General features: G+C 41.0%; 2 protein-coding genes across 3 annotated transcripts; one reads left to right on the top strand and one right to left on the bottom strand.

The window, feature by feature from the left end:
• The first annotated feature begins 31,261 nt into the window (after positions 1-31,261).
• LOC149021352 (4/1 protein short form protein) lies at positions 31,262-36,285 on the top strand. 2 transcript variants are annotated; one of them, XM_089149592.1, is made up of 8 exons: positions 31,262-31,415; positions 31,656-31,761; positions 32,365-32,420; positions 34,060-34,137; positions 34,410-34,483; positions 34,558-34,691; positions 34,784-34,879; positions 35,398-36,285. In XM_089149592.1, the coding sequence occupies exons 1-8, from the start codon at positions 31,353-31,355 to the stop codon at positions 35,544-35,546; spliced, it is 756 nt and encodes a 251-aa protein (XP_089005718.1). In that variant the 5' UTR covers positions 31,262-31,352; the 3' UTR covers positions 35,547-36,285. The 2 variants fall into 2 exon arrangements, with proteins under 2 accessions (XP_089005718.1, XP_089005717.1); XM_089149591.1 differs by lacking the exons at positions 31,262-31,415; positions 34,060-34,137 and having other exon boundaries at positions 31,484-31,761.
• A 10,858-nt stretch (positions 36,286-47,143) lies between these two features.
• LOC149021351 (uncharacterized) lies at positions 47,144-139,352 on the bottom strand. Its single transcript, XM_089147445.1, has 4 exons — positions 138,977-139,352; positions 138,528-138,668; positions 138,086-138,350; positions 47,144-47,348 (listed from the first exon to the last, which is right to left on the bottom strand). Exons 1-4 carry the CDS (start codon positions 139,350-139,352, stop codon positions 47,144-47,146), a joined length of 987 nt encoding a protein of 328 aa, XP_089003571.1.
• Positions 139,353-144,179: the final 4,827 nt, after the last annotated feature.

Here is a 144,179-nt window from a genome sequence, read left to right as displayed (position 1 = left end):
TTGCATTGATGAGGAATAGCATGCAATAACTAGAGGAACTAATAGAAATTCGATTGGAATCATATGGCAATGTTAAAAATTAACATAATACACTCTATAGCTCAGTTTGATATCAAACGGTATGATGTTAATAGGTAAATCATGGAATACATATGCTAGGCATGAGATATAAGCATAGCATCAATGAATAGCTAAGGAAATCATGGATTGAGCATGTGTAGGCACTTGGAGTTGTGGTTGCAAGGTTGCAGCACCATTCCAAATGTCTCATCAGCAAGATGACAATAGAAAAGAGTAGATAATGGTAGGGTAGAGAGTGGAATGAGGAGTCATACCTTAGTGTGGAAGATGAAGACAAGAATCAATGATAAACTAAGTGTCTTTGATGAGATACCCTTCACACTAACCAAGGAGCTGCTTTGGGAAGCTCTCCCCATGTTCCCAGGTGAGAAAAATGATTGCAAAAGGCTCAAGGCTCGAGGTCACATTAAATAGAAAAGGAATATTCCATGGAATCATTAACTTGGCAGACTGGGATATTTTGGTCGATGGTCCTTGGTCGATGGTATCGACCAAAAGGATCGACCAAAATATTTTCAGCAGAAAACTCAGGTTTAGAACAGCAACTTCAAGTAGGGATTTGAAAGGCTATACAAGGTCAAATTGAGTGAGGTTTTCTTCCACAATTCAATCAAGAAGTCTAGTTTTGGGGAATACCTTCGGATTGTGCACAGGAGGTTATTTGGTACATCAACCATATTAATCTTCTCCGATGCCCAGACTTTCCTTAAACACTGACAATGCATTTAAGCAAGGGGTATCATTGTCAATGTCCATGGGCTCGGTCTCCGAATCATGATCATCAATCAGAATGGTCCATAAATCTCTTCTTCCACCGCTTCGGGTCTTCGGACTTGAATAGAACAGTGGATCCGGGTCAGAGTCAAGGTTAGAATAGGGCTGGATATTACATTCTCCCCCCCTTAAAAGAATTTCGTCCTCCAAATTGAAAGCGTACCTGTGCTTCCAAAAAGATGAGGAAACTTCTCCTTCATGTCTTCTTCTTTCTCCCATGAAGCTTCTTCAGGGGTATGGTTTTTCCCTCGAATCTTCACTAGAGGGATGGTGCGATTCCGCAACTGCTTGTCCTTTCTATCTAGGATCTCGGCTGGTCCTTCATCGTAAGAAAGATCGGCACTAAGTCCTTCGGGTGCTTGCTGTAGTATGTGCTCCGGGTTTTCTAGGTATTTCTGAAGCATTGAAACATGTAGCACATTGTGAACTCCAGCAAGTGACGGAGGCAAGGCCAAACGGTATGCTACAGGTCCAACCCTTTCCAAAATCTCAAAAGGTCCAATGAAGCGGGGACTAAGCTTTCCTTTCACATTGAATCTCGTCACCCCTTTCATAGGTGATACTTTAAGGAAGACTTTCTCTCCAATTGGAAATTCTAAGTCTGTTCTTCTCTTGTCGGCATACGACTTCTATCTAGATTGAGCAGACTTGATCCTTTCCCGAATCATGTCAACCATATCACTGGTAGCTTCAATCATCTCTGGACTTAATACTTTTCTTTCACCAGTCTCAGTCCAATACAAGGGCGTTCTACAAGTGTTACCATACAAAGCCTTAAACGGAGCCATGCCTATTGTTGCTTGATAACTATTGTTATAGGCAAACTTGACTAAGGCTAGGTGTTCATCCCAATTTCCACCCATGTCAACCACACAAGACCTAAGCATGTCTTCAAGAATATGAATTGTTCGCTCAGATTGTCCATCAGACTGTGGGTGATGAGCTGTACTCAGATTCAATTAGGTTCCCAAGGCTTTCGGCAGTCCATTCCAAAACCTTGAGGTGAACCTAGGATCACGGTCCGAAACGATACTCACTGGCACTCCGTGTAGACGAACTACATTGTCCACATAAAGTCTAGCTAGCTTATCCAAAGAGTAGGTGATCTTCATAGGAATGAAATGGGCTGATTTAGTCAACCTATTAACAATCACCCACACAGTGTCATTTCCCTTACTCGTCCGCGGCAAGCTAGTCACAAAGTCCATTGAGATATCTTCCCACTTCCAACTAGGAATAGGAAGGGGCTAAAGTAATCCAGATGGGGGTTGGCGAACAGCTTTCACACGTTGGCAAGTTTCACAACTGGCAACAAAGTCTTCAACGTCTGCTTTCAAACCATTCCACCAAAAATGTTCCCTTAAGTCCTTGTACATTTTGGTACTTCCAGGGTGTACTATAAAGATGGAATGGTGTGCTTCTTTCAATATTTCCTTCTTGATTTCCTCAACAGCGGGCACACAGAGTCTACCTCTAAACAATAAGGTACCATCCATAGATGTACTAAAAGCAGGGTCCATTTCTGAATTCAAGGCAATCTTATCAATCTTCTCTTTCAACTCTTGATCAGAACTTTGCAAGGCAACAATTCTATCTCTAAGGGAGGATCTTGCAGTCATGGCATAGAGAATACAATCCGAACCCTTAGGGACCACTTCCAAACCAAATCTTTCCATCGAGGACAACAAAGGCCGACTCAAAACATTTAAATCCAACTCTTTTCTTTGACTCTTTCTACTAAGAGCATCCGCCACTACATTTGCTTTACCCGGGTGGTACTGGATGTCACAATCATAGTCAGAGACCAACTCCAACCATCTTCTCTGTCTCATATTCAGCTCCTTCTGGGTGAAGAAGTATTTCAAACTTTTATGATCCGTGAAGATGGCGATCTTCTCACCGTACAGATAGTGTCTCCAAATTTTCAAAGCAAATACAACAGCTGCAAGCTCTAAGTCATGAGTGGGGTAGTTTTGCTCATAATCCTTTAGTTGTCGAGAGGCATAAGCCACTACCTTTCCGTGTTGCATCAACACGCAGCCCAAACCAATTTTAGAAGCATCAGTGTAGACCGTCAATCCACCGGAACTATCGGGTATAGTCGAAACCGGGCGCTTGTCAATCTAACTTTCAGCTCTTCGAAGTTCTTCTCACAAGAATCGGTCCAGACAAACTTCTCTTCTTTTCTAGTTAGCTTAGTCATAGGGGAAGCCAACCTAGAAGAGTTTTCAATGAATCTCCGGTAGTATCTTGCTAATCCAAGAAAACTTCTTATCTCAGTCACGGTCTTCGGTCTTTCCCAATCGATAACAGTTTGGACTTTCTGCGGGTCAACACGAATACCCTCGGCTGAAACAACATGGCCAAGAAATACTACACTTGAGAGCCAGAAGTCACACTTGCTAAATTTAGCATAGAGTTTCTTTTCTCTCAACCTTTGCAACGTGCAGTTCAAGTGCTCCGCATGCTCTTCCTCATTCTTTGAGTAAATCAAGATGTCATCAATGAAGACGATTACAAATTTATCGAGTACATCGTGAAATACTCGGTTCATGAGGTCCATGAACATGGCAGGGGCATTAGTCAAGCCGAAGGGCATCACTTTAAATTCACAATGTCCGTACCTTGTTCTGAACGCTGTCTTAAGGATGTCACTTGACTTCACCTTCAACTGGTGATATCCCGATCTCAAATCAATCTTTGAAAAGACAGCAGCACCCTTCAACTGATCAAAAAGGTCATCAATCCGAGGCAAAGGATATCTGTTCTTGATTGTCAGCTTGTTCAATTCCCGGTAGTCAATGCACAGACGCATACTACCATCTTTCTTCTTTACAAACAAGACCGGAGCTCCCCAAGGCGACACACTTGGCTGCACGAAACCTCTCTCTAAGAGTTCATTTAATTGAGTTTGCAACTCTTCGAGTTCGGTAGGTGCCATTCTGTAAGGGGCCTTGGATACAGGAGCCGCTCCAGGAATTAAGTCTATAGAAAACTCAACTTCCCTATCAGGAGGCAAACCTGACAAGTCATCGGGAAAAACATCAGGGAATTCACTAACAACTCTGACTTCTTCAAGTCTCTTCTTCTCTCTGACCTTGCTTCCAGACGAAGCATCTCCCAAAAAGGCATGGACTTGCATTAGACTGGACAAGGTCTTCTTGCTAAATCTTCCCTTCTCTCCTTGAAATTCGAAAACTGAATTCTCTTCTACACGGAACTGAATCTTCTTTGAGGAGCATAAGATCACGGCATTGTAGAAGGTCAACAAGTCGATTCCCAAGATTGCATCAAAATCTGTCATGTTAAACAATTCAAGGTTTGCCTTCAGATCTCTTCCACAAATCAAAATAGAACAATCTGCTAACACTTTATCTAGTTTAATAGCAGACCCAACAGGGGTACAAATAGATAAATGACTAGATAAACATCGAGGTGTCAAGTTAGTTCTCAAGGCAAAAGTAGATGATATGAATGAATGTGATGCACCCGTATCAAATAATACAAATGCGGGAAGAGAAGCTACTAACAGAGTACCTGTTACAACATCGTGGTAGGGGTCTTGCTCGGTACCAGATATGCTAAACACTCTGCCAGAGGGAGGGGCAGAAGTAGCAGCAGGAGAACTCTTCACTACAGGATCTTGAGGTTGCACAGACTTCTTGGGGGCAGGAACGAGCATAATGGCCTGCTTGCTTGCAGAGGAAGCAAGTAGTATCTTTCGGTCCAATAGGAGCTGCAGCAGGGGGAGGTCTCTGATAAGCTAGTCTAGGACTCACCATCCCAGGCCTAGGAGGATAAGTAGCTCCATGAGGTCTGGCTCCACTAGACTGACCATAATAGCTCACAGGAAGGGAATTAGGATTCTGACCAACATTTCTCGGCTGAAAGGCGGGTGCAGGATAAGGAGTAGGTCTAGCAAAACGCCGATCAATGCGGTCCACAAATCCAGAAGGTCTAGGTTGCCAGGGTTTCTGAAGTCGAGCATTTTCCTTTTCATTTTCTTCAAGCTTCTTCGAGTTATCACCATTTGGTCAAATCCTGGCGCATGACACAGTAAAGCCTAGCCCAATGCAAGTCATCTACTCAGTCGGTTAAGTCAGATTCAGATACGTCCATTCCTCGCCCCCGGCGATCCTTTCCGGTATCCTTCACACTAGAGTCAGCGAAATCCCAGATTTCGGACTCATCAACCCTATTGGTCATCCACATATAGTAAAAAGGAAGCTCTCACGTCCTCTCACGGATTGGTTACCAGTCTTGAGCGCCCGTGAGCCCAAGTCTATCCATATGCAACTCTACCAATAAATGGCCCCTTTCAGGTATCCGTAGCATGGTTTATGTCCCCTACCGGATTGGCTACCGGCCTAGAGCGCTCATCCAACCATACACTACCACGGGTTGTTTGGTCTCAATGCCCTTCCGATTTGGGTCTGACACGACAAGGATGAACCTAGCCACACAACTAGACAATCCTATGCATGTCATCCAATAACTCGGGAAAGTGTCGATAGGCACCATCGGAGAACATCCCATACTATTCCCTCCGATGCCCAAAGACAGAAGTGTCAGTAGGACACCCCCAAATCCCAAGTCATACGTAACCAATCACACATCAAATCTCATCATTTCTCATGCATCTAATGCATATTCACAATAGTAATCAAATCATGATATTGAAATGAATCATTATAATCATAAGCAAATCAAAATGATAAAGTAACACAACAAAAGTATAAAGATTTAAATGCTATTGTTCTAACACATATGTAACAGTCTCATAATGATTGAAAGGAAATTTAGGGATTTCATTCTTTAAATAAAGCACAGTTCAATATTTGATGACTTATATGTTTATGGATATAACCATCCTGACCTTGGATGAGTTGATGATGAATTGAGAATACCAAGAATAGTCCAATAGAATTGTTAAGGCCCTAAACAAACATCAATAATAAGTTAGAAAAGAAGTCGGGAAGATCGGATGTCATTTGGGTCAAAACTGACCAAGGTTGCTGTCAGCAACAACTTTGGTTGATGGTCTTGGTCGATGGTATCGACCAAAAGGATCGACCAAAATTGTCCTCGGGGCAGAATAGTGGATTTTGGGGATTTTGGTCTGAAATGAGTCTTCGGTGTTCGGATCTATCTGAAACTTGGAGGCATACTTAACAGCAGTAGTAGAACACTAAAATCAAGGAATTAACCCAATCCAATGGTCTAATTAAAAAGCCCCAATTTGAGCTATCAAGTTCAAGTGATAAACATCATGGCATGAGTTGGAATTGATTGCATTGATGAGGAATAGCATGCAATAGCTAGAGGAACTAATAGAAATTCGATTGGAATCATATGGCAATGTTAAACATGAACATAATACACTCTATAGCTCTGTTTGATATCAAACGGTATGATGTTAATAGGTAAATCATGGAATACATATGCTAGGCATGAGATATAAACATAGCATCAATGAATGGCTAAGGAAATCATGGATTGAGCATGAGTAGGCACTTGGAGTGGTGGTTGCAAAGTTGCAGCACCATTCCAAATGTCTCATCAGCAAGATGACAATAGAAAAGAGTAGATAATGGTAGGGTAGAGAGTGGAATGAGGAGTCATACCTTAGTGTGGAAGATGAAGACAAGAATCAATGATAAACTAAGTGTCTCTGATGAGATACCCTTCACACTAACCAAGGAGCTGCTTTGGGAAGGTCTCCCCACGTTCCCAGGTGAGAAAAATGATTGCAAAAGGCTCAAGGCTCGAGGTCACATTAAATAGAAAAGGAATATTCCATGGAATCATTAACTTGGCAGACTGGGATATTTTGGTCGATGGTCCTTGGTCGATGGTATCGACCAAAAGGATCGACCAAAATATTTTCAGCAGAAAACTCAGGTTTAGAACAGCAACTTCAAGTAGGGATTTGAAAGGCTATACAAGGTCAAATTGAGTGAGGTTTTCTTCCACAATTCAATCAAGAAGTCTAGTTTCGGGGAATACCTTCGGATTGTGCACAGGAGGTCATTTGGTACATCAACCATATTAATCTTCTCCGATGCCCAGACTTTCCTTAAACACTGACAATGCATTTAAGCAAGGGGTATCATTGTCAATGTCCATGGGCTCGGTCTCCGAATCATGATCATCAATCAGAATGGTCCATAAACCTCTTCTTCCACCGCTTCGGGTCTTCAGACCTGAATACAACAGTGGATCCGGGTCAGAGTCAAGGTTAGAATAGGGCTGGATATTACAGTACGCACTCACTCACCAACTATCAGACGCATTGCTCGAGATAATGATCGTGTTGTCGGAGATCGGTCAGCACATATTGGTCAAGAATTGGCCAATATCAGTCAAAAGCTTAGACAATTGGCGAGAGGGAGAATAACCGATGATATATATTCGGTTATTCGAAAAACTCCATTTGCAGGGCCCATTGCCGGATATCAGTTTCCTTATAATTTCTGTTTGCCGACTTTTTCCACGTTCGATGGTTCGGGAGATCCCATGGCCCACATTAGTTATTATCAGCAAACTATGGCAGTTGCAGGTAATTCTGATGAAATCCTTTGCAGGGTCTTCGGTTCGTCCTTGACGGGAGCAGCACAAAAATGGTTCTCGAATCTCCCGTCGGGAAAGATCGTGGATTTCGAAGAATTGGCGCTCAAATTCATAGGGCGATTCCAGAGCAAAATCCAAATCAAAAAGACCGAGGAGACCTTGTTCACTATTAGACAAGGGAAGAGTGAATCGATTCGAATACCTGAAAAGATTCAACAGGGTTACAATGGAGATAGAGAATCTAGATGAGCAAGTGGCTAAAACTGCTTTGTTCACTGGACTCACTAACCGACGACTCTTGGAGTTATTAATTCAAGATATGCCTACCACTTATGCTGAACTGGTGCAAAGATGCCAAAAGCGGCAGAGGTCATAGAGATCCTAGACGCACGCCAGGGGGATAATAAGGCCTCTACAAAAGAATAGAAGGCTCCTGAGAACAAGCAGAAGCCGAAACAAAATGTTCGTGATCAAGTCGGTAAACCTCATCAGGTGTGGCGGCAAAGATCTCCCGGTAAAAGTGAGTATACTCCTCGGGCTGATATTATCAAGAAACATAATATCTTGAAATGGCCTCCAAAGCTTCCCACCAAGCCTGGGGAGCAGGATCGAGAAAGGTAGTGCCTTTTCCCCAAGGATTACGGTCACTATACCAATGATTGCAGACATTTAAAAGCAGATATTGAGAGATTAATATTTCAAGGACACTTGTCCAATTTCGTCAGAGGAAGATGAACAGAACAGCGAGACCCAGGTAACAAAAGGGACCGTTTGGAACAACCGATGGAGGCTCCTAAATCTAAGAAAGGTAAGGAGGTGATTGATGCTACTCGATCACCCATCCTAACAATATTTGGAGGTCCCGAACCTGAATCACTCCGGAAGCTGAAAGCCAAATCCAAATTCGTTGGGACCGGAGAAAGGCAAAAGCGTAAAAGGCCGAATGGTGAGGGTTCGATCACCTTCAGCGAGGAAGATGAAAGAGGTGTCTGTCTACCTCATGATGATGCCATAGTCATCAAGGTAGAGATTGCGCATCGTGAAGTACATAGGGTGTTAGTTGACACCGGGTCTGCTGCAGACCTTTTATCTTATGTAGCTTATCAAAAGCTTAAAGTGGATGAAGACTTGATGGACCCTTCATCCACGCATCTATATGGCTTTGCAGGATCGTCTGCAATAGCGGAAGGATCAGTACAGTTGGACCTATCAATTGGAAGCTTCCCCAAGGAGGCTACTGTTCGGGTAAACTTCTTGGTGGCTCGAGAGCTCCTGGCTTACAACGTCATCCTCGGGAGACCATCCTTATCAAAGTTAGGTGCTATCATTTCAACGAAGCACCTGAAAATAAAATTCCCAACAGAGATGAGGATCTATCAAGTTTCATCTGACCAGAGAGTTTCTCGGCAATGTTATGTTGCATATTTAAAAGATAAAGAGGGCCCAAGAAAGGTAACGACGCTACCAATTGAACTACGAGATGATCGGGACGAAGCAGAAATGCAAAGGCCCGAGCCGGTAGAAAAATTGGAACAAATCCAGCTATATCCCGATGATGAAAAAAGAGTTACTTATATCGGGTCTGAGCAGCTAGGAGAATTTAAAAAGGAGTTGAAGTCTTTTCTTCAACAAAATAGTGATGTGTTCATGTGGTCTGCGGATGACATGCCCGGAATTGATCGGCAAGTTGCAGAGCACAAACTTTGGATAGATCCAAAGGTGAAACCAGTTATACAAAAGAGGAGAAATTTCTCCATAGAAAAGTACGAAGCCGTTCAGGGCGAAGTTGAAAAATTGAAGAATTCTAGTTTCATTGAACCCATTGAATGCCCAATCTGGTTGGCCAACGTGGTAATGGTCAAAAAGGCAAATGGAAAATGGAGGATGTGTACAAATTACACAAATCTCAACAAAGCTTGCCCTAAAGATTGTTACCCATTGCCCAGGATTGATCTGTTGATAGATGCAATGGCAGGATATGAAACATTAAGTTTCATGGATGCATACTTAGGATATAACCAGATCCTCATGAACTAGGAGGACGAAAAGTTTACAGCTTTCATGACTGATCGTGAGAGCTTTTATTATAAAGTCATGCCGTTCGGCCTGAAGAATGCAGGGGCTACTTATCAGAGGGCCGTCAACAAAATCGTTAAAGACTTGATCGGGAAGAAAATGGAAGCATATGTTGACGATATGCTGGTAAAAAGCACTGTGAGAACAAAGCACATCAAAGATTAAACAGATGTATTTTCAGTACTGCGAAAATACCAAATGAAGCTGAATCCGGAGAAGTGTGCCTTCGGAGTTTCGTCGGGCAAATTCTTGGGCTTTATGTTATCACAAAGAGGTATTGAGGCTAACCCAACCAAAATACAAGCTTTGGTTGATATGGAAGCCCCCAAGACTGTTCGAGATGTGCAATGCTTAACGGGGAGAGTAGCCGCGTTAAATCGTTTTATCTCACAGTCGGGAGAAAAGTGCCTACCTTTTTTCAAAGCACTCAAAGATTTGAGGGGTAGTAAGGAGGCAAAGTGGACTGAGGAGTGTCAGAAAGCTTTCAAAGACTTGAAGGAAACACTGGGAAGATCACCGCTATTGTCCCGACCCGAGAAGGGAGAAATTTTACAGCTGTATTTGGCAGCATCTCCTTCGGCGGTAAGTGTAGTACTCATTCGGGAAAAAGACAAAAAGCAGTGGCCAATCTATTATGTGAGCCACGTACTACTTGACGCGGAGACACGGTATTCTCAGATCGAGAAGCAGGCTCTGGCTATTATGATAGTAGCTAGAAAACTACGGCCATACTTTCAGGCTCATCCAATCAAGGTATTTACTACTTTTCCCCTTTGTAAAGTTCTTCGTAAACCTGATTTGTCTAGAAGAATGGTAGCTTGGTCGGTTGAACTCAGCGAGTTCCAAGTTAGCTTAAAGCCTCAAACGGCAATTAAAGCTCAAGCACTGGCCGATTATGTGGTAGAGACTATTGCACCAGTGGAGGAGATTTCCGAACCCACATTCCGACCATTTGGGAGGTATATGTGGATGGCTCGAGTAATAAGCAAGGACCAGGGGCTGGAATTCTCCTAAAGAGTCTAGCGGGTTTTATCATTCGATATGCACTAAGATTTGCATTCGAAGCAAGTAACAATGAGGCAGAGTACGAGGCCCTAATAGCTGAACTTCGATTGTCAAAAGCATTGGCGATAGCAGACGTGACTATTTTTAGTGACTCACAGCTTATTGTCAATCAAGTACAAGGGGAGTATGGCATTAAAGAACCCCGATTACAGAAGTATCACAAAATGGTGCAAGCATTGTAGCAAGAATTCAGGAATCTGAAAGTATGTCAGATCCCAAGAAAAGAAAATACAATGGCAGATGAGCTATCCAAATTAGCCAATGCCAAAGAAAAGAATTTAGACCCTTCGGTCTACATAGAAGAAGTAACATTCCCGAGTTATCGGGAGAAGGAAATATCCTATATTGAAGCAGAACGTTGATGGATGGATCCAATCGTAGAATATCTGAGAGATGATAAACTACCAGAAGATCCGAAGGAAGCAAGATTAATCAAGGTGCGCTCCGCATGATTCATTATGCAGAATGGAAGGCTGTACAGAAGATCTTATTCCGGACCCCTCTTGAGATGCTTGGGTCCCAAAGAATCGGAATCAGCTCTGGCCGAAGTACATGAAGGAATTTGTGGTGTTCACATGGGCGGTCGGGCCCTGGCACACAAAATTTTGAGGCTCGGGTTATATTGGCCTAAGCTCCAACAAGCTGCTATGGAATATGTTCGCCGGTGTAGCAATTGCCAAATCCATGCTATGGTATCTAAACGCCCAGCTGAAACCTTGACTTCGATTCTGGACCCCATCCCTTTTGCGATGTGGGGAATCGACATCATGGGAAAATTCACCAAGGCGTCGAGCGGAAGAGAATATCTTATAGTAGCAATTGACTACTTCACCAAATGGGTCGAGGCTAGCGCCCTGGCAACCATCACTGCACGAAAGGTGGAGAAGCTCGTGCACGAGTCAATCATATATCAGTTCGGGATGCCAAAAATAATCGTGAACAATCACAGCACTCAATTCAACTGTCCACAATTTGAACAATTTTGCGGAACTTATTTGATCGAGCATCGTATGTCGTCAGTGGCATACCCCCAAAGCAATGGCCAAGTAGAGGTTACAAACCGAACATTACTTGAGGGGATAAAGAGAAGACTCGAAGCTGATAAAGCCTTATGGGTCGAAGAATTGCTCAATGTACTATGGGCCTACCGAACTACAGTTCGAACACCCACAGGAGAAACTCCTTTTAAATTGGCTTATGGATCTGAAGCATTGGCACCTGTCGAAGTAATGGCTGGAACACTACAGGAAAGAGAGCTTGAAGAAAAAGCGAACGAACAAGGACTGCTAGATAGCCTTGACTTGTTAGATGAAGTTCGTGCAAAAGCAATAGCACGAACTCAACATTATCAACGAAGGATAGCATCACATTATAATTCCCTAGTGAAGAATCATCGATACATATCAGGAGACTTGGTATTAAGAAATACCTTAGCTTCAGATCCACGCCATCAAAGGAAATTGGACCCTTCATGGGAAGGTCCATATATGGTTATTAAACCGGTCGGTTCGGGAGCTTATAAGCTAAAGAACATGACAACCCAGAAAGAGTTGGATGCCCGGCACTTGAAGAAATATTATCCTTGAGAAGATTATCATTTTCATTCAATACAATTATCAGTTTTCAACATACTGTCTTTTGGTTGGGGGCATCATACAACACTCAAGATCAGATCCAGCGACAAAATCACAAGGCATCGGTTTATAACCCGAGTGAGACCTTCTACAAGGCATCGGTTCAAAACCCGAGTGAGTCCTTCTACAAGGCATCGGTTTAAAACCCGAGTGAGACCTTCTACAAGGCATCGGTTTAAAACCCGAGTGAGTCCTTCTACAAGGCATCGGTTTAAAACCCGAGTGAGTCCTTCTACAAGACATCAGTTTAAAACCCGAGTGAGTCCTTCTACAAGGCATCGGTTTAAAACCCGAGTGAGTTCCTTCTCAAACTTATTTAATTTCTCCAAAAATTCTTAAGTAAAGGCATTGGTTTAAAACCCGTGTGGGACCTTCTACAAGGCATCGGTTTAAAACCCGAGTGAGTTCCTTCTCAAACTTATTGAATTTCTCCGAAAATTCTTAAGTAAAGGCATCGGTTTAAAACCCGTGTGGGACCTTCTACAAGGCATCGGTTTAAAGCCCGAGTAAGTTCCTTCTCAAACTTATTGAATTTCTTCGGAAATTCTTAAGTAAAGGCATCGGTTTAAAACCCGTGTGGGACCTTTTACAAAGCATCGGTTTAAAACCTGAGTGAGTTCCTTCTCAAACTTATTGAACTTCTTCGGAAATTCTTAAGTAAAGGCATCGGTTTAAAACCCGTGTGGGACCTTCTACAAGGCATTGGTTTAAAACCCGAGTGAGTTCCTTCTCAAACTTATTGAACTTCTTCGGAAATTCTTAAGTAAAGGCATCGGTTTAAAACCCGTGTGGGACCTTCTACAAGGCATCGGTTTAAAACCCGAGTGAGTTCCTTCTCAAACTTATTGAACTTCTTCGGAAATTCTTAAGTAAAGGCATCGGTTTAAAACCCGAGTGAGTTCCTTCTCAAACTTATTGAATTTCTCTGAAAATTCTTAAGTAAAGGCATCGGTTTAAAACCCGTGTGGGACCTTCTACAAGGCATCAGTTTAAAACCCGAGTGAGTTCCTTCTCAAACTTATTGAATTTCTTCGAAAATTCTTAAGTAAAGGCATCGGTTTAAAACCCATGTGGGACCTTCTACAAGGCAGTTTAAAACCCGAGTGAGTTCCTTCTCAAACTTATTGCATTTCTCCGAAAATTCTTAAGTAAAGGTATCGGTTTAAAACCCGAGTGAGTTCCTTTTCAAAACTTATTGAATTTCTACAGAAATCTCTAAGTATAGGCATTGTTTTGAAACAATTAAGACCTAATGCAATAAAGACTCAAGTGACTGACGAAGTTGAAAGATGAAGTTAATTCTTTATTTCTTTAAACGACCAGAAGGGGCCAACCTTTACATCAAACATACATATGAGATAACAAGTGTTGGGATACAATCTTCGTTCGGTCAAAAAAGAAAGTCATCGTCAATGATAGTCAAGAATTTAAACAAGATCGAAGCAGCTTTGTCAGAAGCAACACAGATTCAAGAAGAAGAAGAAGAAGAAGAAGAGAGTCGGGAAAACATATGTTATCATTTGTTTATCTCCCTCAGGGATTGCGAAGCATTCTGCAAGTACAAAATCCTCCGCAATTCCATACTCTTTATCCAGCTTTTTCGGAAAAAGTCTGATCTTTGGTCAAACCTGCTTTCAAGGCAAGCTCTTCATAGCTGAATCCCTTAAGAGGAGAATAGGGAGGAGAATCGTCAAGATGATGCATTATATCCGGATCTGGAGGTGGAAGGTCCGTTGCATCCTTGGTCCAGGCAGGAAGAGGAAGTCCCAGCTTTGCAAACACTTTAGGATGACAATTGGCTCGGTGGGGAGTCGTGTTGAAATAAGGATTTCTCCTTAATATCGATTCCCATACCTTGTTCTCAACATCCCGGTATGCCTGCAAGTTATAAGCGTTCAGCATGTCAACAAAAGGCTTACTCTGCAAATATTTGAAGATGCAAGCCCTGCGAACATCAGTTGAAAGGGACTCGAGCAAAAGGGTAACAGCTTGCCTTTAGGACGTTGACACAACTCCAGACCCTTTCGCCCCCGCTGAAAGCTTTCCTACTTCCCGCTCCAGCTGCCGAATCTTCTCCCTGGCATCATCCAAATCCGAACGAAGACGCTCGTTCTCAGAATTCTTCTCTCGGGCAATCTCCCAAGTTTGGTGTTAAAAAGACGAGCAATCTCAGCATCTTTGGCCTTGGATTCTTCCCGAAGCTTGGAAACTTTATCACTCAGTCTACGGAGTCTAAAGGCTGCTTCCACTTGATTGCGGAAGTTACCAGTGAGACTCCTCAACAACTTAAGAGTTAGTCAAGAGCAAAAGAAAAATCTTCAGAACAAAAGGTAATGAAGTAAAACTTACATCACCAGTGATTTTATAAAATCCCTATCTGGGATCGTGGAGAGGGCTCTGCTCTTGGCAGGCATTTGAACAGCAGTGCACCATTCTAGTGCCTTGTCAAAATCGCCTGTCACCAAGTCAGACCTCTTCAGCGACCAAGAAGGATGGAGCACGTCATCGGTCAACCGAGGGTGCTTCCTAGTGGCAAAATCCTCCGGCTCCAGGGAAGGAGTGGAGGAGGATGCCAAACAAGCACTAGAGTTGGAAATACGAGCGGCACCTACGGGGACCACATCTTCCTCAGATGCTCGAAGGGTCTTCATCATGGAAGAAGACTCAAGCATAGTGCCAGCAGGGGTGTCAACAGTGCAAGCGACGACGGAGGGAGCCACATCCTCCTTAGAAGACCGAACGGTCTCTCTAGGCAGAGGAAGCGTGGGAGAAGCATCAGCAGAAGCTATGGGAATCTAATCTGAAGATTCACCAACAGCAATCTCCCCACGTTTAGAAGATTCACCAACGGCAATCACCTCAGAGGGAACAACCTTCATCGGTACTGGGGCAGTCTTCTTGCAAGAATTCGCCCTAATATAATCCAAGTTAATTCTTGGAGGCACTGCAAATGTAAAAAGCAGCATCAGTGCGAGAATCTAACAATTTATAGCAGAAAAGGGAAAACCCTAGATTTCTATTGAACAGATGAAGTAACGAACACCAATCAGGGAACTTCCGTAATGAGTAAACCCCAAGTATGAATACTGTGGAGATTACTCAAGGAGAAGAAGAAGTTCGTGACAAAACTGAATGACAGAGCAGAAGACTTACTTGTTCATGTTCTGATCGAAGATATTGTTGGAGGACAAGAGTACAGAGACAGCAAAGGAAGACAAAATATTACTTTGCAAATCTATCAGACAGAAATAACTTGCATCTAGCGAGATAAGGATGAAGCACCCTTGAGGAACTTAAATAGCCTCAAGGAGTGATGCAATGATTGAAGGCCCAAGTTAATCAAGGGACAGGATGGAAGAGACGCTTCGAATTCCTAAAAATGCAGGATCAACGGTCAGGGGATAACGGAGCTTCAAATTCGAAACTTGAAGGCTGAACTAGGTTTCCACGTGGAACAGTGTGCACCTGATACGACGATACTGCCAAATACCAACTGTTGCACCAGTATTAAATAATAGAGTATTTCCAATTCCTTGGGAAGAGAAACTTGTATACAGATACAAGGAAACGTTTGGGCTTCGTCATAAAGGAGGAGCAGTTGGGAGATAAAGTTCAAGTGTCACAAAAGGTTCGGATGAATCAAATTGACCGAACGCATCTCTCCCGAACGCATCTCTCCCGAACGCATTTCTCTGATGTCCCGAGCGTTGTCTTCAATTAAGGTACAAGTTAATCTACGTGATAACTTATCTCATTATTAAATATCTCTTGCATGAGGGAATAGACAATTCTCTAAGTACGATATGAGAAAGTATTATGGCAATCATTGGAAGAGTTCGAGAAAAAGAAGACAAATTTCTATTTTATTATAGAAGACCATGGGGGGCCAACCCTTACAAAAAAAAAAAGATGGTTTCCTATTGTTCCTTCTCATCATCGGCCGAAGAATCTTTGTCCAAGGCAGGCTTTTCAGTTTCTTCGAAAAGGGGCGGCGAATTAGCAAGATACTTCTCGATGTCTGGATCTGCTGGATAAGGATCCTCTTCTCCCAAAACCCAATCGGGAAGAGGCAGCTCAAGCTTTTTGAAGATTTCCTTATGACATACGCTACGAAAGGGAGTTGTGTCAAAGGAAGGGTTGGATTCAAGAATCTTTCTCCAGACATCATTCTGCCCCTCTCGATAAGCTTGAAGGTTGAAGGAGCCCAACAGGTTGTTGAAAGGAACGTTGTTCAAATATTTCCGAATGCAGTCCCTTCGAAGATCTTGTGAAAGATGTTTGGGTTTGCTAGGAACTGTCATCTTCTTCAAGCGCTCGTTATCCTTGGCCTGAAACTCGAGGCTTTCACCGAACATGATAGTAGCATTTTTCTGCTTCTTGGCCTCACGTTCGGCAGCAACAGCACGACTGGTCGACGAGTCAAGTTCTTTCCTCAAAGAATTCCTCTCCTCATCATGCTTCTCCTTCAACTCTTTGGCTGCTTTCTTCAGCCGGTCCACCTCAGAATTGGCCTTCACCAGATTCTCTTCACAAGTCTGCAGCAAAGAGCCGCTACGACAAACTCGGCTCAATGCCTCCATGTGTTGATAGAAGCTCAACACATCGTTCCTGGAAAGACACGAAAATTATCAGAACTCCCGAGAAAAATTACAAAGCAAGTAGTAAAAACTCAAGAAAGGTAATACCTTGTGGAAAGACGAACGAGAATATCGTCTTGCAAGGTTTCAAAGGCCTGACGATCGGCAGGCATAAGGCCGAGAGAGCTCCACTCAGTAGCCTTCTCGGGATCCTGTGTGACTCGGTCTGACCGCGTCAATGACCATTGTGGGACGAAGATCTCCTTAGAATCTTTATTCTTCTTGGATTCCTTCGAGGTGGAAGCATCGACCAAGTCGTGCTTCCTTTTTGTCACATCCTCCCAGCCGATACCCTAACTGGCATACCTGAGAGTGTGATCCACAATCCTGAAGATCAAGTATCGAGGAAATCATCCTCCCACATATACAATAACATAATCATAAACAGGAAATAAATCAAGTTTTAATATTATAAACAAGGTTCAAAACAAAAATGAATAATCAGTATAATCAGAGTGCGGAAAGATACCAGATATCCAATGATATCAAAAAGGAGTAAAGTGAGGCGGAAACTCACTTCACCAAAATAGCGGAACGTAGTATGAAAATCAAAAGGAATTACAACTGAAACAAATGTACTAAGAAATAAACTAAGATCAAGCGTCTTCAAGTTTATAGATAACGTCTTCATAAGTATGGACTTCGTCAATCCAATGAATCCGTTCTAACTCTATGTTGTTTTCAAAAGTAGTACGCAGCTTGATCCGTCGGGGGATCATCAGAGTAATCTTGATCGTCGCCAGTACCTTGCGTGTAATACGCTTCATTGGCTTGCTCTTCACTGTACTGCTCGTCATAATAATCTGTACCTGCAGGATAATCTAACAAAGAATGTACAAAAAAAAAAGGAATGAGTTTCGAAGAAACTCAGTAAGGTAGTTAATCCATAACATCATAGATAACATGTGGCAAAACATAACATGATGCAATGCAGTATGAAACAGATAAAGTATGAATGCATCTAACTCTATGTATGCTGGTCTCTATGGTAGACATGCTTTAAGTCATAGCACCGTACTTCTTTGGGTAGGTCACGCATACGGCTCCTGTTGGTAGTGGGTCCGGGCATCCCTCTCGGACAAACCATGCTAGGGGTTAAGTCAACACACTCTCTCACAACCATTTGGCATAAGTACTGGCGCATGTCAGGGAAAAGCCTAGCCCAATGCAAGTCATCTACTTAGTTACATCAAGTCAGTTCCAGATACTTCCATTCCTCCCCTCTCGGGATCCTTTCCGGTATCCTTCACACTAGAGTCACGGATATTACTCACCGGACTCATCAACCCTATTGGTTATCCACATATGGTAAACGGGAAGCTCTCATGTCCTCTCACGGATATAACTCACCGGTCTTGAGTGCCCGTGAATCCCCATTGCTGCCACGGGTCGTTCGGTCTCAATATCCTTCCGAATTGGGTCTGATATAACAGGGGTGTATCCTAGTCAAACACTGCTAGACATCCCTAGGTATGACAACCATTGATTCGGGAAAGTGTCGATGGGCAACCCCGAAAACATCCCATACTATTTCCGATAATGTCCAAGGACAGAAGTGTCAAAAGGACACCTCCCAATCCCAAACCAAACTTAATCAAACACATTCTCAGATCAGTCATGACATACACAACCAGTAGTTCATCATATAAAAGAGAATGTAAAAGCAACATCAGATTAAGCAGTAATAAGTAATTCATATAACATAAATAATGAAAAAGATGATATAAACAAGTACTACTGTTCCCACAGTAGGAGATCAGAATTAAAATACAATAACAGTAGGTAATCTCATAGTTTCATAAAGTAGAAACCAGAGAACAAGCAATCTATGCAGTTAAGGAATTAACTGTCCTTACCTTCTAACTTGGATGGGATCTTAAAGAATCAAGTAGGATCTTGACTAAACCTGAGAAGACAGTCCTAAACAAGTGCACACAACATGTTAGGAAAGATGCATAAAGGAAAAGATCATAAATCAATCGAAACAGACCAAGATTGAGGTTGTTGTACTCATTGGTCGATTGATTGGTCTGCTGGACCAGTCGACCAATGCAGATAGTGGCCTGCAAGAATCCGAATTTTGAGAATCCAGAACCGAATTCGATGGTTCAAAAGGGTACACCAACCTCTTTTTTTTTTTTCTTTTTTTTCTTTTCTATACTTTAACTAATAAAAAATCCACACCTCTTCCCCAACTAACACCAAAAAATCTTCATTTTTTCCTTTTTTCTTTAAACTTTTGTTAGATAAATAATTAATATTTTTTATTTTTACTACTCCCCCCCCCCCCCCCCACCACCCCTTATTTTTGTTCCCCCCCCCCCCCCACCCTAAAAAAAACACTTTCCCCCCCCCCCCCCACAACACCCTGGGCACCCCCCCCACCCCCCAACATGTTTTTTGTGGGTTTCTTTTTTTAAACAAACACTCTGATGAAATCTAATTAGTTGATGACTTGGAGTGCTCTTTATCTTGGTTTGAAGGCATTTCTACCTACTAGGTAAGTCACTTGACTTGTGTACAAAACCCCTTTAGGTTTGGTTTGATCTGGCCTTCAATTCCTTTTTGGCCTTCTTGCGCATTGGTCGATTGATTGGTCGGGCCGTCGACCAATCCACTCGACCAATGGGTGCTGTCTTTGGCAATTAGGTTGATTCTTGCTCTATTTAGGTCTAACCTCGAGTCCACTTCGTATTTGCTGCCTCCAAACCCTCTGGAGCAGCCAAAGACCTCTGCAAGTCATCTCTCTTGCATCCTTGGAGTTTTCTTGGCGGATCTTCGTCGGAACTCTTCTTTTTGCATCAAAAGGTATGTCTACTCTCTCTTCTTCTCCTACATCTTTGTTTTTCTTTCCTTTTTGAGTTGAGACGGTGAAGAGATGCTGCATCCTCTGTTGCAAACATCTCTGAACATGTTCTCATGATCATCCTAAGGATTTAAGGCTAGAACAATGATCTTAACCATGATCATTGCAAGCTTTTGAAGGATTCATGATCAAACCATGATTTAATCTCTGTTAATTTCCTAATCTGAATTCTGATCTCTTTGGATCTTCTTTCATTGATCATGTTAGTGGTTAATGGTTGTGTTTTCTTTCTATGATCCATAATCCATAGAATTCTAGTTGTTCTCTTCTACCTTACTATGTGTTCTTCATGATGCATGATAGTACATATATGGTAGGTTTTATTTCCTTATTTAGATTTATGCTTCTAAGCCTTATTCCATGAAGACCTATGCATGTTTTCATGTTTTCATTACCAAAAGCAATGATCCATCCTCCTATAGTTCTTATCTTTGTTTTCTATTTCAAAATTCATCAAGATCCATGTTTGATTTATTTATGGTAACTTTTTGTTTCCTAATTTGGATCTTGATACCTTGATTTGATTAGTGTTTTGAGGTCCCCTATATGTTAGAATACTACTGATGTAGTCTACCCCTTGATTAGTACCCTTTTGAACCACCAAATTCGGATTTCATATCTCAAAACTCTGATTTTCTAAGCTCATCTGCATTGTCGACTGATTGGTCGTGACCACTCGACCAATCCACTCGACCAATGAGTACAGCAACTCCGAATTGGTCTTTCGGATGTTTTGGTATCTTTTCTTTAGGGATCTTTCCTAATATGTTGTATATACTTGTTTAGGACCTTCTTCTCAAGTTTGCCAAGATCTTACTTGATTTCTTTGGATTCTTTGCAGTTATAAAAGGTAAGGATGGTTATTTCCTTAATTACATAGATAGCATGAATCTAGTTTCTATATTTGAATATCATTAATATGTTTCCTAAATTAGATTCTTACAATGATATTCTACTGTTGCATAACTTTGATTACAGTAGCATTACTTATTCATATTGAATTGATTCATGTATGATTTACTTACCAATGTTATACAAGTGATTGTTATACTGATTTCTTTCCATATATGGAGTTACCATATATGTGATGATATGAATTGATGCATGTGTATGCTTACTATGGTTTGGAAAGGAGAGGTTCCTTTTGACACTTCTCCTTGGACTACTACGGGAATATTATGGATATTTCCGTGCCCTCTGGACACCTTCCTAAACTTTGGATGACATATATGGATTGTCTAGTAGTGTTTGGCTAGGATGTCCTGTTATGTCGACCCTAATCGGAGGGTATTAGACCAACACCCTGTAGCTGGGGATTCTGGGCGCTCAGACCGTACCAACCCTGAGAGACGAATCACATTGTGGGGCCTTTTTGGTGGGTTGCTTGGTTAGACTTGGGCTCACCCTTAGACCGTAACCAACCCGTGAGGGACTAACTTCCGTTTACCATTGTGGATAACCAATGGGTTGATGAGTCCGTAGTCCGTTGTCTCCTGGATCCCACTCTAGTGTAGGATACAAGGATCTCCGGTGAAGTATCTATCACTTGTGTACCAGTGAGACTTGCATTTGCTGGTATTACCCCTGCCCTACTTATCCAAATGGTTGTAAATTGTTGACTTAACCCTCCGGTTTTCTCAGGATAAGGACCCTTACCTCCTGCTCAGACCGGTGATGATCCTGGGATCCAGATATCTTATGGTTGAGGATGTGGTGGACTTTCCTAAGAGTACGGTCTTGACTTGCATGTCTCCATGAACCCATACTTATTAGTTCTTCTTCTTTTTTCTCTATCTTTGCATTTATGATTTTCAATCCTCCATTTATTTATTATTTTTATCCCTTCTTTTCTTTGAAACTCATTCCTTTATTGTACAATTTGTTAGACTATCCTCGGTACGAATACTATGACGTCCCTTGAGGAAGCCCAAGAGACATATCTCCAGGTGTTGCTTACCACATTACTCAAGATCCACTGTTATCTCCTCTGCTTAGTCCACCTTGGTGGGCTCCTTGTGCTATTTTGAGATCTACACCTACAAGGATTCTCTACAGTGAGAATAATTTAGTTACCCAATGTACTTCTCTGGATTAGCTTTTATCTAGTTTATTCTTTAGAGCTACTTTTCCTGATGTGTGGGATTTTTGCTTCACTTTACTTATCTCTTTGACACTCGATTATATCTATTATTCCGTTTCTTTTGATTCATTCTTTCATTATTGGATCTATGATTTATCTTCCCACTCTTGTTATGGTTGTTCTGTTTGTTTTGTTTATGTGGGAGGTTGATCACTCATACCTGATCTTCGCTTGGATCACACTCTCTATGCCGATAGTACCTGAGCTCTTGTTCAGCCCAGGTTCAGGAGATCCTAACCACAAGACAACAACTGAACATTCTAGTCATTGATCTTGACTCTTCTACTCTTAGGTGAATAATAGAACACTAATTAGAAACTTGAACTTTGAGGCTCGACATTTCAATAACATACCTAATTATACTTGAACAAATGTCACTAATGCAAGGAAAATAAGTGCATAATATACAATAATTAAAGAGAAACAAATACTTCATTATTTCAAGTTTTTACAATGATTACATCTAAAAGCATAATGGAAAATCCTAAAGTCGTCTATCTAGGTTCTACTCGATCTCTTTGCTCACTCCTCTCTGCTGTCACCGCTCTATCCTTTCTTCGACTCCATCCTCTCGTACATCTCTCTTCACCTCCATCCTCTCTCTGGAGTCTCTCTCTCTTCCCAGATCTGTCTCCACCCATTGGCCGCCCTCGTGTGTGGGAACTCTGTGCCCTCCCTCCCTTCTCTTCTCTCCGCCTGATCATCACTTCGACCGATATCCTCTCCTCATCCTCTATCCCTATCCTCATCCTCTCGTTCATCTCTCCTCCCCTCTGCCTCTCTCTCGTGTAGTCTCATCCTCATTCCTCCCATGGGTTCCCTGTGTCTGTGTCCATCGAGTATCCTCAACTCACCCATGCCGAGATCGTCGGCCTCCCATGCGGTTCCCTGCTGGCCCACTGTCCTCCTCTTGTGTGGAAGATCATCTCCCCATGTGATGCGTATACCAACCTCCATCCCTGCCCGATGGTGTGTCCCTTTCCTTTTTCCCCTTCCCTTCTCCCCTCTCCTCCCTTCCCGTGTCTCCCTTCCCTCTGCTTCTCCCTCTCCTCTCTTCCTTCTCTCCTCTTCCCACCCCTTGTGTCCTCTCCCTTCTGGCATCCTCTGACCCCCTCCCGGACAGTCCTGGTTCCCCCCCCCTCCTCTTTTTCTCCCTCACTCTCCTATCCCTCCTCTGGTTCCCCTTGTCACCTCTCCTTCTACTCGCTCTTCCCCTCTCTGTTCTGCTTCCTCTTCTCCTTTCTTCCTCTCCTAACCTCCTCTCCCTCGGCCCTCCCCCCCTCTCCCTCCCTCTCCTCCTCCTCTCCTCCTCTTGTCTCCTTCTTTCTTTTTTTGTTTTTCTTTTTTCTTTCTTTGGGAATTTGTTCTCTACTTCCTCTTGTTTCTTCTTTTTTTTGTGATCTCCTTGGTTAGCTTCCTTTGTTTTCATTTGTCTTGGTTTTTAGTTAATTGTTATCTTTTACCTTCTCATTCTCTTCTGTAGCTTTATCTCTCTTTCCTTTCTTTTTCTATATCTTTCTTAACTTTCTGCCCTGTTTAACTTGTTTCTTCTTCTTGTTTTGCCTGGAATATGTTTCTAGCATTCCTGCTGATTTCTCATTTACGTCTGGTTTTTTATAGCTGAGATGTGGAGAGAATGATTTACCTTTTTTGTGGTGTTTGTTGTTTTTTAGCACTAAATCACCTCAAGAACACTTTACTCTTTTTTTCCCTCTCTCTCCTTTGAAGTTTGTTTTTCTTTTCTTTTCCTTCTCTTCTTTCTTTCTCCTCCCCCACTCCCATTCCTCCTCTTTCTTTTTTTTGATGTATTTTTGCCTTTTTTTTTGTGACTATTTTTTTCTTTTTTTTCTCTTTTCTGGTTTTTGTGATTTTATGGTGGCGTTTTTGTGTTCTTGGTTCTTCTGTTTACCGGTCCACTGTGAAGTTAAGTTTCCCTGCTTCTTTTTCCTCTCTCCTCTGAGTTGAATGTTGACTATCAAGAATAGATATCCGCTGCCCGAATCATGATCTCTTCGATCAGTTGAGGTCATTGTGTTCTCAAGATTGACTTAGGTCGGATATCACCAATTGAAAGTGAAGTCTAGTGATATCTTCAGACAGCTTTCCACGCTATGGTCACTCGAGTTTAGAGTCATGCCTTCGGATTGACCTGCTCTGCGGTGTTCTGGACCTCTGAACCGGTATTTCTGATGTGCTTGATAAGTTTGTGATTGTGTTCATTGATGACATCTTGATCTATTCAAGAGCGAAGAAGAGCATGCGAGTCATCTAAGTTTCACTTTCAGGTTCAGAAAGAGTTGTTTGCTAAGTTTAGCAAGTGTGATTTCCGGCTTAGAGAGTGGTTTTCCTTGGTCTGTGGTTTCAGCCGAAGGTATTCGTGTCATCCTGAAAGGTCAAGCTGTGGCTGATTGGGAGAGACCGTCGATACGAATATTTTCTTGGATTCGGGTTACTACCAGGTTTTTGGATTTTCTCTTGCTCTCCTTGACTGTTGACCGGGAAAGAAATTTGTTTGGTCCCCTTTGAAGAATTTCCAGGTTGAAAGATAGTTGACATCCGTTTTGACTATACCGATATTCCGTGGTATGACTTTTACCTCGTCGTTTTTGGTTGTGTCTATGCACATGGCAGGTCTAGCCTTGCTTCTCCTTGAAGGATTATCATTACCCACTCACGATCTAGAACTTGCCCCTTGTCTTTCTTTGTTTGGAGACATTATCTTTACGGTGAGAGATTGCCATTTCACGGATCATAAGAGTTTGAATATTTCTTTACAAAGGAGTTGACATGGCAAGGAGATGGTTGAACTAGTCTCCGATTTGTTGTGATATTCGTTCATCTGGAAGCAAATGTTTTGCTGATGCTCTTAGTAGGAAGAACCAGAGACTTTGGATTTAAATCTTTGAGTTTACCATTGTGGTCTTCTATTAGAGTTTTGGTTTGAATCTCCGTTCGTTGTATTCTTTCCCATGACCGATCTGGTCTTAGAGATAGATTGTTCTCTTTCTCAGTTTTTGACCAAAGTTGAAAGATTTCTTCAATCCTATCGACCCACTTTGGTTATCCTGTGTCTTTGTTGTTTGGGAAGACTTTGTGCCAACGATGAGTTGAATGAAATATTGAAGGAGCCCCTCTCTTTCTTACCGAGCACCAGATGTACGGACTTGGGCATTTTTGGTGGATTGGTTTAGCGATGTTTTTTTTTCCTTGAGACTTCCCTTGCCGTTCCACCTCCATCTGGTTACTTCACCTCTTCCTATTCCTGTTAAGTGTTCTCCTGCTTTTGACTAGCTTGCCTGCTGCTACCCTTTGTTTTTGTTGACCATCGCCCTTTCTTCCTATAGTCACTCATACTGTAGCTGCCCTTTTGTGTATGTTTTCCTGGTGTGCCTTTGTTTGTCTCGGTCGTGATCCTGGTTCACCTCAAGTTTTGGAACTTTCAGGCCTTGGAACCCAATTGACTTGGTACAGCTCATCATCCACGTCATGGACAATCCGAGCGGACAATTCCTTAAGACTGCTCAATCTTGTGTGGTGGATATGGTGATTGGGATAACACCTGCTTTGGTTGGTTTGCCTATAACAACGTTTCAGCAACAATAGGCTGGCTCCATTCGGCTTTTATGGTAGTACTTGTAGGACACCTTTGTCTTGTGGGCGGTGAAGAAGTCTTGGTCTGTGTTGGCTCGTGCTTGGTAGACTGATAGAGAAGGATTAAGTCTCCATCAGACGATCTTATCTTTAAGGACCTTTTTTCGTTGGGAGTCTTTCTAGGTCTCCCATGAGGTTGATGATTCAATGTTAGGGTCTTAGCCCTCGTTACATTGGACCTTTCGAGATTTTGGAAAGGTTGGACCTTTCTATCGTTAGCATTACCTCCTCTCTTCTGTGTGCCTGTTTTCTATTTCTGCTCCGAAATACATGATCCCACATTTTCACCCTGGACTTTCTGTTTGACCTATGATAAGAACCCCAATCCTGTGGGGACGCACTCTCCCCTTCCTTTGTGGTTCTGGCCTCCCTGGCTTCTTGGGAGAAGGAAGCTGGATTTCCTTACCTCTTTGGAGCCTCCTTTCATTTCGGCTTTCTTGGGTTCCCCTACCTTACCCAACCTTTTTTTTTTCCTTTCCTTTCTCTCTTCTTTGTCCTTTTGGTTCTTTTTGAACTCTGTCTTTGTTGTGGCTTGGTCTCTTTATCTTGGTTTACATTTCTACCTACTGTTCCTTCTTTGTCCCCTTTGTTTGGTTTATCCCTTCATTCCTTTTTCCTTCTTTCCTTTCTTGTTGGTCTCCCTCCCATCCCTCCCTGTCTTCTTTCTTGTTGATTCTTCTCTATTTATCTACCTCGTCCCTTCTATTTCTGCCTCCAACCCTCGCCCGCCTCCTCTCTCTCTTCTCCTTTTTTCTTCTCTTCTCCTCTTCTTTTTGCATCAGGTATTCTACTCTCTCTTCTTCTCCTACATCTTTGTTTTTCTTTCCTTTTTGAGTTGAGACGAGAATCTCATCCTCTTTGCACATCTCTCATGTTCTCTGTCATCCTAGGATTTAAGCTGAACTGTCTTACCTGTCTTCGCTTTGGGATTCTTCAACCTGTTTAATCTCTTTTTCTATCTTCCTCTCTTTGATCTTCTTTCTTGTCTGTTTGGTTTGTTTTTTTCTTTCTATGTCCTATCCTGTTCTTTTTCTCTTCTACCTTCTTTGTTCTTCTGTCTTGTCTTTGTGTTTTTTTCCTTTTTGTTTATCTTCTACCTTATTCCTAGACCTTCTTTTTCTTTTTCATTACCGCTTCCATCCTCCTATGTTCTTATCTTTGTTTTCTATTTCATTCTCGTCCATTTTGTTTTTTTGTACTTTTTGTTTCCTATTTGTCTTGATACCTTTTTGTTAGTTTTTGAGGTCCCCTATTGTTAGATACTCTTGTCTACCCTTGATTGTCCTTTCCCCTTCGTTTCTTCTCCTCTTTTCTCCTCTCCTTTCTTTTCTCCCTCCCATCCCTCCCTTCCCTCCTTCTTTTTTTGTTCTTTTCTTTGGGTCTTTCCTAATATTTTTTCTTGTTTGCCTTCTTCTCGTTTGCCGTCTTCTTTTTCTTTGGTTCTTTCGTTTAGTAGTGGTTTTTCCTTATTCTTCTGTCTATTTCTTATTTATTCTTTATTTTCCTAATTGTTCTTACATGTTTCTCTTTCTCTTTGATTCTCTTCTTTTCTTTGTTGTTCTTTGTTTACTTACCTGTTATACGTGTTTTTCTTTCTTTCCTTTGGGTTCCTTTGTGTGTATATTGTGCTGTTTCTTCTTTTTGGGTTCCTTTCTCTCCGCTCCTTTTGTTTTCGTGCCCTCCCCTTCCTCTTGTGCTTGGTTTCTTGTGTTTCTTGTCTTTTGTCCCTATCGGGTTTCCCTTTTTCTCTTCTCTCCTTGTCTGTTTTAGCTTGCTCCTCCTCCCCCTTTCCTTTGGATCCGTTTTCTTCTTTCTTCCTCTGTGTCCGTCCCTCTCCTGTCGTGACTCTTTGCTTTTCCCCTTCTTTTTTTCTTCCCCGTTTTCGATGAGGACCCATTACCTCTGCCGGTGAAATGATCCGTGAGAGAATCCAAGATATCTTAAATGGTTGAGGATGTGAGTGGACTTTCCTAAAGAAGTACGGTGCTATGACTTAAAGCATGTCCGCCAATAGAGACCAGCATACTTAGAGTTAGATTCATTCATTCATTGTTTGTCTCATATCATATTGCATTTATGATTGTTCGGAATCCCGCCATTTATGTTATTATGGATTTTAACGCCTTACTTGAGTTTCTTTGAAACTCATTCCTTTATTGTACAATGTTGTTAGACTATCCTGCAGTACGGAATACTATGACGGTCCCTATGAGGAAGCGCAAGGCGAAGAGACATATCTCCGGGGAAGGTGATTGCGGTTACCACAATTACTCGAAGATCCCACGGGTGGTTATGCTCCGTACGATGCTTAGTCCGACCATTGAGTGGAAGCGTCCTTGTGCTATTTATGAGATCTACACCTACAAGGATGTCGTCTACAAAGTGGAGAATAATTTAGTTACCCAATGTACTTGCTACTGGGATTAGCTTTTATCTAGTTTATTCTTTAGAGCTACTTTTCCGCTGGATGTAAAGTGGGATTTTTGCTTCACTTTACTTATCTGTTTGACACTCTGATTATATCTATTATTCCGTTTCGTTTATGATTCATTCTTTCATTATTGGATCTATGATTTATCTTCCGCACTCTTGTTATGGTTGTTCATGATTATGTTATTGTTTATGTGGGAGGTTGATCACTCGATACCTGATCTTCGGGCTGTGGATCACACTCTTGGGTATGCCAGATAGGGTACCGGCTGGGAGGGCGTGACAATAATGAACTAGGATATGAAAGAATTCAGATCTAGTAAAGAAAACATAATAATTGGGTTAACATGATCAACAAGGGGGTTCCTGGGTTTGATCCAAGAAAATTAGGGTTTCACCCTTTTTGGTTCCCTCGGAAAAATAATTGTGAGATCTGGATGAACAAAGACAAATCAAAACAGGAAAATATAGATGATTAAGTTTTAGGTTAACACAATGTTACCCAAAAAGGATTTCCCTTTCACAAGGTAGGTTACCAAAAGTTCTCCAGACAATCACACAGGTTAGGGTTTCAAAGGATTAGGGTTAGGTTTTTAAGAATTCAACAGGCGGGGTTTAAGATCATGATGATGATCATGAGTCTTAAAGAATATGGTGAGATCAGAGAATTGATGATTACAAGAGTGCTTCATCATCTTTCTGATCTCAATGAAGAACATAATAAAAGAAAGAAAATCAGAGATAGAAGAGAGAGTGAGTGAAATCATACCTTTGCCGTAGGAAGATGAAGAATTCTTCAAGTCTTTGCGAGAAATCACCAAAGAATACAAGGGAATGGGTTAGATTAGGGTTCTAACTCGTTCCAGAGGCTTAGGAGGCAGAGGAGGTGGAGTATTCCCGAGATTAGACTTAAATAGAAGAGACAGGATTCAAATTTCAAAAACAGAATCAATTGGTCGATTGATTGGTCGATTGGTCCAATCGACCAATGAGTCGACCAATCAAGACAGCAACTTCAAAGCAGGGAATTGAAGGCTCAGATCAAGTCCAAACATCAAGGGGTTTTGCACACACCTAGAGTGACATACTTAGGAGTTAGAAATGCCTTCGAATCAATACAGAGACCACTCCAAGACCATCAACTAATCCAATCTTCATCCGGGTGCAGTTTCCACCATTGGGACACTAGCATCAACACTCATGGATTCCAATCCAGCCATCAAGTCTTCAACAGAAATGGCCCAAAGATGACTTCTTGCCTTACTTCGGGTCACTGGACCTACAAATAACAAAGTTTCCGGATTAGGGTCAGGGCTGGGTTTCACATTCTCCCCCCCTTAAAGAAATTTCGTCCCCAAAATTGAAACCGTACCTGTGCTTCCAAAGAGGTGAGGAAACTTCTCCTTCATACCTTCTTCCTTCTCCCAAGAAGCTTCTTCAGGGTTATGGTCCTTCCAACGAATCTTTACCAAAGGGATGGTGCGATTCCGCAATTGCTTGTCCTTCTTATCCAAAATTTCAGCTGGCTCTTCATCATAGGTAAGATCAGCACTAAGTCCTTCAGGTGCCTGCTGTAAGACATGTTCCGGATTTTCAACATATTTTCGGAGCATCGTAATGTGGAACACATTATGCACAGCAGCAATAGCCGGAGGTAATGCCAATCGATAAGCAACGGGTCCAACCTTTTCCAAAATCTCAAAAGGTCCAATGAAACGAGGGCTAAGTTTTCCTTTAACATTAAATCTCATCACACCCTTCATTGGTGAAACCTTCAAGAAAACTTTCTCTCCAACTTGAAATTCCAGATCAGTCCTTCTCTTGTCAACATAGGATTTATGTCTTGACTGAGCAGACTTAATCCTTTCTCTTATCATATCCACCATTGTGCTCGTAGCTTCAATCAATTCAGGACCTAAGACTTTTCTTTCACCCGTCTCAGTCCAATACAATGGTGTTCTACAAGTGCAACCATACAAAGCCTTAAACGGAGCCATGCCTATCGTTGCTTAATAACTGTTATTATAGGCAAACTCAACCAATGTTAAGTGTTCATCCCAATTTCCACCCATATCCACCACGCAAGATCTGAGCATGTCTTCCAAAGTCTGAATTGTCCGCTCAGATTGTCCACAAAAATTCTGATCGATATTCCGGTCTTCAGCCAATCTTTGATCACGTGGCAACGCACGTCTCCCTGAATCGCGTTGATCAGGTTCTTGTGGTAAAACCACTCGTCTGGTGAGCATGCGGAGTGATTGGCTCACCTCCAAGAGTTGAATCTTTACCTGATTCAATTGATCTTAAAATGTATCAGGAGGATTACGTCCTCCCTGACCACCATCTACCTCGATAGGATTTTGGCTTCCCTGAGGAATATCTGGATTATTCGCTCCAGAGATCTGAACACCGGAATCGCGCTGTGCAGCGGCTGCTGATCTAGTCACCATGGCTTTTCAATTCGTTTCCCACAGACGGCGCCAAATGATGCGTCCAAAATCTGCTCAGCCCTTAGATCTCCTCGTGATGACCTGCAAAACGAAAGCGTCAGATGTGGCCCGACCGCGGGGGTCGGGAGTCCACCTCCGAAGGCTAAGTCAGTTGATGAACTTAATCACAAACGGCTCTACTAGAAACACAGAGCTAAGGAATAAAGAACTGGGAAAGGTGATCTAGATCGTAAGCCTCTGATAGTTTACGTCTATCAGTCTGTATCTAGATCTGAGTCTCAGTCTCAAGTTGTGTGTGTTCCACCTTGTATGGCAGTGAGGTTTATATAGAGTGTACCTTCGAATCTCCTTTGTTGGATGCACTTGAGCCTTCTTCGGGTAGTCGTTGGATCTTAACAGTTAGATCCGTTGAGCAATAGATTTCTACTAGTTTGGACTAGTAGAGGATTCCTGAGATAACCTTTAGTTTATGTGATGATTATCCCTTCGATAATGATTAGCCGCAGCCGTCAATTTGAATCTGCCGTCATTAGAGTAATTAACCTAATCCATAAGTAGGATTAGGGTGTGCTTGTAGCTGAATAAGTTTTCTTCCTCAGCAAGCCATCTTCTGGACCCGGTTTGCTCGGAAGCGAGTCGGTTCCCTCTGACTCGACCGGGGTCGAGGGTCGAACCAGGTATGAACCCGGTCCGTTCATAATTTGTCCATATCAATATCACTGACAAACCCATGTTGTTAAGTAGCTAAATGGATCTTTTCTTTTCATAAAAAAAAAATGATAATTTTTGCCCATAAAAGAAGTTAGAACTGATCAATAACGGTTCAGTTTCGGCTTGGGTCTATTACATCCTGAACCGAAAAATTGAACCTGAACCTGATCCCGAACTGTTTGGCAGTTGACACCATTCCGGCTTCCGCCGAGCAATTTTAGAAATCCGAGAGAGAAAGAGAGAGCAACAGTGGGAGTGACACAGAGAATGGCAGAAAATGGAGATGCAGAAACGGAATCTCTGCTTTCTTGTTTCGATCAGATCTACGAGGCATGCTCGATCACGATTATGGCTTCCAAATTGTTTCCTTTTCATCGATTCGCATACTTCTTTTGAGTTCAATTTGGTCCTTTTTGGTCAATTTTATGGAATTCATTTCATAAAGTTTCTCGATTTGTGTGTGTCAATCATTTCATAAAGTTCTCGTGAACGACGAGCGATGTCCGTTGGATTTCCTTGTGAAGTACTACATCTAGTATTTTTGCAATGATCTTCCATGTTTGTTCGCAGGACTTCAAACAAGGTACCAAAGAGAACCAGTCACTTAAATTGAGCTCCAAGGCTGAGGTCAAGAGGCGGGAAGCTCTTCAAATCACCTGTAACACTCTCAAACTAGGTTAGGAATTTTATTTTCTTCTGGTCCCGATGATCTTTTCCGCCAATTTTGGATTTATTATTGTAATCTATATAGTTCGTGTTCTGTGATCGATATGCTTGTTGGAGCAAACTTGAAGAGCTCTCACGAATAATATAGTTCGTATGGGAAAACTAATGCTAATTATATGTTTTGCTCGAAACAAACTTTTGCTTTCGGTTGTGTTCCTGGTTCTAGGGCTTGTAACTTGGCTGATTGATTCAGATACTGCTAGCTATGGTTCTGATTAGCGAATCATTTTCTCTCAGAATTTCCTCAATTCGTCTGCGGAACCTTCTTAGCTTTTAATCCATTTTGTTGCGTATATATATAAAGAAATCATAAGGTGACTATTAAAGGAACAAGCTAACTCCTTGACTGGATGTTGGAGGTGGAGGCAGAGGTCTATAGTTTGTAAATACTGTTTAGTTTATTCGCTAATTTTTCATCGAAACTGAGTGTCTTGCATTTTTGCTCTGTGACTTCTTTTCAATGTAACATGCTTCTAGTCATGTTGCAAATCTACATTTCTTGACTCTGAAAGGCATATTCTGGTTGCCATGCTAAGGTACTTATTGTCTGCAGATAATGAGCGCTTAAAAAAGCTGTGCACAGAGACTGTAAACAAAGTAGCTGATCAGGTTTTGCTTTCTGTATCACTTATTTTAAGACTATCTATTTGACAAGCAATGTAGTTATTTTAGAAGAAAGACTGATAGCATTTGAGAAATTAGGTACCTTTAAGATAGCCAAAAGTAGCACATGATGAGTACGTCGTCCTTGCACCAGAACAGCATAACTAGTCAGGCCTGCAGCCTGCTACATAAATCCTTGGCAAACAATCAGCTCTGTATGAGGTCATACTTGATTCAAGGACTAGGATATGCATCGATTTCATAGCCACTTCTATTGATGCCATTTTAGGTCTGTCCTGAACTCTTTTAGTTCCTTCAATCTAAATCAAATTGGTGATCCTTATTAGGGTATATAAACACCTAAGATGGCCATGGCACCTCAAACTACTTTCTCACGGTTTATCATGTAGTAGAGCCACTCTTGAAACAACCTTAATGATCGTTCCTAGTTGCTAGTCATCCATTTCAACATCCTGATCTTTGCATCAATAGAGTTATCTATGTGATGCTTCTTAGTTGTCCAACATCGGTGATCTACGTCATAGTTGACAGTATCACTGTCCCACATAAAAATTTTCTTTTATGCTTTAGCATTATGAACATTCCTCTTTGCTTCATCGATTCTATTTTATTCCTTTATAGGACATCATTTTCCATATATATCACCTTTTTTTATGATTGAGCCTAGATTAAATCATCACATTGCAGAATCCCCTTCTCATCAATTTTCACCATCCTATTTTCCATCCTTGTGTGACCAATGTCTCACATCATGTACTTCATACTAGCATAAAATACGAAAAATTGCAATTGCTAGTGAGTTGTGTCAGTTACACTTTTTGTTGATTATAATTAGAAAATTTTCTATTTAGTTTTTGGAAAATCCCCATTCTGAGTACATAGACCATTTTACCATTCTAGAGCCTTCAAAACTAGGGTTCAAAATTAAATCAGAATTAGAATCAGAATTGGTGGAATCTTCCGTTTCAACTTGAAAATGACTGGATCTGATTCTGCATAAGCCTGATGATCCTACGGCTACTGAGTCCACCTAGGCCAAGTCTGACCAGTTCCATCCTGTTCTGTCTGATTACAGTACAATGCAAAGCATAGTCAGAGCACAACCGATTAGAGTTGATTCTGAATTTCGGAATATTTTGTAACATCCATTTTTTTTCTATCATGAGAGGATATTGACTTTGGCAGGTCCCATTTGAGTGATTCAGCTAAAATGAAACCAAAATTAAAGGATTATGCCAGATTTGTATTATCATCTAGCTGAAGAGTCAAGAATCATTGAACCATTGTCTCAAAAAATTCTCCTGAGAACATGTTTACTTTTGCTAGTTAGAACCCATTTTATCATATTGATTTTTTCTGTCTCTGATTAGCTGATCCTTTGAAGTTATTACATGTGGGATCTTACACTGATTTTGGCGCAGACCCTTCCATATACATGTCTTATAGCCCCATACCCAACATATTCCTATTTTGTTTTGTTATTGTGACATCACTATAAAACTACATCCCATCAAACATTCTAAACATTAAACTGTCATCTTCACCTTATCCCAACTTTAAAATATAATTTCTGATGACCTAATCCAAGCTATTTGTCATTCTGGTCCTCTGCTGACATGCACAGCTTGAACAATGTACCAAGTATGAAAGCTTAAAAGAGGAACTGAAGAAAATGAAAGATGAACATCTCAGTAAAGAAAATGTAGGTAGCACCGGGAAATATTGCTATGCAAAATGAAATGGAGTGCTCTGTATCCTGGTGTAGCATGTATTTTGTACATTTTGAGGGCCCGATTCCAGGTGCAATGTTTCTGGGACTTTTAATTGATAGTTCCATTCTGAAAATCTGTGTCATTATTTATTCAGTTACACTGCTTTGCACCATCTTTTCATTGGTAAGCAAGACATGCAATACTCAAATGGCACCTCAGTATAAGTAGGAGAACATTGCTGAACTGAATAAGTAATCAACAGGAGCATAAAAGGGCTGTAGAATTTCTTAAAGAGGAGCATGCGAGGAAGATCACAGGTTTAGAGACAAAGTTAAGGTAGGTGAATCATCTATAGGTCCAAAAGAAAATGAGAAAGATTAAAAATTCGACTAATATTTGCATGCTGTCAGATGTTCTTTACAGCGACAATTGGAAAATGAAGCAACAATAAGTCCACTTTGCCAAGACTTGGCTGCCTATAAGAACCATATAGAAGCCCTAACTAAAAGGCTGGAACAGGTTCATGCTGATGTAGAATCCAAATGTGCGGCAACAAAGTTAACTGTGCATTTTTACTTACGATGGCGGATTTTGTCAACTAAATATCATGATAAACATGCTGATTTTTTTTAATAGATTATCATGAAAATCAAGATCTGAAGGACTGGCTCCTAATTGAGCAGGAAGAGAAGAAAGAGTTGAGCAAGAAACTTCAAAATGCAGAAAAAGAATGTGAGTACAAATTATTCTGAATCTTGTGTTGACTTAACATTTTATTACATAATCAATTATTAGAAGAAAAAAAAAATCCCTGGTCTAGGATTGTGGCTTCTGCATTCAGACACATGATATGGTGAAATGATCACTTCCCCTCTCCCAAGAAAGGAGGAAATTTGTCCTATTGATGCTTGCAGCGGCTTTGCTGTTTGGCAGGGACCAAATTCTTGGACAGAGAACATTTTCCCTTATTTAATTGGTTGCATGTTATTTAATTGGGTTTTTAGTAAATGTTGCTTGCAGGAGTAATCTTCTTGTGTTTCAATTTGAATAGAAATGCCAAATGGAAACTCCCTTTTTATTTGTCAGTTATGATCTGGAACCAAGTCTGCATAAATTGAGTTATGGATCAGTTAGCAACATTCTGGACTCCATGTGGGTTAGTTTGGGGACTAAAGGGCATTAATATTAAATCTTCTGAGGGGGAGCAAAATCTTCTAACAAAATACGAACAACTGTATGCTATGCTGTAGTGCTCATCTGCAAGACAAAAATGGGAGAACAGCAATGGGACTCGACTTCTAATCGTCATATGGAAACACTTAAGCAGAAGATTATGAAATTGCGAAAGGAAAATGAAGTCCTAAAGAAGGGGCTACACACATCTGAAGATTGGCAATAGGCTGTTCAGTTTAATAGTTTTCAGGAAGGGTAATTTTTGTTGCAACTTGATTGAAAGGTATTGAAGGGACACTTACACATGCAAGACATTGGATTTCCATTTCTCCTTATGATGTTGAAGCATTATATTCATGTAAGCATTAGATTCTTATTATGATTCATGGCCATTCCTTTTTCTCTGGAAGCCATTTTGTCTTTTGGCATCAAGGAAGTGAATTAGGACAGCAAAGGTTCTTTCCCAGAAAACTAACTATAATCCACAAGGTAAATAGTCTTCTCTAACAGTATTATGTGGTATATGTATCACAATTATTATTAACAATGATCGCAAAACTTAGGCAAGGCTTGGCATAATGGCCAGTAGATCAAAGTTGTGCCCTAAGATCAAGGTCTCGTAATAGCTTCTCAATAAAAATTGTTGAGATGTATAGAGAAAATATTCTTGGACTTTACTTGTGGAAACCTTGAGTTTCCTGGAGATGAAATGCATCTACTTCATACAAAGTTAGATGTTGTTGATATGTGGCTTTTGACTTCCATGTTGATATGTGGCTTTTGACTTCCATAAGTTCCTATACATGCATTGTTAATAGATATGTTTTATGGCTAACTTGTGATGTTTGATGGCCTCACCATCAGTTAAGATCGTAAGTCTATTTGTATCCATGTTTCAAGGTTACCATAGAAGAGTAGATTTATCATCCTCATTTAGCTTTTCAAAAATGAAAGGGATCCTCACCGAGTGAAAAAATCTGTAGAACTTGAAAAGGTTGTTTACGGAACCCTAAAGTTGTTCACTTGGGTTCGTGTTAAATTAGTATTGTTATTTACACGTTCATTTCATCCTCCGAGGCTCCAGCGAATCATGCGAGCAAATTAAAGTAGATCGTTCTGGTACCAGCCAAAGAGTATCTTTGCTTTTACGAAGCCTTAAAATCGATGATTATATTTTGGGTAATTTTCATCTGGACCCCCAGAGGTTTGATTTATGTCATTTTTAGTCCAAAAAACTTGAGACTTTGCATCTGCCTCCCCTGTACTATAGAAAAAATCAATGCAATGACAAATTATCACTTTTATGACGAATTTGCCCTTATTTTTTTTCATTTAATTTTTTTTTTATTTTTACATTTTAAGAAGTTAAAGTTTATTAATTTACAAAATCACACCCTCCTTCATTACCCAATTCCCAAATCCCTGGTTCTATCAATTCTAAATTCTTATTTTCCAAATCCTAATTGAAGATTATAAAATGGAAATTAATGGGTGAAACCTAATATTAAGAACGTAATTGATCTATTGAACCAGCAGCATTTTCGGTGGCAAGTAATCCACCTCACTCATACTGGGTACTCACTCACCCGCCATTGGTTCCGTCTTCCTTCGCTATTTCATTTCCTCATCTTCAACATAGCTCGCTTTGTTTATCACAATATAATATTATGTGTAGATGGTGTATCACTTTTTACAAGTCTGAAAGGAAATACATATGTGAAAGCATAAAAGAAAACTCCTAGTACTATCTATCTAGGTGATCGACTCCGGCAATCAGTCTGATCTCTCCTAACTCTGAACTCTTCCTCCAGTCGTGCAAATTGCTCACCCAAAGTGCACATGTAGGACTCTATCCTCCTCTGTCCAGCCTCAATAGCCTCCTGAACGAGCGTCTATCCTCTCAAGTATGGAATGAAGCGTTGACTGATGAGAAGCCACACCTAGAGCCTCATAAGTCGTATGTGATGGACCTCCAACCTCGAAGAACTGCAGTGTAGGAATCTCCTCATGTCTCAGAATCTCATCCTGACCTTGATCCTCATCTCTCTGATCCTTACCCTGAGCTAGAATTCCATCATCATCATCATCATCATCTCCATGCTCATCCCCATCATCACCATCATCATCATCACCGTCATCAGCATCCTCATCCTCTGAGCCATCATCCTCGGCACCCTCATCTTCTGTGTCATCAGTCTTGGCAATGTCACCCTCATCCTTTGACCTAGTTGTCTCCCGAAGCCTCTGTGATGTCTGTGCCAACCGGGATCCACCAGCAAGAATCCCATATGATCGGAACATCTAGAATGCTGGCTAGTGCTCTAGTAGTGAAGTGATCCTCATCTATAATCTCCTGCCGTGGAACATGTCCTCGACCTCTATCAGCCCTCCGTCCACCTCTAGGCATGATGAACCTGTTGAGACAAGAAGAAGATTGCAATTGGATTAGTCCATGTGCTTATTTTGATGGAAGAAGGGCATTTTCGTAAATTTTTGGAAAATTTTCAATTTTGTCGAAAATGCAATTCGAACATATTAGCATGTGCATAAGATTTGGATAAACATGCTGGGATGGTTTGTTTGGTGAAAATCAATCAATTTGATGTGTGGAAGTAAAAATTCAGCAAGTATAGTTGAAGAAATCCTCTTTTGGGCTAAGGTTTGTGATTTTTTCAAAAATTGGAATTTGACCGAACGGAGAGTGGGAGCATCTTTTCCATAGTAAATCAGTCTTGCAAGAATTGGTTTGGTGTCAAAATTCAATTTGGTTTGCAAATGGGACAAGTGTTTGTAAAGTTGGGATTTTGGTAAAGTGAATAGTGTTTTTGAACCAAGGTGTGGGAAATCTTTGTGTTAGAAGCTTGGTTTTGTTTGGGAAATGATGGGAACATGTTTCTAAACATCCCTAGGCATTTTTCAAACCAATAACAGCAAGTATTTCTTAGTTTTGAAGAAAATCATGTTGTTGGTAATGAAATTTGAAAAGAAAGATAGGTAAGAATGAAGATTACCTTGTGTTGATGATCTAAATAGTTTGTGTGAAATTGTTGAAGCCTCTTGAGAGTCTTGGAACCTTAGGAACCCTATAAAACCTTTTCCCCTAAGCCAAACTCGAAGTTGGAAGTGTTTGAAATGGGATTGAAATAGAGAAAGTGGTCCCTTTAAGGTTGTTTCTTAAGCAAGGCATATTTTGCTGTTTTGGCCATTTTTGAGAAAACTTGATTTTTGATGCATTGTTTGGACTTTTAATGGTCTGTACAGTTGAAATCAAGTATGTTTGACATGTTGGAAGTGTGATTTTGAATTTGGACATTTTCTCATAGATTTTTAACTTTCGTTTGATTTGTCAGAATGACCAGAAGAAGGAACTGTGGTGTTTCCTCAAGTGGGAATGGAAAGAGAGTTGTTCCTAAAGCTGGAGTGTCCTCTGGCAGGTGTTGAAGCCCGAACCCTCCGAAAGGTCAAGCGACCGACCGGTAACCCATCCGGTGCTCCTCCAGTGGTCAACTACCAAGAAATCATTAATCTTATGGGGGAATGTTGCAACAACAGAGTGCACAGTTCAATTGAATCTTGATTGGGATTATGGCCATGAACAACGAGACCTGTGCTGCTGCCCAGGCAAACCCTATTTTTGCTATTGTGCCAGATGCTGAGGGGGTGAAGTCAGCTCACCAAAAGTCCCTGCCCCGTAGAAGTTCTAGCCATGCTAAAAGGACCGACAGAAAGTTCACTAGGCCTGCACCGTATCCCACCCTGACTTATCAGCCCCGAATTGTGGGACAAAGTGTTGGGAATGCAAACCTCAGTCAAATTGTTGTAGACCCGAGGCCAGTGAATCGAAGATCTCTAGTGCCAGTGCGACCTGTAGGACAGGAAGAGATTACTTGTTTTTACTACTGTCAAATAGGACATTTCGCCCATCTCTGTCCTCATAAACTAAGTCGTCGAGTTGTTTTAGCTGCAAGGTTAGTTCAAGCCCCTCCTACTGATAAAGTGGTTAGCATTGTTGAAAGAGAGTTAGAACCAAATCAAGATGTCGTAACCGGTACGTTACTCTTAGCCTTTAACTTCTGCGATTGATCTATTCTTTATTTGTGCATTGTATAAATACCATATGCACTGCTTTGATTTATCTTTGCTTGCGCATTGTATGAATACCACATGCATTGCCTTGATTTATTCTTTACTTATGCATTACATACATATCATATGCGTTGCTTGACTTAATCCTTACTGATGCATTGCATATAGGCCATATGCATTGTGTTGATTTATTCTTACCATATGAGTTTGCCTAGTCTGTATGAAGTGCATGTGAGTATTGTTTTGAGTTCCTCTTAGCTGTTTAAGAAGTTAGCCAAGAGTCCAATGTTCTTTACCTATTAGATCTATTTTTCATTGTACCTGCCATCCCCTAGTAAAGTTTCGGTGGAAGAATCACGCCCCTGAAGAAGTTTCCTCATCTTATTGGAAGCCCAAGTATGCTTCAATTTCGAGGACCAAATTTTTTTAAGGGGGGAGATTGTGAAATCCCACCTAACCCTAACCTTGCTTTTGTACCAAATGCATACATACCATTTGCATTGTTCGATTTATTCTTTGTCGTATGAGTTGCCTAGTTTCGTTTGGTAGAAGTTTACCCCGAAGCTGATCTATTCTCTTTTCGATTTCTTTGTGTGCCTTCCTTTCCCTTTGATAGGAGGGTGATCTTAAATCATTCCCATGACTGATCCTTCTATCCCTGCTATTCTAGAGTGGATCTCCATACACTCTAAAACCTTGTGAATTCTCCACATGATGACTTCGAAGAGAAATCAAGTGTGATCTTCATGATTAGTTATTCCTTCTAATTGTTTCTGTTTTCAAAGCATGTTAGATTTATTCCTTGTTTTCTTACAAAAGACTTATTGTTATTTGTTTTCCGTAGACTTTGGGAGAAGAAAGCCAAGATAAAAGCGATGTATCTCAATCTCTTTGGAAGCCAAGTACCCTCCCAATTTCGAGGATGAAATTATTTTAAGGGGGGAGAATTTGAAATCCAACCCAAACCTAGCCAGGACACCCTATCTGTTTTGGGCGAAGAAAGGTTTGTTTAATGTTTGACCTTGAAGTTTGGGCCTTGATATCCCTAATTTTGGCCTTGCTGACATGCTTGGTCGATTGGGTGGTAGACTGGGCTAGTCGACCAACCAATCGACCAATAGGGTGTCAGAATCCGAGAAAATCTTCTGTTTAGGGTTTTTAGTGCCCTATTTAAGTAGACTTCGTGTCCCTTAGCCCCTTTTGTTTCTAAAACCTATTGTGAACGTGGGAAGCCTCTCTCAAAGCCTCTCTTGGTGTTGTGGAAGATCCTCAAGCAATCCTCCTAGTTTCTAATTCGGTTCATCTTTAACAAGGTTGGTATTCTACCTCTTTCTTCTCTAATCTATTCTCTCTACTGTTCTAGTTCAGTGTTTTGATTGTGGAGAAGGTGTTACACTACTGTAACTACCTATTCTCTGATCTTCTTGTGTCTTAGAGTGAACCCCCAATCACTCTATGCATTCCTTGAAGCCATATGGTGAATCTCCTTGATTTTCCTTCTTTCTAAATTGGTTTTGATAGCATGATTCTTTCTTACTATAGTTTTTCCTTTCTAATCAATATTAGACATTCTTATTCTTAGTTTTCATTGCTGATCTACTGTATTCAATGTCTTTGAATGAATCTCCATTCATTCCATTGATTATTTGATATCTTCATGCTTGAATTCTTAGCCATGATTATATGATATTTCATGATCATTCCTTTAATCTGATTTCTCAATCATATTATATCTAAATTCATGTTAGTATTCATCTCTAATCTATTGCTAATGATCCTCTTGAGTGAATCCTTAATCCTCCGTTGCAGCCATGGTTGCTTTCATTGAAAACCATGTTTTTGATCAAAATAGAAAGTCATGTTTCTAAATTAGAAAGTCCTTGATTTTGATCTTGAATGGTGTCTAATCCAAGCTAGATAGTCTTAGTATGTTTATGTGGAGTTCCCCTTCGAATTTCGGATCAATCGAACTTCAAACGAAGAAGTTATGACGGATTTAGTGTTTGCTGTCGCGTATTGTTTCAGGTGGTCGATTGCTTGGTCGATTGGACCAAGCTACCACCCAATCGACCAAGGCAGTCAGCAACTCCAATTTTGCCCTGTTTCGACTCCTATCTCTTGGATTTACTTCTTATGACCTATACATGTTTTGTAAAGCTTGTTTAGGTGATTTTGGAACTGTTCTCTGATCTCTTACTTGAAGATTATAAGTTTGGATTACGACGTGAGTATTCCAACTCACAATATGCCTATTTACATGTCTTATTGTATTATGACATGAATGCATGACCTAGCTACTAATGTTTTATTTTCTTTACATCATGATACTTCTGTAACTACAGTAGTGTATTCATATTGTTATTTATATATTGATATTGATGATATAGTATTGTGAATATGATTTGGACTATGATATGAATATGAATGTGAATGTGATTTGTATGGAATCATGATGTGATGTGAATGCCTAGGTTGTAATTGGGGAATGGGGAATGCCCTATTGGCATTCCTGTCTTTGGACATCAGTGGAAGTGGTATGAGACGCTTTCCTATGGTGCCCCTTGACTCTTTCCCTAACTACTGGTTGACATACCTAGGATTAGTCTAGCAGTGTTTGGCTAGAAACCCTGTTATATCAGACCCAATTCAGAAGGGTATTGAGACCGAACGACCCGTGGCAGCAATGGGGATTTATGGGCGCTCAAGACCGGTAACCAACCCGTGAGGGGACATGAATCACATTGTGGGGTCATTTATTGGTAGGGTTGCAAATAGTAGACTTGGGCTCATGGGCGTACAAGACCGATAACCAATCCGTTAGAGGACATGAGAGCTTCCCGTCTATTATTTGTGGATGACCAATAGGGTTGAATGAGTCCGTAGTCCGGGACTATGCTGACTCTAGTGGAAAGGATACCGGAAAGGATCGCCCGGGGCGAGGAATGGACGTATCTAGACCTGAGTTGATATAACTAAGTAGAAGACTTGCATTTGGCTAGGATTTACCCTGACATGTGCTAATACTTAGACCAACGGTGATGTGAGAGAGCGGTGACCTAAACCCCAGCCATGGAATGTCCTGAGTGATTCCGGACCCACTACCAACCGATGATATGTGATTTGAGACCTTCCCAAAGAAGTATGGTGCTGTGACTTAAAGCATGTCTGCCAATAGAGACTAGCATACATACATAGAGTTAACAGCATATTTGCATTTATTGTTTCATATCATTGCATATATGTTTGTTTGTGAATGCATGTGAAGATGCTTATTGTGTTTGGATTACTTGCTAAGTTCTTTTGGGCTTACCCTTCGTGGGACTTGTTTTTAGATGACATTGCAAGACCGAAAGACAACTCATTCCTCAGCATGGAGGACCTTTCCGTACATGGTACAGCTTCGGATGTCCTTGGACAAGGTAATGAACAGCGAGGCAGCCAACACACAGATTTGGATTGCATTGATGGACCTTTTCATTGGACCTTTTCATTGTTTGATGTCTAATCTATGCTAGTTAGTCTTAGATTACTATGTTAGACATTCTCTCCAAGTTTCGTAGCATTCCGGATCTTATAGAATAGGTTTCGGATCAAAATTCATATTTTGGATGTGTACGGTTCACTGGGTCGACTGGACCAATCGACCCAGCTAGTCTTCCTAGCAAGACAGTATGGGATTTCTTTGTCTGTTTCCATTCGTTTGATGCTTATTATTTTAGGATTGCTTTCTAATGATTGTATGATGCATATCTAGGGTTGGTTTGCTAACTTTGGATCCATTCTCTTGTCCGTTCGGAATATCTTCGAATCTATTTAAGGTAAGGACAGTTATTACCATATTAACATAGATTGCGTTATTCCTAGTTTCTAAATTGGGAAACACCTAGATTTGTTACTAATATTGTAGTTTCTAATTATGATATGAATGCTGCAAGTACAGTATGATCTTACTTTTATAATTCCTTTATGTACTTGATCATGTATGGACTCTTACTCATGTATGTTGCTTATTCAACTGATCTTGTCTTTATGTATTCTTTTATATGATGTGATATCAGTTGTGCACGTTACGACTGAATTGGGATTGTGATTGATTAGGTATGATTTGGGATTGGGGAATGTCCTTTTGACATTTCTGTCCTTGGACATCAGTGGGAATAGTATGAGATATTTTTGATGGTGCCCTTTGACGCTTTTCTGGATTATTGGTTGTCATACCTAGGGCTGTCTAGTGGTGTTTGGCTAGGATATCCCTGTTATATCAGACCCGATTTGGAAGGGTATTGAGACTGAACGACCCGTGGTAGCAATGGGGATTTATGGGCGCTCAAGACTAGTAACCAACCTGTGAGAGGACATAAATCACATTGTGGGGGCCATCCATTGGTAGGGTTGTGATGAACACATTTATGTGTGAAATCTTAGGGCATAAAGCATGCATTTTATACACTTAGAGTGGAGTTACCTTGGGTTTTTATGTTGTTTATGCAGATTTTAGGACTTTTCAAGATTTAAGCAAATATTTGGAGTTTTGGGCCTGAATCATGCTATTTTACACGTCAAGAAGTCCATTCAAATTCTCAAATGTGAAAATGGGCCTGATCTGGAGCATGATGGGCTAGAGATGTGTGATGGGCCAACTCCGAAATATTGAAGAGATAAAGAAGGCAAATTTGATCTACGGCTGAGATTTTAAATCAAATCTACAGAGATATTATTGAGATAGGCCAAATGGAAAAGAGTCCTTGCATACCTCAGTTTCTTATTTCCTATCTTGGATTTAATTAAAGAAAGAAAAAGAGGAAAAATAATTATATTTAGAAAGAAAAAGAGGAAAAATCCCATTTTTGGATGCCTTTGTCCAGTTTCGATCAAACCCTTCATGGAATGGTCATCCGATGTCCGATCGTGCTGATTTTTGGGGGAGAGCTTCATGACTACTTAAACCTCAAATCCAAAGGTGGATTATGCATCTGATCTCTCTAAGTTGGCTCGATTAGTACGTCGAAACCCTAATTGGCTGAGTCAGATAGAAACCCTGAGTTTTATTCAAATTCAACCATGCTTCATATCTCATGTAAACTCTATAAAAGGAGAGCATACTCCATCAAAGGAGAAGATGTTCTAGAGCTTAGTAGAAGCATTCTTTCTTCTCTCTTCATTTTATTTAGGCTTTCTCTAGTTTTCTTTGCTTGCATTTGTGAGATTTAAATTTCTAGATTCAATGTTTAGGTTTAAATTTTTTATGTAATGCAATTCAAGTTCAAGTTTCAAGTTTTTAGATTCGTTTTTCTCTGGGTCTAGCAATTGCAGATTTAGATCATTCTAGATTTAGATCTGGTTGTTAGGGTTGGTTGAGATTCGAATCATTTGTTCAATTCGCAAGTAAGTAACCTTCTTTTTTAATCTTCTCTCCTCCCTCCATTCCCACTTCTATCTACCCCTCCATATTCTTAATTTAGGTTTTACTTTCAGCATTATTTATTGTTCTTCCTTCCCCTGGATCCTTGATCAGAGATGCCTACAATCGTGCCTCTCTTTGGTTAAGGTTTCCATTTTACTTTCTACAATTTATTTTCAGCACTGTTTATTGTTCTCTCTTCCCCTGGATCCTTGATCAGAGATGCCTACAGTCGTGCCTCTCTTTGGTTAAGGCTTCCTTTTCCTTTTATTGCTTTGTTTATTGCTTTGTTATTTACTTTCTGTTATTTACTTTTTGCACTTTTTTTTTTTTTCTTTCTCTTTAATATTCATTCCCCCGATCGGTGGACTATAAGCTACGGCAAAGGGTCCATGGTCAAAGTCATTATTATTATTATACTCCCCTTCCCTCAATCCAGAGCTGACACTCGGATCACTTCCCTTTTCCTTTTATTTTTATTGTTCGCATTTTTTTCCTGTCTTTTATTTATGCATTGATTGTGTTTAATTTATTTTTCGTTTCAATTCGATTGCATTAGATATATAGATTAGGATCGTTTAGTTTAGTTAATTAATTAAAAAAATATTGAATCATTCCACTCTCACATTACTATTAAGAAGGTGAATTCTAAGTGGCATATCTCCTTGAGATCAACCCGTTAGCTATACGATACCGTGCGCTTGCGGTTACTTTTAAATTTCACAAACAGGTTGCATTTAGTAGACTTGGGCACATGGGCGCGGAAGACCGGTAGCCAATCTATGAGAGGACATAAGAGCTTCCCGTCTACTATTTGTGGATGACCAATAGGGTTGATGAGTCCGTAGTCTGGGACTATGCTGACTCTAGTGTGAAGGATATCGGAAAGGATCGCTTGGGGCGAGGAATGGACATATCTGGATCTGAGTTGATATAACCAAGTAGATGACTTGCATTTGGCTAGATTTTACCCTGACATGCGCCAATACTTAGACCAAACGGTGATGTGAGAGTGAGGTGACCTAAGCCCCAGCCATGAAATGTCCAAGAGGGATGCAAGACCCAACTACCACCGGTACAACCCAAGATGCCTAGATGGCTGAGGGAGAGTGAATGAGCTTCCCAAAGAAGTATGGTGCTATGACTTAAAGCATGTCTTCCTATAGAGTCCAACATATATAGAGTTCGACTCATACATGCATTGTCTGTCTCATATCATCTTGCATCATGATATGTTTTTGCTATCATGTTATTTATGTTGTTATGGAATAAATTGCCTTGCTGAGTTTTCTTGAACTCACTCCTTTCGTGCATATACCTTTTGTTAGATTATTCTACAGGTATATATGACTATGAGGGCCAATACGAGGAAGCGCAAGCTGAAGAAGCATATTACACGCAAGGTGTTGGCAGTTATGAAGATCTCGGTGATGATCCCTCGTTTGATCACGCTACGTACCATGATTAGCCCTACCGTGGAGTGGGAGCGTTTGAGCCTAATTTCTAAAGTCTATGTTTATGAAGATGTTATTTATAAAGTAGAATAATAGAATAAACTCTAGCTTAGTTTGATTACTTCTTTCTTTTCTTTCTTTTGGAACCAATTGTAATCTTCTTATGACTTTCGAACTACATTCCACTGTATTTGTGGAGTGAGATTCCGCCTCACTCTACATTTTGATTATATATATGTTAGTATCATTTCTGCACTCTGATGTTATTTCGTTACTTTTATTTTGACTTATTAATTAGTATTGATAACCTTGATTTAGTCTTGTTCTTGAGTATATTATTGTGAATGTGGGAGGTTAATTTCCTCAATACTGATCTTCGGGGCTGTGGATCACGCAGTCAGGTATGCCAGGTAGGGTACCAGCTGGGTGGATGTGACAGAGTGGTATCAGAGCCCACAGTTCAAGGAAATCCTAACCACAAAAACAATGATAGAACATTCCTGAGTCATAAATCCAGAAGTGACTCAAGTATTCTTAGAAATGAATAATAGATCACTTGAATTAGAAACTTAAAAGTGAAGCATAATGTATCTTTGAATAATACACACTAAGTATGATTTAACAAACATTACATAATGCAATAAAAGAAAATGCACAATACACAATAAGATGGTGAAACAAAAGAGAATTTCATTAATTCTTGGAAAGTTCTACAATGAGTTACATTTGATGAACATAAAAGGAAATCCTAGTACAATTTGTTTAAGACTACTGTCTCTACTCTCTCAGTACTCTAACATCCTCTACAACTTGAGTCAACTGTGACTCCATCCTCTCCTGTCTCGACTTTATCCTCTCTAGGATGGAAGCCATAGAGTGCATCTATGCACACAGCTCCGAAGTCTCTGGAACTGTAAGTGATGGACCTCCGATCTCAAAATGTGATGATGTGGGGATCTCATGATGGCCTGGATATGCCTCATGCATCTCAGTGTTATCTTCTGCCTGGTCATCTGTATCTGGACTAGCACCATCGTCACCACCATCGGACTTGTCATCCTCCTCATCTGAGCCATCGTCATCCTCACTGATGAGCACATTTATGTGTGAAATCTTAGGGCATAAATCATGCATTTTTAACACTTTGAGTGGAGCTACCTTGGGTTTTATGTTGTTTTTGCAGATTTTATGAATTTCTAGGACTTTAGCGAATATCTGGAGTTTTGAGTATGAAACATGCGGTTTTACACATCAAGAGGTCCGTTCAAATTCTCAAATGCGAAAGTGGGCCTGATTTGGAGCATGATGGGCTAGAGATGTAATTATGGGCCAACTCCAGAATATCTTGTAAAATTAGATTAGGATTTTTATTTTATTTTTGTTTATTGTAATTGAGAATTGTATGGGGCCCACAAGTAGTCAAAGACTAGGATTTTCTATTTTTTTAGAATATTTTATTTTGTTAGATTTTATTTATTTCTCTAATTAGTTTTTTTCTCTCTTTCTTCCCACTTTCTATTTTATTTACTTTCTTATTTCCTTAATAACCAACCCACCTATATTTTTGTTAACAAAAATATATATATATATATATATATATATATATATATATATATATATATATATATATATATATATATATATATATATTTTGTTTTATTTTATTTTCTTTCTCTTTCCTTCTTCCATTTTTCTTTCTTTCTTCCACCTTGTCTCCACGTGAACTTCAAAAGCAAGTTTTTATTTTATTTTATTTTATTTCTCCACTTATTCTCTCTCTCTCTCTCTCTCTCTCTCTCTCTCTCTCTCTCTCTCTCTCTCTCTCTCTCTTTCTTTCTAACGAATTCTTTTTGCTCCTTCTTTATTTGTTTTTTTTCTTTTTCTATTTTACTCTTATTATTATTATTATCATTATTTTTCCTTGTTTGTAAATTATTCTCATTCTTCTATAAATATTACCTCCCTCTTAGGTCTAACACACTTGATTTTCTCTTTAGTTTTACACTTTACTTTCTCTTTAGTTTTACTTTAGTCTTGCACTTTCTATTCTCTTTACTTTGCTCTAGTTTTCTCTAGTTCTTTGATTAATTTGTAGGCTCTAGTTCTAGTTTTTAGATTGAATGTTTAGGAAGATTGAAGTTGTGTAATTTTTCTTTTATGCAAGTGTAATTCCTTTAGTTTTATCAATGCAATTTCAAGTTCAATTTCAAGTTCAAGTTCAAGTTTCAAGAGGATTCGCTTTCTCTCTGGGTCTAGCAATTGCAGATCTAGTTTATTCTAGATCTGGTTGTTAGGGTTGGTTGAGATTCGAATTGTTTATTCAAGTTTTGTTTAGAAGATTCAAGTAAGTAAGATTCTTCAATAGTCTTCTCTCCCCCCTCCATTCCCGCTTCTATCTACCCCTCAATATTCTTAATTTAGGATTTACTTTCAGCATTATTTACTGTTCTCCCTTCCCCTGGATCCTTGATCAGAGATGCCTGCAGTCGTGCCTCTCTTTGGTTAAGGCTTCCTTTTCCTTTTATTGCTTTGTTTATTGCTTTGTTATTTACTTTATGTTATTTACTTTTTGCCTATTCATTCCTTATCTTGGACCACATAACCGGAGCAAGCCTACAGTCGTGCCTCTGTTTCTGGTGATGGGTGGTGTTGCATTTGCATTTTTTTTTCCTGTCTTTTATTTATACATTAGTTATGTTTGCTTTATTTTTTTTTTCCGTTTCAATTCGATTGCATTAGATGTATGGATTAGGATCGTTGGTTTAGTTTAAGTAATTAGTTAACAAAAATTGAATCATTCCACTCTCGCATTACTATTAAGAAGTGAATTCTAGGTGGCATATCTCCCTGAGATCGACCGGTTAGCTACACGATACTGTGCGCTTGCGGTTATTTTATTTTGCAAACACTCACCCTCCGACCTCTCGGCCTAGCTAAGTTGCATCTGATGAACGATCTTCATCCCAATGTCATAACCCAGATCTCGTGTCTGCATCTCGATATCCTCCAGTCTCACTCTGAAATGTAGGAAGATAAGTGTGAGTAGGCGTCCGAAGCAAAGGTTCCGTACACCCGGCTGCTCCACAACCTCTAGCATGACGTTTTGGATGATGAAGGATAGATCAATCTCAAAACCCAAGTAAATGCAGTAGATAACTAGAGCCTCCATCATCGATACTCTCTCGTGATGCCTTGCCTTCAGAATGATGTGACGACCCACAATGCAACCAATGATTCTAGCTGAATCTGTCATCTGTGCACTAGTCCATGGAGCGTAGCTCCGATCATCTCTCCAAAGTGATGCAAATCTCGTGCAGCTCATAAGGTAGAAGGAAGGAATGTATCTCTGCTCCTACAGGTATCCATACTCGCTCGTGAGGGTAGTAAGGTACCCAGAAGATCTCTGCCAATGTGCTAGTAGAAAGTCGAATCCGCGTCTCTCAAACTCCACTCTCTAGGATCAGCTCAAAAGGACCTTGTCTCTGGCCCTCTTGCACGGATGTAAGGTTGCTGAAGAACAACCTCACTAAGTCCGAGTAGACCTGAAGATCCTCGATGAAAAGATGCGTCCACTGCATCGTATTGAACCGCTGACAGATCCGAAAAGTACTAAGCTGTCATAAACGGAGTACTCGGCCATACTCAATGCTACATTGCTCGAAAGAAGGCCTCATACAGGTACTCCTCCTGTGGTGTACTGTATTGGTCTCCTCGTAGAATCACATCACGTGGCTCCAAGAGTGGAACTTGGCCTCTACCTCTTCCTCTCCTACCACCCATTTGACGACGCAAGGTGGCATAGTGTGTGTGTAGCTGTTGAGAAGACAAAAGAGCTTGATAATGGTTGTGCTAAGGAATTGTCTCGTTGGTTCTAGTAGTACCGGAAATGAGGAGATACTTCATGAGATACACCTAATGGTAGTACTGGCCAACAACCTCATGGAAATGGTGATAATGTAACTGGTGCACCGAATGCTCCAGAAGTGGGTAGCTTTCGTGATATTTCCAACATCATGCAGTAGCAAGCGAGTCAATTCAACTAGATGATGACAGGTTTCATAACCCTTCACAATGAGACTCGTGTTGGTGTGAACGGAAATCCTCATACTGCGGTCCCTAATGCGGAAAGATTATCTGGAACTCCTCACACTCGTTTGATGTAAAGTTTTCTGAAGATGCAAGTGCCTACTTTCACCGATGTTACTAAGGGCACCTTGTTCCCTAACAAGTGGTTGAGGGAATTAGAGAAAGCATTTCGTTATCTGCAGTGCTCTGAGGCGCAAAAGATCTTGTTTTCCGAACAGAAGCTTCATCACGAAGCTGATGCTTGGTGGACCTCCACCTGTCCTATCTTGGAAGATTTGCATACTGGTGTACTGACTTGGGAAATTTTCAAAGAAGCATTTTATAAGAATTATTTCCCTGAAGCAGTGATTGATGCTAAGGAAGCCGAATTCATGGCCCTTGTGCAAGGACCTTTGTCTATGCTGGAATACTAGCAGAAATTTGAGGAACTCTTTTTCTTTGCCCTGGATTCTTTGAGACCTGATCATGCCAAGGCAAAGAAATTCTTTAACGGATTGTGTCCTGCAATCAAGGCTTATCTCACTGTTCTTCCGATTGAGAGCTACGCTTAGGTAGTTCAAGTGTCGAAGAAGATTGAAGAAACTGAGAAAGAGAGTGCCCTTGTGCAAAGAACATGGCAGAAGAGGAACTCTGGTTTGGTTGATCCGTACGGAGAGAAGGTTCACTAGACCTACAACATATCATATTCCTACTTTTCAGCTCAGGAGTGTAGCCCAAAACTCTAGTTTTTCACCAATTGGACAGCAGCATCAATTCGGTGGGATCATACCGAATGTGAATGTTCCAAATTCTAGGCCAGTGAATGTGAACCCTAGACCTTTGGGTCAGAAGCTGCCATTGGTAGCACCTTCAGTTGGATCAAGGGAGCCAGTTTGCTTTCTTTGTAAGTAGCCCAGACATTTTGCGCGTACTTGTCCTAAGAAGCCGAATTAGCCGTATGTTCCTATAGCTAAGAGTATTTCTACCCTTATGCCTGGAAAAGTGTTTAGTATATCTGGTACTGAACATGATGCAAGCCATGACGTTGTGACAGGTATTTTGTTAGTCGCTTCTATTCCTGCATTTGTACTATTTGATACGGGTGCATCTCATTCGTTCATTTCATCTGCATTCATTAGAAAGACTGACTTGTTGTTACCCAAGAGTTTATCTAGTTGTTTGATGATTAGTACTCCTAGATCCGTTGTGAAACTAGATAAAGTGATAGAAAATTGTCCTGTTTCGATTTGTGAGAAGAATCTGAAAGCCGATTTAGTGCTCCTTGATATGAAAGAGTTTGATGTCATTCTTGGAATTGATTGGTTGACAGCCCATAAAGCTGTAATTCTTTGTTCTTCAAGGAAAATTCAATTTTAGATTAGTTATAATTTGGCCTTTGAGTTTCAAGGTGAAAAAGGAAGAGTTAGCAAGAAGACTTTGACCGCTTTGATGCAAGTTTGTGCATTAGTGGAAAGTGTCACAGCTGAAAGCAAGGTCATGGAAGTGAAGAAGAAACTTGAGGAAGTTGAAGTTGTCCATGATTTTAAGGATGTCTTTCCGGATGATTTTTCGGGTTTACCTCCGGATAGAGAATTGGAATTTTCAATTGAATTAATTCCAGGAGCCGCTCTGGTATCTAAAGCTCCGTATAAAATGGTGCCTACTGAGTTGAATGAACTACAAAACCAACTGAATGAACTCTTGGATAAATGTTATATACAGCCACGTGTATCGCCTTGGGGAGCTCCGGTTTTGTTTGTGAAGAAGAAGGATGGTAGTATGTGTCTATGCATTGATTACCATGAGTTGAATAAGTTGACCATCAAGAATAGGTATCCACTGCCCCTGATTGATGATCTTTTCGATCAGTGAAGAGGTGCAGCAATGTTCTCGAAGATTGATTTGAGATCTGGATATCATCAGTTGAAGGTAAAAGCTAGTGACATATGTAAGATAGCTTTTAGAACAAGATATGGTCATTTTGAGTTTAGAGTCATGCCTTTCAGTTTGACTAATGCTCCTGCTGTCTTTATGGACTTGATGAACCGAGTATTTCATGATGTACTTGATAAGTTTGTGATTGTCTTTATTGATGACATTTTGATTTACTCAAAGAATAAAGAAGAGCATAGAAAGTATCTTAGTATCACTTTGCAAAGATTGAGACAAAAGAAGTTGTATGCCAAGTTTAGTAAGTGTGACTTTTGGCTTTCAAGAGTGGTATTTCTTGGTCATGTAGTTTCAGCTGATGGTATTTGTGTTGATCCCAATAAGGTTAAAACAGTTGCCGAGTGGGAAAGACCGAAGTCAGTGTCAGAAATAAGAAGTTTCTTAGGATTGGCTGGTTACTACCGGAGATTTATTGAGAACTTTTCTAAGTTGGCTGCTCCTATGACTAAACTAACTAGGAAAGAGGAGAAGTTTGTTTGGTATGACGCATGTGAGAAGAATTTTCAAGAGTTGAAGGATAGATTGACAAGTGCCCTGGTTTTGACAATACCCGATAATTCCGGTGGTCTGATAGTCTATACTGATGCGTCTAAGATTGGTTTAGGTTGTGTTCTAATGCAACATGGAAAGGTGATAGCCTATGCTTCTAGGCAATTGAAGGAATTTTAGCGGAATTACCCCACTCATGATTTAGGACTTGTAGCTGTTGTTTTTGCCCTAAAGATTTGGAGACATTACTTGTATGGTGAAAAGATTGCTATTTTCACAGATCATAAAAGCTTGAAGTACTTCTTTACCCAAAAGGAGTTAAACATGAGACAAAGAAGATGGTTGGAACTAGTCTCTGATTATGACTAGGACATTCAGTATCATCCTAGTAAAGCGAATGTTGTTGCTAATGCTCTTTGTCACATCCACCCAGCTAGTACCCTACCTGGCATACCTGGGTATGTGATCCACAGTCTCGAAGATCAAGTATCGAGCAACCATGCCTCCCACATACGCGATAACACAATCATGAACAATAATATAATCAAAGTCATAGCATATAAATAATGGAATCACGATAAGGATAAGAAACAATATAATCTGAGTGTGGAAATAAAAGATACCAATGTATATAATCCAAAAGAAAGAGAGTGAGCGGAAATCACTCCCTTAGTAGTAGCGGAAAGTAGATCAAATCATAGTTAAGGTTACAAATCCAAATCTCAAAAGGAGAAATAACGAGATAAAAATCTAAACAATTGTTTCCTCGGTCATATAAAAAATGTCTTCATAAGAATAAACATAAGAGACTAGGCACGGCCGCTCCCACACCAGGGTCAAACTTATCCTGGAACGGAGCGTAATCACCCTCGGGATCTTCATAGTATTCTTCATCGTAGCCAGTACCCGGAGGGTAGTATGACTCATTGGGGGTCGTCTCGGAGCACGTGCCATCAAATCCTTCAGTACCTGTGGAATAATCTAAAAAAACATTTGCACATAAAGGAATGAGTTTGAAAGAACTCAGCAAGGCAGTTATTCCATAATAACACAGATACATGATACAAAACATAACATGATGCAAGATGATATGAAACAGATGATGCAAATATGATTCTAACTCTATGTATGCTAGTCTCTATGATAGACATGCTTTAAGTCATAGCACCATACTTTTCTTGGGTAGGACCGATCACTCGGCTTTGGTAGGCTGTGGGTCCTGCATCCTTCGGTACAATCCATGGCTGGGGTTTAAGTCACCACTCTCTCACATAACCATTTGGTATAAGTATTGGCGTATGTCACGGTAAAGCCTAGCCCAATGCAAGTCATCTACTTAGTCGTATCAAGTTAGATCCGGATACTTCCATTCCTTGCCCCTGGCGATCCTTTCCGGTATCCTTCACACTAGAGTCAGCATAGTCCTTGACTACGGACTCATCAACCCTATTGGTCATCCACAAATAGTAGATGGGAATCTCTCACGTCCTCTCACGGGTTGGTTACCGGTTTTGAGCGCCTATGAGCCCAAGTCTAGCTATTTGCAACCCTACCAATAAATGGCCTCTAACGAGTATCCACAATGTGATTTATGTCCTCTCACGAGTTGGTTACCGGTCTTGAGCGCCCACCAAACCACATTACTACCACGGGTCGTTCGGTCTCAATACCCTTTCGATTCGGGTTTGATACAACAGGGACATCCTAGCCAATACCACTAGACAAGTCCTATATATGACATCCAATAATCTGGGAAAGTGTCGATGGGCATCTTCGGAAACATCCCATACTATTCCCTACGATGTCCAGGGACAGAAATGTCAAAAGGACATTCCCCAATCCCAAATCATATTTATCCAATCACATTCTCAATTTCATCATATCATACACAGATGATACTTCATCATATTGAAAGATAAGTCATAACATCACATGATCAATCATATATGTAATTGACAAGAATGAATAGTCATGATAATCAAAGAGTATATAAACATGGTACTACTATCTTAAAGTACATACAGTAGTCATATGATGTTCAAATACAACAAAGAAGATGAATCTACTAAGTTGCCAACATCAATTCACATAGTCTATGTAATATGGTGATAATCGTCCTTACCTTGAATCGAGATGAAGATAATCCAATGATTAAAAGAGAATGGTCCAAAGATAGTACTTAGACCCTAGACAAACATAGATGAAAGATTAGAAAAGAAATCAGGAAAATCGGAGGTCGAACGGGTCAAATTGGGAAAATACACAATGCAACAATCAATTGGTTGACTGACTTGGTCGACTGACCCAGTCGACCAAGTGAACATTGCGGGGCTGAATAGTGAATTTCGATCCGAAACCTATCTTCCGGAGCTCGGATCACTCCGAAATTTGGAGGGATTGTTCGGAACAATATAAGAACACTATCTAGCAAGTAATTAACATAAATCAATGGTCTAATTAGGAATCCCCAATTTGAAACCCTAAGTTCTATATACTAGAATCATAGTTTTCAATTGAAATCAAATGCAATTGCAAAGAACATTAGGAAATCAGCTAAGGGGAGTGATAATCACTATATTAGAATCAAATGCTAGCATAGAATCAGACTTTGCATGCTTTACAATTCAGTTTAGAATAAGAAAACAAGTTGCTATGAAGAAAATCATGGAAAATGTATAGCTAAGAATCAAAATGGGAGCATAGCATAGGTAGAAATGGAAGGGGCCTAAGTATTAGCAAGGAAAGAACACATGAAGTGGTAGTTGCAAGGTTGCAGCACCATCTTCATGGTTTCAACAGCAAGTAAGAGAAGTGATTAGAGTAGAATCGAGAGTGAGAGAGAGAACACATACCTTGGAGATGATTTTATAGATGAGAGGCAATGATTGATGCAAGAATCCTTCACCACTACCAAGGGAATGTCTTGGGAAGCTTTCTCCACGTTCTTAGGAGACTAAATGAGTAGAATAGGGTTCTAATCATGAGGTTCACTTAAGTAGAGAGGAGAATATCCAAAAAGCATCAAATTCTTGGATTTGTAAATCCTTTGGTCGACTGGCTTGGTGGGCCCAGTCGACCAAGCTAGTACAACAAGTTTTGGTTAGGGAATTGGAAGGTCAAATTGAGTTAAATTTGATTGTGCTTTCTCCTACAAGTCAATCAACAAGTCTAGATCAGAGTATTACCTTCGAATCAAGTCCGGAAGCACATTAGGTACTTCAACTAAACATCCCCTCTTCTAGGTGCAGCTTCTCACTAAACACTGATAGTGCATCCAAGTAAGGGGCACCATCGACAATGTCCATGGGCTCGGAATCAAACACCAAGTCTTCAACTAAGAGGGCCCACAATTCTCTCCTTCCTCCACTCTGGGTCTTTGGACCTACAAACATTAAGGATTTCGGGTCAAGTTAGGGTTAGGATAGGGCTGGATTTTACACTCTTAGCAGGAAAAGTAACAAGAAGGAGTTAGATTTGAATACTTTAAGTAAGCCATTGTTGTGGTCTATAGAAGATTTTGGATTGGAAATTGTCTCTCAAAGTTCAGATGTTGTGCTTTCAGCCATGGTCACAAGATCCACCCTTAGGGATAGAATTATTGCCTTGCAAGATTATGATCCGGAATTGAAGGAGAAGATAGAGAAGATTTCTTCTAATTCTGATTTGGACCCTGATTTGAGTATGTCTTTGGATGATGCCTTGTTGTTCAGAGTGAGACTTTGTGTGCCTTCAATTGATGAAGTTTAAAAGGAAATTTTGAAGGAAGCACACCAGTCGATTTTCACAGTGCATCCAGGAGGTACTAAGATGTACAAGGACTTAAGAGAACATTTTTGGTGGATCGGATTGAAAGCTGATGTAGAAGATTTTGTAGCTAAGTGCGAGACTTGTCAACATGTTAAAGCTGTTCAACAACCCCCACCTGGACTTTTGCAGCCCCTACCTTTGCCTGGTTGGAAATGGGAAAACATTACTTTGGGCTTCGTGACTAGCTTGCCTCGGACAAGTAAAGGTAATGATACAGTAAAGTAATTGTTGATAGGTTAACCAAATCAGTCCACTTTATTCCTATGAAGATCACTCATACTAAGGATAAGCTAGCTAGACTTTATGTGGACAATGTAGTTCGTCTGCACAGAGTGCCAGTGAGTATTGTTTCTGATCGTGACCCTAGGTTCACCTCAAGGTTTTGGAATAGTTTATAGAAAGCTTTGGGAACCCAATTGAATTTGAGTACTGCTCATCACCCACAGTCTGATGGACAATATGAGCGAACAATTCAAATTTTGGAAGATATGCTTAGATCTTGTGTTGTGGACATGGGTGGCAATTGGGATGAACATTTAGTTTTGGTTGAGTTTACCTATAACAACAGTTATCAGTCGAAAATAGGCATGGCTCCATTTAAAGCTTTGTATGGAAACACTTGTAGAACACCCTTGTATTGGACTGAAACTAGAGAAAGGAAAGTATTAGTGTCACATCCCGCCCTTAATCCACCAAGGGGATACCCTATCTGGATTACCCGGGGAGTGAATTACTGTCCCGCCGATCAAGTTTAGGAACGATCATAATCACTTAGCACAATAATATAATCAAAAGCAAGAACAATTCCTTATTTCCAAATAATTCAATAATAAAAGTCGAGAAAGTACCTCAGAAGGATTCACAAATAACATCAGAGTGCGGAAAGGATTTTATTAGTATAAACAATCAAGTGTGAAAAGGAGGGAGGAAACCCATCCTATAATATCAGCGGAAGATGGTTCGACTAAAATTAAAGGTTACAACTGATTCACCAAATAACAAGTGAAACAACTAAGCTATAGTCCTGACAATTCAAATAAAAGGTTAAAAAGGGAATGAGGCGACATCCCATCCCTAACACACAATATAAAACTGAACTGCTACAAAAAGTCCCGATCTCGGTCTACTCGTCTTTATCAACTGGTTCATCGCCACCAGTATGATACAAGTCTTCAACTCGGCCTCCAGAGGGTTGATCGCCACGATCCAACGGTGGTAGTACCTGCAGGAAAGTCTAACAAAGTATGTTGCAAAAAGGAGTGAGTTCGAAAGAACTCAGCAAGGAAAGTTATTCCATAATAACATAAATCATATGATGCGCAGCATAGCATGATGCAATATGATATGAGACATATGATGCAAATATGAATCTAACTCTAAGTATGCTGGTCATCTAGGGTAGACATGCTTTAAATCATAGCACCGTACTTCTCTGGGTCGTCTGTCACTCTCCCATTTCTATATCTTGGGAATGCCCGGGGAATATTGGTAAAGTCCTCAAATAAACCATGGTTAGGGGATCGGTCACCACTCTCTCACATCACCATTTGGTCAAGTACTGGCGCATGTCACAGTAAAGCCTAGCCCAATGCAAGGCATCTACTCAGTCATATCATCTCAGTTCCAGATACGTCCATTCCTCGCCCCCGGCGATCCTTTCCGGTATCCTTCACACTAGAGTCAGCGTAATCCCGGATTACGGACTCATCAACCCTATTGGTCATCCACATATAGTAAACGGGAAGCTCTCACGTCCTCTCACGGGTTGGTTACCGGTCTTGAGCGCCCGTGAGCCCAAGTCTATCCATATGCAACCCTACCAATAAATGGCCCCCACAATGAGATTTATGACCTCTCACGGATTGGTTACCGGTCTTGAGTGCCCACAAATCCCCATTGCTACCACGGGTCGTTCGGTCTCAATGCCCTTCCGATTCGGGTCTGATACGACAGGGACATCCTAGCCAAACAACTAGACAATCCTATGTATGTCATCCAATAACCCGGGAAAGAGTCGATAGGCACCATCGGAGAACATCCCATACTATTCCCTCCGGTGTCCAAGGACAGAAGTGTCAATAGGACACTCCCCAATCCCAAGTTATACCTAGACAAACACATATTCAAGTTCATCACTTCTCATGCATCCAATACATCTTCATAATACAAGTTAAATCATGATATTGAAATGAATCATCATAGACATAAGTAAACAAGAATAGTAATGTAACATGACAAGAGTATAAAGATTTCAATACTACTGTTCTAACACGTATATCACAGTCTTATAACGATTAAAAGAAATCAAGAGATTCTATTCATAAATAAGAACATAAATCATAAGTTGATGATCTATATGTTTATGGAGATAACCATCCTTACCTTAGGTTGAGTTGATGATGAATTGAGAGTACCAAGAAATAGTCCAAAATAATTGTTAAGGCCCTAAACAAACATCAATAATAAGTTAGAGAAGGAATCGGGAAGATCGGATGTCAAACGGATCAAAACGGAGCAAGGTTGCTGTCAACAACAAGTTTGGTCGATGGTATCGACCAAAAGGATCGACCAAAATTGTCTTCGGGACAGAATAGTGGATTTTGGGGATTTTGGTCCGAAATGGGTCTTCCGAGGTTCGGATCGATCTGAAACTTGGAGGGATGATTAATAACAATGCAAGAACACTACCTAGCAAGTATTATCACAATCCAATGGTCCAAATGAAAACCCCCAAATTGAGGTCCTATGTTCTAAAGACAAGAATCCTAGCATTCATGAGAAATTGATGTAATTGAAAGGGAAGCTAGAGAATTAGTTGGGGAATAGGTTAGGAACATGATTACAATCATTTGCAAGCCAGAGATTAGACTAATCATACTCCACATCTCAGTTTAGTATAAGAAATCAAGTTGTTAAGCAAGGAATCATGGTAATGTATATGTAAGGATCAAGATGCAAGTGAAGCATAGCAAGAATGAAGGAAAAGCAAGTATAAATGGGAAGAGACATTCATGGCAAGGTGTTTGCAAGGTTGCAGCACCTTGGCCATGGTCTCATTAGTAAAAAGAAGAAGAGAAGTGAGTAGAATAGAGAGCAAGAGAAAGAATCATACCTTGGAAGATGATAGATGGAGAGAAGAGACAAAGATTCTTGTAGAAGATCACCACCCAAGCTAAGGAGGAGCCTAGGAGGAGCCTTCCCACGTTCTCAGGTGTTGAAATGAGTAAAATATGGTTCTAGGCCCGAGGTTTCACTTAAATAGAGGAAGGAATATCCAAAAAGCATCTTTTTCACGATTCTGGGCAACTTTGGTCGTTGGTTTTGGTTGATGGTATCGACCAAAATGATCGACCAAAATGATCGACCAAAACCAGGTACAGGTTTCAGCAGAAATCCAGAAATAGTTCAGCAACTTCGAATAGGGATTCGGAGGGCTATACAAGGTCAAATTGAGTGAGGTTTTCTCCTACAAGTCAATCAAGAAGTCTAGTTTCCAGAAATACCTTTGGATCAAGCATGTGAGGTCATTAGGTCCACCAACTAAGCTCACCTTATTCGATGCGCAAGCAGGATTTGCCAGACATAGTTCAGCAACTTCGGACAGGGATTTGGAGGGCTATATGGGGTCAAATGGAGTGGGGTTTTCTCCTACAAGTCCATCAAGAAGTCTAGTTTCAGGAAATATATTTGTATTGAGCACAGGAGTTCATTTGATATTTCAACTAATTCACCCCTCTTCGGTGCGAAGATTCAAAACTAACACTGACAATGCCCTCAAGTGAGGGGCATCATCATCAATGTTCACGGGCTTGGGTTCCGACAACAAAACATCAACCAAAAGGGTCCACAAGTCTCATTTCCCCCACTTTGGGTTTTCGGACCTACAAACATAATAGGTCCCGGGCTGGGCCAAGGTAGGATAAGGCCAACCATTACAGATCTACCCTAAGGGAAAGGTCTAACATGGCTTCCTAAGGTTTTCAAAGATAATAATATTGAAATTAAAGTCCAACTTTTAAGGTCTAACATTGAACCAGTCTTTCTTTATCCCAAAATAAAAAGGGTGTCCGGGCTAGGTTTGGGCTGGATGTTACATTCTCCCACCCTTAAAATAATTTCGTCCTCGAAATTGGGAGAGTACTAGGCTTCTAAAGAGATGAAGGTACATTACTTTTACCTTGACCTTTCTTCTCCCAAAATCTTCGGAAAACAAATAACAATAAGTATTTTGTAAGAAAACGAGAAATAAATCTAACATGCTTTGAAATCAAATCAAAAGTAAGATCATGGTTTCATGGAGACTTCACAAGGATCATGGCGAAGATCAATATGAAGATCATAAAACCATAAGAATGACAGGAGATTGTAGAAGAGATGGTTGCAAGAATGCGGCATCTTCTTCTAAGTCTCAATCATAAAGAATAAAACATAATAAGAGTAAAGTACCATCATGGCTTTATGAAGATTTCATAAGGATCATGATGAAGATCAATATGAAGATCATAAAACTAAAAAAAAAAAATGAAAAGAGATTGTAAAGAGATGGTTGCAAGGATGCAGCATCTTCTTCTAAATCTCAATCACAAAGGATAAAACATAGTAAAAGTAGATCAATACAATACAAGAGAGGTTACTAACCTTCGATTGAAAACAAGAGATGAAAAGCTTGAAGTCTTGAAACAATTAGAAGGGATAATTAATCATGAAGATCACACTTGATTTCTCTTAGAAATCATCATGTGGAGAGTTCACAAGGTTATAGGGTGTATGGAGGTCTACTCTACAACAACAGAGGTAGAAGGATCATTATAGAGTGCATGGAGATCCTCTATACAATAGCATGTATAGAAAAATCAATCATGGGAATGACTTAAGATCACTCTCTCATCAAAGGGAAGAAATAGAAGGGGAAAAAGATCAGCTTCGAGATAAACTTCCACCAAATGAAACTAGGCAACTCATATGACAAAGAATAAATCGAACAATGTATAAGGTAGGTATGGATTTGGCACAGTAGCAAGGTTAGGATTAGGCGGGATTTCACAATTAGGTCCATAAATGATTGAAGCCACAAGTGCGATGGTACATATGATAAGAGAAAGGATTAAGTCTGCTCAGTCAAGACCAAAATCTTATGCTGATAGAAGAAGGTCAGATTTGGAATTTCTAGTTGGCAAGAATGTTTTCCTAAAGGTGTCGCCTATGAAAGGTGTAATGAGGTTTAATGTTAAAGGAAAGCTTAGCCCTCGGTTCATTGGACCTTATGAGATTTTGAAAGGATTGGACCCGTCGCATACCGTTTGGCCTTGCCTCCGTCACTTGCTGAAACTCATAATGTGTTTCATGTTTCGATGCTTCAAAAGTATGTAGAGAATCCGGAGCACATTCACATGAAGGAGAAGTTTCCTCATCTTTTTGGGAGCTCAGATATGCTTTCAATTTCGAGGACAAAATTTCTTTTAAGGAAGGGGGAATGTGAAACCCGGCCCTAACCTTATCCCAGAAACTCTATTGTTTGTAGGTCCGTAGACCCGAAGTAGAAGTGGAAGTCAACTATGGGCCATATCAGTAGAAGACATGGTGTTCAACTCTGAACCCATGGAGATTGACAATGATGCCCCATACTTGAAGACCTTGATGGATTTAGAAAAGAGACTACACCTTGATGAAGAGAAGATTGGTTGATGACCTTAGAGCTTGGTTGGACATGATTTGAAGGCGTTCCTCCATGCTAGGTGAGTTATAATTCATGTTGTGAGAAGCTCGTTTGATTTCGATAAGAGATAGTGTAACATCCAGCCCAAACCTAGCTCGGACACCCTTTTTATTTTGGGATAAAGAAAGACTTGTTTGATATTAGACCTTAAAGTTGGACTTTAATTTCAATATTATTATCTTTGAAAACCTTAGGAAGCCATGTCAGACCTTTCCCTTAGGGTAGATTTGTAATGTTTGGCCTTATCCTACCTTGGCTCAGCCTGGGACCTATTATGTTTGTAGGTCCAAAAACCCAAAGTGGGGGAAATGAGACTTGTGGACCCTACTTGTGTTGATGATCAAGAGAGGGTTGCAAGTGTTGTTTGAGCCTTGAATCAAGCTTGGAAAACCCTTTGAAACCCTAGGAAGTCATTTTCCCCAGAGCTAAACTCGAATTGGTAATGTGAGAAATGAAAATGAAAAGAGAAGTGGGCCACTTAAATCTGATTTTTCGCGCAGATTTTTTTGGTCGATGCCATCGACCAAAGTGCATCGACCAAGAAAGTGAAAATTTGCTGGCTTTGGCCGTTTTGAGAAAAATTGATTTTTATGCATTGTTTGGATTTTAGTAAACTGTGCAGCTAATTTAAGTGTGGTTGACTTGTTGGAAGTGTGATGTTTATGGAAGACCTTTGAAACCCTTGAACCTTTTGAGAAGCCTAGAAAACTTTTCTTCAAGTACATTATTAGTAACCTTCGTTCATATCTTCGTTTGATTTGTCACCTATGCATCTCTTGCTTTCTTAACGTCTGCTTTTGTTTTGAGTTCCTATCTGTCATTTAAGAAGTCAGCCAAGAGTCCATGCTTCTTTACCTATTAGACCTATTTCTCGTTGTACTTTCCTTTCCCTTGGTAAAGATTTGGTGGAACAATCACACCCCTGAAGAAGTTTCCTCATCGTATTGGAAGTCCAGGTATGCTTTCAATTTCAAGGACGAAATTATTTTAAGGGGGGGAGAATGTGAAATCCCGCCTAATCCTAACCTTGCTACTGTGCCAAATCCATACCTACCATATGCATTATTCAATTTATTCTCTGTTGTATGAGTTGCCTAGTTTCATTTGGTGGAAGTTTATCTCAAAGCTGATCTTTTTCCCCTTCTATTTCTTCCCTTTGATGAGAGAGTGATCTTAAGTCATTCCCATGTTTGATTTTTTCTATACATGCTATTGTATAGAGGATCTCCATGCACTCTATAATGATCCTTCTAATCCTACTGTTGTAGAGTGGACCTCCATACACCATATAACCTTGTGAACTCTCCACATGATGATTTCGAAGAAAAATCAAGTGTGATCTTCATGATTTGTTATTCCCTCTAATTGTTTCAAGACTTGAAACTTTTTCATCTCCTGTTCCTCGTTCAAAGGTTAGTAATCTCTCTTGTATTGTATTGATCTACTTTTACTATGTTTTATCCTTTGTGATTGAGACTATGAAGAAGATGCTGCATTCTTGCAACCATCTCTTCTACAATCTCCTGTCATTCTTATGGTTTTATAATCTTCATATTGATCTTCGCCATGATCCTTGTGAAGTCTTCATGAAACCATGATCATACTTTTGATTTGATTTCAAAGCATGTTAGATTTATTTCTTGTTTCTTATAAAAGACTTATTGTTATTTGTTTTCCTTTGATTTTGGGAGAAGAAAGGTCAAGGTAAAAATGATACACCTCCATCTCTTTAGAAGCCTAGTACTCTCCCAATTTCGAGGACGAAATTATTTGAAGGGTGGGAGAATGTAACATCCAGCCCAAACCTAGCCTGGACACCCTTTTTATTTTGGGATAAAGAAAGACTTGTTTGATATTAGACCTTAAAGTTGGACTTTAGTTTCAATATTATTATCTTTGAAAACCTTAGGAAGCCATGTCAGACCTTTCCCTTAGGGTAGATTTGTAATGTTTGGCCTTATCCTACCTTGGCCCGGCCCGGGACCTATTATGTTTGTAGGTTCGAAAACCCAAAGTGGGAGAAATGATACTTGTGGACCCTTTTGGTTGATGATTTGGTGTCGGAACCCAAGCCCGTGAACATTGACGATGATGCCTCTCACTTGAGAGCATTGTCAGTGTTAGTTTTGAATCTGCGCACCGAAGAGGGGTGAATTAGTTGAAATACCAAATGAACTCCTGTGCTCAATACGAATATAATTCCTGAAACTAGACTTCTTGATGGACTTGTAGGAGAAAACCCCACTCCATTTGACCCCATATAGCCTTCCAAATCCCTGTCCGAAGTTGCTGAACTATGTCTGGCAAATCCTGCTTGCGCATCAAAGAATGTGAACTTAGTTGGTGGACCTAATGACCTCCCATGCTTGATTAAAATTTATTTCTGGAAACTAGACTTCTTGATTGACTTGTAGGAGAAAATGTCACTCAATTTGACCTTGTATAGCCCTCCGAATCCCTATTCGAAGTTGCTGAACTATTTCTGGATTTTCTGCTGAAACCTGTTACCTGTTTTGGTCGATGCTCTTTGGTCGATGCCATCAACCAAAACCAACGACCAAAGTTACCCAGAATCGAGAAAAAGATGCTTTTTGGATATTCCTTCCTTATTTAAGTGAAACCTCGAACCTAGAACGATATTTCACTCATTTCAACACCTGAGAACGTGGGAAGGCTCCTCTTAGGCTCCTCCTTGGCTTGGGTGATGATCTTCTACAAAAATCATTGTCTCTTTTCTCCAACTATCATCTTCCAAGGTATGATTCCTTCTCTTGCTCTCTATCCTACCTACTTCTCTTCTTCTTTTTACTGATGAGACCATGGCCAAGGTGCTGCAACCTTGCAAACACCTTGCCATGAACGTCTCTTCCCATTTATACTTGCTTTTCCTTCATTCTTGCTATGCTTCACTTGCATCTTGATCCTTACATATACATTACCATGATTCCTTGCTTAACAACTTGATTTCTTATACTAAACTGAGATGTGGAGTATGATTAGTCTAATCTCTGGCTTGCAAATGATTGTAATCATGTTCCTAACCTATTCCCCAACTAATTCTCTAGCTTCCCTTTCAATTACATCAATTTCTCATGAATGCTAGGATTCTTGTCTTTAGAACATAGGACCTCAATTTGGGGGTTTTCATTTGGACCATTGGATTGTGATAATACTTGCTAGGTAGTGTTCTTACATTGTTATTAATCATCCCTCCAAGTTTCAGATCAATCCGAACCCCGAAAGACCCATTTCGGACCAAAATCTCCAAAATCTACTATTCTGTCCCGAAGACAATTTTGGTCGATCCTTTTGGTCGATACCATCGACCAAGACCATCAACCAAACTTGTTGCTGACAGCAACCTTGCTCCGTTTTGATCCGTTTGACATCCGATCTTCCCGACTTCTTCTCTAACTTATTATTGATGTTTGTTTAGGGTCTTAACAATTCTTTTGGACTAATTCTTGGTATTCTCAATTCATCATCAACTCAACCTAAGGTAAGGATGGTTATCTCCATAAACATATAGATCATCAACTTATGATTTATGTTCTTATTTATGAATAGAATCTCTTGATTTCTTTTAATCGTTATAAGACTGTGATATACGTGTTAGAACAGTAGTATTGAAATCTTTATACTCTTGTCATGTTACATTACTATTCTTGTTTACTTATGTTTATGATGATTCATTTCAATATCATGATTTAACTTGTATTATGAAGATGTATTGGATGCATGAGAAGTGATGAACTTGAATATGTGTTTGTCTAGGTATAACTTGGGATTGCGGAGTGTCCTATTGACGCTTCTGTCCTTGGGCATCGGAGGGAATAGTATGGGATGTTCTCCGAAGGTGCCTATCGACTCTTTCCCGGGTTATTGGATGACATACATAGGACTGTCTAGTGGTTTGGCTAGGATGTCCCTGTCGTATCAGACCCGAATCAGAAGGGCATTGAGACCGAACGACCCGTGGTAGCAGTGGGGATTTGTGGGCACTCAAGACCGGTAACCAACCCGTGAGAGGTCATAAATCTCATTGTGGGAACCATTTATTGGTAGGGTTGCAAATGGATAGACTTGGGCTCATGGGCGCTCAAGACCGGTAACCAACCCGTGAGAGGACGTGAGAGCTTCCCGTTTACTATTTGTGGCTGACCAATAGGGTTGATGAGTCCGTAATCCGGGATTATGCTGACTCTGGTGAGAAGGATACCGGAAAGGATCGCCGGGGGCGAGGAATGGACGTATCTGGATTTGAGTTGATATGACTGAGTAGATGACTTGCATTGGGCTAGGCTTTACTGTGACATGCGCCAATACTTATACCAAATGGTGACGTGAGAGAGTGGTGACTAAATCCCCAACCATGGTTTTTTTGAGGACTTTACCAATATTCCCCGGGCATTCCCAAGATATGGAACGGGAGAGTGACAAACGACCCAGAGAAGTATGGTGCTATGACTTAAAGCATGTCTACCTTAGAGACCAGCATTCATAGAGTTAGAACCATACTTGCATCATGTGTTCCATATCATATTGCATCATGTTATGGCTTGTATCATATGGTTTATATTTTATGGAATGACTACCTTGCTGAGTTCTTTCGAACTCACTCCTTTTTGCAACATATTTTGTTAGACTTTTCTGCAGGTACTATCACTGTTGACTGTGGCAGTCAACCCTCTGGAGGCCGAGTTGAAGACTCGTATCATACTGGTGGCGATGAACCAGTTAAAGACGAGTAGACCAGATCGGGACTTGTTTGTAGCAGTTCAGTTTTATATTTGTGTGTTAGGGATGGGATGTCGCCTCATTCCCTTTTTAACCTTTTATTTGAATTGTTGGGACTATAGCTTAGTTGTTTCACTTGTTATTTGGTGAATCGGTTATAACCTTTACTTTTAGTCGTCTCATCTCCCGCTACTATTATAGGATGGGTTTCCTCCCTCCTTTTCACACTTGATTGTTTATACTAATGAAATCCTTTCCGCACTCTGATGTTATTTGTGAATCCTTCTGAGGTACTTTCTCGACTTTTATTATTAAATTATTTGGATACAAGGAATTGTTCTTGCTTTTGATTATATTATTGTGCTAAGTGACTATGATCGTTCCTAAACTTGATCGGCGGGACTGTAATTCACTCCCCGGGTAATCCAGATAGGGTATCCCCTTGGTGGATTTAGGGCGGGATGTGACAGATAGGCCTTCATTTCCCTGATTCAGGCTTTGCTATCAGTGTGGGTTGATTGGCCCAATTGACCCAGCCAATCGACCCAAGGAGACAGAATCTGTGCAAGATCTTCTGAATAGGTCTATCTTGCTATATTTAGTGTGGAAGAAGATCAACTCATGCAACTTTTAAGTTTTCTCTCTTGTCCTTCAATCTAAGGTTAGTAATCACTCTAATATGGTATTGATCTACTCTTACTAGGATTTATTCTCTATACTAAGATTATGAAGAAGATGCCGCATCTTTGCAAACATCTCTTTTACAATCTCCATTCATTCTTTCATGCTATGATCTTCATATTCAATCCAAACCATGATTCTTATGATTATCTTCATGAAACTATGATCATACTCTTATTATGATTTCTCTAGCATTATAGATGCATCTTTATGATTATTCATACCCTTGATTTACTGTTTTAATCTACTAGAATGAGATTTCATCATCTCTAGTTCTTCTCTTGAATTCATAGCTTGTTTTCATTGAAAACTATGTTTTCTACCAAATTAGAAAGTATGAATCTAAATTAGTAAGTATTGGTTTTTATCATTGTTCGATGTCTAACCTATGCTAGTTAGTCTTAGATTACTATGTTAGACATTCTCTCCAAGTTTTGTAGCATTCCGGATCTTGTAGAATAGGTTTCGGATCAAAATTCATATTTTAGATGCGTACTGTTCACTGGGTCAACTGCTTGGGTCGACTGGACCAATCGACCTAGCCAGTCTTCCCAGCAAGACAGTATGGGATTTCTTTGTCCGTTTTGATTCTTTTGATGCTTTTTCTTTTAGGATTGCTTCTTAATGATTGTATGATGCTTATCTAGGGTTTGTTTGCCAACTTTGGATCCATTCTCTTGTTCGTTCAGAATATCTTCGAATCTATTTAGGGTAAGGACAGTTATTACCATATTAACATAGATTGCATGAATCCTAGTTTCTAAATTGGGAAACACCTAGATTTGTTACTGATATTGTAGTTTCTAATTATGATATGAATGCTGCAAGTACAGTACGATCTTACTTTTATAATTCCTCTATGTACTTGATCATGTATGGACTCTTACTCATGTATGTTGCTTATTCTATTGATCTTGTCTTTATGTATTCTTTCATATGATGTGATATTAGTTGTGCACGTTATGACTGAATTGGGATTGTAATTGATTAGGTATGATTTGGGATTGGGGAAAGTCTTTTTGACATTTCTGTCCTTGGACATCAGTGGGAATATTATGGGATATTTTCGATGGTGCCCTTTGACGCTTTTTTGGATTATTGATTGTCATACCTAGGGCTGTCTAGTGGTGTTTGGCTAGGATGTCCCTGTTATATTAGACCCGATTCGGAAGGGTATTGAGATCGAACGACCCGTGATAGAAATGGGGATTTATGGGCGCTCAAGACAGGTAACAAACTCGTGAGAGGACATAAATCACATTGTGGGGGCCATTCATTGGCAGGGTCGCATTTAGTAGACTTGGGCTCATGGGTGCTCAAACCGGTAGCCAATCCGTGAGAGGACATGAGAGCTTCCCGTCTACTATTTGTGGATGACCAATAGGGTTGATGAGTCCGTAGTCTAGGACTATGCTGACTCTAGTGTGAAGGATATCGGAAAGGATCACCTGGGGTGAGGAATGGACGTACCTGGATGTGAGTTGATACAACCAATTAGATGACTTGCATTTGGCTAGGCTTTACCTTGACATGTGCCAATACTTAGACCAAACAGTGATGTGAGAGAGAGCTGATTTAAACCCCAGCCATGAAATGTCCAAGAGTGATGCAATACCCAACTACCACCGGCAGAGCCCAAGATGCCTAGATGGTTGAGGGAGAGTGAATGAGCTTCCCAAAGAAGTATGGTGCTATGACTTAAAGCATGTCTGCCTATAGAGACCAGCATACATAGAGTTAGACTCATACATGCATTATCTGTCTCATATCATCTTGCATCATGATATGTTTCTACTGTCATGTTAGCTATGTGGTTATGGAATAACTTGCTTTGCTGAGTTCTCTTGAACTCACTCCTTTCGTGCATATATCTTTTGTTAGATTATTCTACAGGTATAGATGACTATGAGGGCCAATACGAGGAAGCGCCAGCTAAAGAAGCGTATTACACGCAAGGTGTTGGCAGTTATGAAGATCTTGGTGATGATCCCTCGTGTGATCACGCTACGTATCATGATTAGCCCTACCGTGGAGTGGGAGCGTCCGAGCCTAATTTATGAAGTCTATGTTTATGAAGACGTTTTTTATAAAGTAGAATAAACTCTAGCTTAGTTTGATTACTTCTTTCTTTCCTTTCTTTTGGAACTAGTTTTAATCATCTTTTGACTTTCGAGCTACATTCCGCCGTATCCGTGGGGTGAGATTCCGCCTCACTCTACATTTTGATTATATGTACATTGGTATCATTTCCGCACTCTAATGTGTTACTTTTCTTTAACTTATTAATTAATATTGATAACCTTGATTTATTCTTGTTCTTGATTATATTATTGTGAATGTGGGAGGTTGATTTCCTTGATATTGATCATTGGGGCTGTGGATCACACACTCGGGTATGCCAGGTAGGGTACCAGCTGGGTGCATGTGACAACATTTTTAATCTCGAAGGGGTCAGGGATAGACGAAAGATCTTTAAGTTGATTCCCATTATGGGGAAAAAAGGCATTCAACAAAAGCAGCATCCAAAGGATTAGAAGATTGGTATAGTTGACCCATGTAGTTAGCAAACACCCCTGCAATCTCCCTAGGGTGTGATAGACAACAACCATTATGTTTAATGAAAGATATCCTTCTTTTGTGGTGGCTTTTAAGTAGAAAGATGGTAGAATCGGGTGTTCCTATCCTCATCAAAGATATACTTACCTCGAGATGTTTTGAAACCAAAACATTCCCTCTGCATCTATTGCCCACGCAAGTAAAATTTTCTTCTAATTGATTAAATTCCAGTTTGGGTAGGGAAATTGGTCTAGAAAATCAATTTCAAGGACAGTCCGATGAAAAAGGTTATCAACATTACCCAAAACTGATCTATTCCAGAGTTGAAGAAATTGGAAAGATTAGCCAATTTTTCACTTAGGGGTGTATCATAATTCTCCATCCAAGCAGATTGAACATCCATAAGAAGTTAGGGCTAGAAAGCCAAGCATTTTGAAAGTGAGATTTTTTGACTATTTACTGGCAGTGCAAAGGTTTCGAGAAGCATGGGATTGTGATTAGAACTGGTAGCAGGAAGTTTAGAAACATGAGGATTGGGAAGCAACTTATCCAATCTGGAGAGGCAAAAATTCAATCCAACTTTTCTTTGACAAGGGTATGGATTTTTTGTTTGTTGGTCCAAGTGAAGTTATTTCCTGCAAAAGAAATTTCAATGAAGTTTGCATCTCTTATGATAGCATTCAAGGCAAGAAGTGCATGTGAAGGTTTAAAAGGGGCTCCTATTTTATCCTTGGCTTCTAAGAGTTCATTAAAATCTCCCATAATAACAAAAGATTCCGAGATGTATTGGATGAGAGAAGCCAATTGCACCCAAAAAGTTTTTTAATCCAAGTAGGTCGAGGGAGCATAGATGAATAAGACTCTATATGTGTTAGCTTATTAGAGGAGCACCAAATCAAGAAAAAGGAAGAATTAGAGTCAACCAACATAGCTTCAAAATCATAACTAGCCAGTGCCAAAATTCCTTATTGTAATCCTTTAGGTCCGCTACTTGCTTTATGGCCAATGGGAGTATACCTAATAAAGGGCCTTTTCTTGGCAGCAAGAAGAGCAAGATGGTCCGAGCATTTGGTTTCGCAAAAAAAAAAAAGGTCCGGTTTATATTTCTTCAAGGTTTTGCAATGCAGTGTTTGGTAAATTTACCATTGATGCCTTTGATATTCCAAGCAAGAAACTATAGTTTAAAGAGCCAAAAATCCAACACAACCAATACCAGTGGCAAATGATAACTCTACACTACCAACCCCCAAATGGTAAGCAGGAATTTAAGATGCAAGCTCAGTAACTGTTAATCATAGTGGGTGGGTCCCACTACAATTTGTGCCATAGGTGGTGGCAAGACAGTCACGTTGTCAAGGTAACTACTCCTCTATTTAGTTGAGTCTAAGCAGGACTCTAATATTTATTTCCCTCACTTAATTGAGTCTACGTAAAACCCTAATTAAGGAATTAGGGTTGAGGGAAAATACTATAAATAGAGGGATGGAATACCAAATAAAAGACTGATAAAAAAAATACTCTCCTTTGCTCTGCGAATTCTCCAAGCTAATCCTGAACCTCCATCACTGTGGTTCGTCAATTTGGAAACGTGGAAATAACCTATAGAGTATGCAAGACAAATCAAGGGAAAGGGAACACAAAGAGGCACATCCTGTGTCTAGATCCATTGCAGTCAACACCACTAAGGTAAAAGATCGAGAACTCTTCCTTTTATGATTTTAAGTTACATTGGTATCCGAGCCAGGTTGGGGTTAGGGTCTGTCACATCCACCCATCCGGTACCCTATCTGGAATACCCGAGTGTGATCCACAGCCCCGAAGATCAAGTTTAGGAACGATCATATCCACTTAGCACAATAATATAATCAAAAGCAAGAACAAATCATTGTATTCAAGTAATTTAATAATAAAAATCAAGAAAGGATCTCAAAACGATCACAAAAGAATATCAGAGTGCAGATAACAAGATACTAACCAAAAGATAACTGTAGAGTTGATGAGTCCAAAATCTGCTCAGCCCTTAGATCTCCTTGTGATGACCTACAAAACGAAAGCGTCAGACGTGGCCCCACTGCTGGGGTCGGGAGTCCACCTCCGAAGGCTAAGTCAGTTGATGAACTTAATCACAAACGGCTCTGCTAGAAGCACAGAGCTAAGGAATGAAAAACTGGGAAATTGATCTAGATCGTAAGCCTCTGATAGTTTACGTCTACCAGTGTGTATGTGGATCTGAGTCCTCCTCACCTCATAGGCAAGTAAGGTTTATATAGAGTGTACCTTCGAATCTCCTTCGTTGGATGCACTCGAGCCTTCTTCGGGTAGTCGTTGGATCTTAACAGTTAGATCCGTTGAGCGATAGATTTCTACTAGTTTGAACTAGTAGAGGACTCCTTAGATAACCTCCAAGTTATTCGATGATTATCCCTTCAATGATGATAAGTGACAGCCGTCAAGTTATGCATGCCGTCATTAGGGTAAATAACCTAATCCGTAAGTCGGATTAGGGCGTGCCTGTAGCTGATTTAGTTTTCTTCCTCAGCAAGCTATCTTCTGGACCCGGCTTGCTCGGAAGCGAGTCGATTCCCTCCGTCTCGACCGGGGTCGGGGATCAAACCAAGTATGAACTAGGTTTGATCATATTTCCTCCATATCACGAGCCCCCGAGACCAAGCGTTAGGTCGATCCCGAGGGCTTGGTTTTTAACTGGGTTCTTCGTCAGGCAATAGTCTCTGCGTATCCCACTAAATGTCATATCACATTTAATGCGGTGGTCACTTTTCCTCGAGCGTTGTGAGGGCAATGCATGCGTCTCTTTGCAGTCGATCTATCGTGGCTCACATAACCCAAGCGACGGTTTCCGAACGCCTGTTTTTGATTCGTGAGTTCAAACTTTCAAAACGTCTTCTAATCTCGACCGTTGATGCTGAATCAATCTCGATCGTTCAGATCCCTGAACACTCATGCAGGTGCTTAAAAGCGGTTCGTTGTCTTTGTAGGTTTCATTCTTCTTGTCTGGAATTTGAAACCTTTGTTGTCTGCTTCGCGCCTTCTCGCTCTCAAGCCTTTGCATCATTGAATTAGTAAGTTTACTGATCCTTTTGCAAACTTTAAACTTCCTGTCTCTAGTCCTTTTTTTGTACCTTACTGAGACTAGTAATGGAGGATAATAGGGTTTCTTCTTCCCTAGTACCCAGTGTCAGTAATAGTAGTGGTAACGAAGCTTTTGCTTCCCTTCCTTCCGAGCAGTCGGATAGTGATAACAAAACCCTAACTGTCCTCTGGCGCGAATTTGCTGAAGTTTCCCAAAAAAGTTTAGGGAGAAAAGCCGAAACTTCCTCCGCCCTTCCTGAGTCTGGATCTTCCAAGACTCCTAGGGTGACTGCCGAGTCTTCTAGGCAGCTAAAACAAACTTCCAGGTCTAATGGCGGACCTGGCTCTGTCCCCTCCGCTTACAAGGAGGAAACCCTCCTTTCGGCAATCCAGGGTTTTGATTTTCCTTCTTCTTATCATATTAGGGCTCCCCATTCTGATGAGAGGGTTGATTCGACCCTTCGGCTAGTTTTCCCTGTACATAGATGCACTGGAAAGTGGGGTTCGCTTTCCTTTTTTCAATCTTTTGTTTTCAGCCATTCTGAATCACTGGGACATTTTCCCTGGAATGCTCCTTCCCAATAGTTGGCGTCTCATCGTCGGCTTCTTGGGTTTGTGTTTTGAACTTGGTGTTACGCCATCTACTTCTCTTTTTGTGCACTTTCTTCTTCTTTCTATCTCCCATCCTCCCGTCTGGGTTTTTCTCTCCAAACGCAATAAGGCTGAACTTGATTGGAGGGGCAGCATTCATGCCAAAGGAACTTGCCCTTCCAACCACAAAGGATGGCGCGAACGATACTTTTTCTATCGAGCGCCTCAGTCAGATCTCAACTTCCCGACCGTCTGGAAACAGTGTACTTCCTATTCTGAAAGTAACCGGGGCCTTCCCTTATCCAAAGAAGACGAGGCGGCCGTCAGGAAGATCAAATCAATTCCATGGTATCAGGAGATACATGGACTTGAGGTGGAGTATAACTCCATCCTTCAGTATTGGGGCTTGGCTCATTGTGAGCTTCTAACCATCACCCTTCAAATTTACTAAAGTGATATGTCTCTTCATAATTTTGATTCTTGTTCTTCTTTGTAGTGCCCCCAAGAATGAACCCTGAGAACCTGCGGGCGAAGGCCACTAGGGCCGTTGTGACAGCTGAGCAACGGTTGCCCAGAGCCTTAACTACTGATCAAGAAGCTTCTGTTCCCTCTCCCTGTCACATCCACCGAGCCGATACCCCATTTGAATACCCGAGAATGTGATCCATAGTCCAAGGATCAAGATTCGTAGGTCCATGCCTCCCACATACACGATGACATAATCATGAACAAAGATAATCAAAGTAAAAACAATTAATACTAAGTATCATGAATAAGGTAAGATTAAATAAATCAGAGTGCGGAAGACAGATAATATCAAAGTGTGAACATAATCATAAAGGTGAGGGAAAGTATGATAACCACCTTCTCAGAGCATGATTAAGTTAATTACAAGTTCAAGTATCAAAAGATAATCCAAAAACAAGTTAGTTACATGACCAAAGGTTCCATAAATACACCAGAGAAATGGGGCACTAAGCTAAGGTTTCCTCTACTCTAATAACAGTCTCCTCAATGGTACGGATGAAGTAAACCTAGCTTTGCCGCTCCCTCACAACCGTGGGGCTAACCCTGGTGCAGATAGTAATCCTCCTCGGCACCAACACTTGGATCTTCACAGATGCCACTACCCGAAGGGTAGTATGCGGAATCATAGTCCGTCTCGAAGGGGGTGCGATCGTAGTCTTCGGTACCTGTAGGATAATCTAAAACCATTTGTACAAAAGGAATGAGTTCGAAGAACTCAGCAAGGTAGTTATTCCATATTGAGGAATCATACACATACAGAACATACATAATGCAATGTGATATGGAACATATGATGCAGTATGATTCTAACTCTATGAATGCTAGTCTCTAGGGTAGACATGCTTTAAGTCATAGCACCATACTTTTTTGGGTGGTCAGTCACTCCCCCTCAATCATACATGATATCTTGGGTCTGCCAGGGAAGTTCGATAAAGTCATCTCAAAAACCATGGTAAGGGAATAGGTCACCACTCTCTCACATCACCATTTGGTATAAGTACTGGTGCATGTCATAGTAAAGCCTAGCCCAATGCAAGTCATCTACTCAGTCGGTCAAGTCAGATCCAGATACGTCTATTCCTCGCCCCCGGCGATCCTTTCCGATATCCTTCACACTAGAGTCAGCGAAATCCCGGATTTCGGACTCATCAACCCTATTGGTCATCCACAAATAGTAAACAGGAAGCTCTCACGTCCTCTCATGGATTGGTTACCGGTCTTGAGCGCCTGTGAGCCCAAGTCTAGCCATTTGCAACCCTACCAATAAATGGCCCCTTTCGGGTATCCGTAGCATGGTTTATGTCCCCTACTGGATTGGTTACCGTTTATGGAAAAAGACCGAAGTCGCGGTATTTATTTCACCCAAATTGGGCTCTCACCGGTGTCGCCGTGGCCGGGGTACATGTTGGCATATGCCCGCTCGCCGAGATCTTTGGGGATGATTCCGTCTCGGTTCGGTGGAGGACTTAGGCCCCTTGGGGAAATGCCCGTGCCGTGCCGGGCCCTGGCGTGTGGCTCGTGGGCGGCGCCGGGTAATGTTTCCGTGGGCCTGGGCCCCGCGGCGCTTGGCGCCCATCCAACCATACACTACCACGGGTTGTTCGGTCTCAATGCCCTTCCAATTCAGGTCTAACACGACAAGGATAAACCTAGCCAACCAACTACACAGTCCTATGTATGTCATCCAATAACCTGGGAAGGTGTCTATAGGCACCATCGGAGAACATCCCATACTATTCCCTCTGAGGCCTAAGGACAGAAGTGTCAATAGAACACTCCCCAATCCCAAGTTGTACATAAACAATCACATATTCAAGTTCATCATCTTTCATGCATCCAATACTTCTTATCATAAAAGTTAAATCATGATATTGAAATGAATCATCATAGACATAAGTAAACAAGAATAGTAATGTAACATGACAAGAGTATGAAGATGTCAATACTACTGTTCTAACACATATATAATAGTCTTATAAAGATTTAAAAGTAATCAAAAGGTTCTATTCATAAACAAGAACATAAATTATAAGTTGGTGATCGATATATTTATGGAGATAACCATCCTTACCTTGGTTTGAATTGATGATGAATTGAGAGTACCAAGAAATAGTCCAAAATAATTGTTAAGGCCCTAAACAAACATCAATAATAAGTTAGAGAAGAAATTAGGAAGATTGGATATTAATTGGATCAAAACTGGCCAAGGTTGCTATCAGCAACAACTTTGGTCGATGGTTTTGGTCGATGGTATCGACCAAAAGGATCGACCAAAATTTCCTTCGGGACAGAATGATGGATTTTGGGTGTTTTCATCCGAAATTGGTTTTCCGGTGTTCGGATCAATCTGAAACTTGGAGGAACACTTAACAACAGTAGTAGGACACTATAAGTCAAGAAATTTACCCAATCCAATGGTCCAAACAAAAAGCCCCAAATTGAGCTAACATGTCACATCCCGCCCCAAATCCACCCAGGGGGTACCCTATCTGGGTTACTCGGGAGTGATCCACAGCCCAACAAATCCAGTTTAGGAACGATCATATCCACTTATCACAATAATATAATCAAAAGCAAGAACAAATTATAGTATTCAAGTAATCTAATAATAAAAGTTAAGAAATGATCACAAAAGGATCACAAAGAACATCAGAGTGCGGAATAACAAGTACCAAATCAAAAGACAACTATAGAGTATGGCGGAAATATACTCTAAAATGTGTGCAGAAGGTAGATCGAAATAAGGTAAAGGTTACAATCAGATTTCCAAAGGAGGGAAATAAAAAGGTAAGCAACTAAGTTACAGTTTCTTCTAAGTTATACAATGTCTCCTCAATAACATAATCATAAGAAACTAAGCCAGGCCGGATCCACTCCTGACAAATATGAGTGTTGAACTGATAGCCTCCACCGATGTAGTCACCGTAGCCAAAGTGGTATGAGTCACCAACATAGTCTTTAAAGTGTTGACCGTCACAGTCAACAGTAGTAGTACCTGCTGAAAAGTCTAACAAATATGTTGCAAAAAGGAGTGAGTTCAAAAGAACTCAGCAAGGAAAGTTATTCCATAATAACATAAATCATATGATGCACAACATAGCATGATGCAATATGATATGAGACATATGATGCAAACATGAATCTAACTCTAAGTATGCTGGTCTCTATGGTAGACATGCTTTAAGTCATAGCACCATACTTCTTTAGGTAGTCTCAGTCACTCATCACCAGGGGGAATTGGGTCCTGCATCCCTCTCGGACAAATCCATGGTTAGGGGTTTTGGTCACCACTCTCTCACATCACCATTGGGTCTAAGTATTGGCGCATGTCAAGGTAAAGCCTAGCCCAATGCAAGTCATCTACTTAGTCATATCATGTCAGTTCAAGATACGTCCATTCCTCCCCTCTCGGGATCCTTTCTGGTATCCTTCACACTAGAGTCACGGATATTACTCACCGGACTCATCAACCCTATTGGTCATCCACAAATGGTAAACGGGAAGCTCTCACGTCCCCTCACGGATCATTTCACCGGTCTTGAGTGCCCGTGAGCCCAAGTCTAGCCATTTGCAACCCTACCAATAAATGGCCCCTTCCGGGTATCCGCAATGCAATTTATGTCCTCTCACGGAGTGGTTACCGGTCTTGAGCGCCCACAAATCCACACTACTACCACGGGTCGTTCGGTCTCAATGACCTTCCGAATCGGGTCTGATATGATAGGGACATCCTAGCCATACATCTAGACAAGTCCTATGTATGTCATCCAATGATCCAGGAAAGTGTCGATGGGCATCTTCGGAGAACATCCCATACTATTCCCTCCGATGTCCAAGGACAGAAATATCAGTAAGGCACTCCCCAATCCCAAATCATACCTAAGCAATCACATGCTTATTTCCATCCATTACATATCAACAATACATTATCATATTGAAAACATGTCATAACATCTCATAATACAGTGTATAAATAAATGACAAGAATAAGTAAACATGATAAACCAAGTAATTAAGCATGGTACTACTGTCATAAGGTAACTACAGTAGTCATATGATGTCTTAAATCAACTAATAAGTTAAGTCTACTAAGTTACCAACAATAGTGTAAAAGTCATACAGTCTATGTTATATGGCAATAACCGTCCTTACCTCAAATTGTGAAGAAGATGATCCGAAGTCACAAGAGAATGGTCCAATTATAGTCTTAAAGCCCTAAACAACATACATGAAGAATTAGAGAAGAAATCAAAACAATCGGAGATCGAATGGATCAAAACTAGGCAAAAGTTTCTGACAGCAACCTTGTTGGTCGATACATTGGGTCGATAGTATCTACCAAAAGAATTTTGGACAGCAAGCTGGCTTTTTGGGTTTTGGCTCAAAATTGGTCTTCCGGGTCTTGGATCGATATGAAACTTGGAGGGATGCTTAAGAACAGTAGCAGGAGACTACGTAGCAAGAATTAACATGATCCAATGGTCGGATTGAAAACCCCCAAAATTTGAGGTCCTAGGTTCAAACTTGCAAGACCCATGTTCTTCAACGAAAACCATTACAATTGCAAGAGAACTTAGGAATTGAATTAGGGAAATGATGGGCAGTAAATTAGAGTACATACTAACATATAATCAGCCCTATTTAAAGAAATCAGATTAGGCAAAGGATTCATGTTTTTATGAAGAAAATCATAGTAAGAAGGCAAGAACATTATGCATAATAATCATAGCATGAATATGATATGAAAGGGTTTATTCAAAACAAAAGAGGTTGTAGAAGGGGTGCTTGCAACGTTGCAGCACCTTCTTCCTAACCTCAGCAGCAAAAGTAGGAGTAATTTGGAGTAGGTTAGAGAAGGGAGAATAGATTACCAATGACTGGAAGAGGAGCCGGGCCTGGTGGGAGTTTCTGCCGGAGTTTCCCCTTGCATCAACACCAAGCTCTCCCCACCAGTTTCTTCCTTATCAGGATGAGGCACATAACATGATTCTGAAAGCATCTTTAAGGTTCTGTCACTTAGAACATTCAGGTCAAGTGAAACTGCAAAGGTTGGTTGCTGTTCTTGGGGGGCTGAGTCATTAATAAGCAGCCTCAAAAGAGAAACATGCAGAAGGTGAACCAAAGAGAGGAATAAATAGAAATGTTGGACAGCAAGTTCAAGGTTGTGGCAAAGGCAGCTTGACCAGCAACAATAGCTCGACTCAGTTGGGCATTTTCACGAACATGATCAAGGAGTTGCTGAATCGTAAGGTGTTGCAGAAATTCACCAGCATCAAGTTTCTGGGTTGAGAAAGATCTGATGATGACAGAGCTTGTAAGGGTTTTTCCAGCGTGGAGAAACAGAAAGCCATACCATAGGGACTTGATGGTGGTTCAGTGCTCAAACTGCATCCACAACTGTTCAACCAGCAAGTGCTTGGTCGTGGGTTTGGAGAAGTCCTTGGGCTGTGGCTGCTGAAGAATCAACTGTGGTGACCGAGCTTCATAGTCATCAGAGGGCCATAAATCTTTGCTAAATCAGTGAGTGACTTGCTGGGTTTGTGTTCTGATTCAAGATAGGGGTTGGAGAAGAAGACAAGGTAGAAGGTAAGAAGTAGAGAAAGCTGAGACAGAGAAGAAGGTTATAAGAAATAGGTTTTCTGATATCTCTCAGCTTAACATGTGTAGTAAGGTTGCAACACCTTCTTCACGAACTCAGTAGCAAGAACAAGATGAGGTAGAAGTAGATTAGAGAGAGAGTGAGAGATTACATACCTTGGAGAAGAGATTAGAGAAGAGAGACAATGATTCTTGAAGGAGATCAACACCCAAGCCAAGGAGGAGGCTTAGAGGAGCTTTCCCATGTTCTCAGATGTTGAAATGAGTGAAATAATGATTTAGGTTCGAGGTTTCACTTAAAAAGGAGAAAGGAATATCCAAAAAGCACCTTTTTCACGATTCTGGGCTTGTTGGTCGTTACCTTTGGTTGATAGTATCAACCAATAGTATCGACCAACAGCAGTTTCAACATAATTCTCAGGAATAGTTCAGCAACTTCGAACAGGGATTCGGAAGGCTATACAAGGTCAAATTGAGTGAGGTTTTCTCCTACAAGTCAATAAAGAAGTCTAGTTTCCAGAAATACATTTGGATCAAGCATGGGAGTTCATTAGGTCTACAAACTAAGCTCACCTTCTTCGATGCGCAAGCAGGATTTGCTAGACATAGTTCAGCAACTTCGGACAGGGATTTGGAGGGCTATATGGGGTCAAATTGGGTGGGGTTTTCTCCTACAAGTCCATATAGAAGTCTAGTTTCAAGAAATACTTTTGGATTGTGCACAGGTGTTCATTAGGTATTTCAACTAATTCACCCCTCTTCGGTGCGCAGATTCAAAACTAACACTGACAATGCTCTCAAGTGAGGGGCATCATCGTCAATGTCCATGGGCTTGGGCTCCGACACCAAATCATCAACCAAAAGGGTACACAAGGACTTTTCCCACCACTTCGGCTCATTGGATCAACTGACAATACAAATTCCGGGCCGGGTCAAGGTAAGGATAAGGCCGGATATGGCCTCCTAAGGCTTTCAAGGATAACAACATTGAAATCAAGGTCCAACTTCAAGGTCTAACATTAAACAAGTCTTTCTTTATCCCAAAGCAAATAGGGTATCCCGGGCTAGGTTTGGGCTGGATGTCACATTCTCCCCCTCTTAAAATAATTTCGTCCTCGAAATTGGGAGAGTACTAGGCTTCTAAGGAGATGGAGGACATTGCTTTTATCCTGACTTTTCTTCTCCCAAAATCTTCGGAAAACAATTGACAATAAAACTTTTGTAAGAAAACAAGGGATAAATCAAAAGTATGATAATGGCTTCATGAAGACTTCACAAGGATCATGGCAAAGATCAATATGAAGATCATAAAACCCTAAAAAAATGAAAAGAGATTGTAAAGAGATGGTTGCAAGGATGCAGCATCTTCTTCTAAATCTCAATCACAAAGGGTAAAACATAGTAAAAGTAGATCACTACAATACAAGAGAGATTACTAACCTTTGATTGAGGAACAAGGGATGAAAAGCTTGAAGTCTTGAAATAATTAGAAGGAATAACAAATCATGAAGATCACACTTGATTTCCCTTCGAAATCATCATGTGGGGAAAACACAAGGTTATAGGGTGTATGGAGGTCCACTCTAGAACAACAGGGATAGGAGGATCAGTCATGGGAATTACTTAAGATCACCCTCCTATCAAAGGAAAATAAAAGGCACAAGAAGAATTAGAGGGGATAAAAGATCAGCTTCGGGGTGAACTTCTACCAAACAAAACTAGGCAACTCATACGACAGTCGACAGAGAATAAATCGAATAATGCATATGGTAGGTATGGATTTGGCACAGTAGCAAGTTTAGGATTGTGAGGAGGTCTTCACCCCTCAGTGGACCTTAAAGCTGACTGATAGGGTGGCACAAGACCCTGAGAAAGCTGCAGAATGGAGCTCCCTCAGTCTTATACCTTCTGATCGTTGGGAATTTGAAGCCCTGGACGATGATGCCCTTGTTAGTCAGTCCACAAGGTACCGGTCTTCCTGCTTGTTCATTTTTTCATAATTTCTTATGACTTCTTCTGATATTCTCTTCTTCCCCAGGAATGCCGTGTTGAGTTTTTATCAGCACATGGAAGCATTGAGCCGGGTTGGCCGCAACGGCTCCTTGCTGCAGACCTGCGAAGAGAATTTGACTAAGGCCAACTCTGAGATAGACCGGCTGTCGGCAGCTGCTAAGGAGCTGCAGAGAAAACATGAAGAGGAGATAAACTCCCTAAAGAAGGCCCTCGACTCCTCAACGGCTCACGCTGTTGCTGCCGAGCGCGAGGCTAAGAAGCAGAAAGCAGCTGCCACATTGTTTGGTGACAGACTTGAGTTTAAGTGCACAGAGAATGAAGAATACTTGAAGCTGGCGATTCCTAGCAAGCCCGAGCATATCAAGCCAGAGCTTCGAAAGGATTGTGTTCGGAAGTACCTGAACAATGTACCTTTCTCCAGACTGCTGGGTGCCTTCAACATCCAAGCTTATCATTTGGGGCAAAATGACGTCTGGGAAAAAAATTCTTGAATCCATCCCTTCCTTTGATACAACTCCCTTTCGTGAGGTGTGTCACGAGAGAGGTCTTCGGGAAGTTAAACATGGATCTCCCGGATTGGGCTCGGGAAGAGGATGATCCTTTTCCAGCTGACCCAAAATATGAGGAATATCTTGTTGATGAACCGCCACTCCAAGAGGAAAAGTCACAGGCCGAGTCACAGGCTGCTGAAGAGGACTCTGACAACGACAATCCTGAGGAAGGCTCTTCTCAGGATCTTGAGAAAGGCTCTCTTGTGTAGGACTCCTCGGGCAACAATGAGGAAGAGGCTTAGGGAGTTATCCCTGTTTTTTTTTTTTGTAAAGATTGATCCTCCTTATTAATGAATAGATACTTCTTCCATGTTTGCCGTAATATTTCCTCGTCTCCTATCGAAAGCTTGTCTTGAATATCAAAATATAAATGATAAAACTTATCACTTAACTTCACATTCCTCGACGAATGATAATCTTGTAAAGATATCATGAAGAGATGTTTTGGAAAGATGCCTTAGCCTTTATTCTTCCTTACTCCTTCATTTATTGCAAAGTCCACACGTTTCCCTTCTGCTACTTGCGAAGTCAAAACGTTTTCTTGCCTTGGTATACCATTCACTGTTTTCAATGAATTGGTAATACATCCATTATCTAAATGGTAGTGCGACAGTTGGAGGTATTCTCGTATCAGGTGCCTATTTCCACGTGGCCTCCTTTTGATCGTTGATCTTGCTTGTTGAGGATTTTGAAGCTTTTTTTCGATCTGGGCCATTGGTTGCCTTTGGCTCTCAACCGTCGTCTTAATACCAGAGGTTATTTAAAGCCTTCGAGGGTACTCTCCATCTATCTTGCTATCTGCAAGTTAGATTTGCAAAAGCGACATTCCGTCCTCCTGCTCTGCTTCCGTATTCCTTGTACTCCACCAATAACTCTATCAGCCTCTGCACAAGTGAGCTTTTTGCTATCACCAATCTCCTCTCCTTCCCCCGAGTAAACTTTATAGTAGGAATACTTGGGGTTTATTTAATGGGTTTCTGAGTAGTTCATAGCTGACAGAGAACTAGGGTTTCCTTCGTTTCTTATGTTGATGTGTTTTTGTACTGATACGACTGTCTCCCAGAATCGATCCGAACTTTATTAGGGCAAAATCCTGTAAGAAAATCGTTCCAGTGTCGGCGGTGGTTGGGGCCAGCGAGGTGGTTTCATCTGGTGAATCTTCCAAACGTAAGGCGATTGCTGTTGGTGAATCTTCAAGTCAGATTCCCACAGTTTCTACTGATGTTACCCCCACGCCTCTTCTGCCTGAAGTGATCACTCGTTCTTCCCAGGAAGATCTTGATCACTTCGTTGTTTATGCCCCTGTTGTAGAGACCGTTTATGCATCCCCGACGGAGACCCTTCTGACATCTGAGGCAACTATGTTGGCGTCTGATGAAGGTGCGGTCCCAGCAGGTGCTGCTTCTATTTCCAACTCTAGAGCTTGTTTGGCATCCTCTGCCTCTCCTTTTGAGCCAGAGGATTTTGCCACTAGGAAGCGTCGTCGGTTGGCAAGTTATGCAGCTCATCCTTCTCTTGATGTAGCTCATCCTTTTCATCCTTTGCCTGAATTAGTGTCAAAACGAGTTTGACAAAGCGTTGGAATGGTGTATTGCTGCTCGAATGACTTCTAAGAGCACAGTTCTTTCCAAACTTCTAGAAGAGGACTTTATGAAGTCAATGGTGATGTAAGTCTTTCTTCATTATCTTTTGATTTTGAAGGTTAATCTTCTGCTCCTATTTAACTCGGAATTTGTTTGCAGGAGTCTTACTGGTAACTTCCACAACCAAGTGGATGCAGCCTCTAGGCTCAGTAGACTGAGGAATGAGGTTTCCAGGCTTCGGGAACACTCCAAAGCCAAGGATGCTGAAATTGCTCGCCTTAGGAAGCTAGCTTGAGAGGTTGCAAGAGAAAAGAATTCGGTGATCGAGCGTCTTCGGTCAGACTTGGATGATGCCAGGGAGAAGATCCAGCAACTGGAGCGAGAAGTTGGAAAGTCAAGAGCCAAAGGATCTGAAGCGTTACCTCAAAGGCAAGTTGTCATTCCTTTGCCCGAATCCCTTCCTACTGACGTTCGCAGAGCCTGCATCTTCAAGTATTTACAGTAAGCCCCTTGTTGATATGCTGATTGCTTATAACTTGCAGGCGTACCGGGATGGTGAGAACGAAGTATAGGAATCCATATTAAGGAAAGATCCTGATTTTGATACGACTCCCTACAATGCTGTTTGCCATCCTGAAGTGTTTACCAACCTGGGTCTTCCTCCTCCTGACTGGACCAAAAATAAGACTGATCCGGATATAATGCATTACCTGGAAGATTCTCCTGTTTATTCTCCCCTGGAAGGATTCAATTATGAAGAGCTCACCTTGAATGCAAGTTTGGTCAAGGACCATACTTCTTCTGGACAAGCTGGACAAAGAGTATGAAATTGCAGAGGATTTTATACATACCGAAATGCTTTTTGTAATCCTCATTTCTCCTCTTCTTTTTCTTGAATCCATACCGCTGCTCAACTCATGTGTTTATTCTAGCAAAGCTGTGCTGATCCTGTATGACTTCTTAATTATCACCGATGATGACTTTCTTTTCTGACCGAAGATTGTATCCAACTCTTGTAATCTCATGTTTGATGTAAAGATTGGCCTCTTTCGGTCTTTTGAAGAAATAAGAAATTAACTTCATCCTGAACTTTGCTAGTCACTTGAATCGCTGTTGCACTAGGTCTTAGTTGTTTAGAACAATGCCTTTACTTAAAGATTTCTGGAGAAATTCAATAAGTCTTTGAAGGAACTCACTCGGGTTTTAAACCGATGCCTTTACTTAAGGATTTCCGGAGAAATACAATAAGTCTAAGAAGGAACTCACTCGGGTTTTAAACCAATGCCTTTACTTAAGGATTTCCGGAGAAATACAATAAGTCTGAGAAGGAACTCACTCGGGTTTTAAACCAATGCCTTGTAGAAGGAACTCACTCGGGTTTTAAACCGATGCCTTTACTTAAGGATATTGCGAAAATTCAATAAGTCTTGAAGGAACTTACTCTGGTTTCAAACTGACGCCTTGCGGAAGGAACTCACTCGGATTTTAATCCGATGCCTTGACTTAAGAAATTCTGCAAAAATTCCATAAGTGTTGAAGGACCCACACGGATTTTCATCCGATGCCTCATAGTCGGATCTTATTCTTGAATGTGGTGTATGATGCCCCCCAATCAAAAGATAATTTGTTGAAAGCCAATAATTGCATTGATTGAGTTGAAAATGGTTACATCACGAACAAAATTGAAATCATCATCAAGGATAAAAATTTTTGAGATGCCTGGCATTCCACGAATGATCCAACTCTTTCTGGGTGTTGATGTTCTTCAGCTTGTAAGCTCCTGAACCGACTAGTTTTACAACCATATAAGGTCCTTCCTAGGAAGGGTCCAATTTTCTTTGGTGGCGTGGGTCTGAAGCTAAGGTGTTTCTCAACACCAAATCTCCTGCTAAGTACCGACGATTTTTTACTCGGGTATTGTAATGTGACGCTATCCTTCTTTGATAATGTTGAGTTCGTGCTATTGCCTTTGCCCGAACTTCGTCCAACAAATCAAGACTATCAAGCAGTCCTTGCTCGTTCGCTTTTTCCTCGAACTCTCGGTCCCGTAATGTCCCCGCCATTATCTCCACAGGTGCCAACACTTCGGACCCGTATGCTAACCTGAATGGAGTTTCTCCTATGGGTGTTCGAACCGTAGTTCGATAAGCCCACAGTACATTATGAAGTTCTTCGACCCATAAGGCCTTGTTAGCTTCAAGTCTTCTCTTTATCCCTTCAAGCAGCATTCGGTTAGTAACTTCTACCTGCTCTGTGGGTATGCCACTGAGGACATGATGCTCGATCATGTAAGTTCCACAAAATTGCTCAAATTGTGGACAATCAACCGAGTACCATGGTCGTAACGATATAATCTTTGGAATCCCGAAGCGATATATGATTGACTTAAGCACGAATTTCTCCACTTTTTCTCGGTGATTGATTGCTGCCAGGGCACTGGCTTCAACCCATTTTGTGAAGTAATCAATTGCTACTATCAGATATTCCCATCCACCTGATGCCTTGGTGAACTTGCCCATGATATCAATTCCCCACATCGCAAAGGGGATGGGATCTAGATTTGAAGTCATGGTTTCCGCTGGGCACTTCGATACCGTAGCATGAATTTGACAATTGCTACATCGACGAACATACTCCATACCAGCCTCCTGGATCTTAGGCCAATATAAACCAAGTCTTAGAATTTTGTGTGCCAAGGCTTGTCCACCCATATGAGCTCCACAAATTCCTTCATGAACTTCAGCCAAAGCTGATTTTGCTCCTTCGGGACCTAAGCATCTCAGAAGGGGTCCAGAATAAGAACTTTTGTATAGTCTTCCATTCTGAATGACAAATATTGTTGATTGTATCTTTATCAATCTTGCCTCTTTCGGATCCTCAGGTAGTTTGTCATCTCTCAGATATTCGACTATCGGATCCATCCAGCAATGCTCTGCTTCAATATAGGAAATTTCTTTCTCATGATAACTTGGAAATGTTATCTCTTCAATGTAGACCGAAGGGTCTAGATTTTTTCTTTGGCATTGGCTAATCGAGATAGCTCATCTGCCACTGTATTTTCAGTCCTCGGAATCTGAGATATCTTCAAATTCTGAAATTGCTTTTGAAATGCCTGCACAATCTCTTGATATTTCTGCAAGCGAGGTTCTTTAATACCATACTCCCCCTGGACTTGGTTGACTATAAGTTGAGAGTCACTATAAATAGTAACATCTGCAATGGACAATGCTTTTGACAACCGAAGTCCAACTATCAGGGCTTCATATTCTGCTTTGTTATTACTAGCTTCGAATGCAAATCTCAAAGCATATCAAATGATAAATCTTGCTGGACTTTTCAATAGAATTCCAGCTCTTGCTCCATCCTTATTACTCGAGCCATCCACATATACTTCCCAAATGGTTGGTATAATGGGATCTTCAATAGTGGTCTCCATCGGTGCAGTAGTTTCTACTACAAAATCAGCTAACGCCTGAGCTTTGATTGCCGTTCTGGGCTTAAAGCTCACTTGGAACTCTTCGACCGACCAGGCCACCATCCTTCCAGACAAATCAGGTTTATTAAGAACTTTACTAAGAGGGAAAGTCATAAATACCTCTATTGGATGAGCCTGGAAATATGGCCTTAGCTTCCTGACGGCTATCATGAGAGCCAAAGCTTGCTTCTCAATCTGCGAATATCGTGTCTCCGCATCAAGTAATACGTGACTCACATAGTAAATTGGCCACTGTTTCTTATCTTTCTCACGAACAAGTACTGGACTGACCGCTGAAAGGGACGCCGCTAGATATAGCTGTAAGATTTCCCCCTTCTCTGGTCGGGACAAAAGTGGTGGTGGTCCTAGTGCCTCTTTTAACTCCTCGAAAGCTTTCTGGCACTCTTCAGTCCACTTTGCTTCCTTGCTGCCCCTCAAATCTTTGAGTGCCTTGAAGAATGGTAAACACTTCTCCCCAGACTTTGAGATGAAATGATTCAAAGCGGCAATTCTCCCCGTCAAACACTGCACATCATGAACAGTTTTGGGAGCCTCCATGTCAATCAGAGCTTGTATTTTTGCAGGATTAGCCTCAATACCCCTCTGTGATACCCCTCTGTGACACCATGAAGCCCAAAAATTTGCCTGAAGAAACTCCAAAGGCGCAATTTTCTGGATTCAGCTTCATTTGATACTTTCGCAGTACTGAAAATACCTCAGTTAAATCTGCAATATGATTTGCTCTTGTAAAGCTCATTACTAGCATGTCGTCAACATAAGCTTCAACATTCTTCCCAATTAAGTCCTTGAAAATCTTGTTGACGGCCCTCTGATATGTAGCTCTTGCATTTTTCAGGCCAAATGGCATGACTTTGTAATAGTAGCTTTCACGATCAGTCATGAAAGCCGTGAACTTCTCATCTTCCTTATTCATAAGGATCTGATTATACCCTGAGAGTTTCATATCCTGCAGTTGCATCTATCAAGAGATCAATCCGAGGCAACGGATAGCAATCTTTAGGGCAAGCCTTGTTGAGGTCTGTGTAGTCTGTACACATCCTCCACTTCCCATTTGCCTTCTTCACCATTACCACGTTGGCTAACCAAGTTGGGCATTCAATTGGTTCTACGAAACCAGAATTCTTTAGTTTTTCAACTTCGCCCCAAACGGCCTCGTATTTTTGAATGGAGAAATTTCTCCTTTTCTGGATAACTGGTTTCACCTTGGGATCTATCCAGAGCTTATGCTCTGCGACAGCCCGATTAATTCCCGGCATCTCTTCGGCTGACCATGCGAATACGTCACTATTCTGTTGAAGAAAAAACTTCAACTCCTCCTTGAATTCCTCCAGCTGCTCAGACCCGATATAAGTAATCTTTTTCTCATCCTCGGTACACAGTTGGATTTGTTCCAGCTTTTCCACTGGCTCGGGCCTTTGCATTTCTGCTTCTTCCCGATCATCTCGAACTTCTATAGGTAGGGCAATCACCTTCCTTGGGTCTTCCTTATCTTTTAAATAGGCAACGTAACATTGCCGAGAGATCCTCTGGTTAGAGGAAACTTGACCAATTCCCATGTCAGTCGGGAATTTTATCTTCAGGTGTTTCGTCGAAACAATAGCACCTATCTTGGACAAAGATGGTCGTTCGAGGATAACTTTATAAGCTGGAAGTTCCCGAACCACCAAAAAATTGATTCGGACGGTCGCCTCCTTGGGAAAACATCCAATAGATAAGTCCAACTGGACAGATCCTTCCGCTACTGTAGAAGTCACATCCACCCAGCCAGTACCCTATCTGGCATACCCGAGTGTGTGATCCACAGTCCACAAGATCCAGTAGTTAGAGAAATCAACCTCCCACATTCACAACAATATAGTCAAGAACAAGACTAAATCAATGTTAACAATATTATTCAAATGAATCAAGGTAAAGTAACAAGATATTCATCAGAGTGTGGAAAAGATACCAATAGATATATAAATCAAAAGTAGAGTGAGGCGGAATCTCACTCCACGAGTACAGCGGAATGTAGTTCAATAATCAAATGGGATTACAACCATTTCTAAAGACAAGAAAGAAGATATAATCTAACTAACTAGAGTCTTTTCTACTTTATAAAGGATGTCCTCATAGACATAGACTTCATCGATGATGCTCAGACGCTCCCACTCCACAGTAGGGCTAATCCTGGTAACAAGAGAGACCACTTGAGGGATCCTCAAAGTAATCTTCGTAGTCGCCAGCACTTTGCGTATGGTACGCTTCTTCATCTTGTGCTTCCTCATATTGCGCTTCATAGCCATCAAAACCTGTAGAATAGTCTAACAAAAGATATTGTACAAAAAGGAGTGAGTTTCAATGAAACTCAGCAAGGCAAGTTATTCCATAATAGCATAAATAACATAGTATCACAAACAAAGCATAAGATGATATGATATGAGGCAACCATGTATGTATGAGTCTAACTCTATGTATGCTGGTCTCTATAGGCAGACATGCTTTAAGTCATAACACCATACTTCTTTGGGTAGGTCAATCACTCCCCCTCAGCCATCTTGGCATCTTGGATCTGCCGGTGGTAGTTGGTCTTGCATCCTTCTTGGACATTCCTTGGTTAGGGGTTAAGTCACCTCTCTCTCACATCACCGTTTGGTCTAAGTAGTGGCGCATGTCAGGGTAAAGCCTAGCCCAATGAGAGTCTTCTACTTGGTCATATCAACTCAGATCCAGATACGTCCATTCCTCACCCCCAGTGATCCTTTCCGGTATCCTTCACGCTAGAGTAAGCATAGTCCCAGACTACGGACTCATCAACCCTATAGGTCATCCACATATAGTAAACGGGAAGCTCTCATGTCTTCTCACGGGTTGGTTACCGGTCTTGAACGCCCATGAGCCCAAGTCTATCCATATGCAACTCTACCCATAAATGGCCCCCACAATGTGATTTATGTCCCCTCACGGGTTGGTTACCGATCTTGAGAGCCCATAAATCCCCATTGCTACCACGGGTCATTCGGTCTCAATACCCTTCCGATTCGGGTCTGATATAAAAGGGGTATAACCTAGCCAAACATTGCTAGACAAGTCCTAGGTATGACAACCAATAATCCAGGAAAGAGTCAAAGGGCAACATTGGAAATATCCCATACTACTCCCAATGAGGTCCAAGGATAGAAATGTCAAAAGGACATTCCCCAATCCCAAATCATACCTAAGCAATCACGATCATAATTCAGTCATATCATCCACGACAAATATCACATCATATGAAAGAGTATAATAAGACAAGATAAAATAGATAAGAAAACATACATGAGTAAGTATTCATACATAATCAAGTACATAAAGTAAATAAGGAAATAAGATCCTAATGTACTTGCAGCATTCATATCATAATAGAAACTAACATAACAGTAGCAAATCTAAGTAGTTCCCAAATTAGAAACTAAATCTATGCAAATCTATGTTAATATGGTAACAACTTTCCTTACCTTAAATAGATCCGAGAATACTCCGGATGGACAAGAGGATGAATCCAAAGTTAGCAAATAAACCCTAGAATAGCATCACACAATCATTAGGAAGTAGTCCTAAAAGAATAAGCATGAATCGAGTCAAATCGAACGAAGAAAACAGATTCTGCTGTTGCGGGTTGATTGGCTGGGTAGCATTGGCCACCGACCAGTGCAATCTGCCCAAGAGCAAATCCGAAAGTAAAAATAGAATCTTGATCCGAAACCTATGCTACACAAACCGAAATGCGACGAAACTTGGAGGGATTGTCTAACATAGTAGTCTAAGCCTAGAAAGCATAATTTAGACATCAAACCACCATTAAAACATTACTTCCTAATTTAGAACCATAGTTTCTATTTTGGTAAAAATCATAGTTTTCATTGGAAACATGCTATGAATGAAAGAGATGAACTAGAGATGATTAGATCTCATTCTAATACAAGAACACAGTAGATCGGAGGTATGAATAATCATAGAGAAGCATCTATAATGCTAGAATGAATCAAAATAGGAAATATTATCATAGTTTAAGAACAAATCATAAGAATCATGTTAAGAATGAATGAGATGATCGTAGTACAAGAGAATGAAAAGAGATTGTAAAGATATGACTACAAGGTTGCAGCATCTTCATCATAATCTCAGTTCAGAGATGAGAGTGATCATGGAAATAATAAATCATTAACATAAAAGATAGATTACTAACCTTTAATTGAAGAACAAGAGAGAGAGTTTGCAAGATTGCAAGATTAGGTCTTCTTCTTCGCTCTTGGAGGCTTGGAGATGGTTTCCCTTCGTTCTCTAAGTGTTATGGAGGCTAGGGATACTAAAATCACGAAGTCATGGGGTATATATAGCAAGATTCTGTTCGAGTTCAGCAACTCGGGGTCGATTGGCTTGGGTAGCATTGGGCATCGACCCAAGCACTAGACCCAGTGACAAAGAAAGCCAAAAATAGGGATTTGAGGGTCTTCCACTACTCGGAATCAAACGAAACTTTAAACACATATTCTATAACATACCTAGCATGGAAAAATGGCTTTAAATCATATCCCACCAAGCTCTAAGGTCATCAATTAATCTTCTCTTCATCAAGGTGCGTCTCTTCTCTATATCCAACACTGTCTTCAAGTATGGGGCATCATCTTCAATCTCCATAGGTTCGTAGTCGAACACTATATCATCTACCAATATGGCCCATAGTTGACTTTCACTTCTACTTCGGGTCTTCGGACCTACAAACAAAAGAGTATCCGGGTTAAGGTTAGGGCCAGGTTTCACATTCCCCCCTCCTTAAAAGAAATTTCTTCCTCGAAATTGAAAGTATACCTGAACTTCCAAAAAGATGAGGAAACTTCTCCTTCATATCTTCTTCCTTTTCCCAAGACGCTTCTTCAGGGGGTATGGTTCTTCCACTGAATCTTCACCAAAGGGATAGTTCGATTCCTTAACTGCTTGTCCTTTCTATCCAAGATTTTAACCGGTTCCTCCTTATAAGATAAATCAGCACAAAGTCCTTCAGGTTCTTGCTGTAGTATGTGATCTGGGTTCTCAACATACTTCCGAAGCATTGAAACTTGAAATACATTATGAGTCTCAGCGAGTGACGGAGGTAAAGCCAAACGATAAGCAACGGATCCAATTCTTTCAAGAATCTCATAAGGTCCAATATAACGAGGACTAAGCTTTCCTTTAACATTAAACCTCATTACACCCTTCATAGGCGATACCTTTAGAAAAACGTTCTCACCAACTTGAAATTCCAAATCTGACCTTCTTCTATCAGCATAAGATTTTTGTCTTGACTGAGCAGTCTTAATCCTTTCTCTTATCATATCTACCATCGCACTGGTAGCTTCAATCATTTCTGGTCCTAACACTTTCCTTTCTCCAGTTTCGGTCCAATACAGAGGTGTTCTACAAGTGTTTCCATATAAAGCTTTAAAAGGAGCCATGCCTATTGTAGACTGATAACTATTGTTATAGGCAAACTCAACCAAAGCTAAATGTTCATCCCAATTACCACTCATATCAACAACACACGATCTAAGCATATCTTCCAAAATCTGAATTGTCCGCTCGACTGTCCATCAGACTGAGGGTGGTGAGCAGTACTCAAATTCAACTGGGTTCCCAAAGCTTTCTGCAAACTATTCCAAAATCTTGAAGTAAATCTAGGGTCACAATCAGACACAATACTCAGGGCAAACTAGTCACGAAGTCCATAGTAATGTTCTCCCATTTCCAACCAGGCAAGGGTAAGGGCTGCACTAATCCAGACGGAGGTTGTCGAACAGCTTTAACACGTTGACAAGTCTCACACTTAGCTACAAAATCTTCCACATAAGACTTCAATCCAATCCACCAAAAATGTTCTTTCAAATCCTTATACATTTTTGTACCTCCTGGATGTACGGTAAAGATTGACTGGTGTGCTTCCTTCAAAATTTCCTTTTTAACTTCTTCAACTGCAGGCACACAAAGTCTTCCTCTAAACAATAACGCACCATCCATAGATATACTAAAATCAGGGTCCAAATCAAAATTTAAAGAAATCTTCTCTATCTTCTCTTTCAATTCCGGATCCTAATCTTGCAAGGCAACAATTCGATCCCCTAAGGGTGGATCTTGGCTGTCGTGGCTGAAAGCACAACATCTAAACTTTGCGAAACAACTTCCAATTCAAAATCTGAAATTGACTTCAACAACGACTTGCTCAAAGCATTCAAATCTAAATCCTTCTTGTTACTTTTCCTACTAAGAGCGTCCGCAACGACATTTGCTTTACCAGGATGATACTGGATATCACAATCATAATCAGAGACTAATTCCAATCATCTTCTTTGTCTCATATTTAACTCCTTTTGGGTAAAGAAATACTTTAAGCTCTTATGATCTGTGAAAATCGCAATCTTCTCACCATAAAAGTAATGTCTCCAAATCTTTAGGGCAAAAACAACGGCTGCAAGTTCCAAATCATGAGTGGGATAATTCCGCTCATATACCTTCAATTGCCTTGAAGCATAAGCTATCACCTTCCCATGTTGCATTAAAACACAACCCAAATCAATCTTAGACGCATCAATATAGACAGTCAGACCACCGGAATTATCGGGTATTGTTAAAACCGGGGCACTTGTCAATCTATCCTTCAATTCTTGAAAATTCTTCTCACATGCGTCAGACCAAACAAACTTCTCTTCTTTCCTAGTTAGCTTAGTCATAGGAGCAGCCAACTTAGAAAAGTTCTCAATAAATCTCCTATAATAACCAGCCAAACCTAAGAAACTTCTTATTTCAGACACCGTCTTCGGTCTTTCCCACTCGGCAACTGTCTTAACCTTGTCGGGATCGACACGAATACCTTCGGCTGAAACAACATGACCAAGAAATACCACTCTTGGAAGCCAGAAATCACACTTACTAAACTTGGCATACAACCTCTTCTCTCTTAGTCTTTGCAAAGTAATACCAAGATGCTTCCGATGCTCTTCTTCGCTCTTTGAGTAAGTCAAAATGTCATAGATAAAGACAATAACAAACTTATCTAACACATCATGAAATACTCGATTCATGAAGTCCCTAAACATTGCAGGAGCATTAGTCAAACCGAAAGGCATAACTCTAAACTCAAAATGACCATATCTTGTCCTAAAAGCTGTCTTACAAATGTCACAAGCTTTCACCTTCAACTGATGATATCCGGATCTCAAATCAATCTTCGAGAACACTACCGCACCTCTTAACCGGTAACCCCCCCCCCACCCCCCCCCCTCCCCCCCCCCTTTTGTTTGTTCTTCCCCCCCCCCCACACCAACACGCCGTCCGCCCTCCCCCCCCCCCCACCGGGGCCCGCCCTCCCCCCCCTCTCCATGCTTGTTGTTGGTGTTTTTTTTTTTAACCACCCCCCCCAGCCAGATCTTTTTTTTTGTTGGGCTTGGAGGCCTCTTCTTGGTTTGAAGGCATTTCTACCTACTAGGTAAGTCACTTGACTTGTGTACAAAACCCCTTTAGGTTTGGATTTGATCCGGGCCTTCAATTCCCTGTTTTGGCCTTGTCAGCTGCATTGGTCGACCGATTGGTCGACCGGGCCGGTCGACCAATCCACTCGACCAATGAGTGCTGTCTTTGGCAATTAGGTTGATTCTTGCTCTATTTAAGTCTAACCTCGAGTCCACTTCGTATTTGCTGCCTCCAAACCCTCTCGAACGAACCAAAGACCTCTCGCAAGTCATCTCTCTTGCATCCTTGGAGTTTTCTTGGCGGATCTTCGTCGGAACTCTTCTTTTTGCATCAAAAGGTATGTCTACTCTCTCTTCTTCTCCTACATCTTTGTTTTTCTTTCCTTTTTGAGTTGAGACAAGGAAGAGATGCTGCATCCTCTATTGCAAACATCTCTGAACATGTTCTCATGATCATCCTAAGGATTTAAGGCTAGAACAATGATCTTAACCATGATCATTGCAAGCTTTTGAAGGATTCATGATCAAACCATGATTTAATCTCTCGTTAATTTCCTAATCTGAATTCCGATCTCTTTGGATCTTCTTTCATTGATCATGTTAGTGGTTAATGGTTGTGTTTTCTTTCTATGATCCATAACCCATAGAATTCTAGTTGCTCTCTTCTACCTTACTATGTGTTCTTCATGATGCATGATAGTACATATATGGTAGGTTTTATTTCCTTATTTAGATTTATGCTTCTAAGCCTTATTCCATGAAGACCTATGCATGTTTTCATGTTTTCATTACCGAAAGCAATGATCCATCCTCCTGTAGTTCTTATCTTTGTTTTCTATTTCAAAATTCATCAAGATCCATGTTTGATTTATTTATGGTAACTTTTTGTTTCCTAATTTGGATCTTGATACCTTGATTTGATTAGTGTTTTGAGGTCCCCTATATGTTAGAATACTACTGATGTAGTCTACCCCTTGATTAGTACCCTTTTGAACCACCAAATTCGGATTTCATATCTCAAAACTCGATTTTATAAGCTATCGTCTGCATTGGTCGACTGATTGGTCGACTGGACCACTCGACCAATCCACTCGACCAATGAGTACAAAGAACTCCAAATTGGTCTGCTTCGGATGTTTTAGTATCTTTTCTCGTTAGGGATCTTTCCTAATATGTTGTATATACTTGTTTAGGACCTTCTTCTCAAGTTTGCCAAGATCTTACTTGATTTCTTTGGATTCTTTGCGAGTTATAAAAGGTAAGGATGGTTATTTCCTTAATTACATAGATAGCATGAATCTAGTTTCTATATTTGAATATCATTAATATGTTTCCTAAATTAGATTCTTGCAATGATATTCTCTTGTTGCATAACTTTGATTACGGTAGCATTACTTATTCATATTGAATTGATTCATGTATGATTTACTTACCAATGTTATACAAGTGATTGTTATATTGATTTCTTTCCATATATGGAGTTACCATATATGTGATGATATGAATTGATGCATGTGTATGCTTACGTATGGTTTGGAAAGGAGAGGTGTCCTTTCGACACTTCTGTCCTTGGACTACTACGGGAATATTATGGGATGTTTCCGGAGATGCCCTCTGGACACCTTCCTAAACCGTTGGATGACATATATAGGATTGTCTAGTAGTGTTTGGCTAGGATGTCCCTGTTATGTCGGACCCTAATCGGAGGGGTATTGAGACCCGAATGACCCGTGGTAGCAATGGGGATTCATGGGCGCTCAAGACCGGTAACCAACCCGTGAGAGGACAGGGAATCACATTGTGGGGGCCATTTGTTGGTAGGGTTGCATATGGTTAGACTTGGGCTCACGGGCGCTTAAGGCCGGTAACCAACCCGTGAGAGGACGTGAGAGCTTCCCGTTTACCATATGTGGATAACCAATAGGGTTGATGAGTCCGTAGTCCGAGTTGGTCGGTGCCATAGGATACGCCGACTCTAGTGTGAAGGATACCGGAAAGGATCGTCGGGGACGAGGAATGGAAGTATCTGGATCTGACTTGATGTAACCAAGTAGAAGACTTGCATTTGGCTAGGTATTACCCCGACATGCGCCAAGATTTTATACCAAATGGTTGTGAGAGAGTGTGTTGACTTAACCCCCTGCCAAGGTTTGTCCCGAGGGATGAAGGACCCATTACCAATCGGCTGCTCAAGACCGGTGAAATGATCCGTGAGAGAATCCAAGATATCTTAAATGGTTGAGGATGTGAGTGGACTTTCCTAAAGAAGTACGGTGCTATGACTTAAAGCATGTCCGCCAATAGAGACCAGCATACTTAGAGTTAGATTCATTCATTCATTGTTTGTCTCATATCATATTGCATTTATGTTTGTTCCGGAATCCCGCCATTTATGTTATTATGGATTTTAATCGCCTTATCGAGTTTCTTTGAAACTCATTCCTTTATTGTACAATGTTGTTAGACTATCCTGCAGGTGCTGAGTACTATGACGGTCCCTATGAGGAAGCGCAAGGCGAAGAGACATATCTCCGGGAAGGTGATTGCGGTTACCACAATTACTCAGAAGATCCCACGGGTGGTTATGCTCCGTACGATGCTTAGTCCGACCATTGAGTGGAAGCGTCCTTGTGCTATCTATGAGATCTACACCTACAAGGATGTCGTCTACAAAGTGGAGAATAATTTAGTTACCCAATGTACTTGCTACTGGGATTAGATTTTATCTAGTTTATTCTTTAGAGCTACTTTTCCGCTGGATGTAAAGTGGGATTTTTGCTTCACTTTACTTATCTGTTTGACACTCTGACTATATCTATTATTCCGTTTCGTTTATTATTCATTCTTTCATTATTGGATCTATGATTTATCTTCCGCACTCTTGTTATGGTTGTTCATGATTATGTTATTGTTTATGTGGGAGGTTGATCACTCGATACCTGATCTTCGGGCTGTGGATCACACTCTCGGGTATGCCAGATAGGGTACCGGCTGGGAGGGCGTGACAGAAAAGATCATCAATCTGAGGCAGCGGATACCTATTCTTAATGGTCAATTTGTTCAACTCACGGTAATCAATGCACATACGCATACTACCATCCTTCTTCTTAACAAACAAAACCGGGGCTCCCCAAGGCGATACACTAGGCTTTATGTAACCTTTATCTGAGAGTTCATTCAGCTGGTCTTGTAGTTCTTTCAACTCGGTAGGCGCCATTCTATATGGAGCTTTAGATACCAGAGCGGCTCCTGGACTTAATTCAATCGAAAATTCCAACTCTCTATCCGGAGGTAATCCTGATAAATCATCCGGAAAGACATCCTTGAAATCACAAACAACTTTCTTCAAGCTTCTTTTTCACTTCCTTGACTTCACTTTCAGCTGCAGCACTTTCCACTAATGCACAGACTTGCATCAAAGCAGACAAAGTCTTCTTACTAATTCTTCCTTTATCACCTTGAAATTCAAAGGCTGAATTTCTACTAATCTGAAATTGAATTTTCCTCGAAGAACAAACAATTACAGCCTTATGAGCTGTCAACCAATCAATTCCAAGAATCACATCAAAATCTTTCATGTCAAGAATCACTAAATCTGCTTTCAATTTCTTCTCACAAATCATAACGGGACAATCTTCTATCACTTTATCTAGTTTCACAACTGATCTAGTAGGAGTACTAATCATTAAACAACTAGGCAAATTCTTAGGTATCAAGTCAGTCTTCCTAATGAATGCAGACGAATGAACGAATGAGATGCACCCGTATCAAACAATACAAATGCAGGAATAGAAGCGATTAACAAAGTACCTGTCACAACTTCATGACTTGCATCTTGTTCAGTACCAGATATACTAAACACTTTTCCGAGGCACGGGGCAGATACACTCTTTGCTATAGGAACATAGGGCTGATTAGGCTTCTTGGGACAAGTACGAGCAAAATGACCGAGCTGCTTACAAACAAAAAAACTGGCTGTCCAACTGAAGGTACTACTACTGGAGGCTTCGGACCCATAGGTCGAGGATTCACACTCACTGACTTAGCACTTGGAACATTCGCAATTGCTCTGTTCCCACTGAATTGACGCTGCTGTCCAGTTGGTGAAAAACTAGAATTTTGGCTCACACTTCTAGGCTGAAAACTAGGAGTAGGATATGGAGTAGGCCTAACGAATCTTCCTTCCAAACGGTCAACCAAACCATTGTTTCTTGGCTGCCACGTCCTTTGCAGACGTGCACTTTCTTTTTCAGTTTCTTCAATCTTGTTCGAAACTTGAACTACCTGAGCGTAGCTCTCAATCGGAATCACAGTCAAATAAGCCTTGATTGCAGGACGCAATCCCTTGAAAAACTTCTTTGCCTTGGCACGATCGGGTCTTACGGATTGGCGGGCAGTGGCAAGTAAAATAATTCCTCAAACTTCGTTGATATTCCAAAACAGACAAAAGTCCTTGAGTAAGGGCCATGAACTCAACTTCCTTTGCATCACCAACTGCTTGGAAATAGTTCTTACAAAATGCATCCTTGAAAATTTCCCAGGTTATTCCACCAACATGCAAGGTTTCCAAAATAGGACGAGTGGAGGTCCACCAAGCATCTACTTCTTGCTGAAGCTTCTATTCGGCAAACAAGATCTTCTGTGCTTCAGAACACTGCAAGTGACGGAATGCTTTCTCTAATTCCCTTAGCCACTTATTAGGAAACAAAGTGTCCTCAGTAACACCAGTGAAAGAAGGCACTTGCATCTTCAGAAAACTTTCCATCAGCCGAGTATGAGGAGTTCCAGCTAACCTTTCCGCATTAGGAACTGCGGTATGAGGAGTCCCATTCACACCAGTACGAGTCTCAGTATGAAGAGTCATGAATCCCGTCATCATCCGGTTGAATTGATTCGATCGCTGCTGCATGATGTTGCCCATGATGTTGGCAATATCACGAAAACTTTTCACTTTCGGAGCATTAGGTATACCGTCGTATTATCACCATTCACATGGGTTTGCTGACCAGTGCTACCATTGGGAGTATCTCCATGAAGTACTTCTTCCTCATTTCCAGTACCATTAGAACCAATATTGTGATTCCTTAGTACAACCATTCTGCAAAAATCAAAGTAAGTCAAACATCGAAAATTTCCAACATACCATCAATAACCACTTAACCTTAGTCTTAGCATATCCAAATAAGACTAAAAATCATCATTTTAATCATTAAAAGTCACCCAAGAATTATATATCAAAATCCCAAAATTTATCCAAATTTCCAAAATTTCACACCTTGGGTCGGGTGGCTGGGTCGAGTCTTCAATCCGACCCAAGCAGTCGACCCACGCAAACAGTGCGCGAAAAACACCTTAAAAATCACATTTTTCATTTCATTCTCACTTCAAAACACCAAGCTTCGTGGGAGAGCTCTAGGACAAGGTTCTCTAAGTCTTCAAGAGTCATTCTAGGCCATCTAACATCAAGAACAAGTCTTCAACATTCTTGCAACATCATCTAAGGTAAAATCTCTCATTTCCTTAGTTTACAACTTCTAAACTGAGATGCATTCTTCCAAAAATCATGATTTACTTGTTAGGATTGCTAGGAAACATGTCTAGGAATGTATAGGAATGTGTTCTAGGTGATCTTACTACAATGCCATGTCTTCACAATGCTTGTTATCGATCTCATGGTTTCTTGCTAACGATTTCTCAACCAAAAACCTTCTTTTGAAAATCTTCCCTCATTTTCAAACCACAAAGAGTTTCGCCTTCAAATCAAATCCTACATTCTTGCAATGATATGAAGAACATGCATATCTAAATCGATTAAGCCAATTCCAAACTTCAAAAATCGCATTTTAACCTCATTTGAGACTTTTCCCCCTATCTATGCTTGCTGAATTTTGTCCTTTAGATCATCAAATTGATATGTTTTTCTCCAATAAAACATGCTAACCTACTATTCTAAGTATCATGCATATGCTAGTATGCTCAAACCGAAATTTCGCCAAAATCAAAAAATTTTGAAAAATTACGAAAATACCCTTCATGCTGAAATTTTGAAATTCTACTAATGTCAATTCTCTTCTTGTCTCCTTTACAGCTATATTGACATCATGCCTCCTCGAGGACGACAGGGTGGGAGGAGAGGCAGAGCTAGAGGTCAGGTTCCATTTTTGGAGCCAAGAGACGAAGTTAACCGCAGAGATCTATTCAGTACTCCCCGAGCGAAGTACTTATATGAGGCCTTCTTCGAGTGATGCCGCATTGAGTATGGCAGATTACTCAGGCTATGACAACTTACCACATTTCGGATCCGTCAGAGATTCGATACGATGGAGTGGACGCATCTTTTTACTGAGGATCTTCCAGTTTATCCGGATTTAGTGAAGTTGTTCTATAGCAACCTTACATCAGTCAAGGAGGGTCGGAGACGAGGTCCATTCGAGTTGATCTTAGAGTGTCGAGTTCGAGATTTGCATCACACTCTGGAGAGATGACAGATGCTATATGCAACGGACTAGTGCATAGATGACAGATTCAGCTAGAACCATCGGTCACATTGTAGGTCGCAACATCATCCCAAAGGCGGGGCATCACGAGAGAGTATTAGTGATGGATGCTCTACTGATTTACCGCATATATCAGGGTTTCGAGATTGATCTTTCCTTCATCATCCAGAACGTCATGCTAGAGGTCGTGACGTCACTGGGCATAAGGAACCTTTGCTTCGGTTGTCTACTCACACTTGTCTTCCGGCATTTCGGTGTGAGGCTGGAGGATACACCGATGCAGAGACGATTGCTTGGCTATACCATCGGGACCAGGACTATTCGGAAAATGCAGATTACTCAAACCGAGAGGTCAGATGATGATGATGGTCTTGAGACTGATGAGGATGATGATGAGTCAGATGATGGTGATCAGGATGCAGGTCCAAATACAGATGACCAGGCAGGAGATGACATTGAGATGCGTGAGGCAGATTAGGGTCATCAGGATATTCCCACATCATCACACTTTGAGACCGGAGGCCCTTCACTAACAGTTCCAGATATTGCGGAGCTGTGTGCACAGATGCGCTCTATGACTTCCATGTTAGGGAGGATAGAGGCGAGACAGGAGAGGATGGAGTCACAGTTGACTCAGGTTGTAGAGGATGTTAGAGCACTTAGAGAGCAGAGACAGTAGTCTTAGATAGATTGTACTAGGATTTCCTTTTATGTTTCTCAAATGTAACTTGTTGTAGAACTTTCCTAAAATTAATGAAGTTCACTTTTGTTTCACCATCTTATTGTACATTATGCATTTCTTTTGTTGTGTTAAGTGATGTTGTTAAATCAGAATTATTGTGTATTATTCAGAGTATATTATGCTTCCCTTTTAAGTTTCTAATTCAAGTGTTCTATTATTCACTTCTAAGAATACTTGAGTCACTTTTGGATTTATGACTCAGGAATGTTCTATCATTGTTTCTGTGGTTAGGATTTCATTTGGAACTGTGGGCTCTGATACCACTCTGTCACATCCACCCAACTGGTACCCTATCTGGCATACCCGAGTTTGTGATCCACAGTCCACAAGATCCAGTAGTTAGAGAAATCAACCTCCCACATTCACAACAATATAATCAAGAACAAGACTAAATCAATGTTAACAATATTATTCAAATGATTCAAGGTAAAGTAACGAGATATTCATCAGAGTGCGGAAAAGATACCAATAGATATATAAATCAAAAGTAGAGTGAGGCGGAATCTCACTCCACGAGTACAGTGGAATGTAGTTCGATAATCAAATGGGATTACAACCATTTCTAAAGACAAGAAAGAATATATAATCTAACTAACTAGAGTCTTTTCTACTTTATAAAGGATGTCCTCATAGACATAGACTTCATCGATGATGCTCAGACGCTCCCACTCCACAGTAGGGCTAATCCTGGTAACAAGAGAGACCACTCGAGGGATCCTCAAAGTAATCTTTGTAGTCGCCAGCACTTTGCGTATGGTACGCTTCTTCATCTTGCACTTCCTCATATTGCGCTTTATAGCCATCAAAACCTGTAGAATAGTCTAACAAAAGATATTGTACAAAAAGGAGTGAGTTTCAAAGAAATTCAGCAAGGCAAGTTATTCCATAATATCATAAATAACATAATATCACAAACAAAGCATAAGATGATATGATATGAGGCAACCATGTATGTATGAGTCTAACTCTATGTATGCTGGTCTCTATAGGCAGACATGCTTTAAGTCATAGCACCATACTTCTTTGGGTAGGTCAATCACTCCCCCTCAGCCATCTTGGCATCTTGGGTCTGCCGGTGGTAGTTGGTCTTGCATCCTTCCTGGACATTCCTTGGTTAGGGGTTAAGTCACCTCTCTCTCACATCACCGTTTGGTCTAAGTAGTGGCGCATGTCAGGGTAAAGCCTAGCCCAATGCAAGTCTTCTACTTGGTCATATCAACTTAGATCCAAATACGTCCATTCCTCGCCCCCAGCGATCCTTTCCGGTATCCTTCACACTAGAGTAAGCATAGTCCCAGACTACGGACTCATCAACCCTATAGGTCATCCACATATAGTAAACGGGAAGCTCTCATGTCTTCTCACGGGTTGGTTACCGGTCTTGAACGCCCATGACCCCAAGTCTATCCATATGCAACTCTACCCATAAATGGCCCCCACAATGTGATTTATGTCCCTTCACGGGTTGGTTACCGATCTTGAGCGCCCAAAAATCCCCATTGCTACCACGGGTCGTTCGGTCTCAATACCCTTCCGATTCGGGTCTGATATAACAGGGGTATAACCTAGCCAAACATTGCTAGACAAGTCCTAGGTATGACAACCAATAATCCGGGAAAGCGTCAAAGGGCAACATTGGAAATATCCCATACTACTCCCAATGAGGTCCAAGGACAGAAATGTCAAAAGGACATTCCCCAATCCCAAATCATACCTAAGCAATCACGATCAAAATTCAGTCATATCATCCACGACAAATATCACATCATATGAAAGAGTATAATAAGACAAGATCAAATAGATAAGAAAACATACATGAGTAAGTATTCATACATAATCAAGTACATAAAGTAAATAAGGAAATAAGATCCTAATGTACTTGCAGCATTCATATCATAATAGAAACTAACATAACAGTAGCAAATCTAAGTAGTTCCCAAATTAGAAACTAAATCTATGCAAATCCATGTTAATATGGTAACAACTTTCCTTACCTTAAATAGATCCGAGAATATTTCGGACGGAAAAGAGGATGAATCCAAAGTTAGCAAATAAACCCTAGAATAGCATCACACAATCATTAGGAAGTAGTCCTAAAAGAATAAGCATGAATCGAATCAAATCGGACAAAGAAAACAGATTCTGCTGTTGCGGGTTGATTGGCTGGGTAGCATTGGCCAGTCGACCTAGGCGAGCTCACCAAGAGCAAATCCGAAAGTAAAAATAGAATCTTGATCCGAAACCTATGCTACACAAACCGAAATGCGACGAAACTTGGAGGGATTGTCTAACACAGTAGTCTAAGCCTAGAAAGCATAATTTTGACATCAAACCACCATTAAAACATTACTTCCTAATTTAGAACCATAGTTTTTATTTTGGTAAAAATCATAGTTTTCATTGGAAACATGCTATGAATGAAAGAGATGAACTAGAGATGATTAGATCTCATTCTAGTACAAGAACACAGTAGATCAGAGGTATGAATAATCATAGAGAAGCATCTATAATGCTAGAATGAATCAAAATAGGAAATATTATCATAGTTTAAGAAGAAATCATAAGAATCATGTTAAGAATGAATGAGATGATCATAGTACAAGATAATGAAAAGAGATTGTAAAGATATGACTACAAGGTTGCAGCATCTTCATCATAATCTCAGTTCAGAGATGAGAGTGATCATGGAAATAATAAATCATTAACATAAAAGATAGATTACTAACCTTTAATTGAAGAACAAGAGAGAGAGAGTTTGCAAGATTGCAAGATTAGGTCTTCTTCTTCGCTCTTGGAGGCTTGGAGATGGTTTCCCATCGTTCTCTAAGTGTTATGGAGGCTAGGGATACTAAAATCACGAAGTCATGGGGTATATATAGCAAGATTCTTAAAACAGAAGATTCTCGTTCGAGTTCAAAGAACTCGGGTTGATTGGTCGGGTAGCATTGGGCACTCGACCCAAGCACTCGACCCAGTGACAAAGAAAGCCAAAAATAGGGATTTGAGGGTCTTCCACTACTCGGAATCAAACGAAACTTTAAACACATATTCTATAACATACCTAGCATGGAAAAATGGCTTTAAATCATATCCCACCAAGCTCTAAGGTCATCAACTAATCTTCTCTTCATCAAGGTGCAGTGTCTTCTCTATATCCAACTCTGTCTTCAAGTATGGGGCATCATCTTCAATCTCCATAGGTTCGGAGTCGAACACTATATCATCTACCAATATGGCCCATAGTTGACTTTCACTTCTACTTCGGGTCTTCGGACCTACAAACAAAAGAGTATCCGGGTTAAGATTAGGGTCAGGTTTCACAGCAGATGATCCTGCAAAGCCATATAAATGCGTGGATGAAGGCTCCATCAAGTCCTCATCCACCCTCAGCTTTTGATACACTTCATAAGAAATAAGGTCAGTTGCAGACCCTGTATCAACTAAAACTCTATGCACTTCTCGGCGCGCAATCTCTACCTTGATGAATATGGCATCATCGTGAGGTAGACAAACGCCTCTTTCATCCTCCTCGCCAAAGGTGATAGAATCTTCACCATTTGGCCTCTTCTGCTTCTGCGTCTCTCTGGTTCCGACAAATTTAGATTTTGTCTTTAACCTCTGGAGTGATTTGGGTTCTGGACCTCCAAAAATTGTAAGGATTGGTGATCGAGTAGCATCAATCACCTCCTTGCCTTTCTTAGACTTCGAAGCCTCCTTTGATCGTTCTGAACTAACCGAACGATCCCTTTTAGGGGCAGCCTAGCGTGGCTCACGTGGCTCCTCCCTTCTCCTGTTAACAAAATTGGACAAATGTCCCTGAGATATTAATCTCTCAATATCTGCTTTTAGATGACGACAATCATTAGTATAATGACCATAATCCTTGTGGAATCGGCAATATTTTTCTCAATCCTGCTGCTCTCCAGGCTTCAAAGGAATTTTGGGTGGCCACTTCAGAATATTTCGCCTTTTGATGATATTCAGAATATCAGCCTGAGGAGCATTCAATGGAGTATACTCACTTTTACCGGGAGATCTTTGCCGCCAAGCCTGAGGTTTTCCAACCCGATCGCGAACATTCTTCTTTGGCTTTTGCTTTTGCTCAGGAGCCTTCTGTTCCTTAGTGGAGGCTTTGTTGTCTCCCTGGCGCACATCTAAGATCTCCATGACTTCAGCCTGGTTTTGGCATCTCTGTACCAACTCAGCATAAGTTGCAGGCATATCTGTAGTAATAACTCCAGGAGTCTTCGGTTAGTGAGCAGTTTTAGCTACTTGCTCATCCAAATTCTCTATCTCCATCGTTACTCTGTTGAATCTTTTCAGATACTCTCTAATCGATTCGCTCTTTCCTTGTCTGATGGTAAACAAGGTTTCTTCCGTTTTCTTGACCTGGATTCCACTCTGGAAATGCCCTATGAATTTGCGCGCCAACTCATCAAAGTTTACGATCCTTCCAGATGGGAGGTTCGAAAACCACTTTTGTGCTGCTCTGGTTAAAGATGAACCAAAAACCCTGCAGAGAATTTCATCAGAATTACCTGCAACTGCCATGGTCTGTTGATAATAGCCAATGTGGGCCGTAGGATCTCCAGAGCCATCGAATGTAGAAAAGGTAGGCAAACGGAAGTTGTGGGGAAACTGATATCCTGCAATTGGCTTGGCAAAGGGGGTCTTTCGAATAACTGAATAAATATCCTCGGTTATCCTTCCCCTAGCCAACTGCCCTAGTTTTTGATTGATGTTGGCCAATTCCTGACCAATATGAGTCGAGTGATCTTCTGCATTACGATCACGACCTCGAACAACACGATCTTCCCGAGCTATCCGATCATCACAAACGGCCCTTCCGTCATGAACATTCCGTTCATCGCAAACTGCTCGATCATCACGAACGGTTCGTCTAATAGTCGGTGAGTGAGTTCTCACTCCTGTATCCAACCTTGTATTTGAATCGGTTGTACTTTCCTGTGGTCTGTCGAACCGATCGTCCCACCTAGGTTGATCGTCAGTTCTCCTAGGCCCTCGGTCACCTTCACGAAAGTTCTGACCGATATTCCGATCCTCAGTCAATCTTTGATCACGTGGCAATACACGCCTCCCTGAATCGCGATGATCAGGTTCTTGTGGTAATACCACTCATCTGGTTAGCACACGGAGTGCTTGACTCACCTCCAAGAGTTGAATCTTTACCTGATTCAATTGATCTTGGAATGTCTTTGGAGGATCATGTCCTCCCTGACCACCATCTACCTTAAGAGGTGGTAAACTTCTCTGGGGAATATTTGGGTTATTCTCCCCAGGAATTTGAACACCGGTATCACGTTGTGCAGCGGCTGCTGCCGATCTAGTCACCATGGCTTTACAAGTCTTTCCCACAGACGGCGCCAAATGATGCGTCCAAAATCTGCTCAGCCCTTAGACCTCCTTGTGATGACCTGCAAAACGAAAGCGTCAGACGTGGCTCGACCGCTGGGGTCTGGAGTCCACCTCCGAAGGCTAAGTCAGTTGATGAACTTAATCACAAACGGCTCTGCTAGAAGCACAGAGCTAAGGAATGAAAAACTGGGAAAGTGATCTAGATCGTAAGCCTCTGATAGTTTACGTTTACCAGTGTGTATGTGGACCTGAGTCCTCCTCACCTCGTAGGCAAGTAAGGTTTATATAGAGTGTACCTTCGAATCTCCTTCGTTGGATGCACTCGAGCCTTCTTCGGGTAGTCGTTGGATCTTAACAGTTAGATCCTTGAGAGATAGACTTCTACTAGTTTGAACTAGTAGAGGACTCCTAAGATAACCTCCAGGTTATTCGATGATTATCCCTTCAATGATGATAAGTGACAGCCGTCAAGTTAAGCATGTCGTCATTAGGGTAAATAACCTAATCCGTAAGTCGGATTAGGGCATGCCTGTAGTTGATTTAGTTTTCTTCCTCAGCAAGCTATCTTCTGGTCCCGGCTCGCTCGGAAGCGAGTCGATTCCCTCCGTCTCGACCGGGGTCGGGGATCAAACCGAGTATGAACCAAGTTAGATCATATTTCCTCCGTATCAAGAGTATAGCGGAAATATACCCCACAAACATATGTGGAAGGTAGATCGAAACCTAAAGCAAGGTCTAAGCTATTACGAATAAAAGTAAAAATCTAGAAGAAAAGAAAGTCAACTAATCAACATCTTCCATTGGCTCTTCCTCTTCTTTAATCTTCATCTTCTTCACCTTAGGGTTGTGCTCTTGTAGCTTAAGGTCAGCATCAAGCTCACGATCCCATCGGCGAATAAGATGATGTTGTCTACTGTTAATAGGAGCTATCAGTGCAGTCCAAACCTGAGTACTGGTCACACCATTGGTCATGACCTTCTTCATGGACTTTCGGAGCTGAACCAAGTAAGGAAGTGTGAAATCCAGCCCTATCCTAACCCCCGACCCCGACCCGGATCCTTTGATGTTTGTAGGTCCAAAGACTAGGAGTGGTGGAAGAAGAGACTTGTGGGCCCTTGTAGTTGAAGACTTGGTGTATGATTCCGAACCTATGGATATTGACAGTGATGCCCCTTACTTGGATACATTGTTAGTGTTCAATGAGAAACTACACTTAAAAGAAGGGAAGCTTAGTTGAAGTACTTGATGCGCTTCTGGTCTTGTTTCGAAGGTATTTCTCTAATCTAGACTTGTTGATTGACTTGTAAGAGAAAACCCAACTCAATTTGGATTAGTCTGGCCTTCCATTTCCCTGTTTGAAGTTGTTGTAACTACTTGGTCGACTGGGTCAGTCGACCAATTGGTTATTAAATACGAAAATTACAAATTTCTTGATTATTTAAGTCTACTTATTGGGACCTCGTGAATAGAACCTTACCCTAATCATTTGGACTCTAAAGAACGAGGAGGGAGCTTCCCAAAGCCATTTCTTGGTAGTTGTGAAGAATCATTGCTTCAATCATTGCATTTCATCTCCAACTTCCTCTTTTAGGTATGTTTTCTCTCTCTCATCCTCTATTCTACTCCTTTCTCTCCTCTTTCTTGCTCTTGAGACCATGACTAAGGTGCTGCAACCTTGCAAACACCTAGTCATGTGTTTCCCCTTTAAATCCATTAGTTTCTTTCCATTCTTGCTATGCTATGCTTCCATTTCAATCATTAGCATTGCATTTCCATGATTCTTTTCATTCCAACTTATTTCCTTGACCTAAACTGATTTGTATATGTATGCTAGGTCTAATTTATTGTTAGTTTATGATTCTAACCTACTTCTTATCATTCCCTTAGCTAATTCCCCATTGTTCCTTGCTATTGCAACCAATTTCATTTCAATTCTTGATGTTTAGCATATAGAACATAGGGTTTCAATTTGGGTATTCCTAATTAGACCATTAGATTATGTTAAATACTTTCTAGACAAGTGTTCTTATACTATTGTAATCAATCCCTCCAAGCCCCGAAACTAGGTTTCGATCAAATTTCACTATTCAGCCCCGCACTGTTCACTTGGTCAATTGCTTGGTCGACTGAGTCAATCTACCAGTCAGTCAACCAGCTGAGTACAACAACGTTGTATTTGCTCGATTTGCTCTGTTTGATCTTCAATTTGATTGTTTCTTTTTCTAACGTTGCACATATGTTGTCTAGGGTGCAAGCACTAATTTGGGGACTATTCTAAGTGATCCTTGGTATTAGATTCGATTATATTAAGGTAAGGACGGTTATACCCATATAACATAGACTATGTGATTATTACACTGATGTTGACCACTTAGTAGGCTTAGCTTATTGGTTGCATTTGGACATCATATGACTACTGTAGTTACCTTGTGACAGTAGCATCATGTTTACATACTCTTACTTATCATGATCATGTGATGTTATGACATTTATCTTTCAATATGATGATGTATCATGTATGTATGGTATAATGAAACTGAGAATGTGATTGGATAAGTATGATTTGGGATTGGGGAATGTCCTTTTGACATTTTTGTCCTTGGACAACAGAGGGAATAGTATGGGATGTTCTACTAAGATGCCCATCGACGCTTTCCCGGATTATTGGATGACATACATAGGACTTGTCTAGATGTGTTGGCTAGGATGTCCTTGTTGTACCAGACCCGAATCAGAAGGGCATTGAGACCGAACGACCTGTGGTAGTAGTGTGATTTGATGGGCACTCAAGACCGGTGAGTCATATCCGTGAGAGGACATAAATCACATTGCAGATACCTGAAAGGGGCCATTTATTGGTAGGGTTGCAAATTGTGACATCCAGCCCAAACCTCCACCCTATTTGTTTTGGGTGAAGAAAGACTTATTTGATATTAGACCTTAAATTTGGACCTTGATTTCAGTGTTATTATCTTTGAAAGCCTTAAGAAGTCATGCCAGACCTTTCCCTTAGGGTAGACCCGTAATATCCGGCCTTATCCTAACCTTGACCAGGCCCGGAGTCCGTTATGTTTGTGGGTCCGAAGAACCAAAGTGGGGAAAAAGATACTTGTGGACCCTTTTGGTTGTTGATTTGGTGTCGGAGCCCAAGCCCTTGGACATTGACGATGATGCCCCTCACTTGAGGGCATTGTCAGTGTTAGTTTTGAATCTGCGCACCGAAGAGGGGTGAATTAGTTGAAATACCAAATGAAATCCTGTGCCCAATCAGAATATATTTCCTGAAACTAGACTTCTTTATGGACTTGTAGGAGAAAAACCCACTCCATTTGACCCCATATAGCCCTCCAAATCCCTGTCTGAAGTTGCTGAACTATGTCTGGCAAATCCTGCTTGCGCATCAAAGAAGGTGAGATTAGTTGGTGTATCTAATGAACTCCCATGCTTGATCCAAAAGTATTTCTGGAAATTAGACTTTTTGATTGACTTGTAGGGGAAAATCTCACTCAATTTGACCTTGTATAGCCCTCCGAATCCCCTGTTCGGAGTTGCTGAACTATTTCTGGATTTTCTGCTGAAACCTCACATTCTGCTTTGGTCGATGCCATCAACCAAAACCATCGACCAAAGTTGCCCAGAATCGAGAAAAATATGCTTTTTGGATATTCCTTCATCTATTTAAGTGAAACCTCGAACCTAGAACAATATTTTACTCATTTCAACATCTGAGAACGTGAGAAAGCTCCTCTTAGGCTCCCTCGGCTTGGGTGATAATCTTCTACAAAAACTATTGTCTCTCTTCTCCAAGGTATGTAATCTCTCACTCTCTCTCTAATCTACTTCTACCTCATCTTGTTCTTACTACTGAGTTCATGAAGAAGGTGCTGCAACCTTGCAACCACCTCTTCTACAAGCTCTTTTGCTTTGATTAAACCTCTCTTCACCCTTTCCATGCTATGATTCTCATACATGATGTTCTTGCTTTCTTATTTTGATTTTTCTCTTCTTTACAACATGAATTCATCTCTTAATCTGATTTTATCTTTCAATTAGGTCTGATTATATGTTAGTATGTATCTCTAATCTACTGCCCATCATTCCCTTAATTGAATTCCTAAGTTCTTTTGCAATTGCAATCGATTTCATTGATGAACATGATTCTTGCAAGTTTGAACCTAAGGCTTCAAATTGGGGGTTTTCAATTTGACCATTGGATCTGTAAAACCCAGCCCTAACCTTGACCCGGAAACCTTGTTATTTGTAGGTCCAGTGACCCGAAGTAAAGTAAGAAGTCAGCTTTGGGCCATCCCAGTAGAGGACTTGGTGTCTGGCTTTGAATCCATGAAAGTTGATGAGGAAGTTCTATTTATGGAAACTGAATCTTGATGAAGATCGGATTAGTTGATGGACTTGGAGTGCTCTCTATCTTGGTTTGAAGGCATTTCTACCTATTAGGTAAGTCACTTGACTTGTGTGCAAAACCCCTTTAGGATTGGATTTGATCTGGGCCTTCAATTCCCTGTTTTGGTCTTGTCTAACGGCATTGGTCGATCGATTGGTCGATCGGGCCAACGACCAATCCACTCGACCAATGAGTGTTGTCTTTGGCAATTAGGTTGTTCTTGCTCTATTTAAGTCCAATCTCGAGTCCACTTCGTATTTGCTGCCTCCAAACTCTCTGGAACGAACCAAAGACCTCTGCAAGTCATCTCCCTTGCATCCTTGGTGTTTTCTTGACGGATCTTCGTCGAAACTCTTCTTTTTGCATCAAAAGGTATGTCTACTCTCTCTTCTTCTCCTCCATCTTTGTTTTTCTTTCCTTTTGAGTTGAGACAGTAGAAGAGATGCTGCATTCTCTGTTGCAAACATCTCTGAACATGTTCTCATGATCATCCTAAGGATTTGAGGCTAGAACAATGATCTTAACCATGATCATTGCAAGCTTTTGAAGGAATCATGATCAAACCATGATCTAATCTTGTTAAACATCTGATTTGAATTCTGATCTCTTTGGATCTTCTATGTTGATCATGTTAGTAGTTAGTTACTGTGTTTTCTTTCCATGATCCATGATCTATCAATCTCTAGTTGTTCTCTTCTACCATACTATGTGTTCTTCATGAAGCATGGTAGTTACATATATGGTAGGTTTTATTTCCTAATTTAGATTTATGCTTCTAAGCCTTGTTCCTTGAAGATCTAAGTATGTTTTCATGATACCATTACCTGAAGCAATGATCCATCCTCCTATTGTTCTTGTCTTTGATTTCTATTTCGAATTCATCAAGATCCATGGTTGATCTAATTATGGTAACTTTTTGTTTCCTAATTTGGATCTTGATATCTTGATTTGATTGGTGTTTTGAGGTACCCTATATGTTGGAATACTGCTGATGTAGTTTACCCCTTGATTAGTACCCTTTTGAACCACCAAATTCGGATTTCATATCTTAAAACTCTGTTTTTTCTAGGCTCTTCGTCTGCATTGGTCGATCGATTGGTCGATTGGACCACGATCGACCAATCCACTCGACCAATGAGTACAAAGCAACTCCAGAATTGGTCCGTGTTGGATGTTTTGGTATCTTTTCTGTTAGGGATCTTTCCTAATATGTTGTATATACTTGTTTAGGACATTCTTCTCAAGTTTGCCAAGATCTTACTTGATTTCTTAGGATTCCTTTGCGAGTTATAAAAGGTAAGGATGGTTATTTCCTTAATTACATAGATAGCATGAATCTAGTTTCTATATTTGAATATCATTGACATGTTTCCTAAATTAGATTCTTACAATGATATACTACTGTTGCATAACTTTGATTACAGTAGCATTACTTATTCATATTAAATTGATTCATGTGTGATTTACTTACCAATTATATACAAGTGATTGTAATTATTGATTTCTTTCCATATATGAAGTTACCATATATGTGATGATATGAATTGATGCATGTGTATGCTTAAGTATGGTTTGGAAAGGAGAGGTGTCCTTTTGACACTTCTGTCCTTGGACTACTACGGGAATATTATGGGATGTTTCCGGAGATGCCCTCGGGACACCTTCCCAAACTGTTGGATGACATATCTAGGATTGTCTAGTAGTGTTTGGCTAGGATGTCCTGTTATGTCAGACCCTAATCGGAGGGGTATTGAGACCGAACGACCCGTGGTAGCAATGGGGATTCATGGGCGCTCAAGACCGGTAACCAACCCGTGAGAGGACAGGAATCACATTGTGGGGGCCATTTATTGGTAGGGTTGCATATGGTTAGACTTGGGCTCACGGGCGCTTAAGACCGGTAACCAACCCGTGAGAGGACGTGAGAGCTTCCCGTTTACCATATGTGGATGATCAATAGGGTTGATGAGTCCGTAGTCAGGGACTATGAGGACTCTAGTGTGAAGGATACCGGAAAGGATCGTCGGGGACGAGGAATGGAAGTATCTGGATCCGACTTGATGTAACTAAGTAGAAGACTTGCATTTGGCTAGGTTTTACCCCGACATGCGCCGTGTACTTATACCAAATGGTTGTGAGAGAGTGTGTTGACTTAACCCCCCGCCAAGGTTTGTCCCGAGGGATGAAGGACCCATTACCAATCGGCTGCTCAAGACCGGTGAAATGATCCGTGAGAGAATCCAAGATATCTTAAATGGTTGAGGATGTGAGTGGACTTTCCTAAAGAAGTACGGTGCTATGACTTAAAGCATGTCCGCACAAATAGAGACCAGCATACATAGAGTTAGATTCATTCATTCATTGCTTGTCTCATATCATATTGCATTTATGATTGTTCCGGAATCCTGCCATTTATGTTATTATGGATTTTTAATCGCCTTCTTGAGTTTCTTTGAAACTCATTCCTTTATTGTACAATGTTTGTTAGACTATCCTGCAGTCTTGAGTATTATGACGGTCCCTATGAAGAAGCGCAAGGCGAAGAGGCATATCTCCGGGAAGGTGATTGCGGTTACCACAATTACTCCGAAGATCCCGCGAGTGGTTATGCTCCGTACGATGCTTAGTCCGACCATTGAGTGGAAGCGTCCTTGTGCCATTTATGAGATTTACACTTATAAGGATGTTGTCTATAAAGTGGAGAACAATTTAGTTACCCAATGTACTTGCTACTGGGATTAGATTTTGTCTAGTTTATTCTTTTAGAGCTACTTTTCCGCTGGTTGTAAAGTGGGATTTTTGCCTCACTTTACTTATCTGTTTGACACTCTGATTATATCTATTATTCTGATTCATTTATGATTCATTCTTTCTTTATTGGATCTATGGTTTATCTTCCGCACTTTTATTATGATTGTTCATGATTATGTTATTGTTTATGTGGGAGGTTGATCACTCGATACCCGATCTTGGGCTGTGGATCACACTCTCGGGTATGCCGGATAGGGTACCGGCTGGGAGGGCGTGACAGATTGGTATCGGGAGCCCAAGGTTCGAGGAGATCCTAACCACAAAAGACAACAACTGAACATTCCTGAGTCATTGATCTGAAATGACTCTTCTACTCTTAGAAGTGAATGATAGAACACTGAATTAGAAACTTGATCTTTGAAGCATAACAGAACATTTCCGAATAACATACTATAATTATACTTGAACAAATGTCACTAATGCAAGGAAAAGAAAGGTGCATAACATACAATAATTAAAGGGAAACAAAATGAACTTCATTAATTTCAAAAGTTTTTACAATGATTACATCTGAAATGCATAAATGGAAATCCTAAGGTACGGTCTATCTAGGTGATCTTCTCGATCTCTGTATGCTCTGAACTCCTCCGCTAGCTGAGTCACCCGATGCTCTATCCTATCTGTCGTGACTCCATCCTCTCGTACATCTGCTCCTGTCGACCTCCATCGTCTCTAGCATGGAAGTCATCGATCTCATCTGTGCTCCAAGATCTGAAGTCTCCGGAACCGCATGTGAAGGGCCACCGCCTCGAAGTGTGATGAAGGAAACTCGTGATGCACGAGGCTCGGCCTCGCGCATATCCGCATCATCTCCGGCCTGATCATCACTATCGGGACCGATATCCTCTCCTCCATCCTCGACCCCCGATCCTCATCCTCCGATTCATCATCATCCTCACCCTCCCGGACCGGGAGATCTCTCTGGCTGCTGTAGTCTCATCCGACGAATGGTCCGAGTCCCAATAGAGTATCCCTCGTGAACCGGTGTCCACCGGTGTATCCTCGAAACTCACCCCGAAATGCCCGAAGATCAAAGTCGGTAGCCTCCCATAGCAAAGGTTCCGCATGCTAGGCCGCGAGAACTAAGTCCGGCATGACTGTGCTGAATGATGTAGGAGAGATCGATCTCGAAGCCCATGTAGATGCGGTAGATGACTAAGGCCTCCATCACTGTGACCCGATGGTGATGTCCGGCTTTCGGCATAATGTTTCGGCCGACTATGCGACCGATAATCCGTGCGAGAATCCGTCATCCGTCCGCTGGTCCACGGAGTGAAGCATCGACGGCTATCCCATAGCGTAGAGCATATCTCGCGTAGCTCGTACGGCATCGGATGGCTGTCCCGGATCTGCTCCTGCGGGTATCCACACACTTCTTGTGGATAGTAAGGAACCTGCAAGATCTCAGCCATTGTCCGGGTAGAGAAGCGAATCGAGTCCGGAAGACCACTGCCTCCCGAGGACAAGTCTAAGTGGATGTCCTTGGCCTCGAGCCTCCTCCGTGTAAGTAAGGTTGCTGAAGAACAACCTCACTAGTTCCGGGTATACCGGCGGATCCTCGGTGAAGAGATGAGTCCACCGCAATGTGTCGAACCTCTGCCGAATCCTAAAGGCTACGAGCTGGCGTAAGTGAAGTAGACGTCCCATCTCGATATTGCGATGGCTGAAGTAGGCCTCGTACGGGAACTCGGCTCCGAGGTGTGTCAAACATGTCCGGTCTCCTAACCTCCTGTCTAGGCTCTGAAGGAACCTAACCTCTGCCCCTAAGAGCACCTACAATGCGACCACGACCTCTACCTCGTCCTCGCCCTCCCCTCTGCATAGTGGGTATCTATGAAAGAGACAAGAGACAATTCCAGTTAGTGCTATCTTAAGATTTGAGCCAAAAGGGTATTTTCGTAATTTTCGGAAAATTTCAAATTTGGGGGAAATTTGATTTGAACATACTAGCATGTGCGCAATACTTGGAATTTCATGTCTATGAAGTTTGTTTGATGAAAATCGATCGAAAACTTGGATTAAAGCGAAAAATTCAGCAAGAAGGAAATTTGGGGATTTTGCAATTTAGGTCAAAATTGGATTTTTGAAAAGTTGAAATTGGTTAAATCAAATTGTATGGACCTATCTATAATGTCATCTTGAGCATGTAGCATTTGATCTCGTGCGAAAATTTCAAGCGGTTTGAGAGAAAACGGAATTTTTCTAAAGATATTGATTTCGGTATAAAACTTTGCGAGATGAACACCATTATGTTAAAACTTGTTGTCTATGCATGGCATTGTGTTTAAAACCTAGGGAATATGTTTCTAAGCATTCCTAAGCATGATTTCTAGCATTGGATACAAGTAAAGCATGGTTTTATTGAAATGCAAGCATGAGAAGATGAAAATGGAAGAAAGAATAAGAGATTTACCTTGTTTGTGAAGATTGTGTATTGTGGTGTTGTTGTTGAAGCACCAAATCACCTCAAGAACACTTGTGAGAACTCTTGGAGACTTTCCCTAGGGCTCTCTCACCTTTGGAAGAAGTTAGAATGAGGTTGGAATGTGAAAGTGAGGCTTATAATGCGAATTTTCGCATTACTCATTGCGACATTGGTCGATTGGGTCGATCGACCAATCACTCGACCAATGGTCACGAGAGACCTCAATTGCTATTGAATTTTTGGAAAATGTGATTTTTGCCTTATGAAATATTGTTTGATGACTATATGGATATATTTGAGCATGATTTAAGTTTTCAAATCATTTGGACTTGTGGTTTATGTGGAATCTTGAAATTTCGGTATTTTGATGTTCTCGGTTTTGCAGAATGGTTACTCGAGAAGTGGGCGTGGTGAATCCAGGTGGTCATGGAGGTGGTGAAATACCTCGGGGAGGTGGTGAAGTACCTCATGGAGGTGGTGAGATACCAAATGTTGATCGGGGTACTCATGAGATACTGGTGCCCCGAATGTTGGAAGTTTTCGAGATATTGCCAATATTATGGGCAATATGATGCGAGCGACAAGCGGCTCGGTTCAACCGAGATGTTGGTGGGTTTCATGACTCTGCATAATGAGACCCGGGCTGGTGCTAATGTGAATCCTCATGCCGCAGATCCTAAATGCGGGAGGTTTAGGCTGGAACTCCTCATACTACTTTGATGGAGAGTTTTACGAAGATGCAAGTACCCACTTTCACGGGAGTTACCAAGGACCCCTTGTTTCCTAACAAGTGGCTTCGTGAGTTGGAGAAGGCTTTCCGACATCTACAATGCTCGGAAGCTCGAGAAGATTTTGTTTGCTTTGAACAGAAGTTGCAACAAGAAGCTGATGCATGGTGGATCTCCACTCGTCTGTTTTGGAAGGTTTGCATGCGGGAGTTGTAACTTGGGAGTTATTCAAAGAGGCTTTTTGTATGAACTACTTTCCCGAGGCGGTGAAGGATGCGAAGGAAGCCGAGTTCATGATTCCGACTCAAGGAACTCTGTCCGTGTTGGAGTACCAACAGAAGTTCGAGGAGCTTCATTTCTTTGCTCCAGATTCTCGAAGGATGACCTCGCGAAAGCAAAGAAGTTCTTCAAAGGTCTGCGCCCTGCCATTAAAGCTTACCTCACGATCCGGCCTATAGTGAGCTATGCTCAAGTGGTGCAGAACTCGAAGAAGTTGGAAGAAACAGAGAAGGAAAGTGCTCGTGTGCAAAAGCCACAGCGATCAAGGAATTCTGGTTTGGTGGATCGTAATGACCGTCGTTTTGTGAGACCTACACCCTACCCCACTCCTACCTTTCGGGCTAAGAGTGTAGGTCGGAACACGGGTTTCAGCAGCCCGGCCGGTTTAGACGATATGGCGGAAACCGACCACCGGCAAGTGCAAGTGCAAGTGCAAGTGCAAGGCCTTTTGTTCAAAAGCCCTCTGTTGCAACCACCCCCTGTTGGTTCCAGCAATCCTGTTTGCTTCTCTGCAAGCAAGCTGGTCATTTTGCTCGTGCTGTCCGAAGGCGGCACCCATGAGCTTTGCCCGGTGGTGAAGAGTGCTCCTGCTCCTCCCTACTGGTGGGGTTTTCGGTATTTCCGTCTTTGAGCGAGGATTCAAGCCATGATGTAATTACAGGTACATTGTTAGTTGCTTCTATTTCCGCATTTGTCTTATTTGATACGGGTGCATCTCATTCGTTCATGTCATCTCGCATTCATCAAGAAGACTAACCTAATCCCTGAGAAGTTGTCTAGTTGTTTATTGATTAGTACACCTACTGGTCCTGTTGTGAAACTAGATAAGGGGTTATCTAAATGTCTCGTGTTGATTGGTGAGAGGAACTTGGAAGCCAATTTTGTGATTCTTGACATGAAGGACTTCGATGTTATTTTGGGAATTGATTGGTTGACAGCCCACAAAGCTGTGTTCCTTTGTTCCTCAAAGAAGATTCAGTTCCATATTTGTGGAAGTCCGGTCTTTGAATTTCGGGGTGAAAAGAGAAGGGTTTGTAAGAAGGTCTGATGCTCTTGACCGATGCAAGTCTATGCCCTAGTGGATGATGCTTCATCTGAAGGCAAGAGTATAGTGGAGAAAAGAGTCGATGAAGTCGAGTTGTCTCTGCGACTTTGTTGATGTCTTCCACGATGATCTATCGGGAGTGCCTCTGACAGGGATGTCGAGTTTTCTATTGATCTCGTCCCTGGTGCCGCTCCGGTATCTAAAGCTCCGTATAGGATGGCTCCTATTGAGTTGAAAGAGTTGCAAAATCAGTTGAATGAGCTCATTGATAGAGGTTTCGTACAGCCTAGTGTGTCACCTTGGGGAGCTCCGGTCTTGTTCGTCAAGAAGAAAGATGGTAGTATGCGCTTGTGCATTGACTACCGTGAGTTGAATAAGTTGACTATCAAGAATAGATATCCGCTGCCCAGAATTGATGATCTCTTCGATCAGTTGAAGGGTGCAGTTGTGTTCTCAAAGATTGACTTAAGGTCCGGATATCACCAATTGAAAGTGAAGTCTAGTGATATCTTCAAGACAGCTTTCCGAACGCGGTATGGTCACTACGAGTTTAGAGTCATGCCCTTCGGATTGACTAATGCTCCTGCGGTGTTCATGGACCTCATGAACCGAGTATTTCATGATGTGCTTGACAAGTTTGTGATTGTTTTTATTGATGACATCTTGATCTATTCGAAGAGCGAAGAAGAGCATGCGAGTCATCTAAGTTTCACTTTGCAAAGGTTGCGAGAAAAGAAGTTGTTCGCTAAGTTTAGCAAGTGTGATTTCTGGCTTAAGAGAGTGGTATTCCTTGGTCATGTAGTTTCAGCCGAAGGTATTCGTGTCGATCCTGAAAAGGTCCAAGCTGTGGCTGATTGGGAAAGACCGAAGTCAGTAACGGAAATAAGAAGTTTTCTTGGATTGGCGGGTTACTACCGAAGATTTATTGAGAACTTTTCTCGGTTGGCTGCTCCTATGACTAAGTTGACCAGGAAAGAAGAAAAGTTTGTTTGGTCTGACGCCTGTGAGAAGAATTTCCAAGAGTTGAAGGATAGATTGACAAGTGCCCCGGTTTTGACTATACCTGATGGTTCCGGTGGTATGACAGTTTATACCGATGCGTCAAAGATCGGTTTGGGTTGTGTACTGATGCAACATGGCAAGGTCGTAGCCTATGCTTCTCGGCAATTGAAGGATTATGAGCGGAATTACCCCACTCACGATCTAGAACTTGCCGCCGTTGTCTTTGCTTTGAAGATTTGGAGACATTACCTTTACGGTGAGAAGATTGCCATTTTCACGGATCATAAGAGTTTCAAATACTTCTTTACCCAAAAGGAGTTGAACATGAGACAAAGGAGATGGTTGGAACTAGTCTCTGATTATGATTGTGATATTCAGTATCACCCTGGGAAAGCAAATGTTGTTGCGGATGCTCTTAGTAGGAAGAACCAGAAGAAGACTTTAGATTTGAATGCGTTGAGTTTACCATTGTGGTCTTCTATTGAGAGTTTTGATTTGGAAATCGTCCCTGAGAATTCTGATTTTATTCTTTCTGCCATGACGGCAAGATCTGGTCTTAGAAAAGATTGTTGCTCTGCAGAGTTCTGATCAAGAGTTTTTTATCAAAGTTGAGAAGATTTCTTCGAATCCTGAGTCGGACCCCGACTTTGGTATATCCATGGATGGTGCTTTGTTGTTTAGAGGAAGACTGTGTGTGCCTGCAAATGAAGAAGTTAGGAAAGAAATATTGAAGGAAGCACACCAGTCAGTCTTTACTATACACCCGGAAGCACCAAGATGTACAAGGACTTGAAGGAACATTTTTGGTGGATTGGTCCAAGGCGGATGTTGATGATTTTGTTGCCAAGTGTGAGACTTGCCAACGTGTGAAAGCCGTTCGACAACCTCCATCTGGATTACTTCAGCCTCTTCCTATTCCTAGTTGGAAGTGGGAGGATATCTCCATGGACTTTGTGACTAGTTTGCCTCGGACAAGTAAAGGCAATGACACTGTGTGGGGTGATTGTTGATAGGTTGACCAAATCAGCCCATTTCATTCCTATGAAGATCACTCATACTCCGGATAAGCTAGCAAGGCTTTATGTGGATAATGTGGTTCGTCCGCATGGTGTGCCATTGAGTATTGTTCGGATCGTGATCCCAGGTTCACCTCAAGGTTTTGGAATAGTTTGCAGAAGGCCTTGGGAACCCAATTGAACTTGAGTACAGCTCATCATCCACGAGTCGATGGACAATCCGAGCGGACAATTCGGACATTGGAAGACATGCTCAGATCTTGTGTGGTGGATATGGGTGGTAATTGGGATGAACACCTAGCTTTGGTTGAGTTTGCCTATAACAACAGTTATCAAGCAACAATAGGCATGGCTCCATTCAAGGCTTTGTATGGCAGTACTTGTAGGACACCTTTGTACTGGACTGAGACAGGTGAAAGAAAAGTCTTAGGTCCTGAGATAATTGAAGCTACGAGTGCTATGGTAGATATGATAAGAGAAAGGATTAAGTCTGCCGTACAAGACAAGAAATCTTATGCTTGATAAGAGAAGGACCGATTTGGAATTTCAAGTTGGAGAGAAAGTCTTTCGAAGGTTTCACCAATGAAGGGTGTGATGAGATTCAATGTTAAGGGAAAGCTTAGCCCTCGTTACATTGGACCTTTCGAGATTTTGGAAAAGGTTGGACCTGTTGCGTATCGATTAGCATTACCTCCGCCTCTTGCTGGTGTTCACAATGTGTTTCATATTTCGATGCTCCGAAAATACATAGAGAATCCGGAACACATTTTGCTGCAAGCACCTGAAGGACTTAGTGCTGATTTGACCTATGATGAAGAACCGGCTGAAATCTTGGATAGGAAGGACAAGCAATGCAGAATCGCACCATCCCTTTGGTGAAGATTCGGTGGAAGAACCATACCCCTGAAGAAGCTTCTTGGGAGAAGGAAGAAGATATGAAGGAGAAGTTTCCTTACCTCTTTGGAAGCACAGGTACGCTTTCAATTTCGAGGACGAAATTTCTTTAAGGGGGGGGAGAATGTAAAACCCAGCCCTAACCTTGACCCGGAAACCTTGTTATTTGTAGGTCCAGTGACCCGAAGTAAAGTAAGAAGTCAGCTTTGGGCCATCCCAAGAGAGGACTTGGTGTCCGGCTTTGAATCCATGAAAGTTGATGATGAAGTTCTATTTATGGAAACTGAATCTTGATGAAGATCGGATTAGTTGATGGACTTGGAGTGCTCTCTATCTTGGTTTGAAGGCATTTCTACCTATTAGGTAAGTCACTTGACTTGTGTGCAAAACCCCTTTAGGATTGGATTTGATCCGGGCCTTCAATTCCCTGTTTTGGTCTTGTTGTCGCGCATTGGTCGATTGGTCGATGGGCCATCGACCAATCCACTCGACCAATGAGTGTTGTCTTTGGCAATTAGGTTGTTCTTGCTCTATTTAAGTCCAATCTCGAGTCCACTTCGTAATTGCTGCCTCCAAACTCTCTGGAACGAACCAAAGACCTCTGCAAGTCATCTCCCTTGCATCCTTGGTGTTTTCTTGACGGATCTTCGTCGAAACTCTTCTTTTTGCATCAAAAGGTATGTCTACTCTCTCTTCTTCTCCTCCATCTTTGTTTTTCTTTCCTTTTTGAGTTGAGACAGTAGAAGAGATGCTGCATTCTCTGTTGCAAACATCTCTGAACATGTTCTCATGATCATCCTAAGGATTTGAGGCTAGAACAATGATCTTAACCATGATCATTGCAAGCTTTTGAAGGAATCATGATCAAACCATGATCTAATCTTGTTAAATATCTGATTTGAATTCTGATCTCTTTGGATCTTCTATGTTGATCATGTTAGTAGTTAGTTACTGTGTTTTCCCTTCCATGATCCATGATCTATCAATCTCTAGTTGTTCTCTTCTACCATACTATGTGTTCTTCATGAAGCATGGTAGTTACATATATGGTAGGTTTTATTTCCTAATTTAGATTTATGCTTCTAAGCCTTGTTCCTTGAAGATCTAAGTATGTTTTCATGATACCATTACTTGAAGCAATGATCCATCCTCCTATTGTTCTTGTCTTTGATTCCTATTTCGAATTCATCAAGATTCATGGTTGATCTAATTATGGTAACTTTTAGTTTCCTAATTTGGATCTTGATATCTTGATTTGATTGGTGTTTTGAGGTCCCCTATATGTTAGATTACTGCTGATGTAGTTTACCCCTTGATTAGTACCCTTTTGAACCACCAAATTCGGATTTCATATCTTAAAACTCTGTTTTTTTTAGGCTACTGTCTGCATTGGTCGACTGATTGGTCGATCGACCAATCGACCAATCCACTCGACCAATGAGTACAAAGAAATCCAGAATTGGTCCGTGTTGGATGTTTTGGTATCTTTTCTGTTAGGGATCTTTCCTAATATGTTGTATATACTTGTTTAGGACATTCTTCTCAAGTTTGCCAAGATCTTACTTGATTTCTTAGGATTCCTTTGCGAGTTATAAAAGGTAAGGATGGTTATTTCCTTAATTACATGGATAGCATGAATCTAGTTTCTATATTTGAATATCATAGATATGATTCCTAAATTAGATTCTTACAATGATATACTACTGTTGCATAACTTTGATTACAGTAGCATTACTTATTCATATTGAATTGACTCATGTATGATTTACTTACCAATTATATACAAGGTGATTGCAATTATTGATTTCTTTCCATATATGAGGTTACCATATATGTGATGATATGAATTGATGCATGTGTATGCTTAAGTATGGTTTGGAAAGGAGAGGTGTCCTTTTGACACTTCTGTCCTTGGACTACTACGGGAATATTATGGGATGTTTCCGGAGATGCCCTCTGGACACCTTCCCAAACTATTGGATGACATATCTAGGATTGTCTAGTAGTGTTTGGCTAGGATGTCCTGTTATGTCGACCCTAATCGGAGGGGTATTGAGACCGAACGACCCGTGGTAGCAATGGGGATTCATGGGCGCTCAAGACCGGTAACCAACCCGTGAGAGGACAGGAATCACATTGTGGGGGCCATTTATTGGTAGGGTTGCATATGGTTAGACTTGGGCTCACGGGCGCTTAAGACCGGTAACCAACCCGTGAGAGGACGTGAGAGCTTCCCGTTTACCATATGTGGATGATCAATAGGGTTGATGAGTCCGTAGTCGTGGACTATGAGGACTCTAGTGTGAAGGATACCGGAAAGGATCTTCGTGGGACGAGGAATGGAAGTATCTCGGATCTGACTTGATGTAACTAAGTAGAAGACTTGCATTTGGCTAAGTTTTACCCCCGACATGCGCGCCAAGATTCTTATACCAAATGGTTGTGAGAGAGTGTGTTGACTTAACCCCCGCCAAGGTTTGTCCCGAGGGATGAAGGACCCATTACCAATCGGCTGCTCAAGACCGGTGAAATGATCCGTGAGAGAATCCAAGATATCTTAAATGGTTGAGGATGTGAGTGGACTTCCCTAAAGAAGTACGGTGCTATGACTTAAAGCATGTCCGCCAATAGAGACCAAAGCATACATAGAGTTAGATTCATTCATTCATTGCTTGTCTCATATCATATTGCATTTATGATTGTTCCGGAATCCCGCCATTTATGTTATTATGGATTTTTAATCGCCTTTTACCGAGTTTCTTTGAAACTCATTCCTTTATTGTACAATGTTTGTTAGACTATCCCTGCAGTACCGAGTATTATGACGGTCCCTATGAAGAAGCGCAAGGCGAAGAGGCATATCTCCAGGAAGGTGATTGCGGTTACCACAATTACTCGAAGATCCCGCGAGTGGTTATGCTCCGTACGATGCTTAGTCCGACCATTGAGTGGAAGCGTCCTTGTGCCATTTATGAGATTTACACTTATAAGGATGTTGTCTATAAAGTGGAGAACAATTTAGTTACCCAATGTACTTGCTACTGGGATTAGATTTTGTCTAGTTTATTCTTTTAGAGCTACTTTTCCGCTGGTTGTAAAGTGGGATTTTTGCCTCACTTTACTTATCTGTTTGACACTCTGATTATATCTATTATTCTGATTCATTTATGATTCATTCTTTCTTTATTGGATCTATGGTTTATCTTCCGCACTTTTATTATGATTGTTCATGATTATGTTATTGTTTATGTGGGAGGTTGATCACTCGATACCTGATCTTCGAGCTGTGGATCACACTCTCGGGTATGCCAGATAGGGTACCGGCTGGGAGGGCGTGACAACTTCGGGTCTTCGGACCTACAAACACAACAATTTCTGGGTCGGGTAAAGGTTAGGTAAAAACTGGATTTTACATTAGACGTGGTCCAACGGTGTGGTTGGGTAGCCACCTCCGAAGGCTAAGTTAGTAAAGGAACACCACGATGCTCTGGTTGATTGTTGAGCTTAATTGAATATGTTAATGGAGGGAAAATGATTCAGATACCTTTGATGTGTGGAAACCTTTAGTTTATATAGGATTTACCTCTCATCTTCGACCATTAGATCAATCCATCGTCCTTTTCTGTGATCTAACGATCATTAAGGGTGTCAATTGTGTACCGAAACCGTTTAACCGTACCGAATTGTGCCATCTAAAACCGCACCGTACCGTACAGCTCAAAATTTGGTACGGTACGTACCGAAACCGAATTTCTTTGGTACGGTTCCGGTTTTAGGTACTCATACTGTCGGTGTGTACCGAATTAGTACCGTACCAAATTAATGGATTTAAATTGTAATTTTACAATTAAATCACTTTACCATTACCCAATCCCTAATTCCCTATTTTAGTTTTTTGTTTCATCATTCACTCATCTTCTTAGATTTACTTGTTTTCTCTCTATTAATTAGATTTACTTGCTTTATTTCTGTTAATATCAAATTCTATCGATTGATCAATCGCAATTTCATTAGGATCTTAATGAACTAATAACAAAAGCGGCAAAGTTCATTCGTACCAAAACTGTACCGCACTAGATATCGTGTTTAAACCGTTTTTCCGCACCGATTTAATACCGAAACTGTACCGAACCGTTTTGTAAATACCGAAACCATAATATAACATGTAAATTCGGCGGTACGATTCTGGTTTTCAATATTCAAAGTTGGTACATACTGAAACCGTACCAATTGACACCCCTAACGATCATAGGATTTTACATTCTTCTTTAGGAGGTGGTTATTGTTTCCTTGTTATCACGATTGTGTATCCTGAATCCTTCGGGGCACGTTCATTTCCTTTACCGTAGGATTTCTTCACCCTCTCGTAACTTACTGGTTCATCCCATGAATCAGTCCCCATAGGGTTCTCGAGCCTGATCGTGGTTGGACCCGGTCCATTACAATTTTATCCTTATTAAATACAAAGAAGAGAAGTGTGTTTGAGATCCAAACCCGAATGAATTGGTTGCTACAGGTCAACAATGAAAATGCTTGTTGATTTCTTAATTCTCACATAAAGAAGAACAACTGAAAACGGAAATGGATGCATAAAAGATTACGGATTAAAAATAGAAATCTCACTTGAAATCTTAGTCAACTTCTTCAACCATTTTAGGCTCTTTTTGGTATCAGTTTTTATTCTCAATTATGAAAATTTTCATTATTTTAAATTGTTTGGCATCTATTATCAGTTTATTTTTATTTAAAATAATAGAAAAACCTCCAAAATCTAGAATAGACTATTTGTCTATTATGGATTATTGTGAGAATTTTATTCTCTTCATTTATGTGCATGTTTACTTTAAAATTTTATAGTTAAGATAAGGGTAAGATAATCAATACACATTCTTTTATAAAAACCATACTTTTTCCCTCTTTTCTCACTTGCTCATTTTCATTTTCTGATAATTTTTTATTTTGACATTCAAAACTTATTTTTCATTTCATAATTTATTTTCAACAAAATTCATCAAAATATTTTTCATTCTTGACCAATAATCACTTGTACTTATTTTTTTTAAATAGGCATAATAGAGATGAGAATTGATACAAAAAAGAGCCTTAGTCTCCACCCCTTCATGTAAAGCTACTACCACCTCCCCCCCCCCCCCCCCACAAAAAAAAAATTAAAAAAAAAAAAAACAAAAAAAGAAGAAAATCATTTGAATAGTTGAACCATCTCAATCAGAAGTGGTTGATGTCGACTATATCTAATAGTGTTACAAAAGAAAAGAAATAAAAAAAAAATAATAATAACAAATGGTCTCTAAATGCTAGGACCATCCATCTCCTGATAGATGAGCGACATGAATCCAAGGTTGTATCTAAAGATTGAGATAAAACAAAACCGTTTGATCTAAATTTAGACACGTGCCGCTGCTCCATAAAGAAATGGATAGTTCATTTCCATGTCAGAAATGGACAGGATAAAAATCCAATATAAACCTTTTTCTCTTCTGGTTCTAATCTATCAGAACTCAATAATTGCTAATTGTAGCAAGTTTGTTTCTCACAATTAGTGGTGGAAGCAGATCAGTAAAATTACTATGTTAGGAAAGGACGAACTTAGAAGGCTTTTGCACAAGGAACAATTTTTCTATGTAATTTTACCCCAAACAATTTTTTTCTGAAACAATTTCGACCCATTGACCTCAAACTACAATTGTAGCCCACCAATCATTGCTATGTTATGGGACATAACTTTGCATTTATTGATTGTCTTTGGCTAGATAGGAATAGATATAACTTCGTAATTTATATCTAATATAATGGAGTTTATCAGTTAAAAAGCAGTCCTTCATGAGCTACTTTTATAATTGTGCAACCAAGTGGCCAACAGATCAAGCTATCTTTGTTAAACCAGAGCCTACCCTAGGTTGCAACGTTGAATCAATAGAAATGATGCTTCGTGTGCTCCTAGAACAGCCATCAACAATACTGTGACTGCTTGTTCTGGTGAAACTGAATTTCTTGCTTCATGGCTGATGGGCTTTGAGTAAAACCAAGCAACTTTGTGAGCTGATAATGAAGTTCAATTTACTCTTGTGCAAGATGGCATATTGCATTAAGAGCACCCTGAACATGTATTTAAATGTGCATGCTCGACACAAATTCACAGCCACAATCCATGCTTTTTTGCCTATTCAATGTGTTTATGCTCTAATATCAATATTAATTTCAACAGTATTCCTGGTCATCACGAGTCCTTCTGGAAGGAAGTCGATTATCTGAAGCAACTTTGGAAGACCAGGCAAGAACTGAAGGTCGATGATGCTCGCATTGCTGCTTTGCTTGGGCTGGAATGCTATGCCTGGAATTGTTTGTACTGGTGAAACCGTTGGAAGAGGATTTACATTCACCGGCTACTATGCCTAAGCATGGCAATCTTGAGAAAAACTGGCTGTGGTTTCGTTCATAAATTTCTCATTGTGGGTTATCTGCATCAATCCCATATTCAAAATGCCAAATAATTTTGTTTTCCCTGCAAACATTTGAAGCTGATGAGTCAACAAGACAAGTGCAAAATAATGCAGAAATTCATGGTGTAGTTCAAAAACTGATATCGTTCTCCATGCATATAATGCAACTGCACCTGTAGAGCATTGCAAGAAGACTACCACAGAAGGCAATTTTATTTCCTTTTAAATTTATCCAAGTCTCAGGTACCATAAAATTGGCTACCCACTACCATTTGACATAGTCTGCCCTACTTAAATTTTAATACAATCAAAACCAAAGTTGTGAGTGCATGTTTCCTCATAGATGGTTCTCCCTACATGCTGAGATCGGCTTTGGTGACACAAGCAAAAAGAAACCTCAGATTGAACCAAGAAGCAACTTCAGTTTCAGCTTATTTGGTTGTGCTTTATTTGGATAGACATCATGGCAGGTTCTGTAGGGCAGGGCTTCCAGCACCGCATCTGCAAGATCAGAGATGAAGGAAGAAGTGCAACCAAGGGCAGGTACATGGCCCCAGTTCTCAATTCTGGATTCAAGAGCCAATTCTTGTACTCCATATTGGTCCCTTCCAGAGTCTCAATATATGTTCACTCACAAAGCTGAAATTGAGAATAACTTGTCAGGGAAAGGTAAAAAAAAGTGCCTGTTTTCAGGAAAAATGCATTTACCTCCTCTCGTAACTTGCCTAATACAATTTACTCCCCCCCTTCCCTTTTGAAAATTCAAAAGTAATTTCAATGAAAATGCTTTTACATCTTAACCTTTTACAAAGAAAATTAAGACTTAAACCCTCTGTGACAACAAATATTATTCAAAAGAAAATTAAGACTTAAGACCCTTTCTCTCAACAAATAGCCTAACCATTAAGTCGCAGTGTGAAATCCTCTGCACAATCAATGTGGTACAGAACCACAATAGGATTGGGGTTTTTTTTAACTTTTTTGAGGATTGATCTTGAGCTTCCTAGATTCCACATAGGAACAAAGAATGGTCAGGGTGAGTAATATGATCTGTAGCTCACAATCAATAACGGCAAAAGAAGAAACACAGAAGGGCAAGTAAACACGTGGACAGGATCAATTGCAGACCCCTCATACCTAAAACCCTTCTGCCACGCTCTTCTCTATTGCCCGCTAACTCCTGCCACATACTTCTCCATAGATCTCATTAATTTGTCTCCATCCTCCCTCCCGTGATGGCTTTAAACTGCTAAGAAGAGAGAATCAACTGCAATAATCAGAGAAAAACTGCAAAATGGGCTAGTCTTTATCTTTTTTGGTAACTTAGTTTCTATTTTAAAAGGAGGTTACTTATGCTCCAAGTATGTACTTCTGAAGGTTTTTATTATAAATAGAAGCCTGTGATTCTGGTGAGCTAGTCCAGAATCGCAAGGAATTGCTGCTCCTTGCTGGTTCCGTTTTCTCTCCTCTTCCTCTTCTTTCTCTTCTTCCTTGCTTTGTTCTCCAATTTCACATATAGTTTGATTCTCAAAGTGTGACTTCCAACAGCCCTTAATGTAATTGTTGGTGCTATACTTATGGACAAGGTTCATTTTCACCACCGCCTATTGTTCTCGTTGTAGGATGGCTCGTTCGACATGAAGACTGTTTACTTAAATTGAAGTTGATTATCTCCTAAGCGAAGTACTATCAGCGTCTGCTCAGAGTATAATGAAGTTCCTTGATATGTTCTCGTTATTCCAAGCTAGAGCCTTTGATATGTATATTCTAGCTTGAGGGGGAGTGTTAAAATATCACTTTCTATTTTAGCTTAGGTTTTTATCCTAGTTACTTTCTATTTTGGTTGCTTTTCTATGTTTCTCTCCCTAGCATAGTGTCCTTAGTAGATTTGGGAGATTCTATGCATCATGTAATTTTCCTTTTTGTTTTAACTCAATTTAGGAAACTTTCCTAAAATAAGACTTGATTTTACATTATAAATAAAGTACTAGGGGAGAACCAACACGCACAAGTTCTCTTCTCTTCTTCTCCTTCTTCTTCTTCAATATTCTTCTTTTTCTTTTTGAATTTCCTTGCAGACTCTAGGCTGATTACAGGTGCTGAAATTCTAACACATGAAACCACAACTTAAATTCTTTAAATCTACACCATCAGACTTAAGTTGTGGTTTTACACATGTGCAAAATCCCGACAGCGTGAATTTAACTAACATAAGGTATTCATCTAGAAGCTGGAAGGATAGGAAGCACCGGGCCGCTGGATGTAAAGGATCTGAATCCTAATAAAATACCTTACAGGGAAAGCTAAGAGACTCTTCACACTTTCTGGCCAAGCTCAACAAGAGCTTCATACAACCCTAGTTTGGTTTTGCCTCTCTATTAGCCTCTCTTCATATCCCAGAGATGTCGATGGCTTCGCTGTGGTACAGTTTACAGCTAAAGGGAAGAAGTCGGGTATGCAACTATTCAAATCCCTAGCCTTAGAAAGCGCACAGTGCATAGTTGGCCTTGAAGGTCCAACTAGTACTCATCTCTGGTTGCCTCGCTAACGAGTACTACATGGGGATATACCTTGTGACTTAAGTGGATTAGGATGATGTCACAGAAAGCTGGGTGGTTATCCACAGTGCTCTATTTGAAATGTTGCGCGGTGGCGTCATGCGAGTACGGGAGGTCAGTTTGATAAAGACTGACCAGAGAAATCCGAGAGCCCTAACCAGAGGAGCAAAGCGTCTTTTAGGAAGGCAAGTCATTTTTATCAAAATAGACTCGACTCAACTCAACTAGACCAGAAAAGATTATCCTTTCTGCCTATAGAGATAAGACTTCCTGCTTTCCCAGCGGCCCTTCCCTTAAAGAGCAGTCCAGTCAGTCAAGACAGGTAATAGAGCAGTAGCCTTCTTTCCTTTCCATAGGTAGATAAAGTCACTCTAACAAGAATCAATCTAAATGACTCTAAAAGAAATGATAAGATTTGGTCTGCCTTTGGTCAATTGGAAAATCTAAATATAGTTCAAAAAGTTCCCCACTCCTACTCGGTTGGAGTGAGCTCGTCCATCCCTTCCTGCTAGGGCCACTTCCATTCCACAAAGGTGGAGTCAAGGTTACAAAGTCACTTTCTATCATCAATCACCACAGCAAGACTGGGCCCTCTCCTTATTGGTCTATGATCCCTGATGGTCAGGCGCACAAGCAGAAAGAAATGACTAATCCCCGCGAGTGACTAATCTCCGTCTCCGACTTGATGACTGGCTAGGGAAGGCTTGGCTTGGAGTAGGGCTTCAACTCCTGTATAAGTCCAACTAGGCTCTGGCATATCATAAAAGTGAGAGTTACAAAGCTGAAAGAAGTTTGTCGGAGTCAAGCAAACATATGGTAAGGAAAAAGAAGTAACAGAAAATGCATGCCCAGGTAGGAATGAATGTTTTCTTGGTAAGTCATGAAAAAACAGAAAACAGGAACTCACATTTCAATCTGATCTGGTAAGCAAGAGTGTGTTCATAGTTGATTCCTCTAGCTTTCAATTCTTTCATGACCAAGGAAATACAATCTTCCATTTGACCTGTGTATGGATCTCTTGTATCCTCAATATAGGTAACTGGTACACCATGTGCGCTGAAGCATACAATCACCTGCCAATTTACTGTAAATATAATTGTTGGCGTTTCAATGTTGTAGGTAAGGAAAGAGGATCGTGGAGGATATAAAATCAAATAAGGAAAATCAAGTGGTCAAGCTGGCTGATTTGGTGAAATATTGTCTTTCATTTTTTAGTTAAATTATATCTTATGTTTGTTGGATTTATTCTCTTATGTATTCTAAATTAGTAGTATAGGATCCCATCAGATATTGGGATCTAATCCTAAGCTTGTACCAGTAACAAAGATAGTGCAAGGGAGAGGCTTGATTGAGTTGTCCCTCTCTCCCATCTCCTCCTCGTTTTCTTCACTCCTCTATCTTCAATTGATCTTCAGTAGAGATTTTGGTTTCCTCACAGTATCGAGAGCCGACCCATGATGATGCCGTCATCAAGGTATGGATTTGGAATAGTGCCGACTCTTCCATTGCTAATAATACTAAGTTTTATGACACTTTTAAACAGATTTGGGAGGACTTGCATGATTCTTATGGACCATAAATTTTTTTTTTTGCATGAATATGACTTATATGATCGGATGTTTAGTTATTCTCAAAATGGCCGTCCATTGATGGAGTATTATTGTGGTTTCAAGAGATTAGTTGAAGAGTTGCAACAACATCAGCCTCTCACCACTAATCTTGAAACATGGAAGACACAAGAGGGTTGAATTTTATGTCTCCAAATTTTTTGCCTTAAACACAATTTTCTACAAGTAAAAGTCAGATTTTAAAATTTGAAAAAGTTCCTACATTAAGTGATGTGTTCTACAGACTGTTGTGGATTAGTGGAAACAAAAATCCTCAAGGAAGTAAAGAGAATGCTGTAAAATCCAGCCCTAACCTAACCCTGACCCGGCCTGGATTCTGTAATGTTTGTAGGTCCGAAGACCCAAAGTGGAGGGAGAAGGGACTTGTGGACCCTACTGGTTGACGACTTAGTGTCGGAGCCCGAGCCCATGGACATTGACGATGATACCCCTTACTTGAGTACATTGTCGGTGTTTACTGAGAATCTGCGCATCGAAGAGGAGTGAAGTAGTTGAAGTACCAAACGGACTCCCGTGCACAATCCGAAGGTATTTCCCAAAACTAGACTTCTTGAGTGACTTGTAGGAGAAAACCCCACTCAATTTGACTCTGTATAGCTCTCCAAGTCCCTATCCGAAGTTGATGAACTAATGCTGTTTTTCTGTCAAAATCCTTGTTGGTCGATCCCATCGACCAAAAGGCATCGACCAAAACCTTGCTGAATCCGAAATTAATGATCCTGTGGAATATTCCACACTCCTTTTAACCTAACCTTGTGTTTTGAGCCTTTTCCAATCATTACAACACCTGAGAACAAGAGTGGAGCTTCCCAAGGCACTCTCTTAGGGTTTGTGAAGGACTCTTGCCTCCAATCATTGCCTCTTGCCTCCATTATCAACTTCAAAGGTATGTTTCTCTCTATTGCTCTCTATCCTACTCTCTCCTATGCTTCTTTTTACTGTTGGGACCATGGCCAAGGTGCTGCAACCTTGCAACCACCTTGCCATGAGTATCTCCTTCCATTTTCATTGATGTATCCCTCATTCTTGCAATATTTTACTTGCATCTTAAACATTACCTATGCATTGCCATGATTCATTGCCTATCAACTTGACTTCTTAACCAAAACTGAAATGTGAAGTATGATTAGCCTAAGTTATAGCTTATTTATGATTACAATCATGCTCCTAACCTATTCCCCAACTAATTCCTTAGTTCCCCTTCAATTTCATTGAGTTATCATTAATGCTATGATTCTCAACTCTTAAACTTAGTATGTCAATTTAGGGTTTCCTAATTAGACCATTGGATTAGGTTGGTTACTTGCTAATTAGTGCCATTATACTGTTTTTTGATCAATTCCCCAAGTTTCGGAACGATCCGAGCCCCGGAAGACCGATTTCGGACCAAATCACCAAAATCCAACTTGCTGTCCGAAACCACTTTTGGTCGATCCTTCTTGGTCGATCCCATCGACCAAAAGGCATCGACCAAACATGCTGCTGACAGCAACTTTGCTCTGTTTTGACCCGTTCGACCTCCAATCTTCCCGATTTCTTCTCTAATCTATTATTTATGTTTGTTTAGGGTCTTAATACCACAATTGGATTATTCACTTGTGAACCTTGGATCATCTTCATCATAACTCAAGGTAAGGATGGTTATCGCCATAAATACATAGACTAGGTACTTATGTGTTGATGCTCATAACTTAGTGATCATAGCATCCTAATTGCTTTTGAATATCATAGGACTGCTATACATGTTTTAGAACAGTAGTATTGTGATTTCATATACTCTTGTTATAGTGATTTATTATTCTTGCTACTTGTATATATGATGGATCATTTCGATGTTATGATTTAACTTCTATCATGATGATGTATCAAATGTATGCGATATGATGGACTTGAGTATGTGATTGCTTAGGTATAACTTGGGATTAGGGAGTGTCCTATTGACGCTTTTGTCCTTGCGCATCGGAGGGAATAGTATGAGATGTTCTCCGAAGGTGCCTATCGACACTTTCCTGGGTTATTGGATGACATACATAGGATTGTCTAGTAGTATGGCTAGGATGTCCTTATCGTGTCAGACCCGAATCGGAAGAGTATTGAGACCGAACAACCTGTGGTAGCAGTGAGGATTTTGTGGGCACTCAAAACCCGTGAAATGATCCGTGAGAGGTCATGAATCACATTGTGGGAGCCATTTATTGGTAAGGTTGCAAATGGCTAGACTTGGGCTCACGGGCACTCAAGACCGGTGAAATGATCCGTGAGGGGACATGAGAGCTTCCCGTCTACTATTTGTGGATGACCAATAGGGTTGATGAGTCCGTAATCCGAGAGGGAATATGCCGACTCTAGTGTGAAGGATACCGGAAAGGAATCCAAGATATCTTAAATGGTTGAGACTTGAGGAGGAATGGACATATCTGGATCTGACTTGATACGACTGAGTAGATGACTTGCATTGGGTTAGGCTTCACCTTGACATGTGCCAATACTTAGACCAAATGGTGATGTGAGAGAGCGGTGACCGAAACCCCAACCATGGATTGTCCGAGAGGGATGCAGGACCCATTACCAACCGGCAACCCAAGATATCTTAAATGGTTGAGGGTGTGTGTGAGTGCAACCTATCCAAAGAAGTAACAAAAGTTTTCCCCTCGCATCTCGGTCACTTTTACTTTTTCATTATTTCGTAATCCCCATGGTATGATACCTTATAGCTTCACAGTTACAAGTCATTTTCTCATTACTTTGGAGGATGAGCATAAATGGCAAGAGAAGCGGTCAATCAGGTCAACGGCCAGCTATAGATGGGTAGGGCTTAGCTTACTCCCAGACTCCGCGACACGGACTTTGGGAAAAGAAGGGAAGGATTTATTGCCCCAGAAAGACTGGAGTACAACGTAACCAAAGTAGGACTATTCCAAATGGACTAGAAAGTTCTTTATTACGATCTTTCCTGACGGACGAGGTCACCATACTAAAGAAGGCCATAAGCAGTGGCTTGACGGAGATGGTTCGAATCAAGCGAAACCAAAGGCATTCGTTGGCACCCGAGATGCTAAGGCGTTAGAGAACAATGGGATATGGAGCGGCTTGTCAGACAATAATGAGTATATTGACTAATGTTTTATCAAATCCTTTAGTTTTCTTCTTTGAATATGCACCTCTCCCTTTCATTCCAACACTCATTCATCCATGAATTACTCAGGATAGCTAGCGAGAGGAATACTACTGATTATCCATGAAAGAAGGCTGCTGCTTCAGAAAAAAAATCAATTAAACTAGTTGGATAGAGAGCCCCCGCCTGCGTTTTCAGATACGAGTGAGTGAGCGCTTTTTCTAAGTATGGTGCTATGACTTAAAGCATGTCTACCATAGAAACCAGCATTCATAAAGTTAGAATCATACTTGCATCATGTGTTTCATATTATATTTCATCATGTTATGATTTGTACTTATATGGTTATGAAGTATGGAATAACTACCTTGCTGAGTTCTTTTGAACTCATTCCTTTTGTGCAAATGTTTGTTAGATTATCCTACACGTGTTGAAGACTCCGATGGTGCACCCTACGAGACAGACTATGATTCCACATACTACCCTCCGGGTGGTAGCTATGGTAAAGATCAGGGTTATGGTGCCGAGGAGGATTACACTGTGTACCAGGGTTAGCCCCACTGTGGTGAGGGAGCGGCCGTGCTGGGCTTTCTTCGTCCACACTTATGAAGATATAATTATTAAGATAGAAGAAACCCTTGCTTAGTGCCCCATTCCCCTGGATTTTTGTTAAACACTGGGATATGTAATTAACTTTCACTGAGTTACTCTTAGATGTTGGATTGTAATTTAATTTGAATTTTACTACTTTTCCGCTGCCTTTGAGAGAGTGACTTCCGCTCATTCTCTCTTTCTTATAATCATACTTATACACTTGGTATCATTTAATTCCGCAACCTGATTTTCTGTTCGTACCTTATTCATGATATCTGTTATTTATTGCTTTTACCTTGATTATCATTGTTCATGATTGTGTTATCGCGTATGTGGGAGGCATGGTCCCTCGATGCTTGATCCTTGAACTGTGGATCACATTCCCGGGTATGCCAGATAGGGTACCGGCTGGGTGGATGTGACAAATGCAGCCATGGTTGCTGGTCATGATCGCGGCACCCACCCATCACAGGGAAAAGGTGCAGACCTAGGAAGAGGAAGGGGAGGAGGTTGAACTCCCCCACCAAATTTGTCAAAAGGCACTTGGTGTTGCTTTTAATGTGGGGAAAAAATCATACTGAAGAAAATTGCTGGGATAAGCATCGGTAGTCCTGAGTGAGCAAAAACTTATGTTAACATGAGAGCATCCACTAGAGAAACTTGTAATGATCTCTCTTCTGGGTCCGCAATTGTGGCACCTACAGGTTCCTTGACTCCTAGTGTAGACCTCAATCAAATCCTAAAGTGCCTAATATTGTCGGAGCAGAGCCAAAGTACATTGTTATGAACCCAATTACAGCAATGACAATTGCTCAATAAACTTAGATTAAGAAGAATTATAGTTCAGTCCAGAACAGAGTATTACAGCAAATAGAAGTCTAAGTGTCACAAAAACCAAGCAACACTGCCCTGCAAGTATCCTTGCCCCCACACCAAATACAATTCACTCATATCCTCACTCCCTCTTTGCCACAGACAAATACATCACAAACAACTAACTGACTAACAGTTTGACCTTGTAATTGACAGCAAAACTAATTCCCCACATTGGCTGGCCACTGCTCCTGTGTCGATTCTTCCTAGTGTAGACTCAAGCCAGGGGCATAACAATACCTCCCCCTTTGAATTTCACCTTGACCTCAAGATGGAATGCTGGAAAGTGAGTGTTGATTTTCTATAAAATCTTCCCAAGTATTCTCACAGGAGGGCAGTGACCTCCACTTGAGCAGCACTTCCAAATTTCCCATGGAGGAGTAGCAATAGTTTAGCAGCTCCCCAGGTTCCAGTTTCAGTTCCCAATCTTCAGTGAAGAAAACGGGAAGGGGCTGTGGATGGACCTGGTTCCAACTACCTTCTTCAACTGAGAAACATGGAAAATAGGGTGTATGCGCAAGTTGGTCAGAAACTGAAGGCTGTAAGCTACTAGACCAACATGCTCTAACACTGGGAAAGGTCCATAGTACTGGTGGCTGAGTTTCTCATTGAGGCGTTTAGCCAATTTCCGATACCAGTACGGCTGGAGGCTTAAGAACACGTCATCACCCACTGAAAATTGAGTGTCATGGCAATGGATGTAAGCTTGGGCGTGCATACGATCTTGTGCTACAAATAAAATTGGATCTTAACTCATCAAGAATGTGGTCACGCTCCTTGAGATAAGTATTAACCTCATCCACCTTGGTACTGCTGGGATCCCATTGAAGAAGGTGTGGTGGATCTCACCTGTATACTGCTTTAAAGGGAGTCATTTGTGCTGCCCCTTGGAAGGACGTGTCGTACCAGAACTCAGCCCAAGCAAGCCAGTTATGCCAATCCCTTGGTTGATGGGCACAGAAACATCTGAGATAAGTTTCAAGACATTTGTTGACAATTTCTGTCTGTCCATCAGTTTGGGGATGCTACGCATGCTGTAGTTCAATGCTGTCCCGGATATTTTAAAAGGTTCAGTCCAAAAGTTGCTGAGGAAGATGTTGTCTCTATCAGAGACAAGGGGAATTCCATGTGAGCATACTATCTCTTTGCTGGAGTGGGGAATTCCATGTGAGCATACTATCTCTTTGCTGGAGTGGGGAATTCCATGTGAGCATACTATCAATTTGCAGAAGTGGGGAATTCCTTGCAAGCGTACTACCTCGTTGCTCAACAGGAGTCTGACTTCCTTGGCTGTGAGAGGATGGGTTAGCAGCATAAAGTGGGCATACTTTGTGAGACGGTCCACCACTACCAACACTGTATCCCCCCTTGTGTTTTGGGCAGCCCCCCAAAGAAATCGAGGCTAATATCTTCCCAAACCCATTCTGGTATGGGCAGAGGCTGAAGGAGCCCAGCAGGCTCATTGTTTGGTGCTTGGGTGTCACAACAAGCAACATAATTCCTAATAGTTGATTCCATGCTGACCCAGTACACTACCGCAGCAATGCGCTTATAAGTCTGAAGAAACCCGGAATGACCTCCGAAAGGAGTTGAATGAAATTCAGCAAGCAAAGCTAGAATTAGTGAAGATGTCTCAGTGAGCACCAGCCTGTTCTTTGCTACAGAGCCAATAATGCGGAAAGGACGCGGGTCCCTGTAACAGTCCTTGGATGATGGGCTTGTTGCGATCATGGTTGCTCACTTCAGCATCAATTTCTCCTCCATCGTGCCACAGCTGCTGTAAGGACAGAGAACTGGACTTCTCCATCATGCTATCTGGACAAAGCATCGGCAGGTCAGTTTCCTCCCCCAGGCTTGTAGAGGATCTCAAAGTTAAAGCCAATAACTTAAGAACCCATTTTGCTGATATTCTGCTTACACTCGCTGTTCCAACAGAAACTTGAGGCTTTTTTGATCAGTCCTGACTTTGAAGTGGCGCCCAATTAAATAGTGCCTCCACTTGTGAAGTGCCAAGACAATGGCCATCAATTCCTTTTCGAAAACAGATTTGGCCAGTGCTCTAGCCTACAAGACTTCACTCCAATATGAGACGGGATGGCCTTCTTGCATGAGTACAGCTCCTAAACCCGCACCAGACGCGTCTGTTTCCACCATGAATTCTTTGGTAAAATCCGGCATAGCAAGAACAGGCACCGAGGTCATGGCTTTCTTGAGTTCGTCGAAAGCCTTAGTGGCTGTTTCAGTCCAGTGGAAGGACTCTTTTTTTAAAAGCTGTGTCAATGGTTCTGCTATCTTCCCATATCCCTTCACAAATTTCCAATAATACCCAGTAAGAGCAAGGAATCCCCTCAAAGCCCTTAGGTATCTAGATACAGGCCAGTCCACCATACACTGAATTTTTTTAGGATCTACTGTTACCCCTTGATCTGAGATAATATGTCCTAAATATTCCAATTATTGAATGCCAAAAGAACACTTTTTGCGATTAAGAACCAGGCTGTGGGTTGTGAGCAAAGTGAAGGCAGTTTGCAAGTGATGCAAGTGTGTGGTCATATCTTTGCCGTACATTAATATACCATCAAAAAAATACCAGAATAAACTTACGCAAGTGGGCATGGAATACCTCATTCATGAGAGATTGGAATGTGCCAGGTGCATTGGTCAAACCGAAAGGCATCCCGAGGAACTTGTAGTGGCCATCGTGGGTACTAAAAGCAGTCTTCTCCACATCACTTTCGGCCACTCAGTGATAGCCTGACCGCAGATCTAACTTGCTGAATACCTTCACCCCTCCTAATTCATCAAGTAGCTCATCAATGGCTGGGATGGGGAATTTGTCCGGTATTGTCAACTTGTTGACCACCCAACAATCTACACAAAAATGCCGCCCTCCGTCTTTCTTCTTTACTAGCAACAGCAGACTTGAGAACGGGCCGAGGCTGGGATGAATAATCCCTGGAGATAACATTTCCTTCACCAAACACTCAATTTCATTTTTCTGGTAATGTGGGTAATGGTATGGCCGGATAATAGGGGGCTCACTTTCTTCAATCACGTGAATGGTATGATGCCGTTGGCATGGGAGTTGAGTAGGTTCAACGAACAGCCAATGAAATTCCTCAAATAGGGACTGAAGTGGTGTAGCTTCCTCCATTGATGTCAGGTCCTTGGTTATTTTGCATGAAGCCAACCAAAATCCTTCGCCACCCTTTTTGAGTGTCTTCAAAAGGCTCTTCATGGAAGTCTCCATACGCAGCAATGTTGGATCTCCCTTAAGTCCCATTGTCTGTCCCTGCCACTCAAAGTGCATTGTCTGCTGCTGCCAGGTACTCCAGATCTCTCCCAAAGATGAAAGCCAATCTACCCCTAAAATGATATCCACACTGCCTAACTTGAACAGAAACAAGTCTTGGGAGAAAAAAACCCCTTGAAGCTCAATCTCCACCGCCGAGCAAATCCCTTTCCTTGGATACTCTGACCATCACCGAGCATCACTATGAAATTTCGCTGTTGGATGGGAAGCCCCAATTTGTCCACCATCGAATTGGAGATAAAATTGTGAGTGGCACCACTGTCGACGAGCACAACCACCCCATGTCGCAAAATTGTGCCTCTGAGTTTCAATGTTCTGGATGAATCCAAGCCCTCAAGAGAATGAATGGACAGTTTGACCACCAACGGTGCTAACTCTTCTCCTGCCACGGCCTCAGGCTCTTCCGTGACTTTGTCTTCTTCATTCGCATGCACGAGGAAGCACTGGAGTTGTTTCATGGAACATCAATGACCAAGGGTGTAGCGCTCATCACACCGGAAGTATAGATTGCTTTGCAACTTAGAAAAAAATTCCACCAAAGTCAGTTGTTTATACCAGGAGTTTCGCAGGAATGGGAGCGGAGCTTCTGTCTCCGCTGATCGTGGGTTTTCCACCACCATCACTGACTGCCAGTTGCCATATGTTGCAACTCAAAAAACGGGAATGAAGGAGGAAGACAATGGGGTGAGGTTTTTTCGAAAATACCCCTGCTCCAAAGGTCTTTCCCACGGGCTGTTTGGTTTATGGGCTGTGATTTGCGGGTTCACTAAACCCTTTGATGGGCTTGGCCTTGCTACATTTAATAAAGCCTATTCCTCTCTTCAATTGTTTGGGCCAGGTTTATTACCCCGGTCCAAAGTAGATGGTGCAAAGAGCCTCAATTCCGCCCTAATTTCTTTCTTTAGCCTAGCGATGATGATGGATTTCAGCCGCACAGGATCCTTCACCTGAGCTGCCGCCGACGCTCATTCAAACCTCTCAAGGTACTCTACCACTGTGTCTTCTTGCTGAAGAGTCACCAACACCTCATGGGAAGATTTCATCTGGTTCACTCCAAATCACCTCAAAAGCTCTTCTTTCATGGCTACCCAATCTCAAAAGGGCTCTCCCATCTCAAAGAACTGCAGCAAACTTAGTGTTGCACCTTTGAAACACACCATGGCAGCGTTCATTCGTTCTTCCTCCCTAACTATGTTTTAGTTAAAAATAGCACTCCACTCTCGCCATCCATCCAATTGGATCTCCGCCAGTGAAGATGGGAAGTTTTAACCGCCGATAAGAAGCCTCTCGCAGCGTTGAGTCAGGTGGGGGTTCACCTACTGCCGTGTGGTTTTCCACCGTCACCTGTGGCATAGGGGTTCCTGCCTGAGAAAACTTCCCATCCACTATTGGCTTCTCGTGAGGTCCTTGCAACAACAAATTCCTGATTTCATCCATCAAACCAGACATTTGAAGTTCCAAGGCGTCGAATTGGGTATCCAACCCTGAAGCTTGAATGGTAACTTCCATCATCTTTCTCTCAATCTCTTCCACTCGACCTTCCATTCTTAAGTTCACATTCTCCAGTCTCAGTATGGCTCTGATACCAATTTTTTAGGAATCCAATTACAGCAATGACAATTGCTCACTAAACTTAGATTAAGGAGAATTATAGTTCAGTCCAGAACAGAGTATTACTGCAAATAGAAGTCTAAGTGTCACAGAAACCAAGTAAAACTGCCCTGCAACTGCAAGTAGCCTTGCCCCCAAAAGCAAATACAATTCACTCATATCCTCACTCCCTCTTTCCCACAGACAGATACATCACAAACAACTAACTCTCTAACTGACTAACAGTTTGACCTTGTAACTGACAGCAAAACTAATTCCCACATTGGCGGGCCCACTGCTCCTGTGTTGATTCTTCCTAGTGTAGACTCGAGCCAGGGGCCTAACATACATCTACTTCCAATCTCACCCAAACAGGTATATCTACTAAGTCTTCTGGTTCAAGTTCCTGGATTGTAGACTCTAGAGCCTCTAAGCATATGATTGGTATCTCTTCCCTACTTTTAGAATTATATGAGTTTACTAACACCCCCACCCCCAAAATATCTTTAGCTCCAAACAAGGTGAAAGTTCAATTTCCACCATTCCAAGTCTATCATCGGCAAAAGAAACAAAAGCAGTCATATGATACAGCCATCAACATAACTTCTTCTACAACTCCAATGTCCGATAATCTTAATGATCTTCCTATTGCCTTAAGGAAAAGAAGCGTTCTTGTTCTCAACAGCCAAATGTTGTGTATCCTACTTCTCATTATTTTACTAGCTCACACTTGATTACTCATTACCATAGCATCTAAAATTTAGGCCTTACATTCTAGGAACACTTCATTTCTTATGAATCTGACTCCAGGTAAGGATCTACTTAGATGTTGAGGGCATTTGTGATAATATATAATTCTGATGGTGTTACTAAGGGTATACCCAGATATATGGTATAGATTTTTTTTAAACCTCTTCTCCAATAGCCCGTTTGAATGCAACGCGTATTTTATTGTCCTTGGCGGCTAACTTGGGATGGCCTCTACATTAGTTAGACGTCAAAAATGCCTTTCTATGTGGAGATTTGGCTGAAGAGGTATATATGAAGCAACCTCCTGGACTTGTGGCTTGAGGAGAATTCTACTAAAGTATGTTGACTTTGCAAATCAATCTGTGGACTAAAACAATCCCCAAGAGCATGGTTTGAAAAGTTTAGTTCCACATTATCTTGAGTGGGATTTTCCCAACACTATTCGGATCACATTGTCTTTGTACGCAAGCCAGATACTAGAATTGTGTTACGAGTTGTGTATTTGGATGGTAGAATTGTTTCTGGAAGTGATACTACAGGTATTGAGGAAGTGAAGACATTTCTTGGTACTCAGTTTCAGATAAGGGACTTGGAATTGAGATTCTAAGAAGCAATCAAGCATTAATGTTTCCTAGTGAAAGTATGTGATGGATTTATTGATTGAGACAAGTATGCTTGGGTGTAAACCGGTGGATACATCCATTGATCCTCATCAAGGATGATGGTGAGGATTTTTCTAATCCTTAAAGAGACGGGAGATTGGTAGGTAAACTAATATACCTCACAATGACTCACCCAGACTTGTCATATGCTGTAGATGATGTCAGCCAGTTCATGCATTCACCTAAAAAGATGCACTAGAATGCAGTGACCCGGATCTTGAACTACTTAGAAAAGACTCAAGA

The sequence above is a fragment of the Hakea prostrata genome, chromosome 3 (genome assembly GCF_041222555.1).
Source record: "Hakea prostrata isolate BN-2017 chromosome 3, UWA_Hpros_2, whole genome shotgun sequence".
Lineage (NCBI taxonomy): Eukaryota > Viridiplantae > Streptophyta > Magnoliopsida > Proteales > Proteaceae > Hakea > Hakea prostrata.
This window is presented reverse-complemented; position numbering and strand designations above follow the sequence as displayed.

Excerpts from the sequence above, each read along its gene's own strand:
- LOC149021352 (XM_089149592.1), top strand. The coding sequence starts at position 31,353 with ATGGCAGAAAATGGAGATGCAGAAACGGAATCTCTGCTTTCTTGTTTC. Across the intron at positions 31,762-32,364 it reads CTGTAACACTCTCAAACTAG|ATAATGAGCGCTTAAAAAAG; the intron begins GTTAGGAATTTT and ends TATTGTCTGCAG. Across the intron at positions 32,421-34,059 it reads TAAACAAAGTAGCTGATCAG|CTTGAACAATGTACCAAGTA; the intron begins GTTTTGCTTTCT and ends TGACATGCACAG.
- LOC149021351 (XM_089147445.1), bottom strand. The coding sequence starts at position 139,352 with ATGATCGCAACAAGCCCATCATCCAAGGACTGTTACAGGGACCCGCGT. Across the intron at positions 138,669-138,976 it reads AACACAAGGGGGGATACAGT|CATTGAACTACAGCATGCGT; the intron begins GTTGGTAGTGGT and ends TATCCGGGACAG. Across the intron at positions 47,349-138,085 it reads AAGAAGGTAGTTGGAACCAG|TGAGGATGACGATGGCTCAG; the intron begins GTCCATCCACAG and ends TGTGCTCATCAG.